Genomic DNA, 109,993 nt, shown 5'->3' on the forward strand with positions numbered 1-109,993 from the left:
AAATATCATACTGAAAGGATCCTGCAGCAGACTCCCCTTTGAGAAGTAACAAAACATTCTGAGTATTAATTTGAAAAATAAAATAATCTGTTCAATCATCATACTCATTTTGTTCATATTTTTAGTTTTCCAAATCCTTTTTCCTCTTATTCAAACAACTCTTGTTAATATCAGAGACAAGGAAAATTTACAAAGCATTTTCCTTATGTGCTATGTAAGCATATCCAAAGACTTGAATCTGGAGTATTTTCTATTTGATAATGGGTAACCAATGTCAAATAATAGAAAAGTTTAACAACTAAACAAAGGCTAGATATTAATATTCACAGACATAAAGCTCTAAAACTTTTGTTCGGACTTTCTTTAGGAATTAAGATTTAGGATAACCACACAATAAACATTTAAGTATTTTTATCATATACATATACAGCAAGAGAGAAAACCTTTTAATGTAAAAACTGAGGAAAGTGATTAAAAACAGAAAAGCAGGAAGGTTAATACTTTTCATTTCACTTTACCTTGCAGGTTTTCTACTGCTCTATTAGAACCACTGACCACTACAAAAGTGGCATACATTAGACATCTACTGTATTAGGTAAAATAAGTTAATAGAAATATCGGTTATAATGAAGAGTGGTGGCTGAGAAAAGATTGATGTTAACTTCGATCTTGTAAGACTGTCTGGAAACACGCAATCCAAGCCACGTATGGTAGCACTTAAACTAAATTGTACAGCAACCCAGAACCCTTCTTCTGTGTGATTCTCTTCCCTAAGTGTTGCCTCTTCTGGAGAGTTCAAGATGTCTCACTACCAGATCCACTTCCAAGCAACAAGCTCCAGAAGGGGCAAACAAACAAACAAACAACAACAACAAAAACCAGTCAATGGTAAGGGATACTGGGAAATGTAGTCTTTGTTATGGCAGGCATGTGCCTAGCTGAAAATCAAAGGTTCTATCACTATGCGAAGAAAGGTTACTGGGAAAAATTGGTGTTCTCTGAACATATAGATATTAATGTAGTTAAAAATATAAGCTTACAAATCATTCTGCTGGAAACATGGCAGGATTTACTACCTGACAACTACTATTCTGGGTTTTCATTTCAAAAGAATTGTTTACTTCCATCATTCACTCACCAAAAACAATGACATACAAAACACTGTCTCTGAGTGAGTTTCCATGGTATGTTTTATTGGTATAAAACCAAAATAAGGTGATGTAATGGTCTGGTCTGCCAGTTAGCTATATAGAACTTGGTGAAGAAAAGCATTTTCTCTTACAGTTTCTTCATCGAGGGAAAAGGAAAATTTCTTCCTTATAAAGTAACAAAATACTGATTAGTCTTGGCAACTTATTTGACTAAGCAATTTTAGGGTAGTAGAACAAAAATAATTACTTAATTTTTATCAAATAAGTAAAAACTCATTAAAAAATTTTTACAGCTTCTGAAAAAAATCAGTAGAATTGTAAAGCAGAGAAAGATTTCTCAAGGTATCTATGTATTTTCTTTCCTCCTTCATTAAGGGAGAAAAAATGTTTTCATGATTTTGCTAAAATATCTAACAATGCAGAGGTAGCCATGGAATGTCTTAAATCTCCATCCTACTGACGAATTTTCTTTCAGTCTTCCTATGCAGAAGACTATAAAGTCAAATTACACAGCATTAGGTGAAATACAGCCGTAATCAGGGCTGTGCCTCATGATGCAAAAGCTCTCAATTCTGTTTCTGTTACGTTACATACAAAGCTGCCCTTCATCTAACTTGTTAAAACCACCCCTAATATAATCTTTAGAGTCAAAGTTACAAAACTGATACATATAAAGATATTACTCTTATTTTTTTTTTCTTTTTGAAATACACATATCCCAGTTTCCATTTTCTAGGAAAGGTGGAGCCTGAAAATTATACATTGTGAAAGCCACTTTACAGGAGACTTTATTTAGATGACCCGAGATGAATCAGTACCATTATTGTTGTATAGCTGTGAAACAAGTCATCATCCTTCACCTTATTACACTTCTTCAATATAAAGTTCCCAGTGACTATGCGATCACATCCAATTTCTCCATTTCCAAAGAAGCCAAATAAAGGAACACTAGGAAAAAACTTCCTAAATGCATCAGCCTCAACATTGCCCTTGGCTCTATAATACTGAAAGCCCCTGCCAACACATGCAAACATGAAGCCAATGGTATTCCGTTCTGGAATGTTGGCAGCTTTAAGGCGCTGCACTGCAGCCTCAACGGTCTTCTCATCGTTGACATCCTCGTTGAGTAGCACAGTGGCACTCTGGATTCGGTGTCCACTAAATGACAGTCCAACCACACCAGTGGCATCAATATCCAGAGGGTGTCTGTAATTAAATTAGAATAGTGTAGTGATACATCATAAAACAAAATATATAATTTTTTTTTAAGATTTTACTTATTTATTTGACAGAGAGAGATCACAAGTAGGCAGAGAGAGAGAGAGAGAGAGGAGGAAGCAGGCTTCCCTGCCAAGCAGAGAGCCTGATGTGGAACTCAATCCCAGGACTCTGGGATCATGACCCGAACCAAAGGCAGAGGCTTAGCCCACTGAGCCACCCAGGCACGCTATAATTTAAAGTGTAAAAGAAAACTCCTGATTCGCTTGTTTGGAGCTGCTGACTTTAAGACCTATACCTCATCTGAGGCTCACCTTCCCAGATAGAAGCAATGTAATAGGGATTAAAAATTAAACTACGAATACATTTAAAAGAATGCAGGGAAGCAGATCTGTGAAGAAGGAACTATGTTTTTAGTCACAAATTCAAGGGCCAAATGCATCTCCACAAAGATTTCTGAAAACCATCCTGGTCTTAGATATAAAGTGTTCTTAAAACTTTCTCACTTTCTTAAAATGAATCTTAAAAGTTTTATTCATATGCATGACAGTATCAATTAAATAAAGCTTTCTGGTATTATTTACATGTCTTGGTATCTTTCTCCCCCCACCCTCAGCTGTCACATTCTAAAAAAGATATATTATTTAATCATGGATGATAATTTTATTAAGAACATGTAACCCCAGGGGCACCTGGGTGACTCAGTGGTTAAGCCTCTGCCTTCGACTCGGGTTGTGATCTCCGGGTCCTGGGATCAAGCCCCACGTCAGGCTCTCTGCTCAGCAGGGAGCCTGCTTCCCCCTCTCTCTCTGCCTGCTGCTCTGCCTGCTTGTGATCTCTCTCTCTCTCTCTCTGTGTCAAATAAACAAATAATAAAATCTTCAAAGAAAAAAAGAAAGAAAAAAAAGAAAAAGAACATGAAATCCCAGAAGTTTCAGCTTTATATTGTTTGGCCCATAAAGATATGAGATTCCTTTCCTGTGGCTTATTTATTACTTTCAGCATAGAATTCAGCTTAACCTAAAGGTAAAAACATGTTTTGTTTATGTTTGCCCGTTTTTTTTAAGGAAATATTTTATCCTTACTAAAGAAAATATAAAGTGTCCAAGTTATAAAGCACAATACAGTGAACACCTACAGGGGAAAAACAAATACCTTGTATTTCTATCATGTTTACCAACACATTAGCTAATGAAATGGGCAAGATTCACTGGGCTAACAAGAAACTTAACTCAAAAAGCTTAAGTGACTAAGATAGTAAGACTAGCTTAGTAGCAAAACCTGTTTCTGAGGTGAATCCACCCTCTGAAGTCCTCCACTGCTCCTTTATTACATCTCCTCTTTGGCATACCACTGCAACATATACTGTCAATATCCTGCCTTAAAGAATGATTTACCTTTTGTTTTTCTGGCAAGGTGGTATCTGGACACTATTAAAATGGAGCTTTGATTTACGCAATGGCTTCTCTTACCCACTGACAATGGGAAGACCACACTAAAATTAACATGTCATGTAAAGGGTTAACAATTCTTGAGGGCTGTTTCCCACAACAGGTATAAAAAAATGATGAACAGACACCTGACCATGCTAACAGGCTCACATCTCAGACTCTGTATGTCTGGTTTGAGACTGGTATTTCAAAGGTAAATGAAGTATTAAATCATCACTGCCCCATTTTATACGATTTAGAGGTACAAGCAAAGACACAGAAAATCAGGTAAGAGGAGAGATAATCCACAAGTAATTACTGAGAATTAGGTGTATTTATGTATGAAATCCAATGTCTGATATTCTAAGAATTCGAAGCCGAATTCAGAGCACTTGCTTTCCTTCCATCTTCCTCACCAACAGTCCAGGGACCTCAACTTAGCTACAGGTGACCCTTGAAGAGCATGCGTCCATTTACATGTGGATTTTTCTTGACAAGTACAGTACTGTAAATAATTTTAATAACATTGTCTTTTCTTAGCTTTTCTTGTAAGAATATATATATATATATATATATATATATATATATATATATATATATGTGTTAACTGACCATGTTATCAGTAAGGCTTCTGGTCAACAGTAGGTTATCAGTAGTTAAGTTTTTGGGGAGTTACAAGTTATACATGGATTTTCAATTGTGCAGGGATCGGCACTCCTATCCCCTGCATTGTTCAAGAGTCATCTGTATTTGCTTTCCCTGATCCCTGACCAGCTGTAGTTGATCCATTGGTAGAGACTTCCAGAAGGGAAATTATAACCGGGATGATTTATACTGATTTAAAGACTGATCTCTTAACATCTGTTGCCATTTCACTACTCTAGTATCCAAGTACTAAACACAAATATAGTAAGAAATGAATAGTAGTTTATTTGCAGGAAGCATCTGGGGAAACGTGGTTTTCATTTTCTTGCTTTTGGATATTCATGTCCACTTAATTAGCTCAAACTCAAACTCTTATTCAAAATGCAAAAGGAGTAATAGCTCCCAAGATAGCTGAAGCAAATATTTTTCATCTTCAAAAGCAAAAAAGCCTTAGTAACAAAATCAAGAAGGCTTTCAAAAAGATCTAGTATTTCCCAAAATGTGTGCCAATTCATACCAATAGGTGTCCAAGATGCTCCACAGAACAGATTTGAGAACTGTCATTCCCTCTCTAGAAGATTTCCATAGCACTGTGCATATCAGAGGCTCTAAGACGTTTTACCATGAAGATTCACTGTTTAAGCATGTGTTTCCTTTAGAGGAGAAAACAGAACTACAGAGGAAGTGATCACTAAAGAAAATATAAAGTTATAAAGCACAATATAATGTGGCTGTATAGAGTACAGAGCTGTCGGGAAATACCAGTAGATATTGCTGAAAATCAGTTTTGAGAAGAAGACGAATCCAATTCAGAGTAAGTTATTAGAAGACAACAGGAAAATTTCATTCTTTAACTGTAAGCAGAATTATGTGGAGTATTATAAAATGGAATGAACTATTAGCTCAGCAATTCTGTAAACATGTATTTGAAAAACTCAAGGTAAGAAAACCTGAGAACATTTCTGGTCATGCATAGAAGAAATCAGAAGCACATGAGATATACCTGTCAGAGGTCAGCGATGCCAGGTTGTCTACTTGGCCTCCAGCCAAGATGACATTCATATCACTAAAAGTGCTGACGACTCGCTGCAGGTAATTACTGGCTCCCACCTTACAGCAATTATAGCCAAATACCAGGACCACACGAAGCTCAGGGTTATCTAAAAGACCTGCAGAGGAAAGAAGAGCAACAATTAAAGATAGCCTTAAAACAAGTATATCAAATTTTATTACAATCTTATTTTCTACATTTTTACAAAATGAAATGTTTCTGCTAATGACTTGCACTTCTAGTTATGTGCAATATAGTGTTGAAGCTATTCTGTTTCCTTTTTTATTTTCTTTACAAACTTTAACCCTGCTCAAAATGTTTGCTGCCATTAATTATCCCCATTAAAAAGAACAAAATGGCTACTGAAAATAATACAACCCACACTCAACACAAATAAGGAAGCAGCTGTGGGACTGAGCAGCACCTGTAGTGGATATAAGCCATATATAAGCCATTATACCCACGATATAAGACATCTCTACACAGGCCACCACCTGGAATGAAAGGGATCAATGTTTACACAGAGCAGAGTTAGCAGCAGTGATAATATAAAGATCTGGAAAAGAAAAAAAAGAAAAGGTGCCAACCACCGGTAGTGTGTTTAATGGTGGTCACCCCAAAAATGTATCCACATCAGATCTCTGGGGCCGATGAATGTGAACCCATTTGGGAAAAGGTTCTCTGCAGATGTGATTAAGGATCTTGAGATGAGATCACCTGTTATTATCCGGGCAGGATCCACAAATACTATGATAAATGTCCTTAGAAGAGATACATAAGAGACACAGATATAAGAGGAGGCAATGTGACCACTGAAGCAGAAACTGAAGTGATGAAACCATAAGGAATATCAATACCCACCAGAAGGCAGAAGAGGTAAAGGAGATGTACCCTAAAGCCTCCAGAGGGAGTGCAGCCCTTTCAACACTTTGATTTCATGCTCTCGGACTGTGACAGAATCCATTTCTGTGGTTTTAAGATCCCAAGTCTGTGGTCATTTGTTTCAGCAGCCCCAGGAAACTGATACACCACGAAAATATATAGGCCCAATGCACCTTTTCTAGGAGAGGGGGTGGGAGTGAAGATGGGATTTCAAACTCTTTCCAAAGCAGGAAAATGTTCAATTCTGCAGCATATGGACAAAAAGCAGCTTCCATTAGGGGGCAATATAGCCCAAAAAGAGAACTGCTGTACTCCACCCCCCACCAACAAACTCCCCAGCTTTCACCTGAGCCTCTGGGCACTTTAAGACTATCAATTTGAAAATTTCTGGCATTATCAAACTCATAATTGGACAGGAAAAAAAAAAAAGCCAATACCTAACTCATACTCCTGTTTCCACTGAGTCAGCCACATGACTTGAATCTTGACAGACCTACAATGAAGGTCATCAGAAATAAGGCTCACTTAAGGAAAAGGAGGTGTGGGGCGCGGGAATGACTAATTACACCAAATAATGACTTATCAAGGGAAAACTCCTCTGGTCCACTTTTAATTCTCTATGTAATAAATCACTGATCTGGAGAATGAAAAGGATATTAATATACAAATCCAGTACTTTCATGATTCCATATACCCTAAACCATTACTAAAAGATCTTTTTTCCCCACAAAGACCAGAGCAGTACATTTGGAGAGAATGTTTTTTCTTTTCTTTCTTTTTTTTTAAGATTTAATTTATTTATTTGACAGAGAGAAATCACAAGTAGATGGAGAGGCAGGCAGAGAGAGAGAGAGAGAGAGGGAAGCAGGCTCCCTGCTGAGCAGAGAGCCCGATGCGGGACTCGATCCCAGGACCCTGAGATCGTGACCTGAGCCAAAGGCAGTGGCTTAACCCACTGAGCCACCCAGGCGTCCCAATGTTTTTTCTTTTCTAAAATGAATTTTCAGAGTTGGAAGAGGGTTGTGGAATCAACTGTCTAGTCTTACTTACAAGTAAGGCTGCTATTCCCAGAAAAATGACCAGCCCAGGAGAGTAACATGGTAGGCTCTAGATTAAAATGCACACCTCCTCTCAGACTTTTAAGTTTCAGAAACCTAAAGCTTCTAAATCTCTGCCTTCCCTACTGTTTTCTAACCTCTAGACCCTCTTTTATAATTGTCTAATAAGCATTCTCATCTGCCACCCTCATTTATTTAACAAACACATAGCCAGTGCTTTCTACATCTTCCTCCAGTGGTATTTGCTCTATAACTGAGACACACACCCAAACTGAGAAACTACCATCACTTTCCCCTACCCCAACTTTTAAAGAACAAATCCACCTTAGCTCTGGATGGCTGGCTGACAGAGCAGATTAGATCTGTATTTGCCCAAAAGACCATCTGGAGCTTCAGATATGCAACAGAAGGAAGGAACAACTCAAACCCCCTGACACTCAAAACTGAAATGCCTAACGAACACTTGGCTGAGAAGACCAGCGAACTCTTTTTGAGGTCAGTCTTGGCACTGCCTTCAGCCTTGTCTCACTTTACCTCTGTGGGGGAAACGATGGCCTTCTACCCAGATCAAGCCTCTTAGATCTTTCAACTTCCAAGAAAGCACGTTAGCCACTTCCCCAGCTCAGCCACTTGTTGGGCAGATGACCATCCAGCCCAGTCTCCAGTTCACTGTTACTTGAAATCCAGCTGTGAGATCTAAGTCACAGCAGAGTGAGTGCCTAAAAAACATGTGGGCCATCCATTCCTGTAGTGGGTCTAAACATTCTTAGATACAGCAGAAAGCTCAATGAGCAGGCCTCACTGGTTTGGCCTCTATAACTGCTTTTATGAAGTCTCACTTGGGGTGATGTCACTGGTGCTCAGAGAGTGACATAAGAAACTTCTTGAATCTAGTACAATTCATCTCCATTCTCAAAAAATATGAAGGGCTGGGCTTTTTTTGCTCTGGCTCAGCCAAACCTTTGGACCACCTCTAGCAAGTATTGATGGTATAAATTTCTTGAACTGTCCTCAACCCTGGTTTCACTTTGTTCTTCCTACACATGTCACTCAATTCAGAACTCCTCCACTGGCTGTATGTATACACCTGTGTAAGCTGCCTTAAATTCATTTCAAATAAGGCAGAATATAAATTCATTATGGCTATGATCTACTAGAAGGCTAAAAGGAAATTAAAAAATAAAATAAAATAAAATTCAGATACCAAGACCCAAGTCAGATTCAGAGAAATCTGGAAATTCAGGAAAGCCAAAAAAGAACTATTCTGAAGATAAGCCAGGACTCCTTGGAAATACTTTAGGTCTGCATGTTCAGATTTCTCTTCTTTTTGGAGAAACCACTTTTTTTTTTTTTTTTTTTTGTAAGATTTTATTTGACAGAGTGAGAGACAACAAGCAGGGGGAATAGCAGGCAGAGGGAGAGAGAGAAGCAGGCTTCCCGCTGAGCAGGAAGCCCGATGCAGGGCTTGATCCCTGGACCTTGGGACCATGACCTGAGCTGAAGGCAGATGCTTAACAACTGAGCCATCCGGTGCCCCTGGAGAAACCACTCCTGAGACAACTATTTTATGATCTGTTTGAAAGTGATGGGATCTAAATGCATGTAGGAAACATACTTCAAAGAAAACATCTACTTAAAATGAGGCTAATACCATAAATAATTCATGGACTGAAGCTGGATTCTCTCTTCCCCACAACTTTCTTTCCTGGGATTTTCATCTTTTTCACACTAGGGTTGGCAAGTATTAAGTCAGCACAGTAAGGAAGTGGGCTTTGGAGTAAGAGCAGGTTCAGAACTCAGGCTCAACCACTTGTAGCTGTATAACTTTGAGCAAGTTACTGGACTTTACCAAGTTCAGATCCTTCCTCTAAAGCTGAGACAGGAGCAAGTCTCAAGGGTTGTTTTGGTGAAGATAAGATAATGTCATAAAAGTAGCAACTACTCTGGTGCTTGGTACCCCCACAGCATAGCTAAGAAATTCTAATCTGCTTAAACTGAGGCCTCGACCATAAGTTAGGTTTGTTTCACCAAATAATGAAATGATGAAGTGTAAGGCAACATTTTCCCTTGAACTAAATGAATTTAAAGTAAACACCAAATTTAGAGGTAGGGAAAAGAAGCCGTGCATCCTATCCTCAAAAGTGATTGGGGGTTTCCTGTGTTGTTCTGACTTTTGACTCAAAAGTCAAATGAGATGCGCCTTATCTCTGATGTTATGCAATAAGAAACTATGTCGCTGTGTATGTGGGAGGAAACTTCCACTCCACAAACATGGAGCCTGTGGCACAGGGACTGGAGGTGGGAGGCATGGTGGGCTGAGGACTGTATTCTGCCAATACTATAGCCTGGGAGAAAGCCCCCACTGCCCTCTTACAGTTTGAATTTTCTGGCCCTCTGCTGCCATTCTAAATGAAGTTTACCACAAGGGCAGGAAAGCATAACAGAACACTGACACCACCTTCCTGTCCCTTAAGATTTTTTTTGTAAGCTGGGCAGCGTCTAAAAGTAAGTACCATCAGTTAGGTTTTAGCACCATTTTTCTCTGCTTTGCACCAGATCACTTGCATCACTCCCTCAAGATTCTCTATGAAATCTCCATATAATTTAAAAACTTAGTCCTTTGACAGAGTCTCGGGAATTTCATCTGGTCCCAGGAATTCAGCTCAATAGCGTTTTAACCATTCTGAACTCCTATAAACTCAACTGAAGGACGAAGAAAAGAATAACAGCAACTCTATGAACCATTTTCTGCAAGGTAGAAGGTGTGGAGAAGTGAATGAGGCAATATTTGGGAAGAAACACTGTGGGGGGAGAAAGCCTCCATCAGCCAGCTCCCAGCAAGTGACAGAGCAACAGAGGACAAAATCAGAACCATTAGAAGTCTGCTCCAGTGGCTAAGCAGGTGGCAGGGGGATGGAACACTTGCTGGGACAGTGTGGTCTCAGGACCCTTGGGCTCACAGAAAGACCAGGGATACCTGAATGGGACAGAACTCCCAAATATCAGTGTAGGGAAGCTGGCTGCAAAGAATGAGCCCAGGAGTGGGCTTTCAGCTTGGGGTTGCCATAAACCATAATCCAAAGCACAGTCAGGTCACTGCTCTTCGAGGAGGGACCCAACAAATGGCAGATCCAGGGACACTCCCCTTCGTCCCCTGGGAGGAGTGGCATGGGAGTGCTGCTGCAGGAATCTGCTGGGTGAGCACGGAATATGGCTGGAGAGCAGGGAGACAGGTGAGACAGGCATGAATGACAGCTTTCTTCTAAGGGTGCACAGAGGAGTGAGGGCCCGAGCTCTCAGCTCCTCTAGGACCGGAGATTGGGAGGCCGCCATTTTCATTCTTGTCTTCTAAAGCTGCAAGGAAAGCTTTCAGGGAACAAAAGCCACAGAGAGCAAACCCAAGCAGATGACTCAGCCTGGCCTCTGGCAAGGGCAGTGCAATTCCACTTGGGGCAAAGACTTTTGAGAATCACTGCAACAGGCCCCTCCCCCAGAACATCAGCAAGAACATCCAGCCAAGACCAAGTTTACCCATCAAGAAGAACTACACACTCCAGCTCTAGGGGAATTCAGTATATAGAATTATGGCTTTTTCCCCATGATTCTTTAGTCTTTCAACTTTAATTTCTTAAATTTTCTACTTCCTTATTTTTCTTTTAGAATTGTTCTGTCCTTTTTCAAACAACTTCTTATCAATTCCTTTCTTAAAAATCTTTAATTTTCATTGTTACAGTCACATGCCATGCATTCATTGTATTTAACCTGATTGTTGTATATATGTAAATTTTCTTTAAAATTCTGGGATGCAAATTCTTCTAACAGACCAAAACAGACCCAAAATCTAGTATGGTCTACTCTATTCACCAGCCTGATCGTGTTCTTTTTTTCCCTCTCTTTTCTCTGTTTTCTTTTCCACCCGGTTGCAAGTCTCTTCTGTTTTATTTAATGTATATTTCTCTAAGGTTGTTGTTACCCTTTCAGGATTTTGTTCTGTTGTTCATCTGTTCTTCAACAAAATGACAAAATGGAAAAACTCACCTCAAAAAACAGAACAAGAGTCAGTACTGACTGCCAGGGACCTCATCAATATGGACATTAGTAAGATGTCGGAATTAGGGTTCAGAATAACAATTATGAAGAAACTAGCTGGGCTTGGAAAAAAGCAGAGAAGACATTAGAGAATCCCTTTCTGGAGAACAAAAATCTAACCAAGTAGAAATCAAAAAGGTTATTTATAAGGTGGAATTGAAAATGGAGGCTCTAGCTAGGAAAAATGAGGCAGAAGAGAGAATTAGTGGTACAGATCACCAAATGACGGAGAATCAAGAAGCTGAGAAAAAGACAGATAAACAACTACTAGATGCAATGGGAGAATTTGAGAGATAAGAGATACCATAAAGCAAAACAGAATAATTGGAATCCCCGATGACGAAGAAAGAGATGGGCAGAAGGTATATTGGAACAGATTATAGTGGTGAACTCCCCTACTCTGGGGAAGGGAACAGGCATCAAAATCCAGGAGGCACAGAGAACTCCCCTCAAAATCAATAAAAATAGGTCAACACCCTGACATCTAATAGCAAAACTTACAAATCTCAGAGACAGACAGAAAATCCTGAAAGCAGCTCAGGACACGAGGTCTGTAAGCTACAATGTCAGAAAAATTAGATTGGCAGCAGACCTATCCACAGAGACCTCGCAGGCCAGAAAGGACTGGCATGATATATTCAGGGAACTAAATGAGCAAAACATGCAGCCAAGAATACTTTATCCAGCTAGGCTGTCATTGAAAATAAAAGGAGAGATAAAATGCTTCCAGGACAAACAGAAACTAAAAGAATTTGCAAATCACCAAACCAGCCCTACAAAAAATATTGAAAGGGGTCCTCTAAGCAAAGTGAGAGCCCCAAAGTACCACAGACCAGAAAGGAACAGAGACCATATACAGAAAACGGTCACCTTACAGACAATACCATGGCACTAAATTCATCTCTCTCAATAGTTACCCTGAATGTAAATGGGCTAACTGCCTCAATCAAAAGACACAGGGTATCAGACTGGATAAAAAAGCAAGACCCATCAATATGCTGTCTGCAAGAGACTCCTTCTAGACTCAAAGACACTTCCAGATTCAAAGTGAGGGGGTAAAAACCATTTATGATTAGCATGATGCTAATGGACATCAAAAGAAGGCTGGGCTGGTGACCCTTATATCAGACAAATTAGATTTTTAATCAAAGACTGTAGTAAGAGATAAGGAAGGACACTCTAGCATACATAAAGAGTCTATCAACTGTAAATATTCATTGCCCCTAACATGGGAATAGCCAATTATATAAGCCAACTAATAACAAAATCAAAGAAACACATGGACAATAATACAATAACAGGAGGGAACATTTTTTTTTAAAGATTTTATTTATTTATTTGACAGAGAGAGGCAGCGAGAGCAGGAACACAAACAAGGGGGGTAGGAGAGGGAAAGCAGGCTTCCTGCTGAGCAGGGAGTCCAATATGGAGCTCCATCCCAGGACCCTGCGATCATGACCTGACCCGAAGGCAGACGCTTAATGACTGAGCCACCCAGGCACCTCATTAGGGGACATTAATACCCCCCTCACCGCAATGGACAGATCATCTAAGCAAAAGATCGACAAGGAAATAGGGCTTTAAATGACACACTGGACTAGATGCACTTCACAGACAGATTCAGACCATTCCTTCCCAAAGCTACAGAACATATATTCTTCTCTAGCACACATGGAATTCTCCTCACTAGATCACATCCTGGGTCACAAATCAGGTCTCAACCAGTATCAGAAGATGGGGATTATTCCCTGCATATTTTCGGGCCACAATGCTTCGAAAGTGGAGCTCAGTCATAAGAGGAATGTTGGAAATAACTCCGATACACAAAGGCCAAAGAGCATCCTACTAAAGAATGAATGGGTCAACCAGGCAATTAAAGAATTTTTAAAATTCATGGAAACAAATGAAAATGAAAACCCAACTCTTCAAAGCCTTTCGGATGCAGTAAAAGGCTTTGAAGAGTTGGGTTTTCATTTCATTGAGAAAGACTTGTTAGTGCTACATACTTCCCCCTTTGGACATAGCATTAACAAGCCCTTCTGAAGAAATATGAAAGGTCTCAAATACATAACCTAACTCTACACTTAACGGAGGTGGAGAAGGAATAGCAAATAAAGTCTAAACCAACTAGAAGAAGAGAAATAATAAAGATCAGAGCAGAAATCAATGAAATAGAAACCAAAAGAACAGTGGAACAGATCAATGAAACTAGGAGCTGATTCATTGAAGGAATTAATAAGATTGGTAAACCCTTGAACAGACTTATCAAAAAGAAAACAGGAAGGACCCAAATATATGAAATGGAGAGATCACAACCAACACCAAAGAAATACAGACCATTTTAAGAACCTGTTATGAGCAACTATACTCCAACAAATTAGGCAATCTGGAAGAAATGGATGCATTCCTAGAAACTATAAAGTACCAAAACTGAACTAGAAAGAAATAAAAAACCTGAACAGACCCATAACCAGCAAGGAAATGAAGCAGTAGTCGAAAATCTCAAAACAAACAAGAGCCCAGGGCCAGATGGTTTCCCAGGGGATTTCTACCAACTATTTAAACCATTTTAGCAGTTACATTCTGTAACTGTTCGAAAAAATAGAAACGGAACGAAAGCCTCCAAACTCTGAGGCCAGTATTACCCTGATCCCAAAACCAAAGACCCTACCAAAAAGGAGAATTACAAACCCAATATCCCTGATGAACTTGGATGCCAAAATTCTCACCAAGATACTAGTCAACAGGATCCAATAGTACATTAAAAGGATTATTTGCCATGACCAAGTGGGATTTATTCCTGGACTGCAAGGGTGGTTCAACATTCACAAATCAATCAGTGTGATACACCACATTAATAAAAGAAAGACCAAGAACCACATGATCCTCTCAACTGATGCAGAAAAAGCAAATGCAAAACCGATGCTTTTGACAAAGCATAGCATCCTTTCTTGATTAAAACTCTTCACAGTGTAGAGATAGAGGGTACAAACCTCAATATCGTAAAAGACTTGTTAGTCATTTGCAATGGGGAAAAACTGAGAGCTTTCCCCCTAAGGTCAGGAACATGGTAGAGATGCCCACCATTGTTAGAAGATACAGCTAACAATACCATGATCAAATCTTACATGGGGTACCTAAAATGTAAAAATGAGTGGAAGATCTTTTCTAATGTCAATGTCTACAAATAAAACTGAAACCTAGAAAACCACTGGGCCCCAGGGGCACTCTTACAGGTTGAGTTTTGCCCAGGAGAGTGTCAGAACAAAGTGTTCATAAAAGAGAAAGAATCACAGGTGTGAGGCAGTGTATGATGTACCAGCTACCCACCTCAAGCATTCTCCAGGAAGGAAAAAAAGTCCTGGCTCTTAAGCTCAAGTTTATGGAAAAGCAATCAGCAGTCCACAGGCTGCCTTCTCCAGCTCTTCTGTCTGTAGAAGGATGGGGGTCATAGGCTGCCAGGTACTGCTTTCATACTTAGAGCCTCTTTACTGAACAACTTGAAGCCTTTAGGAAAGAAATGCAGACCACGTTAAGGTAGGAGTCTCCTCCCTTTATTACAATATGCTCTGCTGGGTTCAAAGGTGCCCAGGGGGAGACAGAGGAGATGTGAAGCAGCCACAGTTATAGACATTCCATCCTCCCTTCAAACTAAGCAGTTCTGCTCTGCTCTATTTGCTTTATTTTTATGTTGATACCCCATGTAAGATTTTATTTGAAAATAAACTGTTTCAAAGAAAAGTAAGATTTTATTTGGAAATGAACTGTTTCAAAGAAAAGGAAATTAATTGTTTCAAAGGAAAGTTGCTGAACAACTTCCTCATTGAGAAGTATAAATAAAGTTCTCAACATAAGCACGAGAGAGGACATCACGGTATTATTAGCTAGGATTCAACAGGGAGTTACTTAGAGGAAAGCTATCAGCAGGAAGGAGGAGAGAAGGGACAAAAGCACGGAAGATTAAAAAAAAAAAAAAAAAAAAAAAAAGCAAGGAAGATTATGTGTTCTGTTCTGCCATCAGTTCTCATCAAGGAGACACCGGTTTGGGGGTTGACCTCCAGTAAGCCAGGCTGAGGACCTGTACGGGAGCCCCCAATTTGTCCTGAAGTTAACTTTAGCTCATTGTAATTTTAAGATCTCCTCCTATGGGCAGAGTTTTCTGCCATTTTTTGAACAATAAGATGTATGCACAGCATGCTGACATGCTAGGCATGGGCAGCTGAACCAAAATGCCTAAAAGTAACAGAATATGTGTAAATTCCTCAATGTAGGGCACCTGGGTGGCTCAGTGGGTTAAGCCGCTGCCTTCGGCTCAGGTCATGATCTCAGGGTCCTGGGATCGAGTCCCGCATCGGGCTCTCTGCTCGGCAGGGAGCCTGCTTCCTCCTCTCTCTCTCTCTGCCTGCCTCTCTGCCTGCTTGTGATCTCTGTCTGTCAAATAAATAAATAAAATCTTAAAAAAAAAAAAAAAAAAAAAAAAAAAAAAATTCCTCAATGTATATGCAAGCCCCTCCCCCCACTAATACAATGAATAAAATCCTCCTGTACCAACCTACAGGGAGCCAGTGCTTTGGGAGCTACTTGTAACAAGTAATTAAAAAGTTCCCTGCTGTCAACACTTCTTTGGGTTGTGTTTAACATAATGCACCCCAACCAGTCAATCTTTTAAGTTCAGTTACAGTGTTACATCACTCAGTCAACCCTGCACAAGCAACAGAAACTGCCGAGCTTCGCTCCTCTCTCCTCTTGCTCCTCCCATTACTGAGATGGTTCCTATTTGCTTCAGTTACCATTAATTATATAGTGATTCCCAATTTTATATCTTTAGTCCTGACCACTCTCCTGAATTCCAAAACTATTCAACTGTCTAATCAGTGTCCCCATCTCAAATCCAACATATCCAGTCCAGTCTGTCTCCCTTCCCTCAGGAGATGCTATTGTGCAACTATGCTGGCCAGAAACCTGGATGACATGGAGGCCACGCCCCTCATTCTCAAAACCCAACATTTTAATCAGTCACCACATCCCAATGATTCACCTCAAAACTCTGTCCTGAATCCATCTGTGTCTTCACCTCCACCCGCCATCAACTCTTACCTTAACTACTACAACAGCTTCCTGTTTTTCCTACATCTGCTCTCATAATCCTCCAAATTGATGGCCAGATGGCAGCCAGAGGGGTATTACAAAAAGACCTATCTGATTCTGTCACTCTTGTTTAGAATCCTGGCTTCCCACTGCCCTTAAGTATATAAAATCCTTACTGTTTTATGGGCATGACATGGTCCCTCTTTGCCTCGACAGCTTCACCTCACATCACACTCTCCCACTCCTTGCTATCCCCACTTCTCCAGACACACTAGATTTCTTTGTTTCACAAATGAGCATATGAATCCACAGCATTTCAATCCTGAAGGTGCATGACCAGGTCCCTTCTATTTCCTGTCCTTGATCTTAGGCTACATTGCTCTATTTTTGTCAGTAACCTAGAAAAAAGGTAAAGACCACCTATAATACTCCTACCCATCTGAGGGACTCCTCCCTTCTCTAGTTCACTTCTTCTTAGGGCCCTGTGCAAATGTCACTTTTCCAACACCCCACACTAGATTTTTAAGTTCTGTGGTTATATGTTTTCTAGCACCTCTGTGCTTCTACTTGGTATACATTTCCCATCTGTAGTACTTTATTCAAAAACGGTCTGTTCTGCCAAACTGGAAGCTCCAGAAGGCAGGAAATTAATGTATTTCTAGAATCCCATACATACAGTGACTGGCATATGGCATGCATGCCAACAGTTCCTAAATGAACAAACAATGACTTTTTCTGATGCTCTGGTGAGGTGTTTCTGCCCTTCTCAAGAATTAAGTGCTGGCCCATCCATATATATTTTTTTTCAATCCACAGATTTTTTTTTTTTTTTAAAGATTTTATTTATTTGAGACAGAGAGAGAAAGAGAACATGAGTGAGGGGAAAGGGAGAAGCAGATAGTGGGAGCCCCACAAAGGGTGACCCCAGGACCCTGGGATCATGACATGAGCCAAAGGCAGATGCTTAATTGACTGAGCCACCCAGCTGCCCCCACCACCCGAGACAATTTTTAATACAGTCTTTAAGAACACACAGACCTTAGAACAAGCTATGCCTCATTTTTAAAATGTGCCACTTTTGGTAAGTTCAAAAAGAATATAGAACCCGTGTATATGAAATCATATATACTATGATCCTGGGTCACACTATGACATTCCCTATACACAAGGTCTAGAAGAACTAGAATTCTCAAATGAGAAGGTCCCTTTCTTCAGAGGTACCGCCAACTTCATGCGTGAACTGAGCCATTTCATTGCTTACTGTGGATCTTCACAGATCTTCTAATCACTGTGGCCAAAAACTATAAGGCAGAGAAAGACAAACTACAGCCCACGCACCAAATATGCCCCCTCATTGCATTCTTGTAAACTTTAGTTTTACTGGAATCCAGCCGTTTATTTATGTATTGTCTATAGCTGCCTTTGTATTCCAATGACAGAGCTGACAGATGCAAGTAAGACTGTAAGCCTGGCAAAATCTGGCCCTTTACAGAAAAAGTATGCTAACCCCTGTGAGATCCTACCATGAACAAGGTGCTTTTTGATATTACAGAACACAGAAGAGCTGTCCCAAGTATTTGGTGCAGGAATGCAGGCCAGGACTCTGTGGAGAAGGCACATCCCAGGCGTAGCCTCCAACCACTGACTCCCTGACCACCTCAGATTCCTCCATCTTTTTGAGCATGTAAAAGATAATGACCCGGGGTGCCTGGGTGTCTCAGTGGGTTAAGGCCACTGCTGTCGGCTCAGGGCATGATCCCCGGGTCCTGGGATCAAGGCCCACATCAGGCTCTCTGCTTGGCAGGGAGCCTGCTTCCTCCTCTCTCTCTGCCTGCTTCTCTGCCTACTTGTAATCTGTGTCTGTCAAATAAATAAATAAAATCTTTAAAAAAAAAAAAAAAGATAATGACCCAAATTCAGAATACAGGAAATCTGGACGTCCAATAGTATATGAAAGAATAAAGATTATCACCCCAGTTGAAGCAAAGCTTCAATTTCCGGAATACCATCAACATGATAAAAAGGATGCTTTGGAATAAGACAAAATTGTTGACAGCAAAGAGTTCTGGAAAGGATGCCAATAAGAACACTTCACAGTACAGAATAAACACGTGGCTGCTTTTCCCTTCAGTTTTGTGATTCCTATACTTTGCACTATAATGCAAACAAGTTCTCAGAAATCCATTAACTATTCTATCACAAAATGGATGGTTTATTTCACTCAAGATTTTGGCTCTTTCTTGTAAAATGACAAAACTAGGCTTCCAGCTTCAAGCAGTGCTTTGATCAGGACCTTCATCACCATGCCCAAGGTAGTGTGGGACAGAGGAGAGAATATGTGCTCAGGAGGTACCATCCTCACTTCTGAAGAAAAAAGACACAGGTCTGGCAATACGACCTTCAGTAAGAGCACTAAATTAAAAGCCAAACAAGCCTGTCTAATGGAGTCCAATTTTTCCCAATCCTGCTCCTTCTGCCTCAGTGTTCTTGATTTCTGTTCTCTGTACCATCAGCACCCTACTCTCTTAAGTACAAAACTCAAAGTTATCACCGAGTCACCTAGTCTCCCTTCTCTCACATACCTAATCATCTGCTAATTTTCTCCAATCAATTTCCTACTCTTCATGCTCTGGTATTATTTCTTGCCTAGACTCTTGCAGGGGGCTCCTAACTAGTCTCCCTGCCTGTAGTATCTCCCCAATCTGGAGGGTCACATTTGCTACCAGAACATTTCTGCTTAAATGTTGCCATTTACTAAGTACACTCCCTAGCCTGGCCTCACTGTGCCCCATATTTTGTTTACAAAAGTGAAATGTTTACTATCCCCATGTGTGCTCTCATTACCTGGTTCTGTGCCTAGGTTTCTGCTCATTGTTTAGCCCAGTCTGTTACCACTCTTATCTTTCATGTTTCTCATCCTTCAAAACCTTAAATGCTACTTGCCCCACTAAGCCTCCTCACTCTCCTGCCTGCTGGCAATACTTACAGCAATCTATCCAGACCTCTTTTGTAGATAGGCCCACCTAACTTTCTCACTTGGGTTATAATTACATATCTATGTGCCACACCCTTCCTGGAATACCACTGAGATAGAATCTGCATCCAATTAATTTTTCTAACCTTATGCACCTTTCAATAAGCTGAGTGAAATTAACATATAGTTCTCCATCATGAACCCAATGAACATACCCATCCTCTTGTCAGCATCAAACTGTATCTCTTCTTCCTTCCTAGTTCTAAATTTGCTGCTGGAATATTTCCCAAAATCTGTAATAGCAGTCTTGGATACTCTTTGCAGCCAGCCTACCAGGATATATGTAAATGGCTTCCTCAAACCAACAACTCTAACCTCAACTCGCTCTTGAGTTTCAGACCCACAAATTTCTAACCACCAATCTAAGAGAGATCTGGTTTGCTGAGCACTGTTAACTTGACCCAGCCTTCCAAAAAGTCTCATTATAATATGGCAAAGTCTCTCTGGTTTGGCTATATAGTCACATTTCCACCTAAAATTCTTTCTGCCTTTGTAGTTAATGGTAGGTCAGTTTAAAAGGCACAATCTGAAGTTTTCCTTAGAGAATGTGTGGCATCCTTGATTTCGAGTCACTTTAACAACACAGGTTAACTCTGTTCTTCTGTTTATGTATCATGCAGTAGTTGAAGAGCCTTTGCTCTCTCCTCTTGTTAAGAGTTTATTTTCTTCACCGACAACATCCTGTGACAATTTCTAACTGGCAAAGCCACCATGGGGATTAGAAATAGCATGGAACTCAGGACCCAGCTTATGATGTCTCAGTATTAATTATCATTGTCCCCATCAGCCAAGACATGTGCATGTTCCTCTGAGATGATGCTTCTGAATGGGATGGTAAGAATACCCGAGACCTTTGCTGCCCTTTCACTGAATGTCCTTTTCCTGACCCCTGCCCAGTCTATTCTTCCACATACCACAAGGCCACACTGCAGATGGATCACTGTAACCCACTACGAAGCCTTCCTAAGGTACAGAGGCCAACGTTAGCCTACCATCTACAGAGCAAGGTATTTTGCTAAGTGCTTTACATAAGTCATTTCATCTAATCCTTACAACTAATTTAGAATTAGCTAATTCCACTTTATAGATGGGAAACAGAGCCTGAGGAAAGTTAAGAAACTTGTCTTAAACTAGAAAGTTCGAAAGTAGCAGAACTAGGGTAGCTACAAGACTAGAGTTCTTACCAGCTAGAGTACCCTACCTCACCCCAGACAAGTGGCTGAAACTTCCCATGCTTTACCTATACCTGTACCTGACAACTCTCTTCCACGTTACTGAGGCCTGCTGCTGCCAGCTGCTCATCTTTGCAGCCAATGACTCCTCCTCCTGCGTTTTTCCTCCCATCCCCACTAACCACTTTAAGTCTTTCTTTTGCACTGTAAAGGACAGTTATATAAGTCAGTCTCAGTGTGTCGACTCCCTTTTTTTCTTATCAGTACACCAATCACAAATTTTCTCTTCGCTGCTACATAATTTTTTACTCCTGCAGGATTCAGTGCCATTTCAAATAATGGAGACTTATCTCTACAGGCTGGCTGACTGATGTATAAAAAGGTCACCACTGAATATTTTTTATGCCTTATCCCATCACTATACCTTATCCCGTCTTTCTAATTTCTAATTTGATCTAATTTCTAATATCTTTTATGTTAACTCTATCTTTTAAAAATATTTTAACAATAAATGCTTTTTATTACTGTAAAACAATGGTTTGAAAAACTTTTCAGAAAACAAAAGTACGGCAAATGATTAAATATTCAAAGAGAAAGAAGTGCTTCAAAATTCAGAATTAAATACAAACACATTTATTATCAAAAGAGTATTTTTGAAAAATTTTTCATCTCTGGTTCTTTCATGCTTTAACATAAGTATAATAATTTTAAAAGGAAATTAAAAATTCTTTTTAAAACTAAAAAGTAAAAAAAAAATTGTTCAGCCCATCAAAAATAGGTAAATAAATAAATAAGCAAATCAATTTTACCAAGAGTGTACTGCAGTAGCCTTTGCTTATCACTAGTGTGAATTATCCACATCTCTAGTACCCTGTATACTTAATTTAGACTCTCTCAAAGGAACAAACAATAAAAAATTTGGGCAATTAACGGTAAATTACAGTGACTTACCTACTTCAGTGAGTTGATGTCTTTCTAGTGTTAAATTCTTTGGGTCCTTAATAAAATGAAAGGGTTGTATTTTAATTCCTTCAATTTGAGGGAATAATAGGGCAAAACCAGACTCTCCAATTTCTATTTCCTGAGGTCGATTGTTAGCTGATCCCATTGGAGTCACTAGGGAAAAGTTAAACAGTTTCATGAACATATTTATTTATTTATTTATAAAAAGATTTTATTTATTTATTTGACAGAGAGACAGGCAGTGAGGCAGGCAGAGAGAAAGAGGGGAAGCAGGCTCCCTACTAAGCAGGGAGCCCGATGCGGGGCTTGATTCCAGGACCCTGAGATCATGTTCTGAGCCAAAGGCAGACACTTAACCAACTAAGCCACCCAGGCACCCCTCAAGAAAAGATTTAATAAAAAGTGAAGTTTCACTTGGTAACACTTCATTTGATATGTATCTAGCCTCATCTAGAAAACTACAGTGTGGGTAACCAAGATAATCAACAAGTTAAAAGTTGAATATAAGTTTCTCAGCCTTCAAATTTTAGGGATAATGTCATAATGTCTGCAATCTACTTTCAAATGGTTCAGAAAGAAATGTTTTTACAAACAGAAAAAAAGCAACTGTTGCAAAGTTTTTTTAAACTGGTGAATCTAGAAAAGGAAAATGGATGTTTACTATTCTATCATTCTTCAATTTTGAAGATTTGTTGAAGTTTTTCTAAATAAGAAGTTGGGAGGTAAAAAAATACATCAGGGCAATTCTACTTTTAAAAAGTTATCCTAAAAATACTGATAACACACATACATACACACACACATACATATACACGCAGATACATATGCACACATACACACAAAGTACTTTTATCACAGAATTTTTTAAAAAGGGAGAAATGGACAGGCTGATTCTAAAATATATGTGGACATGCAAAGAACCTAGATAGCCAAAACAATTTTTAAAAAGAACAACAAAACCTATACTAATCAATTTTTAAAAAAGAATATCAGGACCTACAGTAATACAGCATTGGCTTAATGATAGACAAATATATCAATGTAACAGAATTAAATCCACAAACAGACCTAAAACATGCAGTCAATTATTTTTGACAAAGGTGCCAAGGCAATTAGAGAAAAAAAAATCTTCAACAAAGGTTGATGAAATAATTGGATGAACATATGAAAAACATCAACAACAACAAAAAACCTTGAGCCCTACCTTATGCCATATACAAAGATTAATTCAAGTTAAGTCACAGAACTAAATATAAGAGCTAAAGCTACACAGCTTATAGAGAAAGACATAAAAGAATATCTTTGTCACTCTGAAATAGGCAAAGATTTCTTGGAGAAGACATAAAACACCAGAAAAGAAAAAACATAAATAAACTGGATTTCACCAAAATAAATGTTCACTGGTCATGAAAGACACTGTTGAGAGAATGAAAGTGAGCAACAGACTGGGAGAAAATATTTATAACACCTATACTCGTAAATTAGAATTAGAATATATAAACAACTCAAAAATAAAAACAACCCAATTAAAAAAAAATTCACTGAAAGACTTGGATACGTCACAGAAACAGACATAAAAATACCCCAAAACATCTGAAAAGGTGCTCAACATAATTAAAATCTTTGGAGGAATTCAAATTAAAACTACCAAAAGAAGCCTCCTCATACCCACTACAATGGCTACAATGAAAAGACTCATCTGAAGACACTAAGTGTTTGAGAAGATATGCAGCCGTGAGCTTCTGAAACCCTCATTCATCCCTGGTGAGTATAAAATGGAACAACTCTGGAAAACAGTTTGGCAGTTTCTTATAAAATCCAGCAATTCCACCTCTTCCAAGTAGAACAAAACCAGGTCCACAAGAAGACTTACATAAGAATGTTCAAAACATGGGGTCCCTGTGTGGCTCAGTCTGTTAACCAGTTGACTCTTGATTTCAGGGTCCTGGGACAAGCCCCATGGGCTCCCTGTTTAGCGGGGAGTCTGCTTGTCCCTCTGTCCCTCCCCCTGGCTCATGCTCACACTCTCTCTCAAATAAAATCTTAAAAAAAAAAAAAAAAAAAATGTTCACAACAGCATCATTTGTGATAGCCAGGAATGTGAAACAATCCAAATCTCCATCAAAGAGTGGAAAAATAGTCTATTGATGTAACAGAATAATACTTAATAAATTCTTAAAAGAATTACTGATACACAGAGTAACATAATCCCAAAAATATGTTGTTAAAAATATTTATTCCGACTAAAAAAGCCAAGACATAAAAAGAGTATATACTGTATGGTTCCATTTATATGACATTCAATAAAATGCAAACTAATCTATGGTCGCAGAAATCAGAACTGGGATTTCCTTTGCAGGCAGAGATCAACAGGAAAAGGACATGAACGAAATTCCTGAGGTAATGGAAATATTCTCTATTTTGACTGGGGTGTAGTATAGAGTATTCATTTGTCAAAACTCATTAAATTGTGCACGTCACTGGAGGTAAAGTTCACCTCAAAAGGATGATGACCTCCGCACATATAAGAATGAACACTTTTTCTCAGACCTTAAGTGTTTTGAACCTAAAGAAGGAAGATGTGCCAGCAGCCAATAGCTGTTTTAGAAACAATCACTAAACTGTGGCCTAAGAAAAAGGAATCCAACCATCTTGGTCGAAGCGTTGTTGGGAAATGCATAGAACTGGCTCAAAGAAAGCACCTGGCTTCAGGGGAACCAAAACCAGTAAGTGTGTCCAAGAAAACACCAGCGGCAACGGGAATGGCATCTAACCCTGACACCAAGATCATAAGGAAACTTGGAACAGTCAAAGTTAGAACTCTTTCAAGGTAAGGAATGGCATCTAACCCTGACACCAAGATCATAAGGAAACTTGGAACAGTCAAAGTTAGAACTCTTTCAAGGTAAGGTAAGCACAAAAGGAAGGCTTAAGGTAGACCTCCCAAGTCTACCCTCCCTCTCCAACCCCCAGCTGAAATGTGATTATGCTTTGAAAAAGCAAAAGTGGGTGAGGTGGAGAGGCCTAAGAAAATGGTGAAGCTACTTTTCTATATAAGCATTTGCTAACAACTAGTAATGGCAAAACCTAGATCACTCGTTTAAGGAAAATTCAAAAACTAAAAAAAACATGGTTACTGTTACCATTTTTTTAATCCAGTGAGAAACAAAATGTGTAGTGATAGGCAGATGTAATAGTATGGGGGGGCTGATAAAGGGAAAGATTAAATAGTCCCTATCAACATGTATTTACCCTTATTCATTTGTAAACACTTGAAATCCTTTGTACTTCACCATATAAGAGACTCAAATTCAGATCAAAAGTGTCTCAGTGAAGATTAAAAATGCCAAGTATAGAGTACCACTGAGTGGAACAAAGAAAATCCTAATAGCTAACATTTACACATTGATTTCTGCACATCTCTACTCTACTTTTCATGTGTTAATTCATCTTCATAACTTTCCAAAGATGGATTATCAATCATCTCCATTTCATGTATGGGGACACTGAAGTCCTCTGAAGTTAGGTAAGTCACCCAAAGTCATACAGAGAGATACTAAGTACAGATGGGATTCTAATCCTGGCACCTGAACCACTGTACCATGACTGCCTCAACAGAGTATCTCTCCCCCATGAGCTATAGAAAAGAATCAACAATAATAAAAACTAGTACAAATTCACCAGCAGCATACTTGGGAAGAAGTATAATTTCACACTATAGATTTCAAACCATGGTCTCCAAGAAGAGAAACAGAAGTTTCCTAGGAAGGTCTACTGTAGCTCCTGATTCCAGCTACTTTATGGCATTTTGGATGGCCAAAAATAAAAATGTGCTTTTAAGCTACAAGTAATTCACCAATCTACAGTGCTTCACATTAATGCAAGGCAGGAAATCATCAAATTGGTATTTTCTCTCACCTACAATTCCTGGGGTCACAATCCCAAGGACTTGGCACTGTTTTGGGAATAGCTTCTCAAGGGCAAACGCTGCTTCCATAGTAGTTCTTTTCCTTGCTGTAATAATATAGTAGCAAAATTATTAAATGTTATTAATTTTAGGTCAAATCTGATTGTATGGGGGAAAAAAGCAAACACTGAACAAAATTTAAATTATTTATACCAGAATGCTTTATAAGAAAGTCAATGTGGCACCTGGGTAGCTCAGTCAGTTACACATCCGACTCCTGATATCAGTTCGGGTCTGGATCTCAGGGTCGTGAGTTCAAGCCCCATGTGGAGCATACTTAAGAAAAAAAAAAAAGCTTAAAAACTTTGATGAAAACAAATACTTTCCCATTTGGGGCCTGTTTTTTAGTTTAAATTCTAAATGTGACCCTTAGCACCACTAAATTGCCTTTCTTCCTTGGTTTATATACTGTTTTTGTCCTCCTGTTATTAAATTTAGCAACAGCAGCAAAATTTTAACTTGTTGTTGTGCTCTTTTTAGCTGATTTTAGAGAGCATGACTTTTTCACTGCATAAACAAGTCACCTGGATTCAAATTAGACAGTGATAACCCAGGTCTAGCTCTGGGCCTCAGTGTGCCCAGCCTGGCACACTTGGTCTACTTCTTCTCTTAGCAGCGTCAAAAAGAAGGCACAGTATAATTTTGGTGTCCCTAAATGGGTCCCTATCACACAATAAAAGGCTTCAAAAGCCAAAATATACATCCTGTTTTAATAATAAAAAGTGCCTGGAGGATTAAAGTATTTCAAAATGAGAAACATATCTTTCTTTGAATCAGAAAAGGTCCCTCAAGTTTCAAAAACAATATATTCATGCATGCTATAGGGAGAAGGACCAGAGCCTCAGAAAGTCAGTAACTCTCAGGACTAGGACAATATTTAACTCCAGAGGTGCATAAGGAACAAACAAATCCCCAAACCTTTTCTTTTAATATTTACCTCTCTTGTGGCCACGACACTCTTCCAGACTAATGAAAGTTTCTGAATCAGCCATGTAAAGAACTGTCTGTGGTAAGATGTGAACATTCTGCTAAGAAAAACAAAAACAAAAACGGAATTAGATCACACAAATACATGAGTGCTCTCACGGTCCCTTAAAGTTTAGCCCTGGTCCAAACTCTTGTTAGCATACCCCCGCCTTAGCTCAATATTAGCATTCTGAGTCCAACAACTTCCCATTCATTTTTCATTCATGCTTCTACCTTTTCAGGTCATTCATTTGAGCATCTATTTTTTTCTTCTTCAAGTCCAACTCATTCCAGCCTCATTCATTTTCATAGCTTAAACTCTTAGACAAAAACATTAAATGCCAGCAAAAGGTGCAAAAACATTAAATGTCAGCAAAACGCGCTACTTGCTTTATTTGAATAGGCATCACAATCACAGAAAAACCTCTGCAACAAAGGGAAGGCATACAAACTGTACCATTCCACTTTTCGCTGCCTACCAAATGAAACAGCCCAGGCCTTCATTTCACCTTACCATCTAGTTCCCTCCAGGGACCTTTTTTGCTTACTATAACCCAGACACACACTACTGTATAGATTCTCCTACAGCTCTCCCTGTTTCGTACTTAAGATTATTTCCCCCAAGAGACCACTTAAAATGCCACCTCCCCTACAAAACCTTTTCTTAGGCTCCTTCAGTACCCTGAACCTCATATGTGACATACTTTACATCTGTCATTTGTACTTGTACCTTACCTACACTTATGAGCTGGGCTTATTCAGACTCCTGTTTTCACTAAATGTCACATTACAGACAAGTGGCAAAGTGGCTGAATTAAACAAAAGGATGAACATATTTTTTCTTCCTAAGCTGGTTATTTTCAAAGATTTTTACTGTCAAAATGGAATGAAGTACTCACATAAAGCAAAGCCTCAATGTGATTAAATGGGGAAAAAAAGTTAATCCACTGTAATTTGGAGGAATGCCAAGATGTTTCAGAGCAGATTCCATACAGACAAACTCAAAAAAGATACTAAAACAGAATGATAACCCTGTGGTGGCTCCACGCCTGATATCTATAGATCTAGTTCCCATGGCTCACACAGAATTTTTGAAGAATATAATTTGGTTACCAATTATTTAAAATTCCACATAATATTTACAGAAAATGTGGACTTCCAGATTCTTTTGAAAAACTATAGACATTTTAACACTTTGACTGCATTTCTCTTGATGGGGGCTAAATGCAGGCAAGCACTCCCTGGTATGCCACGGCTTTACTGCTCTGTATGATGTTACCCTAAACCAACTTAGTTATCTGCCTAACCTTGGAGTCATTTGAGTTTGTGATATCTGGTATAAGGAGTAACAGGATAGGAAGTCTAATCCTGAGGTTTTATGATTCTGTCTTTTCCAGTACCCAATGAAAAGCAATTACCCAGTCTTCCTAATTCTCATCAGAAGTGCTGACAATGACAATCCTCAAAAGAAAATGTTCTTAAAGCACAATGTGAGACAACTATAACCTCATTCCACCATTCAAATGGCAAGACATTTTATAAAATTTTTAGTGGACTTTAAAACCTTCCTAATAAAAAACTAACTTTCTTTATGGCTATAATAGTATCATGTCCACTAGGTAATTTGGCAAACACAAAAAAACCAGTATGATTTGGATAAGGTTTCCATGTTTCACACTAGCTTTTACTATAATGAATAAACTTCTTTAAGGGCATTACCATATGAATTTTAATAATAACACTGATAACAGATAATTATTTCACTTACTGAAAATAATATCTCTGGTACTGCAGGTAATATATTAGATGCATCGCCTTTCTATTATTTAAACCTTAGAACAACTCTTTAAGGGTATGAGAAAAATTCTTACTGTCTTTTCATTTTATGGAGATAGAACATGAAGCTCAGAGGGATTAGGTAACTTTTTCAGAGACTGGCAGCTAATATGCACTAAAGATGAGTTCATATCTAAATCTGTCTGGCTAGGGGTGCCTGGGTGGCTCAGTGGGTTAAAGCCTCTGCCTTCTGCCCTGGGATCAAGCCCCACATCGGGCTCTGCGCTCAGCAGGGAACCTGTTTCCCCCTCTCTTTCTCTGCCTGCCTCTCTGCCCACTTGTGATCTCTGTCAAATAAATAAAAATAAAATCTTTAAAAAAAAGAAATCTGGCTAGAACAGCCATTATAGTGTATAAACTTTTTTTAAAATTTTATTTATTTATTTATTTGACAGAGATCATAAGTAGGCAGAGAGGCAGGCAGAGAAAGAGGGGGAAGCAGGCTCCCCGCTGAGCAGAGAGCCGGAATCCCAGGACCCTAAGATCATGACCCAAGCTGAAGACAGAGGCTTTAACCCACTGAGCCACCCAGGCACCCCTATTGTATAAACTTTTAAAACTATATAAAAATAATACTTGCTATGGTAAAAATTTAAAACATTAAAATAAAAAAGTCATACAATTCTACCCTGAGAGGAAACTTTTGCTAACATTTTAGCTTCTTTTCTATTCTTTGTTTTCAATAACTGAGATGATATTAAATATAATTTCATAATCTGCCTTCTTCACTTATGACATGAACATCTGTCACTAATATAACTTGCACTTCATCATTAAGTGACTTTATTTCTAAACACTAGGTTATTTTCAATTTCCCTTATAATAAATGATGCTGCAAAGAACAGCTTTATAGAAGTCCATCTGCATTTTGAATTTCTCCAAATGACAACTTCTAGAACAAGACTGGGTAGGATTTGGGCCAAAATGCAAAGGAAGTTTTCTGTGAGACTACCTCTGGATACTGCCTACTCTGGGTCTGAATCCTAGAGCCCAAAAAGAAAAAGGAGAAAATCCACACAAGGAAGGTAGAAGCAGAAGACTGGTCACTTATGGGGCATTTGTCTAATATCTAAACATATTAAGAATGATGAGAGCCAGGTTTCTCACTGTATAAATACAACCTAAGAGAAAACTGGAAAGAATCCTGTGTTGCACTGGAATTGGATGTACTTATACAAACTCATGAATTTCCATATATATAAGAATATAGTTATAAAGGTGTATGTATATAATGGTGTGTACACACACACACACACACACTCCTTGGCTCTGTTCCACTGGGCTCTGGAGCAGCAAACCCTTCAACAGTAGCAAATTGTCCAGATCTTGGCTTTTAAATACCGTGAAATACCTTTCTCCACTAAAAGGAAGCAGAGCTTTTTAAAGAAATGGCTGATTCCAGGATTAAAGCAGACAAAAGATAAAATGAACTAAGAATATCTTGCACCAGAAAGCAAGGAGGTGCCCAAAAGTGATGGGCTCATCTCTAAAAGACCCTGAAACTAGCTGACAGGGCTCCTGATAGCCAAACTGGGGACAATTCGGATACCAAAATAAAGACTGATAGTTAGAGATTATATTCCATTGAATAAAATAATAGACTTAAGAATCTATACAGAAATAAATGAAAAGAATTGAAACAGGATAATTATGTAATTTCCAAGTACCTCCTCACAAAATACTTACTAATTATAGTGGAAAAGAGTGATTTTACAGGAGTGACATCTGGCACACAGCACCTTAATCAAATTATCAAAGGTACTAACACTAACACCAGTTAATGGGACAGAAATTAAAATTATATGCTACCTGATAGGATGAAACTAGAAGAGCACAGCATCACTTCTGTGATATTCCTGCCAAAAATACATAATCTGAACCCAAGAAACATGTTCTACAAAATAACCAGCCTGTAATTTACATACTTGTCAAAGTTGGGAAAGCCAAGGAAAACTTGAGAAACTGTTCCACAGGAAAAATTAAAGAAATGACAGGGGCACCTGCACTCAGCGTGAAGTTTGCTTGTCCCTCACTCCTGGACTGCTTTCTCAAATAAATAAATAAAATCTTTAAAAAAACCCCCAAAAACCTTAAATGACAAAAACAACAAAAGATTCTAATCCGAATTATTTTGTTATGAGGAACATTACTGGGACAACTGGCAACGTCTGAAAGGATTCTGAGGAATGGATGGCAGAAATATATCAATAAGAATTTCCTGACTCTGATGATTGCATTGTGAAGATGTAGAATATTCTTGTTTGTATGTAACGCATACTCAAGTATAAGGAAGTGAAAGAACATCAGACTGATTGTTTACTCTAGAACAGCTCTGTCCCACTGGCAAATGAGATACCACAGCCACACAGTCACCTGTGCTCAAGAAAGCTGCTCCTCTGATTCCACAGTTCAAGTTATTACCTCCCCAGGCTTTGCCCATCTTTTGAAATTGGGGTACCAGAGATACAATATCAAAGAGTACAGGACCAGCGGCTGAAATATTTAGGTTTAAGCATTGGTTCTTGGCTTTTTAATGTGACGCTAAGCAAAAAGAAACCCAGCATGCCTTCCCTGCCCAAAGTGACAATAATATCTGCTTCAAAGGAAGAAGGTAAAGAGAAGGTCCTCCACAGCGTTATTATAGTAGTAAAAATCTGTATACACAAAATGCCTAAGAACTGAAGAACGGTCAAACAAATCATGGCACATCCTTATGTGTTTATAAAATCTTTTCATGTCACGAGAAAATGTTCCGTAATTCAGAAAGAATAGGGTCACACACAAAATAGAGATTGAAAAGAAAAAGACTGAGTTCGCAAAGCCTGACCCAACAACCCCGCAAGGAACTGTGCACGATACGGCTTACTTGCCTCAATCTCCTCCGCTACCACGCGGACCAAGCAATGCTCCCCCAAGTGGCCAGCATCCGCCAACCCCGCGGAGATCCAAGTCACACTCCGATGCGTCCGCAACACTCGACGAACACACTCCCTCCATAAGCGGCACACGCTGGGGGCACAAACGCACAAAGTTTGTGAAGGGACGTTCATTTCCTTCTCCAGCCGCTCACGGAAACTCCCGTTAGCCCAGCAGGAGAGAGACTCTTGCGGGATCAAAAATCCCAGAGCGGGTGGTGTTGGGGACGTAGATTCGGAGGGACAACCTGGGCCGGAGAAAACCTTAGGGCGCACCTCGTCCCTGCAGGAAGAGTCCCCGAGACAGGCACAGGGGTACGGCAGGCGTACCTCGCGGGTGGGGGCATCACTTCGGGGGAAGAAAAGGGAGCCGTGGGACAACCGTGGGTCCCGATGCTGTCTGCCCGCCCAGCCAGCCAGGGCAAGCCCGAAGCATGTCCCGAACTAAGCTTCCCGCCTCCTCTCTCCTCACCCGGCCACCCGCAGCAACGCCTTGGCGGGCAGGAAGGTGAGGACACGCTCCACCACCTCCGCTAGGTTACCCAACACAAAGGTACTCTGTGGGTCCGCGGAGGAGCCTTGGCGATCACCACCACCATGATCACCACAGCCACCCACCACCTCCATTCCTCACCAACCCGCCGAGCAAACACTACGGCAACTCGGAAGGAACCGTGAGGCCAGCTCGAGACCTCCCAGCCAGCACGCACTGAGCAGGCGCGCGCGCTCCACTTCCGGCCGGTTGGGGGAGACCGAGAGGTGAGCTCCACCCACGTGACTCCAGGCCCCGCAGTTTCCTGCGTCGGTCTTGGGGAGGGCGGGCTGGCGCTCTGACGTGGTGGGTTCGCATCTGTTGATCCTCCCGGTACTTTCCATGCTTCCCGCGGGCATAGATGATCCTCCCGGTACTTTCCACGCTTCCTGCGGGCACAGATCCTCCTTCCGTGCTCTCATTGTATTTGCAGCGCTGTATTCCTTGTCGGCAGAGAGCTTTCTCTGATTCTTGAGTTGTAGGAGGAGACTGGGTACTATTTGTCCGTCTGTACAGTACAAATGTCTGTTAATAACGTGAGCCCAATCTTTGAACGGGGAGTATCTGCTTTAAGAATAACTGGCTGTGTGTGGAGATGACCACCTATATTCAACATCTAGTGAATGTCGCCCTCACGCCTTGTGTGAGACGACACAAATACCACCTACCACTGCTGTGAAAACTTGCACCAAACTACACTAGTTCCTCATAGTACCATCAGAGTCACAAGTCACATGTTGCTTAAATTCCAACATGAGTAAAATCACATGGTCCTTGTCTTTCTGACTTATTTAGCTTTATGGCCTCTAGGTCCAACCATATTGTTGCAAATGGCAAAAAGTTTCTTGTTTTCTGACTGAATAATATTCTATTGTATATAAATACCGTTTCTTTATCCATTCCTCTATCAATGGACTCTTGGGTTGCTTCCCTATCCTGGCTATTGTGAATAAACACTGCAATAAACAAGGGCACGTATCTTTTCAAATTAGTGTTTTCATTTTCTTTGTATAAAGAATGTATAATACCCAGTAGTGGAATTACTAGATCAGATGGTAATTCTATTTTTAATTTTTTGAGGAATGTCTATACTGTTTTCCACAGTGGTTGTACCAATTTACATTCCCACCAACAGTGCATAATTGTTCCATTTTCTGCAACACACTTGTCATTTCTTGTGCTCGTAATTAGAGCCATTCTGACAGGAATAAAGTAATTATCTCACTGCGGTTTTATTTTGCATTTCCCTGATGGTTAACATTGAGCATCTTTTGTCTGTTGGGTTTTGGCACATTCTCAACTCCAGGCCTACTGAATCAGAATCTGGGGTCAGGGCCCAACAGTCTGAGTTTAACTTTTAACAGTCTGTGACTTGTGCTTTCTTGTGATTCTGATACAAGCTCAGGTTGAGAACCAGATAGAAGGAATGTAAGCACAGCATACACTGCTGTATCCCTATTTAACATCCATTTCTCCTGCTGCTTCCTTACTAACAAAGCCCAGATTTGATCTCCATCTTTTTCTTTTTTAAAGACTTTCATTTATTTGACAGAGAAAGAGAGTGAGAGCGAGCAAGCAAGGGGAGCAGCAGGCAGAGGGAGAGTGAGAAGCAGGCTCCCCGTTGAGCAAGAAGCCCGATGTGGCACTAGATCCCAGGAGGCAGGGATCATCACCTAGGCTGAAAGCTGTCTCTTAACTGACTGAACCACCCAGGTGCCCAGATCCCCACCTCTTGAAGGTAAACACTTAATTGATCTAAACTAGTGGATCTCAAACATTGTGGCCTCAAGACTCTTACATTAAACAAGACAACCCCAAAGAGCTTGTTTATGTGGGTTATGTCCATTAATATTTGCCATATTAAAAATCAAAACATTTTATATAATTCACATAAAATAGTAAATCCAGATTAACAAAGATTGACAAAATAAATTTTTCGTGAAAAAATAACTATGCCCCCAAAGAAGGCATACAAAATGGCTAAAAGACATGAAAAAATGTTCCTCATCATTAGCCATCGGGGAGATTAAAATCAAAACCACAATGAGATACCACCTTCCACCATTTAGAATGGCCAAAATTAAGAAGACAAGAAACAAGTGTTGGAGAGGATGTGGCGAAAAGGGAACCCTCTTACACTGTTGGTGGGAATCAAGTTGGTGCAGCCGCTTTGGAAAACAGTGTGGAGATTCCTTAAGAAATTAAAAACAGAGCTACCCTAGTACCCTGCAATTGCACTTCTGGGTATTTACCCCAAAGATACAGATATAGTGAAAAGAAGGGCCATCTGTACTCCAATGTTCATAGCAGCAATGGCCGCAATCACCAAACTGTGGAAAGAGCCAAGATGCCCTTCAACAGACAAATGGATAAAGAAGATAAGGTCCACATATACAACGGAATATTATGCCTCCATCAGAAAGGATGAATACCCAATTTTTGTATCAGCATGGACGGGAATGCAGGAGATTATGCTCAGTGAAATAAGTCAAGCAAAGAGTCAATTAATATATGGTTTAACTTACTTGTGGAGCATAAGGAATAACATGGAGGACATTAGAAGGAACGGAAGAGTGAATTAGGGGAAATCAGAGGGGGAGATGAACCATGAGAGACTGGACTCTGAGAAACAAACTGAGGGTTTTGGAGGAGAGGTGGGTGGAGGGTTAGGTGAGCCTGGTGGTGGGTACTGTGGGGGGTACATATTGCATGGAGCACTGGGTGTCGTACACAAACAATGAATCTTGGAACACTGGAAAAATAAAATAAAATTTAAAAGAAATTAACTATGCCCCCCTTCACCCAATAGTGAAGAGTTGTGGCATCACTTTACATTTTGCAAACCTCTAATTTCTGGCTTAACAGAAGACAGGTGGATCTGCTTCGGAATTCCATTTGTTGTACCATCACACTGTGTGGCCTCTGGAAAAGTCCACTGTACACTTGTAAGAAAATGAGAGTGAAAATAGCAAATAATGCTTTAGCAAAATAATTTTTACCTTAAAAACCTCCCCCCGGCACTAGGGGTCTCCTGAGCTCCCCAAACATACACTGAGAACCACTTGTCCAAACTAATCATGATTTATTCTTTTCATCAGCCATTAGTTTAGGGGTGGACACAAGCCCCAGTTCTAGCCAAGGAAAAGTGAAGAACAATATGCTTGGGCAGGCAAGGGAGGCTTCTAAAAGACAAGACCATTATCTACCTCTGGACAGAGTAACACAGTTACAACATCCAGACATAACATTAAATACAAAGATGAAGCCAGCATGGAAAAATCTCAAAGTAGCATAGCAGAGGCCAGATGTATCAGGCCTGGAGTTTTCTGACTTCAGGACTTCTTGTGAGATAACTTGATACTTTCGAGTAAGGCCAAGGGAATACTAAGGAAGGGGCAGACTATAATAACTGAGGAGAATAGGGACAACTATGGAGAAAGCAGCACTTGGATTTATATTAAGGAATGAGAGTGGGAGAGGGAAAAGGTTGAGGAAAACCTGAGTATACCAAGTCTTTGCACACCATTTCCAGGTTCTCTAGCTTTCTCTTGTTAAATCAATCTGCCTCTGTTCCTCTCAACCCTCTCCTCACCCCATCCCACCATATATAAATCCTATTTTTAAAAAATTCACTCTTGGCTTCAGGTGTTTGTATTTCTATTATCTCTTATGAGGGAAAAGTAACAAAGTTATTTTTTAAATGGTTCTTTATTCATAAACTTGATGCAAGTTTACAAAATTTACTGTACATTGCCAAATAAATCTGCAATGAAAAATAAAACCCCCAAAAAACAAAGCATGCCAAATGTGCAGCTGTCAATCTGTTAACCATCAGGATATTAAAGAATTCAATAATGTATTCAAGATTTAGCCTTAGGTTTAAGGAGCTTTAATGCTTTAAAGAATTCTGCCTGGTCACTTATTATCTCAGCAACTGGCAATCAGAACTTTATACAAATGTAACCAAGTAAACAAAAATTCCGGAAAATTTTTCTACTGTTCTCTTAACCAAAATAGAACAAAAAGAAATTAAACACACACAATAATGCAGAAGTGCCAAGTTTCTCTGATGTGGTTTACAAAGTTAAAAATTGAAACTTAGAGCAAATGCATAGGAAACACTTTTGAATTTTCTAACTTGTTTGTGCAGAAAATGTGCTTCTGGATTTCATTTTAAAAGTGCTTAATAACTAGAATTTACTTTTAAATCAAACTTGGGTATACAAAAAAAATCTATCATCAACCAAACAGGATTGATTCAGGGAAGGCAATAAAATGGAGGTACACTGATTTGAGTCAGGTTTTATAAAAGAATGAACACATGTAGAGTTCCTATTAGTCTTTCAATGCAAAAGCCATGGTTATGACAATAGCAAAAATTTAAGAGTCTCCAAATTAGATAACTTTCTGTACGTCCCTGGGCAGCTTTTGCCCAAGGATTCTTTGTGCCAATCACTTTACAAGTTTATTAGTTTAAAAATGATTGCAACATCCCGTTAATAAAATGGAAACATAAAATAAAATGATTTAGTATTTTAAATAACTTCAAGCTCTCTACTGCAGTTCTTCATAAGAAATACTGAACAAGAAGGAGATTCAGCCCAGCAAGACTCTGATGCCCCAGTGGAAATTATTACTTAATTTACACAGCCTTGCTTTGCTTTGCCTAAAGAGTACAAGTCAATTAAGAGCATATCTTCAGGAAATAATTCATCTCTTCACCTAGCCATAAAAATGTTTAACAATTTAATGACTAGGCTTCCTGTCATTATTTTGGCAGTATCAAAAAATGGTTTTAACTTGAAAAAGCTACTGTGATTTAGAAGACCTTAAATTTTCTAAACCAATATTAAACATCAATTAAACTTTTATTGACTCTATATGGAACAGTGTATTGCAAGTCCTCATAACATATGAGCTCAATATGGGAGAGTTACCATATGGTCACAACTTCTGTAACCTGATGCTGACTTGTCTGCTTAACAGATTTTTCAAGAAAAGGAGATCATGAGTGGCCAGTATGTGTATTTATCACAAAAAATACAGCAAAGGCCCCACTGCTCAGTCCAAGATACCTAAAATGATCAAAATGAAAAGGCCATAACTCATACAGGATATCAATTGACAGATTATCCACTAAAATTATCTATTAGCTAATGTCTTCAGTACTGCTGTTAAAGGGGCACTCAAAGCTTGTGTCTGCATGTTGGAAAGATTTTCTTTAAAGCAACATTGGTCCAAACATACGGCAGTCAACATATTTAGCCATCTTCCTTTGGAGGGGTGTACCAGCCTGAAACACAATGGGAAAAAAAGTTAAAATACCTTAAATCAACTAGGAGAAATGACATTTCATTTAAGGTTATAGCTACTTTCTACTTTCTCTACTCATATTTTTCTTGTTTAAACCTGTTGTAAAAATTAAACTTACACTTGAGTTGGTAATACAGCATTTCAATATGTGCACAATATAAAAAAGTTATTTTCTATGAATAATCTGTATTTGAGTTTTCAACATAAAATTTCTATAGTAATCGAATTTCTAGCTAGAGATGATAGCATGGAACAATAGTCTACAAGCTAGGTTTTATCCTCTATTTCAATTGTGTAAAAATAAACCTCACTAAAAATAACTATCCCTCAAACCAAATGCTGGCATTTTAAAGTAAGAAGAATCTTGATTGTTAGTAATGCAATGATACCATTTCAGCAGTGAGGAAATCATCTCAGCAAGTGCAGTGACTATGCCTAGGATCAGAGCTAGCAGCATAAACCAACCTAGAACCCATTTCCTGATTCTGAATTTACTGTTCTTTGCCCAAAGCTAAGCTTATACACACCCACGCTTTCTAAAATACATTTCCATAAACATTTTTGAATGCTGACCACAATGTTTGCTTCAACAAAAAATAAATAAAAGAGAAGAAAAAATGCCCAGACAACAAAAATCTAAGCTTTCTATAGAAAGGCTAATTAAATGAAGTACTGCTTAGCAATGAAACGGCCATTGGAACAGTATGAATATACCAAGAAATGTGGAGCATCCACATGGTTACGAAGTACTATACAAGTACCTGTGGATCTACTAATTTAGTGTGCTGTGAATTATTATTATGAAAACCCAGTCTTGCCCTCAGGTTTTATCATTTCCTTCTTCAGAGGCCTGAACTGTTTCAAGTACTATTCTTTCAGAAATAGTCACTGAAAAAGTAGAGTTTGCTTTGTAATTAAAATAAAAGTGAGTAGAAAGCATAGATATTAAGTCACAAGCTACCACATTTCTAGTAAAGAACACTTTACTGTAAATACTCTCCTTAAAGAAAACTAGTTCTTATTTATTTACTCTGCACAAAAAAGCATCAGTTTTACTACCATGGCTATAATCAATATCTTGTTGTCAGCACTTAGTTACAAAGCACCATGCAAATGCACTATTCTTTTTCCTCACAAGTTTGGCAAGACCGATATGTTTTTTTAGAGATGAGGAAACAGAGGCTGAGAGGTAATGGGACTTGCTCAGAGATGCAGAGCTAATGAGTAACACAAATGGCACTTGAAAAATCAGTCTTTTTTTTTTTTTTTTTTTTTTTAAAGATTTTATTTATTTATTTGACAGAGAGAAATCACAAGTAGATGGAGAGGCAGGCAGAGAGAGAGAGAGGGAAGCAGGCTCCCTGCTGAGCAGAGAGCCCGATGCGGGACTCGATCCCAGGACCCTGAGATCATGACCTGAGCCGAAGGCAGCGGCTTAACCCACTGAGCCACCCAGGCGCCCGAAAAATCAGTCTTCTAATTCCAAATCCACCTCACTGTTTGAGACAATAACTCAAAACATGCATTGTGAATACAAGCAAAATTTAAAGCAGAATAAAGTTTATGACAGCTATTTTAAGTTTTTAAAACTTAAAACTCAAATACTCTTAAGTGTATGTATACATACTGAAATTACGACTATTTTTACCATGAGAGACTATGGACTCTGAAAAACAGTCTGAAGGTTTTGAAGGGGCGGGGGGTGGGAGGTTGGGGTACCAGGTGGTGGGTAATATGGAGGGCACGGATTGCATGGAGCACTGGGTGTGGTGCAAAAACAATGAATACTGTTACACTGGAAATAAAATTTTAAAAATTTTAAAAAAATGATTTTTACTTGAATAAATAAATGTGTGTAACCATCAAAGAGCATTAAGTAGTCTGAAGATGTTTCAGAAACAGCTGGTTCAGGATCCTGATTACATTTACTCAGTATCAGCAAGAACTCCACCTGTACAATTGCCTTTAACTCAGCTCCTAACCTAATATCATACATTTCAAATGAGTAAAGTGATTCATTCACTAATCTACTGAAAAATCTTGACTCTGACTCAGGTTCTCAGTCCAAGTATTTAGGATACAAAGAGTTTTGTGTGCATCCTCAAGTTAAGTTAAACTTTTTCACTGTGGTAACAGTACTTTAAGAATTTTTTTTTTTAGTACTCTCAGAAATTAAAGCAAAAACAAAAATAAACAGGGTAAGTTATCAATAATATCTTATATAAAACTTCTATAAATGGTAATAAATACTTATTGAATTAAACGTACCATTTTTCTCATGTATCTGTACAATGGAATTATAGGACTGTTGGGCTCTTGCCAGATTATACTGATTCTGAAAGAGAATTATACATGTTAAATAAAAACTATAAGTAGATGAAAATCACTGCAAATAACTTATGGATGCATCACCACTATGCTTAAAAGAACACATGAAACTGAATTATATTTCCATTTCAAAAATAATTTTCACTTCTCAATTCCATTATTCTCTACCACTTTAGGGGAACAAAACCAAAGTTGTACCACAATAAAAATCTATTTACACTTAATTCATTTTTATAAATCCTCTTACCACTGGACAAGTATAAAGCTTTATAGTTCTAGTACCCCTTTCCACTGATGAATCAAGGTAAAGAACGCTATTTGGACATGAATAAAACGCTCTCTTCCTTGTAACTTCCACCCAAAAAACAACAACAAAAAACAAAACCAAAAACAAAATCTGACCTTCAGGTAAGGTAACCTTAAGCTTTAAGGACTATGTGTATCAATGACATATTTTTTTTTTTTTTTTAAGATTTTATTTATTATTATTTATTTGACAGACAGAGATCACAAGTAGGCAGAGAGAGAGGAAGGGAAGCAGGCTCGCTGCCAAACAGGGAGCCCGATGCAGGGCTCGATCCCAGGACCCTGGGATCATGACCTGAGCTGAAGGCAGAGGCTTTAACCCACTAAGCCACCCAAGCAACCCCATCAATGACATCTTCAGTTACAAATCTAATATCATAAGTGGCACTGAGGCATTACTAAAGGAGTCCTCTTGTACTAAAGAGTTTCTTGTATCTACTTAAGATTATATAAATCATGTATAGCTTATTGTTATTAGACACCATACCCTGCTTTTCCTCCCAACAAATGGTAGGTAGCATGCTACAGATATTGTTCTACCCCTTTTCTCACTTAACATATCTTGGACCTTGTTCCCCCATCAGTGTGCAAAAAGCTTCATCTGTTTTTTTAAATCATGAAATATTGCACTGAATGGAGAGTCAAACATTTTATTAATCCCCAAATGGTGGACATTTAGGTTGTTTTCAATATTTTGTTGCTACAATGTAACCGTGAGCAACTCTGCAGAAGTATTTCCAAAGCACTGGTTAAAAGTCCTTGAGTTTCAAAACTGCTGGGCCAAGACATACATGCCTTTGTAATCTTGAGGTGTTGCTATGATAGCTCTCTACAAGACTGTATAAATGGGCTTGCCTACCTGCTATGTGTGAGAACGCCTCTACATGGCTTCACCAGAGTGCTCTTATAAACCTTTGTTATTTGTGACAAAATCAGAGGTGGAAGATGAACATAGTGTGGGTTTGATTGCATTTCTATCTCTGAGGGAGGCTGAGTTTATTTATCTCCAAATGTTCAGAAGCCATTCATTTCTATTTCTGCAAATGGATGTGTTGTAACTTTTTCTTTTTCTAGAGTATAGCCTTTTTCAGTTTCTAAGAGCTCTTTAAAAATAGTAAAACCCTCCCATAATGTATCTGAAAAACATAAAACATGCCATAATGCTATCTCCAAGCTAATGAAAAGTAGTGTTTTTTAGTTGGTCTATATGTTCAAAGGACAAAAATACAATAAAAATAGATTATATATGACAAAATACACATAAACTGAAACTTGCAAATGATCAAGAAGCAGTCACTTCCTAACCCTACCGCCCACTTACAAGATAGGAAGAGAAAAATAAGAACATTAGCCTTCCCCACTCTCAGTTGTCAATAGCATGATCTTCAATTACTAGTTTAAAGAGACTGCCAATGCAGAGACTTTCCCCTAAACAGGGAGTTAGCCCCTTCTGTTTTCTACTTCACTGACCTTATTAACCCTTCTTTCTACTTTCTTCCAGCTTACTTGACTGTCCTTTCTAACACTGAGCTAGAGGCTTGGTTCATTTTTATTCTTTTTTTTAAATGGATTTTAGAGCAAGGAGTATTCCCTCTGAGCTCTCATTTGATTTCCAGTATGCAGTGATTTCACTATTGCTGTTCTCTAGCTATTCTGTAGTTTTCATTTCAAAGCCCCATTAAGGGCTATTTCAGTTTTGTAATTCCACAAAAGGAACATTTGTTTTCCGATTTTGTTATTATAGTTTTTAATTTAATTAGGATTGGAGAATGACACCTGTCTTTTTTCTACTTTCAAAATTTGAAGTTTTCTTCATTGACCAGTATTAGTTTCATGAATGTTCCAGACAGAGAGAGAGATGAAAGAGAAGGAAAGAGGGATTTTAGTATTTCCATTATGGTTCAGTTCTAAGTATTTTTAAATTTTTGTATAATTTTTTAAAAGATTTTCTTTTTTTATTTGACAGAGATAGATAGCTAGAGAGGGAACACAAGCAGGTGGAGTGGGAGAGAGAGAAGCAGACTCCCTGCTGAGCAGGGAGCTGGTGGCAAGCCTCGATCCCAGGACCCTGGGATCATGACCTGGCTAAAGGCATTCATAGATTTTTTTTTTTTTTAACCATGATTTAGAATTGTGTTTAATTTCCAAATTAATGTGGATTTTTTAAATTAAATTTCCATTGCTGAGTTTTAACCTTAATTGCATTATATTCAAATTCTATGGCTTATTTTTATATATGAATTTATGATTTTTCCCATATTTCATAAATGCTTGGGAAAGATGTAGTGCCTAACTATTGGGCACAGAGTCCTACAATCATCCATTTGACCTAGCTTAATTTGTTGTTCAAATCTTCTACGTCTTTCACATATTTAACTTACCATGAACAAGGTACATTAAAATCTCTCATTATGATGGTGACTTTGTCAATTTCTCCTCTGGTTTCACCACTTTTAAGTACAGTAAACAGATGATTATTACTATATTAGTTTTATCACATTTTTAACCTATATTTTGATGCTATTTTTTTAAGTAAATTATTACATCCTCCTAGTGATTGACTTTGATCATTAGGGAGTCTCTAATGCTTCCTGCTCGAAAATTCTACTTAGATACTATATAGCCATGTCATTTTTTTTTTTTTTTTTTTTTTAGTGTATACTGGCATATATTTATCAGCTTCTCTCCTTAAAACAACAACAAAAACTTCTCAATCTTTTTCTAGCCTCACAATTTTTAAAAAAAAGATTTTATTTATTTGAGAGAGAGAGAGAAAGCATGTAAAAAAGAGAGAGAACATTAAGTGGAGGAAGAGCAGAGGAAGAGGGAGAAACAGGCTCTTCCCTGAGCAGGGAATGTGATAGGGGGCTTGAGCCCAGGACCCTGCGATCATGACCTGAGCTGAAGGCAGACACCCAAACGACTGAGCCACCCACATGCCCCTCTAGCCTCACAATTTAAACATACTAGAAACTGCTAGATTTTGTTTTATTAACTCAATCTAACTGGTAACTTCAGTCCATTTATACTTGTGACCTGCCTTTACCACCTTACTTTCTGGTTTCTATTTCTCTTGATTTTTAACATAATTTTATTATCTCTGCCTGGAGTTCCAATAAGACATTTTAGACCTCAATTTGATCATCACCTCTCAACTTCTACCATAATGTCTATTCTCATGTTCTTTTCTGTATGACATTGTGATTTATTTCTTCTAACCAATTAATTCTCCCTTCTGATACCCATCTATTGTTTCTGATTTCAACTATATTTTCATTTCTGTAAATTCTATTTCATTCTTTTTCATATTTGTCTCATTATTCCTGATGGTCTCATTGTTGGAACAATTTTAGGATTCTTTTTTTCTTTTTCTCTACATTACGTTTTTCACATAACTATTCATTTTCTCATAACTATAGTATCTGAAGTCTCTATTCTGTGTGTCTGATTATTTCAAAACTGAAGTCTTTGGGAATATATATCTCATTTATTGTTTCTACCCATTCTCGTGTACACTGGCTTGTTTGCTTGTGATCCTTCATGAATTCACATGTGCTTGATCTTAACTTTTAAGAATGCTGTAGGTCTAAATCAGAAAAGCTTTCCTCAGTAGAGTATTTATGTCTGCTTCTGATGAGAACTGTGGATACAACCAACTTGAGAGCATTTTCGCCTCCTTGGAGAATTTCAGGATTACGTAAAGGTCTCACATTTGGCTTACCAACCTCACTCATTTATAAATAAAAGACAATACAGGTAGCACCTCCCCATCTCCCTTAAAGAAAAAACTAAAAGCCAGATCTCTCATCTGAATGGGATCACTCACCAGAGTGTAAAAATTTGATGTCTTACTACATAATCACTCACAGACATGTTTAATACACATAAAATATATACATTATTAAGAAATTCTAGTTAAATGTAGTTAAGCAATTCACTAGATCTTCTAAAAATGTTATTTTATTTCAGTGTGAAGAAATAGCCATTAAAAGAGCTCAAGTAAAACCATTATTATATAGTACTATACCAAATAAATGATTTTCATAATAGCCTTTTAAAATTTTTTGCTTCTTCTGTGAGCAAAGATTGTAGTGAACTCATGTTCTGAAGTTATAAATACACATTTAAATTTAATATTATTTGGATAGGCATCTAGCACAAAATTCACACAGACCTTTAGGAACATCCAAATTTTTTAGTAAGTCAGGATAATTTCCATCAACAAATATTTTTGCAAAATATACTAACTTTAGAGTCTTATATTTGGTCCATTTAACTGTTTACAGATAACTACAATTAGACCTGGAAAGAGGTTTCTGACATAGTGAATAAAGAACAGAACTCCATGGGTAAGAGTATATATATAAAAGTAATAACACCAGACTGGTTCCAATCCTCATTCTGCCAGCTGTCACCTTACACAAGTTATCTAACTTACATATGCTTCAGTTTTATCATCTACAAAATGAGGACAATAATAATATCTAAGGTCAGTAAAAGGATTGAAATAGTACCTACAAGTAAGAAGTTTAGATCAGAGCCCAGCATATAAATGCTCACTGGAAATTAACTACTATAACATGATCTCAATTTTGGGAAACTTCAACATAAATATAATTTTTAACTTATTAGTATGTTCATACCAATATTAGATTTAAAATTATAGACATGTTTACCTATAGTAAGAATAACAAAGACTAAAAGAAGAAGAAAAAGCCTCATAAGGTAACAGAAAATATGTGATCTTCTTAATAAAAGTACCTTATTTGCTCCAAACTGCACTCTGGCTTTGCCTTTGACTAATGTGGCATTGATCTGCATGATAACTGATTCTATTGAGTAGGCACTGCTCCAGCCCTATAGGAAGAAGAAAACACTTTCGTAACACACAATGGTACTTTTGATTTCCACTTTGGAAAACTTAATAAAATGGCACATAACAGCTTGACAACAGCAAGACCATGTTAAGAAGTCTGTATACAAAAGAAAAAAGTAAAGTTTGACCGTTCCTGAAATCTTATAAAACAAAAACAAAAACAAAAAAACAAAAAAATCCCCCTATGTTCTAAGTATCAAACATAAGCAAATTATAACCTTATAGAGAAACTGTTCTTGCATAGATTAAGTGCACACACTTGCATAGATTAAGAACCAAGTACCGTGTCATTTTATTGGTTTGCCCTAAGTAGCTTTTCATTACTAAAAGTAGGTGCTCTTCAAAACAATTTTTTTAAGTAGGTGGTATTACATCAGAGCTTTTCCACTTCAAAATCTAATTTACATCATCAAAACACTCCATTCAGACTGAAAAAATATGAGTACCATAAGAAAATAGTCACCTGTTTTGTGAGAAGTTCCATACATAGTGCTCCACCGCCCAACACATACCTTAAAAAGAGAAAAGAAATCATATTTAATTCTCTAGATCTCAATGTTCCTTCTTAACTTTTAAAGGACCACCACTAAGAAGTATGCATACAAGTAAAGGTTAGAAGATAATATGCAAAAATGAGAACAGTGGTTAGTTACGGCTCTAAGAATAAAAGGGTAGTTAAAAAATTCTAATGTCAGCACTTTATTACAGTTTTAATTTTTTTTAAAAATAATGGTTCTTAGAAACAGAATACCAAAGACTCTAAGGATATCAGAAACTAGGACTGTAGCCCTAAATATTCCAGAGAATAGGAATGTTATATTCATCTGAAAATTTCTCTACCATCGTGTTAGTCAATAGCACCAACTTCACCATATCTATAATAATGAACAGAATACGGTATTTGATGGTTAAATTGCTTTTATTCACACTTTTGTGAGGATCAAATCGTTATTTATGATCATATAGAGCCTCTCTCTAGGACTCCTCAATTTCTCTGATCCTGAGAACTGTTCTCTGAACCAAACAAATTTTGGGAATTTCCCAGATCTCTTTTAGGAAATCCTTATATAGATCAAGATTATTCAACTTTTTAACCCTTTCTCAAACAAAATAATTTCATTTCTCCTTTAATGTTATTTTAAGCTTCAAAATATATGAAATACATGCTTAAAAGAAAATCAAGCAAAGGAAATTATAGAAGAAAGATGATAAATCTCGAAAATACACAAGCTAAGACCACAAGTCTGATTAGATCTAAGTGAACAATGAATCCATTACAAACTTTTTTTGTCCTCTGGGACTTTGCCCAGGCCTTTCCCTTGCCTAACATTCCTCTGGCTCCCTACTATTCCAAATGTCCTCTTTTCCTCCAATAAAACTTGACAAGACAATTCTAGCCTGTAAGTTTTGCAATCTGGCTACCCAAATGCATCCTTGTGTTGACTAAACCAAACCACAGAAAAATAAGGAATCTAAAAACTTCTACTGTAGATCATTATTAGTCATAGTGCAATTATTTGATAATGGAAATTATTCACTAATTCCCACATCCTGGAGAATTTAAGCAAGTGTCTCCCTTACGGGACTGCACCAAACTCTGGGAACTTCCACAGATAATGTTTATAAGAGGGAAAGAAAAACACTTCAAAACACTAAATTTAGGTGGAGAATCACGAGATTTTAAACTTCCTTGTATATTCTCCCAGATCTCTAACACACAGAAATCTATATCCATTCATTTGACTTTCCCACTAGGCTCAAAGAGTATCTTGTATACAGTGGCTTTAAATAAAGCACTTGCTGCTTTAACAGAATTAGAAGATCCATGTTTTGATCTAGGTTTTGGTTTCTCCACAAACTGCTCAAATTCTAATAATCTGTTAATGAGTTAATACTATTCTTGATCCTTACATTACAGAAATGCTAAATACAGACAGGTACTCAGGGGCTGATCTTAAGAAAAGGAGTTATGTGGACCAGGCCAGGTTACAAATTATCCAAGTACCACCTTTCTTTTTTTTTTAAACATAATTTTTTTTTTTTCAGTTTCCAAGATTCATTGTTTATGCACCACACCCAGTGCTCCCTGTTATACATGCCCTCCTTAATACCCACCACCAGGCTTACCCATTCCCCCACGCCCCTCCCTTCCAAAACCCTCAGTTTGTTTCTCAGAGTCCACAGTCTCTCAAGCTTCATCTCCCCCTCCGGTTTCCCCCAATTTTTAACATTCCACTCTTCATTCTGGGGATGGAGAGTCTTTCAGGTGGGAAGGAGGCAAGTTTTTGTACTCATGAGCCAAAAGAAAGTACATTTTATACAAAGCCATAGCTACGCAAATGTCTGTTGGATGTCTAAACAAACAAACAAACAAAAAAACAGTTCTCGTACCTACATAAAAAGTGAGGTAAATAAAATTTTCCTTAACATCTATTAGCAGCACATACACCTAACCTAAAAGGAGTGATTGATTCTATTTCCACACTGAATCACATTCATTTTATTAATATATGCTCCAAAACCCTTATTGCTCTTTGTCTTCAAATAGTTCTTGCTAAATATTAAGACAATTCAAGGATAGTAGAATAAAAAAGTTTAAGGATCATTTAAAGATAATGTGCCACAAATACAAGCACAGTAATATTTTCAACTTAAAAAAACTTCAGCTGTGCTGGCGAGGATGCAGAGAAAGTGGAACCCTCCTACACTGTTGGTGGGAATGCAAGCTGGTGCAACCACTCTGGAAAACAGCATGGAGGTTCCTCAAAATGTTGAAAACAGAACTGCCCTATGACCCAGCAATTGCACTACTGGGTATTTACCCTAAAGATACAAATGTAGTGATCCGAAGGGGCACATGCACCCGAATGTTTATAGCAGCAATGTTCACAATAGCCAAACTATGGAAAGAACCTAGATGTCCATCAACAGATGAATGGATCAAGAAGATGTGGTATATATACACAATGGAATACTATGCAGCCATAAAAGAAATGAAACCTTGCCATTTGCGACAACGTGGATGGAACTAGAGCACATCATGCTTAGCGAAATAAGTCAAGCGGGGAAGGACAACTATCATATGATCTCCCTGATATGAGGAAGTGATGATGCAACATGGGGGCTTACGTGGGTAGGAGAAGGATAAATGAAACAAGATGGGATTGGGAGGGAGACAAACCATAAGTGACTCTTAATCTCACAAAACAAACTGAGGGTTGCTGGGGGGAGGGGGGTTGAGAGAAGGGGGGTTGGGTTATGGACATTGGGGAGGGTATGTGCTTTGGTTAGTGCTGTGAAGTGTGTAAACCTGGCAATTCACAGACCTGTACCCCTGGGGATAAAAATGTATTATATGTTTATAAAAAATTAAAAATTTAAATTTAAAAAAAAAACAAAACAAACTTCAGCTGTGAGGTACCTGGCTGGCTCAGTCAGTGAAGTGTGCGGCTCTTCATCTTGGGGGCTATAAGTTTGAGCCCAGTGCTGGGTTTAGAGATTACTTAAAAATAACACCTTTGACATGTAATAATAAAGAGACATATGTGGTTGCTGAATGGGATGATTTTTTTTTTTTTTTTTTTTTTTAAAGATTTATTTATTTATTTGACAGAGAGAGATTACAAGTAGGCAGAGAGGCAGGCAGAGAGAGAGAGGAGGAAGCAGGCTCCCTGCTGAGCAGAGAGCCCGATGCGGGACTCGATCCCAGGACCCTGAGATCATGACCTGAGCCGAAGGCAGCGGCTTAACCCACTGAGCCACCCAGGCGCCCCTGAATGGGATGATCTTAATTGCACATGTAATGTAGATGTAATAACATTCCCATCAAGTAAAATACTAAATATTTTGCTTCAGCAAAGTAATTTGTTTCAAGAAAAAATATTATGGTTTTAGAAATGCATAAAACAGATTAAAGACATTCCTTGAATGAAGCCCTTTGAGGTGTTTGGCAGAATCTCTGAGAATTAAATGCTTCTAAGATGCATTTTTGATTATTGTTGATTATCTAGGTTATTTCATAAAAATCTGGGGAGAGATAACTTAATTTTAGAAAACTGTTCCTTGTCAATCACAATACAGATTTTTGTCATGAAAATACAACTGATGTTATTTCATAAAGGTACATTTGATTCTCCACTTTTAGAAAAGTTGACATCAAATATTATATTATAATTTAATATTGACAAGTTGTGCCTCCGTTATCAAATTAATTTCAGAACTCCTGATTGTGAATGTGTGTGTCAGTGAATTTTTTTTTCTTTTTCTGGGCTCATTTGCACTGATTATAATACCTGGGTGCTGCATTAAATGAGTTAAATTGAAAAAAAAATAATAACACCTTTAAGAATAATAAATCAAAACAAAAAACAAATGAACAAAACAAATAAAAAACCCCAACCAAACAAACAAAAAATAGCTTCAGTTTCCAAAGTTGTATAGCAAAACTTTATCCCTAAACCTGAGCCTCTTCAGGCCATTCATAATCTTCATTATACTAGGAAATTCTTGCAAGAATGTTTGCTAACTAACTGCCCCATCCACAAGCTAGCATGATCATTTAAACTGCACTTTTGAGGGGACAAGAGAAACCATTCATCAGTAATAAAGTATTTATACAACATGATTAAGTGATCCTGAAAAAGAGATGGGAAATGTAAAATGTTTATATTATAGCCAAATTCTAGACTATAATCACATTAAAATTTAAAAAAAAAAAAAGGAAGGCTTACCCAAGCCATGTAAAACAGTCATGACCCTCCCCTTTCTTCAGGTAAGGAAATAAACTATAGATTATAAGAACAGAGCCTTTAGATAGGAATAAAAGAAACTGCCAGCACTTAAAACCAGACTATTTAAGACATGTTCCCTTAATACAGACAGAAATAATCCATGGTCATCTAGAAGTAGAAATACTCTCTTCATGGACGACTGGGACACAAATAATAATTGGTATTATATCAACCAATAAAGAAAGCATTTTCAGTTGTCTACAAATAGCCACTCAAAATGTATTAATGAGATAAAAAAGAAATAATCTTTATGATTCTCTCTCAAGTTACTATACTCTGATCTGAACTAGGCAAGAAAGAGCAAAGTACTGATAGCTCATTAAAATAGCTATGGGACGGGGTGGGAGTGTACCTGGGTGGCTTAGTCAGTTAAGCATCTGACTTTGGCTCAGGTGGTGATCTCAGGGTCCTGGGGCTGAGCAGGGAGTCTGCTTGTCCCTCTGCCCCACCCTCTCTACTCATGCACTAGCTCACTCTCAAATACATAAAATCCAAAAATATTATAGGAAAAGTAAACCAAGCCTGGGAATTACAGATTACCCTAAATTGTCTATATCTTCCTAACTTACTGTAATTCCCTATCTCATTCATTGACTCACAAATATTTACTACACATTTATATACTGCAAACTGAGCCAGAGTACACACTGAAGAAAACTGACAGGAAACTGTGCATTATGATGTGTACCTTCTAGTTAAGATTACAGATGTTAAACGAGTAACACAAAGCAGGGAAGGGGGACTCAAAGTTCTAGGAGAAGGAATAACCGGGGGAGGGGGGGGTGTTAAAAAATGTGGTAGTCAGAAACAGCATCTGTATGAGTAATGCAGAAGTTGAGATTTGTAGGAGTTAAAAGGGTGGGTGGGAGTAAAATTCTAAGCAGAGGAATGTATGTTTAAAAAAGGTTATAAGGAAAAGAAGAGTTTGCTGGGTACTGGGGGCTGAAAGACATCAGTGGGGCACCCACTTTGAAAGCAGAGTAGTACAAGAGGATGAGAAAGAAAGCCAAGGACAAGATCACAGACAGCCTGTAGAGCATGGTAAGGGCACCAACCTGTAAGAGCAATCAATGGAAAGACATGGAAGAGTTTAAGCAGGAGAGCAATATAGTTAAACACACACTTACAAAAGATCACTTTAAAAGCTTACATGAGGGAAGGAACATAAGCAGGAGTCTGGTCAGAAATCCTCTGAAGTGGGCCATGTGAGAACTGATAGTAGTAGCAACAGAAATGGAGACAAGTTAACTGGATCTGGGAACTTGCTGAGAAGGAGAATCAGAGGACCGATGTGGGAATGGAGGGTATAAAGAAGAACTCCTATGTTCAATAACTGAGATGGGGACCAGGAAAGGAGACTGGAAAGAAGACTTCATGGTTTCATGCTATAGAGTTAGAGATGCCTATGTACGAGACATTCAAGTACAGGTGTCAAGGCAGGCAGATACTGGGAGCAGAAAAGACATAAAAACATGATGTATGAAACCTGAGAGTCACTGACAGGAGATATTTTGAAAGCCATGGGAGCTTTTTCAAAAATGCTACTAGACTAAGTGGACCTTTACACAAAACTCTCTGACTTAAATCTCATACCTTATACAAAAGTTAACTCAAAATGATTCAGACTTACCTATAAAATGTAAAACCATAAAACTTTGTGAAAACACAAAACAGGAGAAAATCATCAGGATCTAGGACAAGGCAAAGAGTTCTTAAATTTGACACCAAAAGCATAATTCATAAAAGGAAAAACACCTATAAACTGAATCTCATCAAAGCTAAAACACTTTTGCAAGACACAAGATATAAAAAAAAAAATCTGTTGTGTTTCCATACACTAGTAAGGAAATAGAAGAAAGAGAAATTAAGAGAATGATCCCATTTACAATTGTATCCAAAAGAATAAAATACCTAGGAATAAATTTAACCAAGGCGGTAAAAGACCTGTACTCCAAAATTCTAAGACACTGGTGAAAGAAATAGAAGATGACACAAATAAATGGTAAGATATACCATACTCATGAACTGGAAGAATATTGTTTAAATGCCTGTATTATCCACAAACAATCCATAGATGCAGTGCAATCGCCATCAAAATACCAATAGTGTTTTTCACAGAACTAGAACAAAAATTCTTAAGATTTGTGTGGAACAACAGAAGACCCAGAATAGTCAAAGGAATCTTAAGAAAGAAACACAAAGCTGGAGGAATCACAATTACAGGTTTCAAACTATGCTATAAAGCTATAGTAATGAAAACAGTATGGTACTGGCACAAAAAGAGACACTCAGATCAATGGAACAGAATAGAGAGCTCAGAAATAAACCCACACATACATGGTCAATTAATCTATGACAAAGACAAGAATACACAATGGGGAAGAAAGACCATTTCTTCAATAAACAGCTTCAGGAAAACTGGATAGCTAGCTACATGCAAAAGAATGAAACTGGACCATTTCTTACATCATACACAAAAAGAAAGTCAAACGGATTAAAGACCTAAAGACCTAATTGTAAGACCTGAAACCATAAAACTGCTAGAAGAATTTTTGATAATAATAAAAAAAAAAACTGCTAGAAGAAAACATAGGCAATAAACTCATAAATCATCCTCAGCAATATTTTTCTGGCTATGTCTCCCAAGCAAAGAAAACAAAAGCAAAACTAACAATGGGGACTACATCAAACTAAAAAGCTTTTGCACCGCAAAGGAAACCATCAATAAACAAAAAGGCAACCAGTATACAGGAAAAAATATTCACAAAATGATACATCCAATAAGGGGTTAATATCCAAAATATATAAAGAACTCGTGCAACTCAAGGCCAAAAAAACCTAATAATCCAATTTAAAAATCAGTGGAGAACCTGAACATTTTTTCCAAAGAAGACCTAGAGATGGCCAACAGACATATGAAAAGATGCTCTACACTAATCATCAGGAAAATACAAATCTAAACCACAGTGATATATCTACTCGCACTGGTCAGGATGATTCATATCAAAAAGGCAAGAAACAAAAAGTCTTTGCCAGGATATAGAGAAAGAGAACCCTCTTACGCTGTTGATGGGAACGTAAATTGATGACGTAGTCCCTATGGAAAATAGTATAGAGGTTCCTCAAAAAACTGAAAAGAGAAGTACCATATGATCTAGTAATTCTACTTCTGGGTTTTTATCCAAAGAAAATGAGAATACTAAATTGAAAATATGTTTATTGCAGTATTACTTATAATAGCCAAAATACAGAATTAATTTAAGTGTCTATTGATAGATGAATGGATAAAGAAGTGAGGGCTATACGTGCACGTGCACGTGACACACACACACAATGGGCTATTACTCAGCTTTAAAAATGAATGGGATCCTACCATTTGTTACAATAAGGATAGACCTGGGGTATTATGCTAAGTGAAGTAAGACAGAGAAAGACGAATACCATATGATTTCACTTATATGTGGAATCTGAAAAATAAAGCAAATAAACAAACAGCAAAAAAATACAGACAACAAATTTTTAAAATAATTTTATTTATTTTTTAATTCAAACATGTAACATATTTTTATTGCTAGGGGTACAGGTCTGTGAATCGCCAGGTTTACACATTTCACAGCACTCATCATAGCACATACCCTCCCCAATGTCCATATCCCAACACCCTCTCCCATACGCCCTCCCCCAAGCAACCCTCAGTCTATTTTTTGAGATTGAGTCTTTTATGGTTTGTCTCCCTCCCAATCCCATCTTCTTTCATTTTTTCTTTTCCTATCCCCCCAAACTCCCCACATTGCATCTCCACTTCCTCATATCTGGGAGATCATATGATAGTTGTCTTTCTCTGATTTGATTTATTTCACTAAGCATAATACCCTCTAGTTCCATCCACGTCGTCGCAAATGGCAAGATTTCATTTCTTTTGATGGCTTCATAGTATTCCATTGTGAATATATATAAAACCTCTTCTTTATCCATTCACCTGTTGATGGATATCTAGGTTCTTTCCATAGTTTGGCTATTGTGGAGATTGCTGCTATAAACATTTGGGCGCATGTACCCCTTCGGAGCACCACGTTTGTATCTTTAGGATATATACCCAGTAGTGCAATCGCTGGGTCATAGGGTAGCTCTATTTTCAACTTTTTGAGGAAACTCCACACTGTTTTCCAGAGTGGTTGCACCAGCTTGCATTCCCACCAACAATGTAGGAGGGTTCCCCTCTCTCCGCATCCTCGCCAGCATCTGTCATTTCCTGACTTGTTAATTTTAGCCATTCTGACTGGTGTGAGGTGGTATCTCATTGTGGTTTTGATTTGTATTTCCCTGATGCCGAGTGATTTTTCATGGGTCTGTTGCATTTTTTCATGTGTCTCTTGGCCATCTGGATGTCTTCTTTTCAGAAATGTCTGTTCATGTCCTCTGCCCATTTCTTGATTGGAGTATTTGTTCTTTGGGTGTTGAGTTTGCTAAGCTCTTTATAGATTTTGGATACTAGCTCTTTATCTGATATGTCGTTTGCAAATATCTTCTCCCATTCTGTCAGTTGTCTTTTGGTTTTGTTAACTGTTTCCTTTGCTGTGCAAAAGCTTTTGATCTTGATGAAATTCCAATAGTTCATTTTTGCCCTTGCTTCTATTGTCCTTGGCGATGTTCCTAGGAAAAGTTGCTGCGGTTGAGGTCAAAGAGATGGCTGCCTGTGTTCTCCTCAAGGATTTTGATGGATTCCTTTCTCACATTGAGGTCCTTCATCCATTTTGAGTCTATTTTTGTGTGTGGTATAAGGAAATAGTCCAATTTCATTTTTCTGCACAGACAACAAATTTTTGGCTGCCAAGCCAGGGGATGGGAGGAAAGTGGCACGGGGTGTGAGGGAGAATAGGTGAAGAGGAGGTACAGGTACAAACTTCCAGGTATAAACTAAAATCTCAGGGATGAAAGTACAGCATAGGGAATATGGTCAATAGTATTTTAATAACTTTGGTGACAGATGGTAACTGCAGTTATCACAGTATGCATTTTGTAATGTTTAAAACTGGTAAATCACTAGGTTGTACACCTAAAACTAATAATATCTTTCATCAACTACACATAAATTTAAATAGATACACTAAAAAGCTTTGCTCTCTAAAAGACTATTAGAAGGATAAAATGAAGGTACATACTGGAAGAAATTAAAAACCACATATACAACAAAGGACTACAATGCAGACCATTATTTTAAAATCTTTTCAAAATTCAACAACAGAAAAACAATCCAATTAGAAAATCGGCAGGAGACATGGATGGATATTTCATGAAAGAGTATATGAAACTGTCAAATAAAACATGAAAAGTATTTAATATTAGGAAATATGCATTAGGGAAATGTGATTAAAACCAGAATGAGGCGGGGAGGAGACAGATGGTGGGGAAGTAGGAGGAGGCGCCATTTCAACCTGTACCCTAAAATGAGCTGATTACCTACAAAGAACTCCGATCACCCATGAAATCAGCCCGAGATCAGAATTATACATGTCTGGATCTCTAAAGGGGCAGAAGACGCCAGTGGGCAGGTAAAGCGGAGTGGGAACGTTGGACTGATATCGGAAGACTGAGATTATTCCCTGCATATTCTCAGATAACAATGTTTTGAAACTGGAGCTCAATCACAAGGAAAAGTTCGGAAGGAACTCAAACACCTGGAAGCTAAAGGAGTCTGCTTCTCCCTCTCTCTCAGTCCTTCCCCCACCTGCTCACACGCAACGCTCTCTCCCTCAAAAAATAAATAAAATATATATTTTTAAAAAGTGTTACAATTAAAAAGATTATCCACCATGACCAGGTGGGATTCATCCCTGGGTTACAAGGATGGTTCAACATTCACAAATCAATTAATGTGATAGAACAAATCAATAAGAGAAAAGATAAGAACCACATGGTCCTCTCAATTGATGCAGAAGAAGCATTTGACAAAATCCAGCATCCATTCCTGATTAAAGCGCTTAAAGTACAGGGTTAGAGGGAACATTCCTGAACTTCATTAAATCTATCTATGAAAGACCCACAGTAAATATCACCCTCAATGGGAAAAAGCTCGCAGCCTTCCTGTTGAGATCAGGAACATGACAAGGATGTCCACTCTCACCACTCTTGTTCAACATAGTATTAGAAGGCCTAGCAACAGCAATCAGACAACAAAGAGAAATAAGAGGTATCCAAATTGGCAATGCAGAAGGAAAACTCTCTCTCTTCACAGATGACATGATACTTTATATGGAAAACCCAAAAGACTTGACCCTCAAACTATTAGAACTCATACAGCAATACACTGACGTGGCAGGATACAAAATCAATGTACAGAAATCAGTGGCTTTCTTACACACTAACAATGAAATACAGAAGGGGAAATTAGAGAATCAATTCCATTTACTATAGCACCAAGAACCATTAAGATACCTGGGAATAAACCTACCCAAAGAGGTAAAGGATCTGTACTCAAGGAACTACAGAACACTCATGAAAGAAATTGAAGAAGACACAAAGAGATGAAAGACCAGTCCATGCTCTTGGATTGGTAGAATAAACATCGTTAAAATGTCTATACTCCCTAGAGCAATCTATACTTTTAATGCCATTCCAATCAAAATTCCACCAGCATTTTTCAAAGAGCTGGAGCAAACAATCTTAAAATTTGTATGGAGTCAGAAGATACCCTGAATTGCTAAGGAAATGTTGAAAAAGAAAAACAAAACTGGGGGCATCACATTACCTGACTTCAAGCTTTACTACAAAGCTGTGATCGCCAAGACAGCATGGTACTGGCATAAAAACAGACCAGTGGAACAGAGTAGAGAGATATGGACCCTCAACTCTATGGTCAAATAATCTTTGACAAAGCAGGAAAAAATATACAGTGGAAAAAAGACAGTCTCTTCAATAAATGGTGCTGGAAAACCTGGACAGCTATATGTAGAAGAATGAAACTCGACCATTCTCTTACACCATACACAAAGATAAACTCGAAATAGATAAAAGACCTCAACATGAGACAGGAATCCATCAGATTCCTAGAGAAGAATATAGGCAGTAACCTCTTCGATATCAGCCACAGCAACTTCTTTCAAGATATGTCTCCAAAGGCAAAGAAAAAAAGCAAAAATGAACTTTTAGGACTTCATCAAGATAAAAAGCTTCTGCACAGCAAAGGAAACAATCAACAAAACAAAGAGGCAACCCACAGAATGGGAGAAGATATTTGCAAATGACAGTACAGACAAAAGGTTGATATCCAGGATCTATAAAGAACTCCTCAAACTCAACACACACAAAACAGACAATCATATCAAAAAATGGGCAGAAGATAGGGACAGACACTTCTCCAATAAAGACATACAAATGGCTATCAGACACATGAAAAAATGTTCATCATCATTAGCCCTCAGGGAGATTCAAATTAAAACTAAATTGCGATATCACCTTACACCAGTTAGAATGGCCAAAATTAACAAAACAGGAAACAACATGTGTTGGAGATGATGTGGAGAAAGGGGAACCCTCTTCCACTGTTGGTGGGAATGCAAGTTGGTGCAGCCTCTTTGGAGAAGAGTGTGGAGATTCCTCAAGAAATTAAAAATAGAACTTCCCTATGACCCTGCCATTGCACTCCTAGGTATTTACCCCAAAGATACAGATGTCGTGAAAAGAAGGGCCATCTGTACCCCAATGTTTATAGCAGCAATGGCCACGGTCGCCAAACTATGGAAAGAACCAAGATGCCCTTCAATGGACGAATGGATAAGGAAGATGTGGTCCATATACACTATGGAGTATTATACCTCCATCAGAAAGGACGAATACCCAACTTTTGTAGCAACACGGACGGGACTGGAAGAGATTATGCTGAGTGAAATCAGTCAAGCAGAGAGAGTCAATTATCATATGGTTTCACTTATTTTTGGAGCATAACAAATATCATGGAGGACAAGGGGTGTTAGAGAGGAGAAAGGTGTTGGGGTAAATTGGAAGGGGAGGTGAATCATAAGAGACTATGGACTCTGAAAAACAATCTGAGGGGTTTGAAGTGGTGGGGGTGTGGGAGGGTGGGGTACCAGGTGGTGGGTATTATAGAGGGCACAGATTGCATGGAGCACTGGGTGTGCTGAAAAAATAATGAATACTGTTTTTCTGAAAACAAATAAATTGAACAAATTTTTTTAAAAAATGGGCAGAAGATATGGACAGACACTTCTCCAATAAAGACATACAAATGGCTATCAGACACATGAAAAAATGTTCATCATCACTAGCCATAAGGGAGATTCAAATTAAAACCACACTGAGATATCAGCTTACACCAGTTAGAATGGCCAAGATTAGCAAGACAGGAAACAACGTGTTTTGGAGAGGATGTGAAGAAAGAGGAACCCTCTTCCACTGCTGGGAATGCGAGCTGGTGCAGCCACTTTGGAGAACAGTGTGGAGATTCCTTAAGAAATTAAAAATAGAGCTTCCCTATGACCCTGCAATTGCACTACTGGGTATTTACCCAAAGATACAGATGTAGTGAAAAGAAGGGCCATCTGTACCCCAATGTTTATAGCAGCAATGGCCACAGTCGCCAAACTGTGGAAAGAACCAAGATGCCCTTCAATGGACGAATGGATAAAGAAGATGTGGTCCATATACACTATGGAGTATTATGCCTCCATCAGGAAGGATGAATACCCAACTTTTGTAGCAACATGGACGGAACTGGAAGAGATTATGCTGAGTGAAATAATTCAAGCAGAGAGAGTCAATTATCATGTGGTTTCACTTATTTGTGGAGCATAGCAAATAGAATGGAGGACAAGGGGAGATGGAGAGGAGAAGGGAGTTGAGGGAAATTGAAGGGGAGGTGAACCATGAGAGACTATGGACTCTGAGGGTTTCGAAGGGGTGAGGGGTGGGAGGTTGGTGGGTATTAGAGAAGGCACGGATTGCATGGAGCACGGGTATGATGCAAAAACAATGAATACTGTTATGCGGGAAAAAATAAATAAATAAATAAATAAATTAAAAATAGAGCTTTCCTATGACCCTGCAATTGCACTACTGGGTATTTACCCCAAAGATACAGACGTAGTGAAAAGAAGGGCTATCTGTACCCCAATGTTTATAGCTGCAATGGCCACGGTCGCCAAATTGTGGAAAGAACCAAGATGCCCTTCAACGGATGAATGGATAAGGAAGATGTGGTCCATATACACTAAGGATGAATATCCAAATTTTGTAGCAACATGGACAGGCCTGGAAGAGATTATGCTGAGTCAATAAGTCAAGCAGAGAGAGTCAATTATCATATGGTTTCACTTATTTGTAGAGCATAGCAAAAGGATATGGGGAGATGGAGAGGAGAAGGGAGTTGTTGGAAATTGGTAGGTGAGTCGAACCATGAGAGACTATGGACTCTTGAAAAACAAACTGAGGGTTTTGAAGGGGTGAGGGGTGGGAGGTTGGGGGAGCCAGGTAGTGGGTATTAAGGAGGGCACGTATTGCATGGAGCATTGGGTGTGGTGCAAAACAATGAATACTGTTACGCTGAAAAGAAATTAAAAAAAAAAAAAAGAAAGAAACCATAATGAGGTAATTCTAAAGCTGAAGGAGGAAGAGACCTAAATTTCTTCTGGTTCCAATAATTCAGCTAGATAACTATCAAACCATTCTGAACACCTAATGAATTCAAGTGGAGAATGAAGAAAAGAATAGCAGCAACTGGGGTACCAAGGTGGTTCAGTGGGTTGGGTATCTGCCTCCAGCTCAGGTCATGATCTCAGGATCCTGGGACTGAGCCCTGCATTGGGCTCTCTACTCAGCAGGGAGTCTGCTTCCCCTTCCCTCTCTGCCTGCCTCTGCCTACTTGTGATCTGTCAAACAAATAAATAATATCTTTAAAAAAAAAATAATAGCAGCAACTCTATCAACAGAAAAGCGACTACTTTCTGCAAGGTAGGAGGGTGTGGAGAAGTGAATCCGAGTCGATAAATGAGAAGGTAGACCAAGGGGAGAGGGAGTCTGCCATCAGCCAGCTCCCATCAAGTGACAGAGCAGCAAAGCACAAAATTGCTCCTGTGGCTGGCAGAGTTGGGGAGGGGAGACACCCTTGCTGAGACAATGTGGTCTCAGCACCCTCAGGGTCACAGAAAGACTAAGGGTGCTTGAGTGGAGCAGGGCTCCAAGGTATAAGAGAGGGGAAGCTGGCTGCAAACAATGAGCCAAGAAGTGGACTCTCAGTTTGGGGTCGCCATAAACCATGATCCAAGGCACAGCTGGACCACTGCTCTTCGAGCAGCGACCCAACAAATGGCAAAACCGGGCAGACCCACCTTCCTCCCCAGGAAGAGCAGCATGGGAGATCACTGCAGGAATCTGCTGGGTTTGGAGTCTCCGAACAAGGTCATATGCCAGAGAAAGAAATGCTCGGTCACAGGCATGGTGAGCATGGAGTGTGGGTGAAGACCAGGGAGACAAGAGTGACTGCCTGCTTTTCTCTGAGGGTGCACTGAGGAGTGGGGTCTAAAGCTCTTGGCTCCTCCAGGGCAGAGATTGGGAGGCCACCATTTTCACTCTCTTCCTCTAAAGCTGTGAGGAAAGCTTTCAGGGAACAAAAGCCACAGAGAGCAAACTAGAACAGGTTACTCAGCCTGGCCACTGGCAAGGGTGCTGCAATTCTACCTGGGGCAAAGACATTTGGGAATTACTGCAACAGGCCCCTCCCCCAGAACATCAGCAAGAACATCCAGCCAAGACCAAGTTTACCCATCAAGAAGAACTACACACTCCAGCTCTAGGGGAATTCAGTATATAGAATTATGGCTTTTTTCCCATGATTCTTTAGTCTTCAACTTTAATTTCTTAAATTTTCTACTTCCTTATTTTTCTTTTGGAATTGTTCTGTCCTTTTTCAACCAATTTCTTATCAATTCCTTTCTTAAAAATCTTTAATTTTCATTGTTACAGTCACATGCCATTGTATTTAACCTGATTGTTGTATATATGTAGATTTTCTTTAAAATTCTGGGATGCAAATTCTTCTAACAGACCAAAACAGACCCAAAATCTAGTATGGTCTATTCTATTCACCAGCCTGATCATGTTCTTTTTTTCCCCTCTTTTCTCTGTTTTCCACCCGGTTGCAAGTCTCTTCTGTTTTATTTAATGTATATTTCTCTAAGGTTGTTGTTACCCTTTCAAGATTTTGTTCTCTTGTTCATCTGTTCTTCAACAAAATGACAAAATGGAAAAACTCACCTCACAAAACAGAACAAGAGTCAGTACTGACTGCCAGGGACCTCATCAATATGGACCTTAGTAAGATGTCGGAATTAGGGTTCAGAAGATAAACAACTACTAGATGCAATGGGAGAATTTGAGAGATAAGAGATACCATAAAGCAAAACAGAATAATTGGAATCCCCGATGATGAAGAAAGAGATGGCAGAAGGTATATTGGAACAGATTATAGTGGTGAACTCCCCTACTCTGGGGAAGGGAACAGGCATCAAAATCCAGGAGGCACAGAGAACTCCCCTCAAAATCAATAAAAATAGGTCAACACCCTGACATCTAACAGCAAAACTTACAAATCTCAGAGACAGACAGAAAATCCTGAAAGCAGCTCAGGACACGAGGTCTGTAAGCTACAATGTCAGAAACATTAGATTGGCAGCAGACCTATCCACAGAGACCTTGCAGGCCAGAAAGGACTGGCATGATATATTCAGGGAACTAAATGAGCAAAACATGCAGCCAAGAATACTTTATCCAGCTAGGCTGTCATTGAAAATAAAAGGAGAGATAAAATGCTTCCAGGACAAACAGAAACTAAAAGAATTTGCAAATCACCAAACCAGCCCTACAAAAAATATTGAAAGGGGTCCTCTAAGCAAAGCGAGAGCCCCAAAGTACCACAGACCAGAAAGGAACAGAGACCATATACAGAAAACGGTCACCTTACAGACAATACCATGGCACTAAATTCATCTCTCTCAATAGTTACCCTGAATGTAAATGGGCTAACTGCCTCAATCAAAAGACACAGGGTATCAGACTGGATAAAAAAGCAAGACCCATCAATATGCTTTCCGCAAGAGACTCCTTCTAGACTCAAAGACACTTCCAGATTCAAAGTGAGGGGGTAAAAACCATTTATGATTAGCATGATGCTAATGGACATCAAAAGAAAGCTGGGCTGGTGACCCTTATCAGACAAATTAGATTTTTAATCAAAGACTGTAGTAAGAGATGAGGAAGGACACTCTAGTATACATAAAGGGTCTATCAACTGTAAATATTCATTGCCCCTAACATGGGAATAGCCAATTATATAAGCCAACTAATAACAAAATCAAAGAAACACATGGACAATAATACAATAACAGGAGGGAACTTTTTTTTTTTTAAAGATTTTATTTATTTATTTGACAGAGAGAGGCAGCGAGAGCAGGAACACAAGCAAGGGGGGTAGGAGAGGGAAAGCAGGCTTCCCGCTGAGCAGGGAGTCCAATATAGGGCTCCATCCCAGGACCCTGCGATCATGACCTGACCCAAAGGCAGACGCTTAAAAATAGAGAATTGTACACACACACACACGCACACACATATCACATCTTTATCCATTCATCTGTCAACACATATATATGTGTTTGTGTGTATATATATATATACACACACACACACTGTGTACACACACACACACACACACACACACACACCCCACATCTTTATCCATTCATCTGTCAACAGGCATCTAGGCTCTTTCCATAGTTTGGCTCTTGTGGACATTAGTGCTATAACACTGGTGTATAGGTGCACCTTTGGATTACTACATTCATATCTTTGGGGTGATTACCCAGTAGTGCAATTGTTGGGTCATAGGGTAGCTGTATTTTAAACTCGTTGAGGGATCTCCATACTATTTTCCAGAGTGGCTGCACCAGCCTGCATTCCCACCAACTGTGTAGGAGGGTTCCTCTTTCTCTGCGTCCTTGCCTACATCTACTGTTTCCTGACTTGTTAATTTTAGCCATTCTGACTGATGGGAGGTGGTATCTCACTCTGGTTTTGATTTGAGTTTTCCTGATGGCTAGTGATGTGGAACATTTTTCATGTGTCTTTTGGTGATTCGGATGTCTTCTAAGCAGAAATGTCTGTTCATGTCTTCTGTCCATTTCTTAATTGGATTATTTATTCCTTGGGTCTTGAGTTTGACAAGTTCTTCATAGATTTTGGATACTAGTCCTTTATCTGTCATTTGCAGATATCTTCTCCCATTCTGTGGGTTATCTTTTGGTTTTGTTGACTGTTTCCTTTGCTGTGCAAAAGCTTTTGATCTTGATGAAGTCCCAGGAGTTCATTTTTGCCCTTGCTTCCCTTGACTTTGGAGATACATCTAGGAAGAACTTTCTGTGACTGAGTTTTAAGAGGTTGCTGTCTGTGTTATCCTCTAGGATTTTGATCGATTCCTGCTCATATTTAGGTCCTTCATCCATTTTGAGTCTTTTTTTTTTTTTTTTGTATGGTGAAAGGAAATGGGGAGTTTCAGTCTTCTGCACGTGACTGTCCAATTTTCCCAAAACCATTTGTAGAAGAGACTGTCTTTTTTCTATTGGATCTTCTTTCCTGCTTTGTTGAAGATTAGTTGACCATAGAGATGAGGTTGTATAGCTGAGTTCTCTGTTCTGTTCCATTGATTTATGTATCTGTTCTTGGGCCAATACCATACCGTCTTGATGATTTGTAATACAGCTTGAAGTCTGGGATTTTGATGCCATGAATTTTGGTTTTATCAACATACCTCTGACTGTTGAGGTTCTTTTCTGGTTCCATACAAATTTTAGGATGATTTGTTCCATTTCCATGAAAAAAGTTGATGGTATTTTGATAGCAATTGCATTGACTGTGTAGATTATCTAGATAGCATAGACATTTTCACAATATTTGTTCTTCCAATCCATGAGCATGGAACATTTTTCCATTTCTTGGTGTCTTAATTTCTTTCATGAGTACTCTGTAGTTTTCTGAGTACAAATCCTTTGCCTCTGTAGTTAGATTTATTCCTATGTATCTTACTGTTTTGGGTGCACAATTGTAAATAGAATCAACTCCTTAATTTCTCTTTCTTCTGTCTCGTTGTTGGTGTATAGAAATGCAGCTAATTTTCATGCATTGCTTTTATATAGTGTCACTTTGCTGAATTCCTGTGTGAGTCCTAGCAGTTTTGGTATGTAGTCTTTTGGGTTTTCCACATAAAGTATCATAACATCTGCAAAGAGTGAGAGTTTGACTTGTTCTTTGCCAATTTAGATGCCTTTTATTTCTTTTTGTTGTCTGATTCCTGAGGCTGGTACTTGTAGTACTGTGTTGAACAGCAGTGGTGATAGTGGACATCCCTTCTGTGTTTCTGACCTTAGGGTAAAAGCTCTCAGTTTTCCCCATTGCAAATAATTCACTGTGGGTTTTGCATAGATGGCTTTTATGATACTGAAGTATGTACCCTCTATCTCTACACTGTTAAGACTTTTAATCAAGAAAGAATGCTATACTTTGTCTCAAGAAAGGATGCTATACTTTGTCAAAAGCATTGGTTTTGCATTTGCTTTTACTGTATCAGTTGAGAGGATCATATGGTTTTCATTCTTTCTTTTATTAATGTGGTGTATCATATTGATTAATTTGTGAATGTTGAACCATCTTTGCAGTCCAGGAATAAATCCCACTTGGTCATGAAAAATAATCCTGTTAATGTACTGTTGGATCCTGTTGGCTAGTATCTTGGTGAGAATTTTGGCACCCATGTTCATCAGGGATATTGGTCTGTAATTCTCCTTTTTGGTAGGGTCTTTGATTTTATAATCAAGATAATGCTGGCTTCATAGAGTCTGGACGCTTTCCTTCCATTTCTGTTTTTTGGAATAGTTTCAGAAGAATAGATATTCATTCTTCTTTAAATGGTAGAATTTCCCTGGGAAGCCATCTGGCCTTGGGCTCTTGTTTGTTGTGAAATTTTTGATTACTGCTTGAATTTCCTTGTTGGTTATAGGTGCATTGAGGTTTTCTGTTTCTTCTTGTTTCAGTTTTGATAGTTTATATGTCTCTAGGAATGCATCCATTTCTTCCAGATTGCCTAATTTCTTGGCATATAGTTGCTCATATAGGTTCTTATACTTCTTTGTATTTCTTTGATGTTTGTTGTGATGTCTCCTCTTTCATTCATGATTTTATATATTTGGGTCCTTTCTCTCTCTCTCTCTTTCTCTCTCTCTCTCTTTTTTTTTTTTTTTTGAGAAGTCTGGTCAGGGATTTACCAAGCTTATTAATTCCTTCAATGGATCAGCTCCTAGTTTCGTTGATCCGTTCTGCTGTTCTTTTGGTTTCTATTTGATTGATTTCTTTTCTGATTTTTATTATTTCTCTTCTAGTTGGTTTAGGCTTTATTTGCTGTTCTTTCTCCAGCTCCGTTAGGTGTAGGGTTAAGTTTGTATTTGAGACCTTTCTTATTTCTTGAGAAAGGCTTGAAGTGCTATATTCCTCAACCTTCAGACCTCTTTTACTGCATCCCAAAGGCTTTTGAAGAGTTGTGTTTTCATTTTCATTTGTTTCCATGAATTTTAAAAATTCTCCTTTAATTGTCTGGTTGACCCATTCATTCTTTAGTAGGATGCTCTTTGGCCTCCGTGTATCGGAGTTATTTCCAACATTCCTCTTATGACTGAGCTTCACTTTCAAAGCATTGTGGTCCGAAAATATGCAGAGAATAATCCCCATCTTCTGATACTGGTTGAGACCTGATTTGTGACCCAGGATGTGATCCAGTGAGGAGAATGTTCCATGTGTGCTAGAGAAGAATATATGTTCTATAGCTTTGGGAAGGAATGGTCTGAATCTGTCTGTGAAGTCCATCTAGTCCAGTGTGTCATTTAAAGCTCTATTTCCTTGTCAATCTTTTGCTTAGATGATCTGTCCATTGCAGTGAGGGGGGTATTAATGTCCCTGAATGGGGTGCCTGGGTGGCTCACATATTGTGTATACCCAGGGACCTACACAATGGAATATTATGCAGCCATAAAAAATAAAATCCTGCCATTTGCAATGATTAGGGTAGAACTAGAGGGCATTATGCTAAGCAAAGTAAGTCAATCAGAGAAAATTATCATGCAATCTCACGGATATGTAGAATTTGAGAAACATGGCAGAGGATAATAGGGGAAGAAAGGAAAAAATGAAATAAGAAGAAACTAGAGAGGGAGACAAACCACAAGAGACTCTTAATCTCAGGAAACAAACTGAGGGTTCCTAGAGTGAAGGAGGTTGGTACAACCTTGTACCCCTGAAACAAATAATACATTATAGGTTAATAAAAAAAAAAGTTGATTCTAGATAGCCTAATAATGCTATTTTTTTTTTTTTTAAATGGGAACCACAGTGAGGTATCACTAATCAGAATGGCTAAAATAAAAACAAATGGAAAAACCAAGTGCTGAATGTAGAGAAACTAAATCACTTATACATTCCTTGTTGGAATATAAAATGGTAAGCCACTACGGAAAACAGTTTAACAATTTCTTTAATAATTCAATACGCTACAATAACTATAGGACTCAGCCACTGTAATCCTGGACATGCAAAAGCAAAACACATGAGAAAGCAAAACACATTTATACAAAAATGTGTACAGAAGCACTCACAGCTTTATTTGTAATAACCAAACACTAGAATCAGGCTGGAAGTCCTTCAAGAAGTGTCTGGTTAAACTGTAGTATGTGGTACACCACAGAATAAAAATGAACAAACTAGTCATATAAGTAGATGAATCTCCATGAATCAGGATGAGTTAAAAATACTAATTCCTAGAAGTTAGAATCCCAAAATGTGGGATCCCATTTATGTAGCAATGCTTTTTGAAATGATAAAACATTAAAAATGCAGGAAAGAGGGGCGCCTGGGTGGCTCAGTGGGTTAAGCCGCTGCCTTTGGCTCAGGTCATGATCTCAGGGTCCTGGATCGAGCCCTGCGTCGGGCTCTCTCCTCAGCGGGGACCCTGCTTCCCTTCCTCTCTCTGCCTGCCTTTCTGCCTACTTGTGATCTCTGTCTGTCAAATAAATAAATAAATAAATAATTCTTTTAAAAAAATGCAGGAAAGATTAGCGGTTGCCAGGAGTTAGGGGAATTGGGTGTTTAAGAGGAGATGGGCATGGTTTGAGAAGACAAGAAGGAGGATTCCTATGTATTTGGAACTTCAGTATCTTCACTGTGGTGGTGGATACACAAACCTACACAGGTGATCAAGTTATGCAGAACTTCATACATATACACAAATGAGTTATAAGAAAAACTGGGAAAATCTAAGTTCTATGGATTTTATCACACTCTCATTGTGATATTACACTACAGTTTTGTAAAACATTATACTGGCGAAGTATATAAGGAATCTTTACTTAATTTCTTACAGCTGCATGTGAACATACAATTTTTTAAAAATTTCAATTAAAAAAAAAAAAAAGCCACAGGAATGGAAGGAAGAGAAAAGAAAAAGGACCTAGTATCAAATTCTGAAGAACTCCAACATGTAGAAGTTAGGTGAACAAGGAGGTACCAGCTAAAGAGACTGAGAGGATGCAGCCAGTGGCCAAGAGAAAAGTGCTTTGATCTTGCTGAGAAATCAGATAATTAAATATAATAAAGCCAGAAAAGGGACACCTGGTTTTACCAACATGGAAATCTCTGTTGGCAACAGTGGTTTGGGAGGAATATTAACTGCTAATGCCAGGGGACAGTGGCTGAAGAGTGAATAGGAAGTGAAGAGTGTGATTACATAAACACTGCTGTAAGAGTATAAATGGTGCAGCCACCTTGGAAAAGAGTCAGGCATTTCATCAAAAAGTTCAACAGTTACCAGAGGACCTACTAATTCCACACAGATATATATGAAAGAGAAATTAAGATATCCATGCAGATAAAAACATGCATGTGAATGTTCATAGCAGCATTATACATGATAGAGGCAGAAATAATAAATGTCCACAAATAAATAAAATGTGGTTTAGCCATACAATGGAATATTCATCCATAAAATGGAAGTATTAATATATGTTACAATATACATGAACTTTAAAAACATTTTGCTAAGTGAAAGAAGCCAGCCACAGAAGGCTACATTTCATATTGTTCCACTTACATGAAATTATATTAATTTCCACTTCACATGTACATGAAATATACAAAAACAGGAAAATCCTTAGAGACAGAAAGGAAATTAGTGGTTGTCAGTGGGGTGGGGAGTTTGAGGAGGAAGGACGAATGACTGCCAATGGGTATAGGGTTTCTTTTGGGGAATGAGGAAAATGTTCTGAAATTGGATAGCAGCAATGGTTACAAAACTCTATGAATATATGAAAAAAAACACTGAACTGTACTTTCATAGGGTGAGTTTTGGCGTATGTGAACTGTATCACAATGAAGCTATTATTTTTTTAAAAAAAGGTATGGCTATGATAAGGAATAGAAGAATAATAGCTAGAAGATGGAGAATATAAAATACACGGGACAAAAACTGCTCAATAATCTGATCAGAGTCACTCAGTGGTTAAGCTCTAGCCTGAGTCTGAGATTGCAAAACTCTGTTTTATCAGTCCTTCACATTTTTTAGTTCTTCCCAAGCTAGCCAGTAAATCCTCCTCATCACTTAACAGTTGACTATGAAGACCAAGTCACTCTGATTCTGCTTCACATTACCCCTTCCATTCATATTTCCATTCCCGCTGTACCAATTTAGATTGTCCTCTCTTCACTCTAAGACAGGGCCATCAACTCTCTCTCTCTTTTTTTTTTAAAGATTGATTTGTGAGAGAGAGAGAGAGAGAGAGAAAGAGGGGCAGCCTACGTAAGCAGGGTTGGGGGAGAGGGAGAGAAAAAGCAAACTCTGCGTTGAGTGCATACAGAGCCAAAGGCAGAGCTTGATCTTATGACCTGAAATCATAACCTGAGCTGAATTCAAGTCCAACACTCAATCCAGTGAGACATTCTGGTGCCCCAAGACAGGGCCTCACCTATTAACTAGTCTTGCATTCTTCCAGGCTTTGTGAACACAATCTATCTTCTACTGTTACCCGTGTTTCTTTCTAAAACATTCTCTTTCCTGTATTTTCCTGTTCCTGAACAAGCTAATAGCTTGCTTACCCATGTTTCTTTCTAAAACATTCTCTTTCCTGTATTTTCCTGTTCCTGAACAAGCTAATAGCTTGCTTACCAGGAAAAAAGAAAATTAACACAAAACACCAAAAAACCCTGTCAACATAATGATAAGATATTTTGTCAGCACAATTTCATACAACTCTTCTATAAGAATTCTATCCACCTTGCACTGTAGCAATGCAATGAGCAGGAAGAAGGAGCCCATGAGATTTTTCTGTGATTATTCCAGGGATCATAGGCTTGTGAGAATCATTCTCAAATATTTCTCTAAGCCATCAGTCACAATTTATATTTGAAAAACATTTGAGGGACGCCTGGGTGGCTCAGTTGGTTAAGCAGCTGCCTTCGGCTCAGGTCATGATCCCAGCGTCCTGGGATCGAGTCCCACATCGGGCTCCTTGCTCGGCAGGGAGCCTGCTTCTCCCTCTGCCTCTGCCTGCCACTCTGCCTGCCACTCTGTCTGCCTGTGCTTGCTTTCTCCCCCTCTCTCTCTGATAAATAAATAAAATTTAAAAAAAAAAAAAAAAAAAAGAAAAACATTTGATTTTTTATGATGAAATGTATACAAATAGGGGACATTAAAAACTTCTACTGATAAACAACATAACAGTTCTCAAATGATGGTTCCCATATGAGCAATATCGGCTTCACCTGAGACCATCTTAGAATTGTAGAAATGCATATTCTCAGCTTTTCCCATCCAGACTGAGTGAATCAGTAACCCTGGGGTAAAGCTGAGCATTCTAGGCCTCCCAGCACTTAACTAATCCTTCAAATGATTCTTACATACACTATCAAAAAAAATAGTTACTTAAACTTACCCTCCTGAGAGAACAGGTAACACCACTCGAACAAATGGAGGATCAAATGGAAAGTTATCCTAAAATGCAAATGGGAAAGTTTAACTAATTTGAAGAAACCCCTTAATACTATATTATTTCAAAGATTTTAAAATAGTCTACAAAGAATGTGTGCATTTATTATCTGATGATGAGGGTCATAAAAGTAAAAATAGTACCAAAAATAAAATGAAGTAAAAATCACAGCAAAAAAAAAAAAAAAAAAAAAAAAAAAAGGAAAGAAAGAAAGAAAAAAAGAAAAAAAAAATCATGGCCAAACAGTTATAAAAAATATGAAGGGGTGTTCCATTTCCAATAAAACTATATATAGGGACCATTCCAATAATGATACACTAGGTAACTTAGAGCAATCCTCTGGTTGACAATTAGAAGAGGTGGATAGAATTTAACAATTTTAACAATTTTTTTTAAAATTTAACAATTACAGAGCTAAGATCAGGAAGAAAAAGAGAATCCCAGAGAGAGCCAGGCCTCTCCCCCAACCCCCAAACCTTAGGTTTTCTTTCAATTACAGAAGAGGAAGGTAAGAAGTCAAGAAGCTCAGTAGAACACAGACTCACACTTACAGGGCTGGGGAGGTAAAAATTGGAGCTGGGGTCCACCAAGGAGAGGCCTTGACAAGTCTCCCACACTTTAGGTTGGGACCCTGAAGGACAAATGACAAATTGACCTAACTGACAAGGAATGAAGTCCAACTTTACAACACCTAAATCCCTGACTGGATTCACTGACCCTGGACTGCTAGTGCCCAAGACAGACAAGGACAAATATAAACCCTCTCTGGAGAAGAATACCATCTAAGGCTTCCAAAATTAGCTAATTTTTCACTTAAAATGTCTATTCCTAAAAATAGGCAGTTACACAAGACTTAAGACAAACATGTCCAGGAAATGAGAAGCAAATGACACAAAAACTGTAAGAGTTCAAGATTAAATAGAGTTAGCAGACATAGCTTTTAAAATAGCTATGCTGAATATGTACAAGCAAAGAAAAGACAAGATTGAAAACCCTGGCAAAGGACTAAAATTATAAAAATGAACCATACAGAAATTCTGAAACTTAGAAATGTAATGACTGAAATCACTAACTTAACAGACGAACTGAACCACAAGTAGAGACTTAGTGGAAGAGAAATTCAGTGTACAGGAAAATAGGCCAAAAGACATCCAGAATGAAGCCAAAAGAAAAAGGTAGAAAATGCAGAAAATGACAAGACACAGGGGAATGTATTAGAAAGGCTTATCATATATAGAGTCCTAAAATGACATAAGAGAATGGGACTGAAGCAATATTTAAAGAGAACGTCTTGAGAATTTTCCAAAATTGAAAGACATCACAAGGTGTAGGCACTATGAATATTTCAACAGAAATAATGGAAGCCCCAATGAGGGAATGGTAAGTTTTTGAGTTGCTAAAAGAAATTTCTAACCTAAAAATCTATACCCAATTCAGATACTTTCAAAAAAATGATTTCACAATAAAGTTGTTTTCTTGTCAGGAGATCCAAGCTAAAGGAAATAAAGAATATTCTTCAGACAGAAGAAATAGGACTCTAGATGGAAATATGAAGAATAAAGACCATGAAAAGAACAAATATGCAATTGTGACTGAATACTGACTAATTACTGAACAATGATATATAGCTTCTAGGTAAGTACAGAAAATGCATGAAAGCACATTATTTGACAGGGAATCCACATTCTAAGTCTTCTCATTGATGAGGAAAAGGTAAAATACAAATTAAATTTACATTACACTTTGACAAGGATATACACTGTAGCTGCTAGGCAGTTAAGAAGAGTAAGAGAACACCCAAGTACTAAGCTAAAAGAGGTGAGAAACTGGAACAATTAAAAAAAATCCAAAATATGAGAAAAAGGAAAATGGAATAACAAGAAAAGTAAAAAGCACTTAGGAGATGGGATTGAAATCCAAATGTCAAATAATATTAAATGCAAATAGACTAACTATTCTAATTAAAAGACAAAGATCATCAGACTTGATAAAAACATATGAAGAGAAGAGAAAAGAAACCTCAACTAATTCTCAGGCTACCAAGAACAATTCTCTTTTTCAAATCCTCAGTCCTAGAAGAAGATTCCCTGAAGAACAGAGATTTTTCTTTTTATGAACTAAATCAACAATGGTAGCCAAGGTGGCCAAGAGCATTAGAGGTTTGTCTCTTGGTGGTCAGGAAGCCAAGAAGGCTGCCCCTCATTTCCCTACAGCAGTTGGGTAAGGAAAAAGCACACTGCCTCTAATAAAGACATGGCAGGAAGTCTAAGAGAAATTACCTTCAATATCTGTGGTCAAATAAAAAGGAAGAACTAATTGTCTCAAACGAATCTGAGGCTAAGGGAGGTAAACAAATATCTGTCTCATCCACTTATTTCCAATAAACACAAAAATATAGTTTGAACCAGAAGAATAAGCAGCTAATTCCAGTAACTTACTTTAACTTCCTACTTCCACCCATCCTCAAATAAGATTCTAAAGAACATATAAACTATGAAAATGCAATTCTAACAGGAAAGGCAGATAAAAAGCATACTTCTGATGGTTAAATCAGATAATCTTAGATTTCTACTGCAAGGGAGAACCTACCCACACAAGATGCCAACTTAATGACAATTACTAAACCTACTTTCAAATAAACTGTAGATAAAAGGTGAGCTACTTAACAGATATCATTAAGGGTATAGATGCAAAGCTTAGTAAAGTACAACTTCATTTAATCTCCTACTCTTTAGATCTTTAAATATGTGATCCCAAAAGATAAGCCTTTTTAAATTGATTATACGACCAGGAGAACTACCTTCATTTTAAGTAATTCTTCAGAGTAACTCCTCCACATCAAAACCTAGAGACTCTGCTCAATAAACATAAACTGCACCAAGGAACTCAGTAATTAATATTTTATAGAAATAAGAGTTCCTTAAAGGGTTATCGTGGGGAGGATGAGGATGATTGTTAAAACAGACATTTGAGGGGCACCTGGGTGGCTCAGTGGGTTAAGCCTCTGCCTTCGGCTCAGGTCATGATCTCAGGGTCCTGGGATCGAGCCCCACATGGGGCTCTCTGCTCAGCAGGGAGCCTGCTTCCCCCCTCTCTCTGCCTGCCTCTCTGCCTACTTGTGATATCTCTCTCTCTCTGTGTCAAATAAATAAATAAAATATTTTTTTAAAAAAAGACATTTGAGTTATCTGGGTACACTAATGCATAAACTGAGAATCTCAAGGTTTACAAGGATATCATGAAGTTTTGTTTTTTTTTTTTTTTTTTTTTTTTTTTAATTTTTTATTTTTTATAAACATATATTTTTTATATACATATATTTTTATCATGAAGTTTTTAATTCAACATCTCTGCCTCTCAAGAAAAGTTTAAAAATGAGGAACATTCTACTCTTGAAAAACTCACTGAATGACTCTACATAGCTATCACTTCCTTTATACTGAGCTGAAAATTGCTTCTTTAAAGTCTGACTTACTAGTTTTCATATCATGCTTTGTGTTAATCAAAAACAAGAACGAGGGGCACCTGGGTGGCTCAGTCAGTTAAGTGTATGCCTTCAGCTCAGGTCATGATTCCACAGTCCTGGGATCAAGCCCCCATACCAGGCTCCCTGCTCAGCAGGGAGTCTGTTTCTCCCTCTCCCACTGCTGCTCCCCTAGCTTGTGTTTGCTCACTCTCTCTCTCTCAAAAAAAAAGAAAATAACAATAACAATAATAATAATAATAAATAATCTAAAAAAAACCATACACATACACATACACAGCCCTTTAAATAGTTAAAAACAAGCTCTCATGAAACCCCTATGTTCTTCTCTCTAAATCTAAAATTTAACCAGCTACCAGAGGACATGGGAATCTCTTTCAAATCCTTGCCACTATTTTCTAAATGAACCCAAGTTGTCTAAATAAACCCTTTTTAAAATACTACCTCAGAGTTGGGGGAAATTGGAAGGGGAGGTGAACCATCAGAGACTATGGACTCTGAAAAACAATCTGAAGTGGCAGGGGGTAGGAGGTTGGGGTACCAGGTGGTGGGTATTATAGAGGGCACAGATTGCATGGAGCATTGGGTGTGGTGCAAAAATAATGAATACTGTTATGCTGAAAATAAATAAAAAATAAAATTAAAAAAAATACTACCTCAGAATTCAGTTCAGTAATTCAGACACGGCTTGAAAAACCAGACCACCATTTCCGTAAGAGCATAGCATAATACAGTTTCCAGGCTGCTGATGAATCTAATAGGTCTCCATTCCCTCCTGCCCCTATCCCCAACCTTGTGTTATACTGTATCTCGGGTTCCATTTTCTTACTACTCATGACTTTCAAGTTGTCACCATGCACATCTGAGGCCATAAATACTGTTCATGCTCCTTCCTGTAAATCACTGTTCTGACTCATATCTGCTATCCTCCAATTCTGTGAATCCTGATACTTAATAAGTTGGTAGTTCAGTTTGCCAAGGTCACTTAGTTCAGAGCAATCACATTTTTCTCAGCCCTCTTAAGAAATATTCCAGCCCTAGCAATGGCCCTTCTTTCTGGTATCAGGAGTCATGTTCCAGAAAGATAAATGCAACAGAATTTCAGCCATTTACCTCCCAGATCATCCCCTCCCTGAAGTTCTGCCTAGAGTAGGAAAATATCATGAAAACATTAAGCGCAGCCACAAGTCTTTCAGTTTCCTGGTCAAGATTTCATATTCCCTTAAAGATACCTCTTGAGAAGAAAGTGAGAGGGAAGGGACACACAGGGGGCTTTCAAAGGCCCTGATGGGAAAAAAGACCCTACTTTTTTTTTAGTATAACTGACACAATTTACATCAGTTTCAGGTGTAAGGTTCTATTTCTTAAGCTTGGTATTGGACAAATGGGTATATGACTTAATAAAATTGTTAAGACTGCTGAGTTAAAACATTCCATATATATATATATATATATATATATATTTTTTTTTTTTTTTTTTTAAAGCTACTATCCTGGTTTTTCACCATATCAATCAGTAAAAATACAGTCACATTAGCAACTTCAGTAAATATATACTAGACTCACTCTCTAGGAAGACAACCCAAATGACAACCACAAAAGTTTCTACAATAATGAAATATAGGGAAAATACAGACATTTGACATTTTTGTTATTTGAACAATAACAATAACAATAATTTGAACAAAGTCCAATCATAAATAAGAATATATCAACAAACAAAAATATATACACACAAAAGCTAAGTAAAAAGTTTTCAGAAAATTAGCCTTTTTTAAAGTATATTCTTTCATGTCTTTGCTTTTTTCCTTAAAAACCCCTCATATCTGTCTACTCTCATGTATTCCAGCACATTACTCCTTGCCCAGATCAAAATCAAAGCCCCAACTAGTCTCAGAAATCTATCTTATCCAAACTCTATTCTGATGCGGAGACATAATTATTGTTTTAAAAAAAGATAATCAATTATGCCCCTACCTAAAAACCTCTACTGGTTCTTTACTGTATAAAAGTTAAAATCCCAGACTCTTCATCATGGTCTCTGAAGCAGTATAGACTTCATCACAGACTTCTCCCCAAGAAAAACTGCAGGCTCTTGAAAAACAGGATTATATTTTAGATCCCTCCATGTCCTCAAGCCTTCCAGAGTCCCTAATGCACTGACATCTACCTAACTAAAATAGAAAAAATAGATGTATCTGTAAGGCAATTGCTACATAATTTTTTCTTCCCAATTTAAAAGAACACAGCAAAAAGAAGTTCCATATAATTCAAATACAAAACTCCTTAGAAACACCTGCTTTTTTTTTTTTTGAAACAAGAGTTTTAAGAGGAATACATTTATCCTCATTTCATATTACATCATTGCATTTTATCAAAATACCATAGTTATTTTTCAACCTTTACTCTTAACATTCATAAAAAACTATTAAGGGGCTCCTGGTTGGCTCAGTCCTTAAGCGTCTGCTTTCGGCTCAGGTCATGATCACAGTCCTGGGATCGAGCCCCGTATCCGGGAGACTGCTTCTCCCTCTCCAGCTCCCTGTGCTTGTGTTCCCTCTCTGGCTATCTCTCTCAGTCATAAATGAATAAATAAAATAAAATAAAAACTATTAAATATAACCTATAAATTCAGAAAAGTACATAAAATATAAAGGTAAACCATTATATATTCTAAAATATGCATCCATGTAACCAGCACTCTGGTCAAGAATCAGACTACAGCCAGTTTCCAAGAAATCCCCAGATGTCCCTTTCAGAGTTCACAACTCCCTCCATCTCACCTAGATGTACACCCTCTCCTCAACTTATGGAAACCATGCCTTTGCTTTTCTTGAACCTACCCAGGTTTGGATCCATAAATCTGTGTTTCTCAGCCTTTCCATTTTTGCTCTACTAAGAAAGCTTTTTAGAAATAGTTCAGAAATTCGGGGCACCTGGCTGGCTCAGTTGGTTGATCGTCTGCCTTCAGCTCAGGTCATGATCTCAGGTTCCTGGGACCAAGCCCCGTGTCAGTCTCTCTGCTCAGCAGGGAGCCTGCTTTCCTCTCTCTCTCTTTGCCTGCTGCTCTGCCTCCTTGTGATCTCTCTCAGTCAAATAAATAAATAAAATCTTTAAAAATTTTTTTTAAAAAAGTATTTTAGAAATTTTTTTTCATCTATCTCTAACACAGACATACTGCATTAACTGTTTACGTAATGTGGTCCCTTAAAGAGCCATAGACCATTGTAATATATAAGAATTTTTTCACTCCAAGGACCAGTTTTCACCTGACTAGTGGGGATACAGCTTCCACTGAGATGCACACCCTAAACAATATAAATTTAGTTTCACCTATTTTTGAGCTCTATATAAAAGAAATTGTAGAAACATGTTTTGGGATCTGGTTTCTTCAGCTCAACACTGTGTTTAAGATTCACCCACATTTTCCTTTTCGTTTTTATATGAACACCACAATTCTCCATTCTAATGGACACTTCGGTTATTTTCTCTTTGGTGCTATTATAAATAACACTGCTCTGAACAGTTTTATATAGGTCTCCTGGTGTACTTAAGTACTGATTTCCTGTGGGGTATACACTATGCAGAGAATTCCTGAACCACAGGGAATGAATACCTTCTACTTGACCAAGTAACAACAAATTGTTTTCCAAAGCAATATAAAAATACACATTCCCATTAGAAACATATGGAATCCGCTTAACATTTTCTTACCTTAAAAGAGAAGTTAAGCAAAATATATTCTATGCCTTCTTTTTCTTTTAAGATCTGAAGATCACTGTGCAAAGGACTATCAGGATCAACCCTAAGAATTACAAAGTAAAAAACAATTCAAATTAAAAAATCAAGAGATTTTTTTCTTACTAACCAGAAAAATGAACCAGTTCAAGAGCTAAAACAGAGTCCCTTGGGTAAGTTTCAAACATAACATTGCTCTATGGTCCCTGGGTAAATAAATCGCAATAGCCTCCGACTCTTTGGGATTAAATGTCCAAAAAGGTCACAGGATTTTACATCCATTCCCATAAGGGATTCAAAGTTAGCAGCCATTCTAAAGGAAAGTCATATGCACATATATTTTCTCAAGAACTCAAAAAGAAAATGTCTATAAAACTATAATACTAGCCAAGGGATTCAAGGAGAGAAATTTATCACAGACAAGACCAGAAAAAGTGAAATCACTAACAAAATCTAAATCTGTCTATAACTATTCTACATATTCAGGCCTACTTAAGTTCCTCATTCCAAATATAAACTGGTTATCATGGCCAATCAGGTTATTAAGCACACTTTTGTTTCTGTAGTTCCCAATTATCTTACTAACTCCATGAGCCAGTTTATCCCACAGCTGGTCCTTCTTTTCCTCTTTCTGACTTTACTTATTTAAGCCCAAGAAACAGCTTATTTTAACAATCTGAGAACTATTTCTATAGAAACATAGTCTAAAGTTCTAAGTAAAAACCATACCATATAAGGTATCAAAGTAGGGAGAAAAAATTTCCATTGTGATAGTCTATCATTACAAAGACTGGGTAAGCATCTAAGAGTCACTTACTTCTGCAGTTTAACATGCCAGTCATATAAACTGTCATTTATGAGTTCCACTGAATAAATCCCTGTAAAGATATAGAAACGCAGATTACTTTTTTCCTTTTTTTTTTTTTTTTTTTTTAAAGAGAGGGGTTGGGGGAAGGCAGAGGGAAAGAGAGGAAATTCCAAGCTGGGCCTGGAGCCTGATGTGGGACTCAATCCTATTACCTAGAGTTCATTCTGGCTCACCAAAATCAAGTGTCAGACAGTTAACCAACTGAGCCCCCCAGGGGCCTCTAGATTATTCTTTATTTGATCTTATAACTACTACTTCAGTATAAATGAACACACTAAGTAACCATCAACATCTGGAAATTTTGCTATTAAAATACAGAACTAAGCTATATAAAGCCATCGATGAAGACGATTCTTTAATGAGTTGAGAAACTGTGCGTAGGAGGGGAAAAAATTACGCAAAATCCTATGTACTTTAACACTTCTCTTTTATGCATATGCAAATATTTCTATAAAAATGGAATCCCTCCACAGAGTTTTATAACCTTCCTTCAACTTTCCAGGGCATCTTTCCAATTTAGTAGATAGGAAAACTATTGTCAATCTTTTTAATAACTCTATGGCAATTTATTTATGGATATACCATAATTTAAACAATTCCACCTATATCTAATTATTAATTTTTAATTTTTTGCTACTACCAACAATGCTATAACAAGCAAGTAATTATTTAACATTTAAAAGTAAACCCATATTTAAATATATAACTGCACTTGATGAGGTTTCTACAGATAAACTTTTAGACTTCTAATATGAAAAACAGGATGCCAAAACTTCTAATAATTCAGAATCAAGTTTGGCTTACCTTGCACTCAAAAGCAGGAAATTTTTTTGCTTTTTATTTTAAGTAGATTCTAATGGTTTAGATTTGGTCACTCAGAATTACTGAGTGGATCACAAAGGTGCCTTTTCAAATATATTAAAATTTGGCTCTTTCCCTTATTTTAGTACAGTTAGAATCTGACAATAAGAGGGAATTTTACTTTAATTAGAGAGGTTTCACAATATTTAAGTCTTATTAAGAAAGAACACTCAAAGTCAAACTATGAAATAAATTTAAAAAAAAACACGTATTTTTGAAGTGATACTATAACTACCAATACAATAAAAGTTGATTTTGTTTTTTAAAAATAAGGAAAAATAATAAAAATCAACTCGGCAACAGTTCTTTGTTCATACAAAAATATATGTATCTTATTTACTTTTCAAAGCAGATATAACTCATACTTTTCCCAGAATCTAAAAATCACGAGTTAATTCCTGTTATCAAGAAGATAAAAAAATCATGAGGTATCCATAAAAACAATTTTCAAAAACCCAAAGAACAAGTAAACTCATCCTATTTTACCTTCCACATCTGTTAATAACTTGATTAAATCTGCATTTCACTTCTCTAAAATAAAGTTAATAACCGTCTCTGTTTCTATCCAGTTATATTAGAACTAAAGTTTACTATCTGAAATTTTGAAAACAGCATAAGGACAACAGAGTAGAGATCCAGAGGTCCTTACCTGCTTTATAACTCTGTGATCTGTATATGTCCCTGAGCTCTTTCATAAGTCTATCTGAAGCTTGCACAGACCCAGAGACTGCACCCTGCAACATAAAAATTGCTGTTTACCAGAATCTACAAAGTCAGATAACTAAAGATTTGAGATATATAAACCAGAAAGGAAAGTTTACAATGAGATTATAAAAACAAATCACAACTCAACATAAAAAAACAAAGATGTTTAATTAATTTGAGGATTATGAAGTTTCAACAGAAATATAAAATGGGGGACAAGTCTGGCTCATTTACTGTTTCTTATCATCTGAAAAAAAAAAATATGTCTAACCAACATGTCTAGATTACCATGGTTCCTACAATAGCCTAAATCTATCTCAAACTACACTGATTTATTTTTTAAAGATTTATTTGACAGGCAGAGACGCATATAGATAGAGAGAGGAGGAGGCAGATTCCCCATGGAGCAGAGAGCCCGATGTGGGTCTCGATCCCAGGACCCTGAGACCATGGCCTAAGCCGAAGGCAGAGGCTTTAACCCACTGAGCCACCCAGACATCCCTACACTGATTTTTTAAACTATTAATTTTTTTCTCTTTAGGATTTTATTTTTTAGAGCATTTTTAGATTCACAGAAAAGTTGAGAGAAAGGTACAGAGATTTCCCATATAACTGCTGCCACAACACAGTATTATCAATATCCCTCACCAGACAGTATGTTTTTTTAAACTGATAAACCTACACTGACACATCATTACCAGTGAAATCCATAAATCACCTTAAGGTTCACCTTTGGTGCTGTACACTAAATGGGTTTGGAAAATGTGTAACAACACCTATCCATCATTATGGTATCATACAGAGTATGTTCATTGCCCTAAAAATCCTCTGTCCTCTGCATATTTATCCCTCCACCCCACCCTGGCGGGCACTGATCTTTTTGATGTCTCCATAGTTTTGCCTTTTCCAGAAAGTGACATAGTTGGAAATATACAGCTGTGTAGCTTTTTCATCGGATTGGCTTCTTTCACTTAGTAATATGGATTTAAAGTTCCCCCATGTCTTTTCATGGTTTGATAACACACTTTTTTTTTTTTAAATATTTTATTTCTTTATTTGACAGACAGAGATCACAAGTAGGCAGAGAAGCAGGCAGAGAGAGAGAAGGAAGCAGGCTATCTGCCGAGCAGAGAGCCCGATGCGGGGCTCGATCCCAGGACCCTGGGATCATGACCTGAGCCCAAGGCAGAGGCTTTAACCCACTGAGCCACCCAGGTGCCCCAGCTCACTTCTTTTTTTAGCAGGGAATACATTCCATATTGTTGGGATATAACGGTTTATCCATTCACCTACTGAAGGATACCCTGGTTCCTTCCAAGGTATCGCAATTATGAGTAAAGTTGCTCTAAACATCTGTATGGAGGTGATTGTCTAGACATAAGTCTTCAATTCATGTGGGTATACCAAAGACTGCAACTGCTGGAATACATGGTAAAAATCATGTTCAGTTTTCTAAGACTCTGCCAGACTGTCTTCAAAAGTGACTGTACCATTTTGCATTCCCATGAGCAAGGAGTAAGAGTTCCTACTGCTTCACATCCTTGTGACAACACCAAATGTTGTCAGTGTTCCTGATTTTGGCCATTCCTTAATTCTTTTTTAATTTTAGCTATTATTATAGGGATATAGTATCACCATCAATTTTTGAAAATACTAGAAGGCCCTTGCCATTTTACCCTATCAACTAAAACAGGGTTTCATTAGTCAGACTCTTAAGCAAGAATGTTATACTGAAGGTCTACTTTACATATTAAGAAACTGAGAAAGAACACGTTCACCTGCATGCAACTAGTTTCAGTTCTTTTCCATGTTGGGATTTCTCTAAAAATGAAAATGCACCAATGTCTTATCCCAGGACTAAATATGAATGCCAGCTATTTCTTGTAGGACAAAAACATTCAGAATTCCTTTATTTAAAAAAGAACTGGTCATGTGAATTTTTTTTTTTTAAGATTTTATTTATTTATTAAGAGAGAGAGTGAGAGAGAACATGAGAGGGGTAAGGTCAGAGGGAGAAGCAGATTCCCTGCGGAGCTGGGAGCCCGATGGACTCGATCCTGGGATTCCGGGATCATGACCCGAGCCGAAAGCAGTGGCTTACCCAACTGAGCCCCTTGGGTGCCCCTGGTCCTGTGAAATTTAAAATGTTAATGGCTGCACTACACTTTGGGGATGGGTGGCAAAGGTTCACGAAGCTATTACTTGCTAGCTTTGTGACCTTGAGTATATTACTTTAACTGGTTTAAACTACAGTTTCACACCTATAAATAGGAACGATATTTTATAAAGTAGCTATAAAGGTTAAATGGGAAGGTACGTAAAGTTTAAAGTACTTAGTGTCCCTCACGTGAAAACATTCAATAATTTGTATTCATTTTGACTATAATATACAAACTGAAAGCAATCACGAGAAAAAGTACAGAAATCATTAATTTAAATGCACAAACTTTTTCTTTTAAATAATCAAGATAAGGGAAGAGCTAAATTTCTTTGCTCTCTTAAAAAAAAAAACCTTTGCCAATTAAATTAATATAGTAAGACTGAAGAAGAGAGAGTAATCTATCTGCTTTCAACACCTGGCATCTCCCTACATAATAATTCATTCCTGGTTTTTGAGAACCTACACCCAGACAAAGGTCCTCAGATGTCATGTGTTTCATAAAGAGCTCTAAAACAAGGCAGGAAGTAAGAAGGAAGTGTTGAAACAAAAATGTCCCCACTTTAGGCATTTTATAAGCATCATTCTCATTTATTCTTCTGAGCAATCACCCAAAAGGTATATATTCTCTATATTTTAAAGCTGAGGAAACTGAAGCCACACAGCTATGTTTATTACCAGACTAAATGTTCATTTCACGCCCCATGTCATTTCACATAAAAGTTATGTTAAGTCAAAAGAAAAAAATGCTTTTGGTTTGGTTAGAGCACAACAGACCAAATTGCAGTTTGGTGGTGAAGAATTTAAACTTGACATTGTAGAAGACACTAAATTTAAATATACAGATCTCACAGAAGGGTAAGCAGTATAAATACTGGAAAGGAGGTATACACAGTGCAGGTTAATTCTAGCACATGAAAAGCAGATGAGCATGGCAGAAAGCTATGAATAGATGAGACACTTTAACAACAAAAACAACAACCCACCAGGGAAACAAAACATGGTTGAATCCACAACATAGGCAAGGGTGGAGGGGGGCAGTTTAGACTGTTATCTAAATGAATTGCCCAGTGTTATATTATTACCTATAATTACTCAATCCCAAAAGTGCAGGTTCTAGATATTTGCACATACTTACATTGAGATGGTCTTGCCTTTGAGTCTTCCTAATTTTCTCTAGTATTGCCAAGTTTTCTTTTTCAATTCCTTCATCCTCTGACTTTTTTCCACTAATAGGCTCTTCTTCCTTCATTTCATAGTGATCCAAGTCTTCGATATCCTACATGAAAAATAGTAGTTTATTGAAACTTCTGCAAAACTTAAATTATTCTTGATTTGACAGGGAACAGAAAAGAGAATGGGGAAGGGAAAAAGGCATTTACATTCAGTCCAGGATCCCTCCTTTTATATCCTAAATTGTGTTTAAAAGCTAGAAACTGAGTAAAACATATTTAATAGATTTGAAACATCATTAACTACTACCAAAAAAAATCTATTAAAAGAATCTTTTGAAACAGTTTAGCATTAGGTATAAAGAACCTTATTTATACTTTGTTCCAGTAACTTGACTTCTAGAAATCTATTGTAAGGAACGAATTTAATTTAATTTAGGCATAAAGATGCCTATTTAAACTATATAGCCACAACCCCCCCCCACACACACACACAAAACTGCATGTGCGAAAATAGCAGAGCAGAGGGGCGCTTGGGTGGCTCAGTTGTTAAGCATCCGTCTCTTGGGTGTGGGAGGGAAGCATTAGTCTCTTGGTCTCAGCTCAGCTCAGGTCATAACCTCAGGGTCGTGAGATGGAGCCCAGTGGCAGGCTCTTTCCTCAGCATGGAGTCTGTTTGAGATTCTCTCCCTCTCCCTCTCCCATCTGCCCCTCTCTCCCACTTGCACTTCCACTCACTTGGGCTCTCTGGGTCTCAAATAAGTAAAAATCTTAAAAACAAAACAGAACAAATACCCACAGCAGGTAATTCAATTCCATGGAATATTAGAAGACTGTTAAAATGCATACAGCATAATTGTTTTTTCTGTATCAAATAATGAAACCAAAGGGTGGTGAGGATGGCAGCAGAGAGTGGAGAAGGCTGGCCCCTATAGGTGCCAGGTTCTGTGCCCAACTGGGTCTCATGGCTGCTTCTGGCTGCTGCCTGGGGGTGAGGCAGACCAGCAGCCCCAACCCAAACCTGAGAACCCACCAGGGGTGGACCTCACCACAACTGTGGGGTGAGCTGGGGGACTGGGTGTCCCTGGGCAACTACAGGGCCTATACGAGTTAAAGCTGTGCTATCCACCAGGCAGACCCTTGTTTCTTGCAGCTGCTAAGCACTTGAAATGTGGATAATCTGAATTCAGATGTGCTGTAAATGTACAGACTTAATGAGAAAAAACAGGAAGAGCTCATAATTCTGTTTTATGAACAAAATGACAATAATTTAAAGGTTACATAAATGGGAAAAGGTTACATTAAATGGGAAAAAACACAATGTAAAACAAAGAATACAAAACTGAATATAAAGAATCTCAATCACGCTAAAATAAGCACAAAAAAGGAGGCTAGAAGGACATATACTGAAATAATAATCTCTAGAGACATTCAGTGCTTTTCCTTCTTTTCCAAGTTTACTGTCACAAGCACCTAACTGATTTTTATAATTATGCAAAAAGTTAGACTAGGAATTTGAGTAATAGCCCTTACTTAACATCTTTAATCCCTACATCATTCTCCTTCCTTCTTCTCCATATCATCTACTTGTATTTAAAAAAATCTATGCAGAACTTTTAAAATCCTAACCTTTTTCTATTAACTTTTCTTTACTTCAATCATCAAAATCTCTAAAGGAGTACTAGATACTTACTATCTCCATTTTTTAAGGGAACTCATTCACTGCGATTTGTAGACCATCCAGACCACATGGTCTTTTTCTTCAGAATCTCATCTCTTCAACCCCTACTGTATTTCTTTCTTATTCAGACCCTATCCATGACTCCAAGTTTCATGGAGGTCCCTCCCCTGATTTGTAACTTTCAGCCCCAGTGTTCCATCCCGCACTTCAGAGTTCTCATAAAAGTCCTTGGTCTCTCCTGCTCCTCCTCCTCCACCTTCAAACTCAGCCACATTCCTATCCTTAAATATTCTCTACCTGAATATTAATGATGAATTCTGTTCTGTGAAGATTATCTTTGTAAAATGACACTCAGCACACTATTCTCTACTTAAAGCCTTTCCTGAACAATCACACCACTATAAACATATTTGTCTCTAATTCAAGACTTTAAGCCATCTGCTTTTCTGGCCAACCTTGCCTTTCCAACACATCAATCTTAATCTCCCCAAAAGATAGCCCCAATGCACCTAAACACACCATGCCCAAAGGTTTCTCTGTGCCTTTTTTTTACCATTATTTTAGTTTACCTAGATTATCTTCCTTTCTCCTATCTTAATCTGACTTCTCTGAAATCCAGGCTCCTATCTTTCCAGATTTCCCTAAATGTTGCTGTCCCTTCTTTATATCTTCTTGCAAAGGAAAACAATGAGAAGTACATAAACTCTGAATAGAACGTCTGCTTCACTGGACACCAAACCAGTGGAAAAGGCTTAATGTTTTCCTGCAGCTTATTCAACCTAAATTACAGTGCATGAAAATTTTAAAAACAAACTATCCCCCAAAAGTCATACAAATTAGACAATGCTAAGAATTATCTTGGGTGCGCCTGGGTAGTTCGGTCAGTTAAGCATCTGCCTTCAGTTCAAATCATGATTTCAGGGTCCTGGGACCGAGCCCTGTTTTAGGCTCCCTGCTTTGGTGGGGAGTCTGCTCCTCCCTCTCCCTCTCCCCCTCCCTCCGCTTATGCTCTCTTTGTGTGTGTATGTGCATGGTCTGTAAAATAAATAAATAAAATCTTTTAAAAAAATTATTTTGCTCCCCGACACAAAACAAACCACAACTACTTCTTTAGTTTTAAGGCATTCTAAGGAGTGTATTTAGATTTAAGATTTTGCAGATCAAGAAAATAAGATAATAACTTGAATTAATTCTAAGATCCTAAACAGTAAGAAGGTTTTAAAATCAAGACTGTGCAACTGAAATACCTTTTACATGGTCAGTGAAAAGACACAAATTTAAAAACAAAGCTTCAGAGCCTGAAAACTTCCATAATTATATCAGTGCCTAGAAACTAAACTGGCCTAAAGTCAAGGTCTTAGAATCTGCCCTACCAAATTCTTAGATGATTTTTAAACATGAAATAGCTTCACTACTTCTAGTGAGTAGTCCCTGAAATGTTCGCAAATTCTCCTTTTATTTAAATTCAGAATTTTTTTCTTTTTTTAACTAAAATCCATACTTCATTCATTTTTTTCTTAGTTTTTACCTAATATCCTATTCTAGGATCCCTTCCAGGACACCACATAATATTTGTCATGTCTCCTTAGGCTTCTGACTATGATGGTTTCTTTTTTACTTTTTTTAAATTAACATATAATGTATTATTTGCTCCAGGGGTACAGGTCTGTGAATCATCAGGCTTAAAAGTTCACAACACTCATCATAGCACATACCCTCCCCAGTGTCCATAACCCAACCACCCTCTCCATGCCCAACTCCCCCTGGCAACCCTCAGTTTGTTTTGTAAGATTAAGAATCTCATGGTTTTTCTCCCTCCCGATCCCATCTTGTTTCATTTTTTCCTTCCCTACCCCCCATACCCCCAACTTTGCCTCTCAAATTCCTCATATCAGGGAGATCATATGATAATGGTCTTCCTCTGATTGACTTATTTCACTCAGCATAATACCCTCTAGTTCCATTCACGTCATTTGATCGCTGTGTCATAGAATAGCTCTATTTCAACTTTTTGAGGAAACTCCATGCTCTTTCTCCAGAATGGCTGCACCAGCTTGCATTCCCACCAACAGTGTAGGAGGGTTCCCCTTTCTCCATATGCTCGCCAGCATCTGTCATTTCCTGACTTCTTAATTTTAGCCATTCTGACTGGTGTGAGGTGGTATCTCACTGTGGTTTTGATTTGTATTTCCCTAATGCCGAATGACGTGGAGCACTTTTTCATATGTCTGTTGGCCATCTGGATGTCTTCTTTTCAGAAATGTCTGTTCATGTCCTCTGCCCATTTCTTTATTGCATTATTTGTTCTTTGGGGTTGAGTTTGGTAAGTTCTTTATAGATTTTGGATACTAGACCTTTAATCTGGTATGTCATTTGCAAATATCTTCTCCCATTCTGTCAGCTGTCTTTTGGTTTTGTTGACTGTTTCCTTTGTTGTGCAAAAGCTTTTCATCTTGATGAAGTCCGAATAGTTCATTTTTGCCTTTGCTTCCCTTGCCATTGGTGTGTTTCTAGGAAGAAGTCACTATGGCTGAGGTCAAAGAGGTTGATGCTTGTGTTCTCAAGGATTTTGATGGATTCCTTTTTCACATTGAGGCCTTTCATCCATTTTGAGTCTTAAATTCTGAATTTTCTAAACTTATTAGATCCTCTTCTTAAAAATAACCAAAAATGGATTAAGTATTTACTACTATTAAATGTAAATATAATCTTATGCTAAAATGTTAAGAGATTTTCTAGGAAATCAAACATTTTGCTCAAAAATATATCATGAATTAAAAATGAAGACAGATTTTAGAAATTATATTCAATTTCAAAATAAAGAAGATTAGACAATTACTAAAATATTTAAAAATGAAAATACAGGAAAAAAAAGATACAGTATTTATAAAATGTGATTCTTACATAAATACCTACTTCAGCCATCTCTTCCTCTTCCTCCTCTTCTGAAGTCACTTCTTCTGTGGTCCCATTCTGAAAAAGAAAAAGAATTTGCTAGGGCTCCACAAAATAAGCACATATCAAGGAATTAGAAGACTTCAGGGACAAACTATCAGTCATCTGTCACTATAGTTCGACTAACAGAATTTATTAAAGTTGAATATTTACTTTTAAATCCAGGTTTGATGTGACAAATAATATTTATCAGCTTTTTAAAAAAAAGAATTTGAACAATTCAACTTGACAGATGCCTTGAGTATAAACAACGGCAATTAGTCCAATAACGCAGAACTGGAAAAAAATTTTAAATATTCTAATTTAAAATAAGAAAACGTTTTACACATATGGCTATGTATATAAAGTCAATGGCTCCTTTCACTTAAAACAAATATCCCAAACCTTTTACTTTACTTTGAAAAGCCTAATCCTTCCTTAACTTTGAAAAGCCTAATCTTTTACATTTTAAAAGGTAAAACGTGTCATGAAGCAGTAGACATTTCACAAAACTATACAATTATAAAATGATCACCATTTCATTGAAGAGCCATTTTTCTTTTTTAAAACATGTCATTTACCACAGAAAACATCCTTACAAATACACAATTGTCCACTCACTCACAAATATCTGATGGGGTTTTAGGAAAGGCCTTCATACCTAATTTTGGCAGAGTTCAAAAAGACAAGTTATCTGAACCAGAACAGAGTTCACAACAGAACACATACAGTAGGATTTTTCTTTTCCTTCTAGATATGCTGGCTGTATTTGTTCCAACTACAGCTGGTAAGCATCACTTTCTTATATAGGAGACCTGAGAGAAAAGACACATTTTGGAAATACAGCTCAAAACAGCAGCAAAATCTAACTCACTCATCTCTTCCTTGAACTCAAACTGGAAAGTCTGCTTGCCAGTACCTCTCCATTCACATGCCATTGCCAGAGCATAGGTGTACAAACCGGGCGGGGGAGGGGGGGAGGCCACAGCAGAGAAGAGTGACAATGACTGAGGGCACTCACAGCAACCATTGATAATGTGATTAATGGTATATCTCATCTGTAAATGAACAGATAACCAAGTATCACCAGATACTTGAAGAAAACTGGCAATCTGAAAAAAAATCACCAAGTCAAACAAGCAAACTAAAGCATTATTAATGAACAAAATTTTTAAAAATCTAATTGGCATCCTTAGCAGTACTTGAAAAGATACTGTATCCACACAATATAAAAAAAGATAACCACGCAAAGGAAAAGACAGTTCTGGGAAATGAAAAAGATATCCCCCACCTCACCAAAAAAAAGATAAAGAGGGGAAAAAAACCTAGTAGAAGAATCAGAGAGCACAATGGATTTGAATGAACAAAACACTTATGATTAAGAAGATGACCAAACTGTAACATTCCCTTAGAATGTGGAGAAAAGGAGACAGGGGGTGGGGAGAGGAAGGGGTATTGATAGAGAAGAGTTATGGGAAATGGGAGATAGGAATACCCAGAACTAATATTCATCTGCTATCTACCCATAAGACTGAGGGAAAGAAACAAGAGACAAAGGTTGTCAAGCTAAAGAAAGACTTCAGAATACTAAGTGGCTCTGTATGACCCAAAGGAATGTTGAAAAGTAAAACCCTATACTTCACAGAGAAAAAAACCATATAACTTCCAGAAAAAAAAAAAAAATAGAGGAAAAGAAGAACCAGACATCAGGCTTTTCACTGGTGTTACAATAAATATTAGAAGATAAAAGTATAAAGAACCTAGAAGAAGTATAAAGAACCTAGAAGAGACTGAGTTACGAAGTCAATGTCTAGTTCCACTGGGACAGGTACCATATCCTTTGCCACTGGATACTCAGCACCTCTATAGAGTACTTTGCACAGAGTCAGATGGATAGGTGTTCAATGAATAATAAAAGCAGACACCAAGTATTCAAGGAACACTCTCCACAGTCCCACTCTCCACTCTGCACAGTCCCAGAAATCCTTTCTAGAAATAAAAATAGAGACGTCATTGAGGGATACATTTTCAGAGGTAGGAAGCAACCATGGAATATAAGATACAGCAATAAGCAAAGACATAATAACACCAATGGTTAAGTTTAAGCAATTGCTGAAAATTGAGCTGAGAAGTCACAAGCCATATCATAAAGAGTGAAAAACTAAAAATAACCCAAAGTCCACCTCAGAAGGCCAAAAACTTTTTCTAAAGAACTCTTAGTTTTAAGAAGAAATTGACCCTCATGCTCCAGTAAACCAACTTCTATGTTATGTGCCCAGAAAAATGCTCTCATAGGTATCCCATAAAACTGGAGAAAAATGGTCATGGTAGCATACATATGCTTTTTTTTCCCTTTTTCTTTTTCTTTTTTTAAGATAGATTTATTTCTTTCAGCAAGAGAATGAGAGAGATCACAAGCAAAAACCGAGAGAAACAGAGGTAAAGGGAGAGAGAGAATGTCAACCCAACTCCGCTCTGAGCACAGAGGCTGACATGGGGCTCAACCTCACAACCATGAAATCAAGACCTGAGCCAAAACCAAGACGCTTAACTAAAGGCACCAATGAGGCGCCCCACACTGTTCCTAATAGCAAACTCAAATGGAGGGATCTGTTATGGTAGGTTCAAAGAATGGAATAACTATAGCAATGAAAAGAACTATAGCCACACATATGAATAAATTTAACACACAATTGTTAAGCAAAAGACAAAGAACACACATATAGTATGACTCTTAATATGAAGCTTAAAAACAGTCAACACTAAATCATATTGTTGAGAAATGCAAATAAATATGTTAATAACAAGGGAAAAGGAAAAGTTTAGCATAGAAAGAAATGATTATCTAGAAGGCACGTCCAAAAGGTTTCCAGTGCTAACAATATTCTGTTTCTTCACTTGGGTCAGGGCTGGGTGATAATTCCCAGGTATTCACTGTAACTACTTATTACACTAATGTTCATATATTTTCAACACCTATACAACTTCTTGTGAAATATAACAAAGTAATACGAACAAAATATGGATGGAATCAAATCACAGGATATACAAACTATTTAGAAAATAAATATACTAAATCTTAAAACCTATACAATGAAGTTAAACAGCACACAGAAGGAAATGTATACCTCTCACATGTTTGTTAAAGCAATTTATCACAATGGTCCAATAAACTACAAAAGCAAAAGAAAAAAAAGGTTAAGACTCACACAAAAATGAAAAGAAAATTAGATTTAAAAAAATAAAAGGGGCACCTGGGTGGCTCAGTTGGTTAAGCGACCGCCTTTGGCTCAGGTCATGGTCCCGGAGTCCCGGGATCGAGTCCCGCATCAGGCTCCCAGCTCCATGGGGAGTCTGCTTCTCCCTCTAACCTTCTCGCCTCTCATGCTCTCTCTCACTGTCTCTCAAATAAATAAATAAAGATTTTAAAAAAAAATAAATAAATAAAAGGACTGGTTCTATCAAAAGGCCAATATAAATCAGACAAGCTTCTGACAAGTAATCATGACAAAGAAAACAACTTGAGAAATGAAAAGAGCTTCATAGCCATAGGTTCAAAAGTACAGATGAAGTGATTTTTTTTTTTTAAAGAATCTAAAACTACTAAAATTGAGAAATGCGAAAAATGAAGACTAATACTTGGAAAAAAAGAAAAATGGATCAGGCTCAGATTTTATTTAAACCATGGTTTCTCAACCTTGGAAGTACTGCGATTTCGGGCTAGATAATTCTTTGTCATGCAGGACTCACTGGACATTGTAGGACATTTAGTAACATCCCTTCTACCCACAAAATGCCCATAGCATTCCCGCCAGCCAGCTGTGACAACCAAAATTATCTCCAGATATTTCCAGATGTCTCCTGAGAGGCAAAATTGGACCCAACTGTAATTTTACTTAAACTGTCCTAGACTTTGGGGGCACTTGGGTGGCTCAGTCGGTTAAGTATCTGCCTTTGGCTCAGGTCATGATCCCAGGTTCCCAGAATTGAGTCCTGCAGAGGGTTCCCTGCTCAGCAGGGAGTCTGTTTCTCCTTCTCCCCCTACCCTCTGCTTGTGGTCTCTCTAGCTCTCTCTCAATAAATAAAATCTTTAAAAATAAATAAACTGCCCTAGACTTTAGGAAAAAAAATACACAATTTTACCAAGTCATTTTAGGAGACTACTAACTCTGACACTGAAATGAAACAAGAGCCTAAAAGGAAATAAGCAAGCAAACCAAACTACATTACAATCTCGCTTAAAGTAGAAAAAGCCAAAAATAAAGTATTATGATATCCATTGTGTCCCTGCAGCTACCACCTATGCAGGTGCTCAGTATTTATTATGAATATAAGAATGAATTCACAATTAGCAATTTTTTCATGTAATTCACAAATTATGTCTCTACACATGCACAATTATGAAAAACAAGGTAGATCTACACACACCATGTCCCTGATATATAATTAAGTGAGAAACACAAGTTGCAGACATCCCAGAGCGGGCAAATTGAACATAGTGTATATATACGCTTCTCCCATCTTCTCTCTTTCCTGAAGCTCCATTAGAATTATAGTGAATAAACACTATACAACACACAATGATAATAAAAAAAGGAAATGAGGCTACCAGCAGAAAAGACAATTCATGCATGCTAGTAAATGCCACTAAATGGAAGAATGGTAATTAATAGAGCAAATAAGTAAAGTAGGTTAGGGGATTATAGGAGAGTAATTTGTCTCCTAGCACTCTGGAGAGCCTCTAGACTCTAAGACACTGGTACACTAGACAGCAGGAATAATGGATAGAATTGAAAACAGATCAACCAAAAGTCTGTACACAGAACATGTCCAGTCCCCAAAACACAGTATTCAACCTTCATCCTTTTAAGATTTTGTTTTATTTGTCAGAAAGAGATGGGGGGGGAGGGGGAGAAAGAGAAGGAGCACAAGCAGGGGGATCAGCAAGCCAAGGGAGAAGCAGGCTCCCACTGAGCAAGGAGCCCAACATGGGACTCGATCCCAGGACCCTAGGATCATGACCCAAGCCAAAGGCAGATGGTTAACTGACTAAGCCACCCAGGTGTCCCTCTGCCCCCTGTTCTTAAGCAGAACCCAGGCTGAGAGATCTACCTCAAGCAGGAGATTAGAAAATTTCATGTCCAAAGAAACCAAGTAGTTCCAGCTCCCATTTTTTATTACACCGGAAAATAGAAACTGGGGAGTGGGGGTTGGAAGTCAGTTTAAATTCCTCTTAAAAGCTATCAGTTGACAAGCCTTGGCCACAAAGAACTCTCAATTATCTTTTTAGTACCTTGCTCAAATATGAGTAAGAAAGGAAGAAAAAAGAAAAATATGAATAACATAGAATTGATATTTGAGGAACAGTTTCAAAAAGAAAAACAAGACCAATATAAACAAGGAAAAAAAAAACTTACTGAAGAGAAAATAGAGGGGTACTTGGGTGGCTCAGTCAGTTATGTGCCTGCCTTCAACTCAGGTCATGCCTGCTTCTCTCTCTCTCTCTCTCTGCCCCTTCACCCTACCTGTGCTCTCTCTCACTCTGTCTCAAATAAATAAAATCTTTAAAAATCTTAAGGACACTTATGATTACATCTATAAATCAAAAACAGAATGCTATGAATAAAGAATAATCAGAACAAGAAAGGGGTCTCAGAATTTATGGGACATCATTGGAGATGACCTTGACCCACATTCCCCAGCATTCATCCCCTTATATGGTCCCTCCCAAAGTCAATCTGGGCTGGCCCCATGACTTGCTTTAACCAGTAAATGTAGCAGAAAGGACACTGAGCCAGGTACAGATCTAAGTCTTAAGAATCCCTGGCGGCTTCTACTTTTGTGCTCTTGGCAGCCAAAAATTAAGAATCCAGCCTAACTTTTGGAAGAAAGAGAAGCCACAAAAAGAGGTCCATCCAAGAAGAAGATGAGATGCCAGGGGAAAAGTACATTGTGGTGCAGCCACTATCTGAATGTGCAGTGAGCCCAGCAAGAAAAAACAAAACAAAACTGTCCAGCTAAGCCTAATCAGCCCACACAATTGTGAGAAATACAATAAATTAAGTTTGGGGTAAGTGGTTAAGCAGCAGTAAATAATCAAAACACAACCAAAGAAGTTATGCTCTCCAATCTTTAAAAATTGAAGGAAAAACTTCCAGAATTTGAAATTAAAAAAGAGAATATGGAGATAATATAAAAGATACAAAGGCTCCAGCAAAGGAGGTCTAAAAGACAATTAGGAGGCATTCTAAAAATGAACAAATAAAGAAAATGGAAAGGAGGGAGTTATCACAGAAAAAAAAAATACAAGAACACTTACCTGAGGAGAAAGATAAAGGAGCCCACATTTGAAATGACCCATCCATACTGAGAGTCCAGCAACAATGAAAAACACAAAAATCCACAACTAAAAACACACCATTGTGATATCTGAGAACACCAAGACAAACTCTTTAAAGTGTCCCAAGTCACACACAGATGAGTAAGACTTAGAATGCATCAGGCTTAAACAACAACACTGGCTAAAGGACAGCAGCACAGTCTTTGAAATTCTGAGGGAAAATTATTTTCAACCCAGAATTATATATCCAATCTGTCAATCAAATGCAACAGTGAAATACAATAACAATTAACCTTTATTGGGCATTTACTATAATCCATGCATTGCTCTAAATGACTTACATGTACTAACTCATTTAATCTTCACAGCTCCTCCCCAAATATAGGTACTACTGTTTCCCCCACTTTACAAACAAGAAATTGATGCTCATAGTACTTGGGTAATTACCACAAGGTCATGCAACTAATAAGCAGCAGAACAAGATTCAAAAGTATGGTGGTCTGGTCATATTTTTAGATGTTAGAACTGAGAAAATGTATTATTCCACACTAGGATTTTACATGAGGATGTACACAGGCAAAATGAGAAAGGGTAAGCAAGAAAGAGGACATGAGATCAGGTAACAACAGATCCACACTAGCAGAGGAGAAAAAATCTCAAGGTGACACCTACACAGCCAGTCCAGAGACAACCTGCCAAGACTGGTGCAAAAGAACCACAGGAAGACCACAGAAGAGGCAAGAGCTCACAGAAAAGGTACAGAACATCACTTTTTAAACTAAGGATTATTATAAAAAGGAGGACACTGCAAAACAAAGAATTCTACAAGAAACATCACAATAGAAAATGCTACACTACAAAGTCCTAATAATAAACAATGATTATTCATATGACTAAGTATGATGGTGTTTTAAGATGGGAGAGGGGGGAAGGTGGGTTGATAAGAGCTAAGTCCTTATTTATAGCACAAAGTCCATAAATTATGCCCTAAATAGGTAAAGCTGGAAATCACAAAGTTAGACGTGGTGGTGAGCTAGTGGGCACTTCTGCTGCTAAAGGAAGTAACATTTGGGTTAAGCCTTAAGAAATCCAGATAGGCTTAAAAGGAGATGACATTCCAGGTGAAGGTAAATGAATAAGCAAAGAGAAACAATTGACGGAACAGTTATGGAAATCAGGAATATCAACAACAAAAAGGTGGTAGTGGGGAGGGAGGCAGTTGTTTCCCTGTCATAGTAAATACCAGCAGCTCCAAAGAGTAAATAGGCTATTTTTAGTATCTAAAATAAAACAAACAATCCAACAAGACTAAACTTCTAAATAATTTAAGAAGGAAAATCATCCTAGTTTATACTTTTGCTTGAGACAATTTATTTTAGCTCTTGAACACTAGAGAATTTTTACTTTACCTGACCCGTGGGTATTGGTTGATCTAGCATCTCAACATCCAGGTGCTTAGGAAGGTTATATAATCTGCAGAGTTCACATATCAACCACTTCAATTGCTGACGAAGCTACAAAACACATTTCAGTAAATAAGCATTATGTTAAAGAGCCCTTAGAAGACATGAATAATGCTATGACTACTGTAACCAATCCAGTAGGAAATGAAAAAAGTTTGTTACTGCTCAATTACAGCCTACAGATAAAATAACAGTCTTTCAGAAATATTTTTAGGGGCTGCTAGTATAAGAAAGTCAACTATGGCTTGAGTACAATCCCTATAACTAATACCTAGCAGAATGACAACAAAAAGGCTGAGGAAGGAGAGCTCCAGACATTGTCGAATTTTCAGCTGCCAACTCCTTTTCTTAGGAAACTTATGACTTCAGACAAGAATACATTTACATTAATGAGACGACAAAAAAATACAGGCAGTGTTGTTACACGAGTTATAAAATTATACATTCCAGTCATTCATTTAAAAGTAAGAGGCAAACGTGGTCTAATAGACATACTCCTGGAATCTAAAAGACCTTGGATACAGCAACTAATTCCCTGAGTTTGAGGGCCCCCATCTGTAAACTAAGGAAATTAAAAACTTCTTATAATGGTAAAGATAAGATGAAGCCTGTGAAAAGAGTTGGCACTTGTAGGTTCTTCAGCATCTGCCCAAATGTTTAAAAAAAAAAGTGAAAAAAGCACTAAGAAAACTGAAAGGAGTAACTCATTAAGTTCCCATTTTTACAACCAAATTGTTTTGTAAGCATATTTACTTTAAGCGAAGAATCAAGGTGAGTTATGTTCACGAACATGTTTTTTACTGTTGAAAAAAAAAAAAAAAAGCTGTTTTCAATGTATGTGTTTAGGAATTACGCTTTCAGAACAATGTTCAATACTTAGTAGACCTTACCCAGAACTAATAAGGTAACTTACTTCACCTGGTCAGGGACAGTTTACCATATGTCTCTGATCAGGAAAAGAGATGAAAAAGCAGGTTTATGGAGGACTAAGAAAACAGAAACAGAGTTAGAATGAGTAAAAAGAAAAGAGTAAGACTTTCCAAAGTAGCCAAAAGAACAAGCAGAAATTAGGAAAGCTGAGCAGTAAATCAGGATTAAAAAAATCCTCAAGCTTAAAAGGCACCATGGATCTACCCCTCCAATAAGCTCTGTTTTGTTTCAAGAATATAATGAAGATGACAAATGGTAACCTGGACACAGACCCAGACACTCCAACCCATGACAAAGGAAGAGCCATGGGAATGCTGCAGCAGAGGCAGCACGTGGCAAAGTCAGACCAAGCGACAAGAAAAATAGGGTTGTATAGCTTTCCAGGAATTTCAACTCTACGCTCCCTCTTCCCAAAAAGCATTTAAAGGGTAGAAGAAACTAAGATGGTGGGAAAAGATTTAAGAAATATCTAGAAGGTAGATGGATAGGTATTAGAAACTTACTAGGTCTGGAGAAGGGAGGTGTCAGAAAATAAAGGTATAAAAAAGAACTTTTAGTTCCCTAGTTCAGCCATGGGTGACAAGCTTCATTATTTCATCTTGTCCCACTCACAATCACAGAGAGAATTACTGAAGAAAAACTGGCGTGCTGGAGTGCTACAAGGTAGGGAAGATTAAATTTAGATATAATCATTTTGAACAGCCATGGCACATCCAAGTGAGAGTCCCTGGATCTACAGGATACCTGTATGTATGTATCCTGTATGTATGTATGTATGTATCCTGTAGATGTAGATGTATGCATTTGAAACTCAGGGGATATATTTTAGCTAAAGAAGCAGATTTAGGAATCCCTGGATATAAACCATGATTTAAGTAATAGTAGTAAAAGAGATTTCTCAGAGAAAGCATGGAATGAAAAGAGGCAGACTAAGGGACAAGAGCTCAGGGAAGACCTCAGGGTTAGGAAGAGATAAAAACAGGAGACAATAACCTGATGGAAGTTCTCCTAAGATTATTAGTTTCCAGAGGATGAGGACAGGACTTGACTTTTGTACCCATCACTTATTACAGAGCTTGGCATAGAAGCCAGTAAATTAGAAAAATAAAATAAAATAACAAACTTCTCTCTGTTTCTCTAATAACAGCACAGGTGTACCTTCTGTACAGACCCAGAAGGAGAATGTATGCATTTAAAAAAAAACAGATATGGATTTTTTTTTTTAATTTTTACAACAGGGGCCAGATTATAAACAATATTCTATGCCTTGCCTTTTCACTTGCATATCTTGGAAAGTTATATACATTCTTATGAAAAGATCAGTGGCATTCTTTTTAACTACAATGTAATATTCTATCATAAAACTATTCTATACACAGTAGTTTTTATTTAACCTGCTTTTGATTAGAGACTTTAGGTAGTAAATGTTTGTTAAGTGGAGGAATATTTCAACAAGGGAATAATCACCACTATCAAACTCTTGCAGAGAGGTCAATTTTAGGGTTAAAAAAGGATTCCTTGGATTTGGCAACTAGACATAAAAAATTTAAGTGCAACAATGAAAGCAGGATCCAGATTATAATGAATTAAGTAAAGCAAAGGTGAGGAAATACAACTTATTCTGTCAAGAAATTAGGTGATAGAATAACTGGCAGAGACTATAAGAATACAGGGTAATCTGTTTTTCTTCTTTTATGTAAATATATTAATTTTTTTAAAATAAAATGAGACCCAATTTTATGTCCTATGTCATTTCATTTTAAGAGCATTTTTTGATGAAAAATATTAGACACTGAAAAATAACCCAGTCAATTCTACTATTACAAAACTTTTACCTTTAGATCTTTTTAGAATTAACCTCCTAAAAGGAGACAGCAGTAAGACAGCCATCTTTTTTAAGAGGGCCATCTTTTCCTGTCCTGTCACTCCTCTGCTGGAAATGTGAATCTGACTAGCTTTTTATTTTTACCTCTAACCTTCATGGCTCTCCAGACCAACCTCTACTCTTAAAATACTCCTCAAACTGATTTCTTCTGTTGTTAGATTCTAACTTCCCAGATGGTCAGTTCTCCCAATGATATTTATAGAATAATCCACTCTTTCTTTATAGAGTATTTTAACTTATTCTGAATTCTCAATAGCATGACTTTGTTTTTAAACTTCTATTATCTTTACCTGTCCAGTCCAGTACCAGTACATAATATTTTTATTTAATATCTAATTGGACAAGTCTCTCATTACTTTTTTCAACTTTTTTTTATTATTACTTTTTAAAACCAACTTTAGCGTCATTTTGTCAAGCTCCAAAAATAAAACTGTTGGGATTAACTGCATTCAATTTATAAACTAACATAACACTACGAAGGTAACAGACATGTTTGTAATATGGAGTCTGCCATCTAGGAATACAGTAGTCAAATCTTTCATTCTAGCTTAATTTTAAAGAAGGATATGAAACTATACAAAATACAACCTCAACTATTTAAACATATTAGAGTCCACGTATTTTACTAGCAAGGGAAAAAATACTGATAGAAAATAACTACCATGTCAATAGTGGTTATATCAGGCAAAAATATTATTTCCCTTTATTTTACTAAGTACTCTCACAGTAGTTGCTTAGTTTTATCATCAAAGATAAAAGATTTCTAAAATTTTTTTTATAAAATGGAAAGTTATACTTCTTCATATATTAAAAAAACAAAAAACAAAAAAACCCCACATTTTCTTTGTATACCTATGGTTAGTTATTACTGCAGTTACAGACTTGTGAGAGAGAAACCCGTTCCTTACCACAAGTATTGATGTCATTCTAGCATTATTTCCCCTCACATCCACCTCAGTCTTTTTTTCTTTTTCTATCTTCAACCTTGGCTAGTGTTCCCTACTAAAAATGTCTGGTAGGTTTAAAGTGAGAATTCGTTGAAAAGAGACGACCTAACTCCTCATCTAAATTAAGGTTTAGCATATGGGGAATAAAGATAAATCAGGTAGTACAGAATTCAAGGCAAAAATCAGACAAAACTGGTCTTGAGCTCCTTTAAGATTATCAAATAATCATTAGTTAGGCTTTTTTATATCATATTACCTCTCAACACTTAAGTTCTACATACAATGTCCTTTGGGCGGGGGGCGGGGAGGAATAGTAGGTTGGGTTGTTTTCTCACCGAATTGTTGTTCTTAGTATCTTCTAGACGTTCCAGCACTGATGTCAGATTTGGGTCATCAGAGTCCACAAACCATATTGGTGAAGAAGATGGGTAAGATTCCTGTTACAGAGACACCTATGTTAAACATATTTACATATGGACTAATCTGGAAATGCAAGTTAACATACCATCAAATGACAAGATGACAATGGATTTAAGTAAAATATATCAGGGTGAAGAAAAGCAACCCATTAAAATCTAGGCATGGAGAAAAGTTGTTCTTTTTTTTTTCTGGATTTTTTTTTTTAAACAGTGTATGATGTAATTTTACCTGCTCCATGTTACATAATTTATACATTTAAAATTCAAGCAAAAAAAAAAAAAAGTAGTTTATCCAATAAGTAGTAGCATTTAAAATAGAAGAGAAACACTGCAAAAGTTAGGTTTTATCACAAGCTGGAAAAAAATAAATGGTACTCAAGTACCAGGAAAGATGCGCTTCCTTCCTTTACAAAGAAGGGTCAATCATGGCCTGGATAAATCCCTCAAAAATAAAAGCAAAAAAATTAAAACAACCACCTCACATCACAACCTTGAAGTATAATTTATAAATTTAAACCATACTACCTTTGCCTTTTAATATAATAAAGCTACATTTCTAAACTTTATCTAGATGAGATCTACCTCAATTTTTAAAGGTGAAGCAAAGGAGTATAATCTAGGCATATATTTTTAAATCCTTACAAATGCTAAAATGATTTTTTAAAAATCTTCTTACTCCCTATACTCCCTGTTCTAAGTAATTACAGAAGTTACTTTGAGATTTTTCTCCATTAGAAAATTGCCCCCTGCAAAATCAATCCCATTAAATTTTGCCTTTTTCCTAATAATTTCCAACCCTTCTCAAATTGTAGGGAGGGATATAGTTTCTAAAGGAAAAGATTCCTTAACTGAGATTAGAATTATTTCTTCAATATCGCTGGTGTTAGAAGTCAGAACAAACAGCCATATAGTGACCATATGGTATATACAGGTTTCACTCGCCACAGAAGCTGGGCTTTGGAAAGAGGCATCCTCCTTGTACAGCCACTATCTGTGTGCTACACCTCAGGGGTCAATGATGTTCCTGAACACTGTGATGGGCAACCTCTAAAATGGTCCCAAGCATCCTAACCTGGTATTCACTGCCTTGTATAATTCTCTCCCCAGACTCACTTCTAACAGACAAAAATACAGTCAATGATGGGATGTGACTCCTAAGATTAGGTTACAAAAAGATAAGAACTTCTAGGGGTTCACGGGTGGCTTAGTGGTTTTAAAGCCTCTGCCTTCGGCTCAGGTCATGATCCCAGGGTCCTGGGATGCAGCCTCACATCAGGCTCTCTGCTCAGCAGGGAGCCTGCTCCCCCCCACCACCACCTCTCTGCCTACTTGTGATCCGTCTGTCAAACAAATAAATAAAATCTTAAAAAAAAAAAGATAATAACTTCTTTGTTGCTCACCCTCTCCTGCTCTTTCATTCATCTTACCCCCACCCCCTCATTGAAGCCATCTCCCTATGGAGAAGCCCACAGCTACGTGGCAAGAGATGGAGAGAGGCCTCTGACCACCTGCCACCCTCAGACAGGAGGCCTGTAATACCAAAACTACACGAATGAGGATGGAGGAAGATTCTCTCCCAGTTTCATTTTTTGATGACTGTAGCACTAGTCAACATCTTTACTGCCTGGTGAGAGTCGCAGAGCCAAGGAACCCTGGTAAGCCATGCACAGATTCCTGACCAACAGAAACTGTGAGATAATGTTGCTGTTCTAAGCTACTACATTTGTTATAGAGCAATATACAACTAATTCAAAACCCATAAAATACTATTATTTTATTCGATCGCAAACTGAGTACTCTCAATAAATGCTATAGTCACATATTTTTAAAAGCAAAATTACATGTGTTGATTTTTAAAGGTTAACAGAAAAAAGCCTTACATGCTTTACTATTAATAGACATTTACTCTCTACTGTTTTCTATTATAGATTAGGAAAAAGTCATTATTATTATATACTAGCTGCCAAATAATTAGGTTCTGGTTATGGAAAAACAATTTTGCAGAAACACAGTATTAAAGAAGCATTGCTTTGAGAACTATAATCTCAATTACAATATAGATGAAGCCAAAGAAACTGTCTTTGAAGCACGTCACCAAATGTTTTTTAAAGAACAACAACAATTAAAAAAAAAACTGTACTGAAGGACATCATTAGGTCTATTCAATAATAGTTTATTTTGTAGTCTCATTCCTCTACTTTTCAGTGTGTCCCAAACCTATTCACAGACTAAACAAAAAACTATCTTCAAAACCAATCCTGTTCTTAAGGAAAACTATTTATCAAGTATTGCATTTTCTTCTTCAAATTCTTCAGCCTAGTTTGGGAACATACCATCTAGACCCTAGTTCCAAAAAACAAAACAGAACAATGGAACTAGACGGTATTATGCTTAGCGAAAGGAGTCAATTGGAGAAAGACAACTATCATATGATCTCCCTGATATGAGGAAGTGGAGATGCAACGTGGGGGGCTTGAGGGGTAGGAAAAGAATAAATGCAACAAGATGGGATTGAGAGGGAGACAAACCATAAGACCCTTAATGTCACAAAACAAACTGAGGGGGGGGACGGGGGAAGGGGGTAGGGAGAGGGTGGTGGGGTTATAGACATTGGGGAAAACTCAACACCCAAAGAGCAAATAATCCAATCAAGAAATGGGCAGAAGACATAAAGAGAAATTTCTGCAAAGAAGACATCCAGATGGCCAACAGACACATGAAAAAGTGTTCCGCATCACTCGGCATCAGGGAAATACAAATCAAAACCACAATGAGATACCATCTCACACCAGTCAGAATGGCCAAAATTAACAAGTCAGAAACGAGAGATGCAGGCAAGGATGCAGAGAAAGGGGAACCCTCCTACACTGTTGGTGGGAATGCAAGCTGCATTCTTGCACTCTAGAAAACAGCATGGAATTTCCTCAAAAAGTTGAAAACAGAGCTATCCTATGACCCAGCAATTGCACTACTGGGTATTTACCATAAATATATAAATGTAGTGATCTAAAGGGGCACGTGCACCTAAATGTTTACAGCAGCAATGTCCACAGTAACCAAATTATGGAAAGAACCTAGATGTCCATCAATAGATGAATGGATAAAGAAGATGTGGTATATACATACAATGGAATACTATGCAGCCATCAAAAGAAATGAAATCTTGCCATTTGCAACGACGTGGATGGAACTAGAGGGTATTATACTGATCAAAATAAGTCAATCAGAGAAAGACAACTATCATATGATCTCTCTGATATGAGGAATTTGAGAGGCAGGGTTGGGGGGTGGACATGGGGGGTAGGGAAGGAAAAAATGAAACAAGATGGGATCGGGAGGGAGACAAACCATAAAAGACTCTTAATCTCACAAAACTGAGGATTGCTGGGGGGTTGGAGGGGTAGAGATAGGGTGGTTGGGTTATGGACATTGGGGAGGGTATGTGCTATGGTGAGTGCTGTGAAATGTGTAAGCCTGATGATTCACAGACCTGTACCCCTGGGGCAAATAATACATTATATGTTAATAAAAATAAATTTTAAAAAAAGCTCCTTGGCCCTTAGCACACTTTTTTGGGGGCGGGGGGCAGATTTATTTTACAGGGGGCAAGGGGCAGAGAGAGAGAGAATCAGTTTTAAGCAGACCCTATGCTGAGCGTGGGCTCATTCTCACACACTGAGATTAGGGCCTGAGCCAAACTAAGAGTCAGATGCTTAAGCAACTGGGTCACCCAGGTGCCCCTCAATTTTAAACAGTATAAAAGTTTTGACTCCAAAAGTTTTAGAATAGCTGCCTTCTCTACACCTTCCATAGCCCGGCCCAGAATGTCTTCCTTGGAAGAAACATCCCTTCACCATTATATATTAACCTATGTGGTTCCATTGGAACTAGCTTCCCTAATTCCTTCCCATCTTTCTATATCTCTCCCTTGACCCAAACCTTGGTCACAGGTCTCTATAAGACCATTCCACTCCTGGTGATTAGCTGTCTGATGGGCTCAGCCAGACAAATCTAGGTCTTCTCTAGGACTAAAATTCTCCTTCTGGGAGCTCCCAAGTCATAAGGCCAGCCTGGGGTGGTCAGTTATTTCTCTAGCCAAAACAGAGAGGGTTTATGTAAACAAATTGTTTTCTAGAGGGTGACAGATATTTGTATTTCTGCCATGACTGTGAGAACGCCCATTTCACTGCACACATGCTAACATTTTTACCAATCTGTTCAATAAAAGCTTTTACCTGGAAGAAAAAAAGTTCCTATACAATGTAAATCATTATAGCTCCAGAAACCAATTCATCAATAAGAACAGGAGGCCATCACTTCTAAGAAAGTTTCAAAGGACATAACCTATATGCATAAGGATTTAGCTCTAGCTGTTAATGTCCAAAGGATTATTTAAAATTAAAAAAAAAAAAAAGAGTCTTATTCAGAAATAACTTTGTGTCTATTTTCTACACAAATCCACTAAGACACCAATGTGTGGATCTGTATCAAGCACCAGTTAGCAGAACTGCCTACCAGAATGCTCAGTCTCTATTTTTCCAAATAATAGAACATGGTCATCTCCAAGGACTTCATCACTGTATGAATACAGATGCATGCAACATTTTTGTTCAAGGTTCAGAAATATAACAGTTGTAATTCTTCCAGAGTGTTGTTCAGTAAATGTGGGGAGGAAAATGAGACTGAAAGAATCTAAATGCTCTGACATTCATTCATTTTAAGATTTACTTGTTGTTAGAGAGCGGGCATGCAGGCACCCAGGTGTGAGATGCAGAAGGAGCAAAGGGAGAGAATCTTCAAGCAGACTCCCCACTGAGTGCAGAGCTTAACTGGCTGAGCCACCCAGGTGCCCCTAAATGCTCCGATATTGGGGTAAAAAAGAAGCTACCAAAAGAGATTGCTCCCCGCTAATCATTTTGCAAGTAAACAACTAAGTAACATTATCAGACCCCCACAGAAGCAGAATGAAAAATCAAAACATCCTTCTAGTTTAACTGAGGCAGAGAAAAAAAAGGTGCTGAAGAAGATTCAAACCACCTGATCTGCAGAAACCAATGGGAAGTTTCCTTGATTCTCAGTGTACTTTGTCTTTCAGAATAATCTTTTAGAAAGAGAACACAGACTACTGTTACAATGGCTTTGGTAAAGGGGACTCTGCTTCATTACTCTGGCTCTCCAGTAATGCTTTACATTTGTCAATGACTGTTTCAATTCCCAGCCCTCAACTAGCTGACATTTATCTAATACTATCTTTTTCGGGTCTCAGGAAATTTAAAAACTATATCAAGTTACTAAGACATACACCATTCATAAAATGGAAACCTAAGTCTCCTCTTCATTTAACTGTTCTTTCAAGGACGGGCATAAAAATGGGGGTAGAGGAGGATAGACAGATAATAACTAGGAATTTTACTCTACGTTACAAATTGGTCAGATGAATGAAAACAATGATTCCTCCAGCCTGAAAGGACTACTGATGTGCTTAACATGATGGCTCTGCTATTTCCAAATGATTCTCTGGGTGTACTGTTTGGAAAGGTAATCTGTCCCAGGAAGGCAGAAAAGGTCTCAGGCTCTTTAACCAAGTTGGTTCATGATTTCTGTTGTATAACCTTGGTGGGGCTACTGTTTATTCAATGTCAAGACTAGTAACATGAAAAATTAAGAAATTAACAGCACTGATTTATTTCTCAGGAAAAGCTGTTAGAAAGAATTTCTATTCTATATTCAGCCACAAATGACACCATCAATTTCATATTTGTAGAGAACATTATGATTTTAAAGAGCTTTCCTTTAAAAGCTTTCATGCAGGACAAAAAGTATTATCGACTTTATAGAAAAACACAACAGAAAAAGTGATTTGCTTAAAGTCCCAACTACCAAATATAATATAAACCCTTTTCTCTCACCTAAGCTCAAAGCTCTAACATTTATTATTCTGGCTGTTGGTGGTGAGGTGGGGAGGGGAAAGGGGACTCCGATTATGACCAAGAGAAATTTAATTAGCAAAATAAAAAAATGTGCTACCACAAGTAGCCTGGCAAATAGCCACTCATGCAAAAGAGTACTGGTTTATGTTACACAAACAATAAAATCAGTACAAAACTTTATCTGTTTACCAGCTAATTTACAAGAGGTGGGGGGGGGAGGTGACTGTTCACTCTGAAATACGTATTGCCTACCAAGAATTGCCAGATGTCAAGAAGTGCATATAAGGAGAAATGAAGTTGCCAAGTTATGCTAAATATTTCAAAAGGACTAAAAGGATTGCATATACTAGCTCCAAACAAGGCCACACAGGTTACTAAAACAAGCTGCTTTGCTTTCAGGTGTGGGCATAACTGAATATTAGCAGTAACTGGCAATTAGATCTGTTTGCATGACACTCCTTCATATCATGAGTTCACACAAAACAAATAGTGGGGCGCCTGGGTGGCTCAGTGGGTTAAGCCGCTGCCTTTGGCTCAGGTCATGATCTCAGGGTCCTGGGATCGAGTCCCGCATCGGGCTCTCTGCTCAGCGGGGAGCCTGCTTCCTCCTCTCTCTCCCTGCCTACTTGTAATCTCTCTCTGTCAAATAAATAAATAAAATCTTAAAAAAAAAAAAAAAAAAAAAAAAAAAAAACTCCAAAGTGCAAAATATCTTTAAAAAAAAAAAAAAAAAAACAAATAGTAAAAGACTCCTTCTTGAGGTTGAAAATAGCATTCTGTCCCTTAATATTTAAGATTCGGATAAATTTATATAACAGAAAAAGATTTAGCTCAATTCCCCTGACCTAAAGAGTAAAACGTCTGTTCTGGTTTCTCCTTCTTAAAATGGTCTTTCATATAAAGTTAAATTACATATTTCCTATACAGTGACTTGTTAAATATTTAAAATATTTCTTGATGTTTCCTCTGCACTTTTGACAAACTCTTGGCAGTTAACTTACGCAACAGTTAAGATTTTCGTTCACACAGAATACAGCTAAAATAGAACAAATATTTACTGAGTATTTACTGAATGGAAGATGAAAAGCATGATTAGAGACTATGCTCCCCTGCCATCAAAAAAAAAAAAAAAAAAAGTCTAAAACTATTATAATAGAACATAAGAACAAATAACCAAAGCAGTAAATAGTAAAGATTATAGAAGGGAGGAAGGGGAAATAAATACCAGCAGGAACTGAATAAGACTTCCTAGAAGAGCCTTGAGGATTGATCAGACATGGAAAGACAGACTGGGGTGGGGTAAGGGGCACATTCCATATGGAAAAACAGATTCAGAAATCTGAAAGAAAAGGGGGGTACAGTATCTTTAAAAGATTATCCAGAAACTGGCATGCATGAGTGTAAGGAAACAATTCATGAGGTGCCCTTTACTCAAATTTAAACTGTGTTAAGTATGCTTCTTGGTGAGCAATGGAAAAGACCCGGCCTGGCATGTAGAAGAGCTCAATAAATGTCTGGGAATAAGGAAAGAAGAGGAAAAATTAAAGAACAGATCAAACATTTTTTTTAAAGAGTTATAACTTTTTAGAGATTAGCAATTCACAAACACAACGGACAGGTAATCCAACACCGTTTCTTCTTTGCACTTTTCCCACTAAGAAAATGGTATCGACATAAGCAAACCACGTAGATTTTATCAAAACACCTACCTATGCTTAAAGAGTCTTATCTTTTAGAGATACTCATGGAAATAGTTATAGTGACAGGTCAGGAACCAGCTTGAAACACTGAGGTGGGGTACAGATGAAATAAGGTGGGCCAAATGTTGATTGTTGTTGAGGCGGACTACATGGAGGTTCTCCACACTATTCGCCTTTTGTATATGTTTGATATTTTCCCATAAAAAATTAATACACACTCATATACACTGAGCATCCACCATGATAATTACCTTCTGATAATACCTGTCATAACTTTGAGGAGTTTCTACTGTAATACCATTATACTAGTCTCTATCACATCCTCCTTTCACTGGGTGTCTCTAATTCATTCCTTGCTTCACTTCCTAATCCAGGTCTTCCCACACAGTATTCTGTGTGTAGCTGACTCCTATTGGCCTCCTATACAGATCTCAGTGGCGACTCTGCTGGCATTTGAAGTGGGTAATTCTTTGTTCTGGCAGACTACCACGACCCTACAGCACCTGACCTAACCAAAACCAGACATACATGCATTTCCTAATATCACACACTGTTGAGAATTAACCCTAGTGCTAGATGGCAAACACATTTTTCCAACTTACCTCAGTAATTCAGTAGCTCCCCACAGCCTACCAGTTCAGTTTTCTATTATGGAAACCACCCCTTCCTTTTCCTGGCCATACCCCAGTTTCTACCAGAACAATCACCATACAGGTCAATCTCCTGCATACTCACTACCAATTCCTGTTTCCTATTCTTGGAAAATCTTCTCTTTACCAGCCTATATCCTCAAAATTTGTCCACCCCTAAACGAACCACATTTTCTCAAGCAGTGGTGTCTTTTCTGGATAGCGTTTCCTCTGCCTGAAATGAGCTTCCACTCCCAAGATTCTACTCACCTGTGAAAGCCCAATTCCAATGTCAGCCTCCCACCAAAGCCTTCTCTGAAGCACCACCCAACCACCAAACTCAAAATTAGCTGCTCTCTTTGGCTTTCATAATGACACCACAGAACTTGGTAACCTTTGGTAATATGAAACTCTTCCCCCAAGATTTAGTTCTGAAGACAGGGATGACTCTGACCCGTTCTGCAAAACCAGTGCCTAAAACAGAACACTTAGATGTTCAATAAATGACTTCTCTCCTCAGTACAGTGCTAGTACTTTTTTGCCCTAAAAATACACAACTGCTCCCCCATATATTCTGGAAATTATTTTAATGTCAATTATTATAACTTCAACCCCTTTCCAAACTCTCGGGTACCAGATCAGCAACACTTTGGGCACTTGAGTAGCCCACTGACTTAACCAAAAGGAGTCAAAGGCACCACACTTTTGGTTTGGAGGGAACATAAAACTACCACCTAGACTCCTGCTGTAAGAAGTTTATTCCGCAGTCTGGAACAATACCCTAGGTCAACTTCACCTCAGGAATGGTTTCATCATACACATTTATGAAAAAACTAAACACTTCGATTACCTTACCAAGCCCCGGGTTTTTAACGAGCTTCCAATTGAAAGACACTGCCTTTTTTGGTTTTGTGACATAAATTAATCTTTCTGGTATGAAGACCCGGACAAGTATCTCCTTTGGGGTGCAGATAATTTTAAAGGCTCACACACAAGAGGGGCTGTGGAAGCAAACACCTGTATCACCACCAGTTCAAAGCGCCTTTCGGAAACACGTTCTCGAGGAGCCAAAGCCAGCAAGGAGGGGAGAATTCAAACAGCATCAGAGGCTGCATTCTAAACTTTTTCAATATCAGTTTTTCCTTAAACACAAATTTAAAAACAACTGGGTGAATAAGCAAGAGGAAGGAAACCTCACTGAAGAGTAAGGCGTTAAAACTTGAGGGCCTTCCTAATTCCCAGCCGGGGTTCCAAAGCCAGATACGACATGCCTCGCCGCGGCCGGGGGCAGGTCGGCTGTGGGCAGCCGTGGCGACCTAGCGAGGGCAAGGGCCGCCACGGTCTCCCACACCGAAGCCCGGAGAAGGCGGCTGAGAGGGCCAGTAGCCCCAAACCCAGCCCCGCGGGAGAGCGGAGAAAGGCACCGTCTGCCTCCTCCCACCCAAGCCTCGCGCTAGCAAGGCTGGGCCTGGGCAGGGCCCCAAGCCCAGGAAAGGGGCGGATCCGCCCCGCCCGGGGCCCCGGGAGCCAAGGGGCCCCTACCGGACCGATTCCCTTTTGTCCCGAGACTCGGGCGCCCCTTTCAGCCCTCGTCTGGCTTCGAGGGTCTGAGGCCGGGCGCCTCACCGTGATGTTGCAGTGGAGTGTAAGCGGCGGAGACGGCGAGTGCGGGCTGCCGGGCGGTGCCGGAGGCGGCAGCAGGAACTGGCAATGCAGCTCGTCCAGCTTCCAGCTGACGATGCGGAATCGCTCGTGGTTCTTGTCGAAGATGGACGCCAGGAACTTCAACTCGGCCTTGAGCCCTGACACGGACATCTTCCCCTCATCTCCGGCAGGAGGGGTGCGAAAGGGGAGCCGGGCCCAGAGCCGCCGTCACGGCCGCTACCGCCCCACAGGGCCGGCTTGGGGCCGCACTCTCGCGGCTCCGCCTCTCCCCGCCGCCGAGGCCCGCGTCGTATCGCGGCTGAAAAATGGCTAGGGGCACTGAGGCCTCGGCGGGCGGCTGTGCGGCGGCCTGGGCAGCGGCGGGGGCGGCGGCTGCTCTCTTCGTAACCGACTCCGCCGGCAGGAGACCACGGCCCCGCGGCTTAAAAGGGCAACAGCGACGCCGCCCCCGCTACAGCCTGGGAAAGGGCTGCCCCCACCCCGCCCCCATCCCCTCCCCGCCCCGGCGCGCCCCGGTTCCGGCGCGTGCACGCGGCCTGCGCGCGGGCCCGCCTGGCCGCCCCCTCCTCGCCTTGACCCAGCCCTCTTCCGCCCCGCCCATCTGCTTCTTTCCTCGGCCCTCGGACCCGAGGCTCGGGGCGCCTGGCGCCCGGCGGCCTGATCACCTGGAGAATCAGGAGACGCCCTGCGCGCCTCCGCCTCCAAGTCTGAGAGCTGGCCACGTGCGCGGCCTATTGCGCCGGCCACGTCGGCGCGCCTGCGGACGCCGGCCAGTCCCTGGGGGCGGCTC

The 109,993-nt window shown here is 38.2% G+C and overlaps 2 protein-coding genes across 11 annotated transcripts; both read right to left on the bottom strand.

The window, feature by feature from the left end:
- Window positions 1-1,172: 1,172 nt before the first annotated feature.
- On the bottom strand, window positions 1,173-32,434 carry FBXO22 (F-box protein 22). Of its 6 annotated transcripts, none has more exons than XM_059180270.1 (7): window positions 32,100-32,434; window positions 31,421-31,559; window positions 26,686-26,773; window positions 25,700-25,795; window positions 21,770-21,934; window positions 5,448-5,613; window positions 1,173-2,357 (listed from the first exon to the last, which is right to left on the bottom strand). In XM_059180270.1, the coding sequence occupies exons 1-7, from the start codon at window positions 32,417-32,419 to the stop codon at window positions 1,940-1,942; spliced, it is 1,392 nt and encodes a 463-aa protein (XP_059036253.1). In that variant the 5' UTR covers window positions 32,420-32,434; the 3' UTR covers window positions 1,173-1,939. The 6 variants fall into 6 exon arrangements, with proteins under 6 accessions (XP_059036253.1, XP_059036252.1, XP_059036254.1 ...); XM_059180269.1 differs by having other exon boundaries at window positions 26,686-26,776; XM_059180271.1 differs by having other exon boundaries at window positions 26,686-26,776; window positions 31,938-32,189.
- A 3,252-nt stretch (window positions 32,435-35,686) lies between these two features.
- Window positions 35,687-109,659, bottom strand: UBE2Q2 (ubiquitin conjugating enzyme E2 Q2). 5 transcript variants are annotated; one of them, XM_059180275.1, is made up of 13 exons: window positions 109,165-109,654; window positions 99,196-99,297; window positions 95,045-95,149; window positions 87,278-87,334; window positions 82,647-82,787; window positions 79,295-79,379; window positions 77,734-77,794; window positions 76,893-76,983; window positions 69,641-69,699; window positions 45,284-45,332; window positions 44,706-44,801; window positions 39,579-39,645; window positions 35,687-37,290 (listed from the first exon to the last, which is right to left on the bottom strand). In XM_059180275.1, exons 1-13 carry the CDS (start codon window positions 109,351-109,353, stop codon window positions 37,259-37,261), a joined length of 1,134 nt encoding a protein of 377 aa, XP_059036258.1. In that variant the 5' UTR covers window positions 109,354-109,654; the 3' UTR covers window positions 35,687-37,258. The 5 variants fall into 5 exon arrangements, 4 of the variants coding, with proteins under 4 accessions (XP_059036258.1, XP_059036259.1, XP_059036260.1 ...); XR_009355356.1 differs by lacking the exon at window positions 35,687-37,290 and adding an exon at window positions 70,246-70,325 and having other exon boundaries at window positions 39,577-39,645; window positions 109,165-109,659; XM_059180276.1 differs by lacking the exon at window positions 95,045-95,149 and having other exon boundaries at window positions 109,165-109,656.
- Window positions 109,660-109,993: the final 334 nt, after the last annotated feature.

This window comes from Mustela lutreola, chromosome 7 (assembly GCF_030435805.1).
Source record: "Mustela lutreola isolate mMusLut2 chromosome 7, mMusLut2.pri, whole genome shotgun sequence".
Lineage (NCBI taxonomy): Eukaryota > Metazoa > Chordata > Mammalia > Carnivora > Mustelidae > Mustela > Mustela lutreola.

Coding starts and splice junctions, on each gene's coding strand:
- FBXO22 (XM_059180269.1), bottom strand. CDS start 32,419: ATGAGAGCACGGAAGGAGGATCTGTGCCCGCAGGAAGCGTGGAAAGTA. Junction 25,796..26,685: donor GTGTCGTGGCCACAAGAGAG/GTAAATATTAAA, acceptor ATATTATTACAG/CAAGGAAAAGAACTACTATG. Junction 21,935..25,699: donor TGTGACCCCAGGAATTGTAG/GTGAGAGAAAAT, acceptor ACTTTTCCCTAG/TGACTCCAATGGGATCAGCT.
- UBE2Q2 (XM_059180275.1), bottom strand. CDS start 109,353: ATGTCCGTGTCAGGGCTCAAGGCCGAGTTGAAGTTCCTGGCGTCCATC. Junction 95,150..99,195: donor ATACTAAGAACAACAATTCG/GTGAGAAAACAA, acceptor TGTGTTTTGTAG/CTTCGTCAGCAATTGAAGTG. Junction 45,333..69,640: donor TTACCTGTTCTCTCAGGAGG/GTAAGTTTAAGT, acceptor TCTCTTTTTAAG/GTATGTGTTGGGCGGTGGAG.